At 39.8% G+C, this 124,354-nt stretch overlaps 2 protein-coding genes across 6 annotated transcripts; both read left to right on the top strand.

The window, feature by feature from the left end:
- Positions 1-44,343: 44,343 nt before the first annotated feature.
- Positions 44,344-84,070, top strand: CNOT2 (CCR4-NOT transcription complex subunit 2; the record flags this gene model as incomplete). Of its 5 annotated transcripts, XM_082003437.1 has the most annotated exons (15): positions 44,350-44,460; positions 45,788-45,835; positions 57,126-57,192; positions 60,522-60,669; positions 61,287-61,469; positions 64,299-64,378; positions 65,489-65,614; positions 68,183-68,307; positions 69,886-70,006; positions 70,121-70,277; positions 74,096-74,157; positions 74,254-74,303; positions 75,157-75,257; positions 75,821-75,965; positions 83,508-84,070. In XM_082003437.1, 15 exons carry the CDS (start codon positions 44,350-44,352, stop codon positions 83,592-83,594), a joined length of 1,611 nt encoding a protein of 536 aa, XP_081859563.1. In that variant the 3' UTR covers positions 83,595-84,070. The 5 variants fall into 5 exon arrangements, with proteins under 5 accessions (XP_081859565.1, XP_081859566.1, XP_081859567.1 ...); XM_082003439.1 differs by lacking the exon at positions 45,788-45,835 and having other exon boundaries at positions 44,344-44,460; positions 75,821-75,956; XM_082003440.1 differs by lacking the exon at positions 45,788-45,835 and having other exon boundaries at positions 44,344-44,460; positions 57,126-57,150.
- Positions 84,071-90,629: 6,559 nt separating this feature from the next.
- On the top strand, positions 90,630-110,724 carry KCNMB4 (potassium calcium-activated channel subfamily M regulatory beta subunit 4; the record flags this gene model as incomplete). The annotated part of the gene is made up of 3 exons (XM_082002124.1): positions 90,630-91,611; positions 100,503-100,630; positions 110,556-110,724. The coding sequence occupies exons 1-3, from the start codon at positions 91,273-91,275 to the stop codon at positions 110,722-110,724; spliced, it is 636 nt and encodes a 211-aa protein (XP_081858250.1). The 5' UTR covers positions 90,630-91,272.
- Between the last annotated feature and the right edge of the window lie 13,630 nt (positions 110,725-124,354).

The following is a 124,354-nucleotide window of genomic DNA, read 5'->3' on the forward strand; positions in this document are numbered from 1 at the left end:
TCTAGGTTGAACTCAGGTTGTTCAGTGGGGGAGTGGGCAAAGACAGTAGGTGACAGCCTGCTGTAAGGCCTGTCGTCCTGTGCCTTCTGCCTTTAGCCGTGGGTCTTAAGAAGCTCTCTTTACCCAGCTTGTGTGTTGGGGGGAAGAACCACAACGCACTGCACCACCCTTCCTGGAGGCCTGTGGGCACCATCCACTTATCCTAGTGATGGGGAGGCAATCCCTCCTTTTCTTGGGGAACTGATGAGTATGTCTGTGAGGGAAAGGAGCAGGATGTCCAACATGAAATTGTTGTTACTCAGTCTTGCCTTGTGAATGGCAAAGTTTTGTGTTTTTTCTCAGTCCTGGTCTCTCCAAAGAGCCTTGGGACACAGCTAGAGCACTGCGGCACTGGCGGAAGGAAGGACACAGGTCTGCTGGCACTGAGGGACTCCTGAGTGCCATGTTCTCTGTGTAGAAAGCCTGGGACTGTGCCCTAGCTATGGCAGAGCGGGCATGCACCTCTGGTAGGCAAGGCAAGGAGCAGGAGGGCAAGGGCAGGGGAAGCATCTGGGAGAGGAAGAGCCTGTGCAGGCCAGGCCATGTTATTCTGGGCCCACTGGGTCAATCCAAGCCTAGGCTGTCAGTTAATACTGCATGTGTAGAGGAGAAATGCAATGGTTTATAGTGAATATGTTCCCCTGTTCTGTTTGGTATTGTTTCCTCTTTTTCTAGAGTAGTAATCCAGGGAGCCAAACACAAGAATAACACATTGTTTGTGTATTTCAGCATTTATGTGCTCAGTCATTTTTTTTTTAAGACTATATCCCAGAGTTTCCTCACCACAGCTGTCTGTCATCTGTCTGTCCACTGGTAAGAGAAACCTGCTGCTGTTGAGAAGGCCCTGGTGGTTGTTAGTGTTTTATCACTGAGTGTTCTTGGCCTGGTTTGAGCAGGGCTGTGTCAGGGAAATGTTGGTATCACTATGTTCACGGGGTTGTTAGGAAAGGAGTTTAGTGAAAAGAACTTCCTATTTCTTTTTGTGTAAAGAGTCAGTATGTGTTCTTTACTTTAAATGCCTAATTGTCCTGTTAATATAATTTAATTTTGTGAAGTTAGTGTGTTTATCCTACACTCCTCACATAACTTGCTATTTATGAAGAGTTTGAGATTTTTGTGGAAGACAGTGTAACCTCCCTTCCCTCTCTAAGTAAAACTTCAAAATTTCATGTCAGGTTTATTCAGTGTCTGCCTCTCTGATTTGCAACAAATAGAATGAATGGATAGTCTTTTCATTGACTAATGCAGGGTCATAATAAGCTCACATCCCCCTAATGATGACCTTGCCATGGCACTCTATAAAAACTGTGTGGGCATGTTTTGATCCTTCTGAGGTATGGACATTTTGGTTGAACATGTTTTCTGTGAAAATTGATAGTCACTATTAATTGTAGTGCCAGTTTAAAATACCTGTTACTGTTTTTACTGGAAAGGAAAAAAAGTGTGTACCGCAAGAGAATGACAGATTTCACTTAGAATGTAAGCTTCTGAAATTGTTGTGCATGAAGAGCATTTAGAATAACCCAGTTGCCAGTGTTAAGGTCTAGAAACAGGAGAGGAAAGAAAAAGTGAAAATGCTCTTGCCTAATCAGTTGTCCTCATGGTATGTAGTGTCAAACCCAGAAGACATATCAAGTTTTGCCTTGGTTAGCAGAAGAAAATTCCCTTTGGTGTTGTGTTTTTTCTCTCTGAATGCAGCTACTGTGGTTCTGCCCACATTATCATTTTTTCTTTTCTTTTTTTTTCTCTCTCCTCTGAAGAACCACTTGGTATTTTTTCTCTCAGGGGTGACAGTCCAGCGGTGTCAGGGAAAGGGTGCTATCTTGTAACAAGATGGACAGCTGCTGATAGAGTGGGTTCAGTTTGAGTTCCACAGCAAGGTCTTGTCGTTCACTGGAAACCTCACCAGGTCCTGCTCCTGTCAGCAGTCTGAGCTCCATGGACACTGTAAGACTGGCAAAATAAAGTCAACAAAAAATCAGAATTACAAATGGCTAGATTACTAGTGGAAATATGTTCCTTGAGTAAGAATGAGACTTCTAGTGATACTTTGTAATTGTACATTTGTTATGAGAAGCTTATTTAAATTTGGAGTTGATGTATGAAGTGATAGTGATAAAAATCTATGTAACACCGCTGAGGTGGTCATATCCCTCACATATTCATTTGGAAATATTTGCTTTGTGTTTTTTGTAATATCAAATATGCTTTGAAATTTTAGCTACTAAAAGTTTATTTTTTTTTCACTTAGTGCGAGGAGCTTTGAATTGCATTACTGTATAAATCTAGAGAGGAGCAGCTATGTCCTATCAAGTGGTGAAGGCATTCCCAGTGTTAATATAGGCACATAATGCTGTGAACTTAATTTTTATTTAGATAAACGCAGAACTCTTTAGCTAGCCTTTTTTGTCTCCTGTGCTCCCAGAATGCCTCCTTTTCCTACCCTAGGTATTCTTACGGTTTGTTTTTTTGTCCCTGTACTTTTCTTTCTCTTTTTCATCTATTCTGTTCACTCTGTTTCTTTGCTTCCCCAGCAATTTGAGATTGAAAAGCAAAGGTTTGGATTACCTCATTCTTAGTCTTTGTATTGCCACGTCATAAACTTGTCTCATTTTCAGTTCATGAAGTGAGAGGGATGTAGGTCACTGTTTATATGAGCATTTGAAATTGTTACAAACAGACCCCTCCCTCAGTCAGTACATAAAACCCTGCTTCAATGAATGTTAAAATTGCAAACTCAAGGCAATCTGAATTTAAGAAATGCTGGAATGAAGGTCGTCTTTCCAATCTTAAGTCAGGTTCCATCTGCATACCACTATTATATAGTTTTTTGATCAAATGCTGTTTTTCCCAGAGGACTCTGGCCTCATTTGGTGCACAAGATGCATGGTGTGCAAAAACCTCACTCACTGAGGTTTTTCTTTTTTAATCCCATTGTTCAGATCTTGCTATCCAAAATTATAAGTAAATTCTGGATTAATGTTTTCTCCCCAGTTTCTTCATTACAGTTTCATGGACGTGCTTTATAATATGTTTTTGAAAGGTTATATTTTTATATTGCCTGACTGAGGTGACAGCAGTGCATTACAAAGAGAAACTGAGGCATTGGCTTAATATTTTATCACAGAAATACCTTTTGTTTAGTTTTCAGCTGTGAATGGTTAATGCTTCTGTATAGACTCTTGAAATAAGCAGAAGGCACTTGTGAAAATCTGTGTGGCTCCCCCAGCATTATTAAAATAAAATAAAATTAAAAAAAGACAAACCTTAAGAGAGGGTATAAAATCAGTTTACATATGTGACATTTAAACATCTTAGGTAGACACATTGTTTCTTTCTATAGTCTCTGCCTCATTAATTGGAAGAAGATAGAGTTACATCTTGACAACGGTCCCTGGTCCATTGACTCTACACCGAAAGAATGAAGACATTCAGAAATGGTGGGTGTGAGTCCAGGATCTGAAGCTCTGCATGCTGTAGTGGCTGGGTCTCTGGGACTCTGCCTTAGCATCAGCATCTTACATGTCTCTTCTCTTTCTCTCTGCAGTTTCTTTCTCTGTTCCTGTTCTGAACTCCAATTCCTCTTCTTATATCCTCCTCCCCTGAGTCCTAGCTAGCCTCCTGATGACACCCAACTGATTTTTTTAAGAGAATTAAAGTATTTCTCAGTCCTAGGATGAAGTGTCCTTAGCTATCCTGTGGCTAGGCTTACTTACATCCACACCATTGCACAGAGGTCTCATGCAAAAATGTGAAATGTGCGTTGTAGATCAGCAGAGAGAAGTTGTGAAATTCTCTATGATCTCAGTGTAGTGTGAATGGTGTTGCAGAGCCGTACAGCTGAAGCAAACTTGAGCAGATCTTCCTTGTGATGGTATAGTGTCTTCCTAAGATAAGAACATGCCCTGCTCATCAGTGTTGCACAGTGTTTGAGTGCTAGAGCATCCCAACAGATGGGATTTTAAAATGTTTTCAGCTGGAGGGGGGATATTTTCCTGTTGAAAAACATTCAGAAATGATAGAACTGTCTTACCTACTCGGGGAAAAAAAAGATCTCATCAGTTAGGCCTGAAAGATGGTTGAAGGAGGTATTGGGGCATAAAAGGCTTGTGCATTCTGTAACTTGGCCAAGTCAATGAATATGGGGTCTTAAAAGCAATGACTAAGATTATCCAACACAGCATTACTGCCTGTAATAACGTAAGTTGCTCTTAAAAGTAAAACCGAATCTGTATGTTTTCATAGCTTTTTTTTCTTCCAAAGTAGTGCATTTGAAGGCAATTTTAAACAAGGACCATTAAACAAATGCCTAGAAGTGCATTTCATGTGCATGCAATTTATTGTGCAGTTCTCTGAATATGGAGTATAAGAAGAGCTATAGAAAATTTGTGGAAAGCTGTTAGTCTAGAAGTGTAGGATAAACCTCAGGTTACAGGATTGTTTTCAGAATTCATAACTTTAAAACATGATATGGTTTTCAAAGTGAGTCATCTGCCCAAGATGTCTTTTGAAAATGGCACTGGAGTTAAATGCTTAGGAAAAGCATTTTTGCTCTCTTGATTTCTTTTGTTTATTTGTTTTGTTTTCTGTAAAGAAGCTTCACTTGAGGAGAGAAGTTGTATTTTGGGGGGGGGAACAACAAACTTGGCCTGTAAATCCATAGGAAGATTACTGGCATTTATGAAAATGTATTGGAAAGCAGGGATTAGCTGTAACTTTATAGTTAAGGAATGACTACCATTGCGATGTTAAAAAAAATATGTTTGTGTTGTAAATGAAGATACTTTAGTTGTAAGGTTATAGGCAGGTTATGTGGTGAGGAAAAGGATGAAGCAATTAAAAGAGAAAGTGTTCGTTACAAGAGGAGTGAGTGTTCTCTGGTGAGGTGAAGGTTTTTGTTTTATTCAGTGTGTTCACCTGTATTAAAACTATTGTGGAAATAGTAAAGATGTCTGTTCAAGTAATATGTGACTCATTTTCTCCTCTTCTTTGTATTTTACAGCTAAGGCAATTAATACCCAGACTCAGCTGTAAATCTTTGGGTGTCAATTTAAGATCCAGATTTATCCCACATATCTTCCTCCACTTAATTTTAATGTTTGGTGAAATTTTTTCTCTTCTGACTTTAACTGGCTAAAAGGTAGGCCTCTAGCCCTCTGGGTGTCCGAGGAAGGAAATGGAAGAACTTCTATATCCTTGAAACCATGTGCATATACCAGAAATGAGTGTTTGCTCTCTGAATGAATAAGCGTAACTGAATAGAGTACGTGTGTTACTGTAATGTGTGTAACAGATCATACAGTCAATCTAAGCACTGCTGTACCCTTTTCCTCCTTTTCAAACTATAATTGTGGCAATACCCATAGAGCAAATCTATATATTCAGTAAATATGCTGCAGATAATGAACAATCAGTAATTTTCACTAGAGTGGACTTATTATGTGTAACTGTGACATTGTGAGTTGCTGGAGTAACACTTTCCCCCTTTATGCTTCAACTTACAGGTTGAGGGATTTTTCTTATTATGTGGGTCTCGTTTTCTGCCTGTACCAGGCAGTACCTATACTGCCTCAGTGAGGCAGAGGCTATACAAAGAAACAATGTGTCTAGCTAAGATTTTTACCAGGGCTTTGGTAAAAATCTTCGTATATAAAGAGGCAGTAGTGAGCTAGACTTGTGCTAATGCATAAGAAAATAAGTCAGTCTTATATCACTATAGCAGTAATACTATAATGTATTAACAAATGTGAAACCTTTTGAATAATCTTAAACAAACAAAAAAGCATGCAACAATGTATAGTCACTAGAACCCCTGTGGGATTATGCATTTTTTGAAGACTGCCTCCATGTGCCTGTGCCTCCATGTGCCTGTGTGAGTAGTGTTTATTGAGATCACAAATGAGAATGTGGTTAGCATATTTTCCTGTGAAAGATCAGTCCTGGACTCCTACTTTCTTCTCCCCAGCCTGTCAGGCCTGTGTTGTGGTGCTTGTCCTGCTCAGGGAAGGGCCTGTATCAAATTATGGTTTGTTTACTGGCTCTTCCGATCTCAGGCACAGTGCCTCTGGGATCTTTCCTCTTAAATCTTCTTTGTCTGGGAAAACCAGAGTCTGTAAGTTTATAAAATCTATTGAGATTCTTTTGGCTGAAAAGTGTAATATTTTTTTAATGTATAATTTTATAATGATGTGTAGACTTAGTGCATAGTTTTGTTAATTTTGCAGGTTCTTAATATGTGCTTCCCCCTTCAGAGGCGTATATAAATCATTGACAGTTTTGACTGAAAATATGTTTAAGTACCATTTTTTGGCTTATTTTTAGAGAATCAGAACAGTCTAAATTGGATTAGGTGTAAAATACGTAGAATAAAAAGTCTGTGAGCTGTGTAATTTTTGCTCGGTGAATGACTCTGTCCTCTGATTTTGCACTTCTCTTTATATCTGTTGTGAGAAAGCCCTTACTGGGCCACTATGCTAACACAAGGTACTGACCTTGCTTGTGAAAACCTCCCTAAAATATGAGATAGAGTTCTTGTCATGAATTTCTGTGTCCTAACAAAGTTCTAAATTGGGCTACATTGCCTGTCAGGTTGTTTTTAGTTTTGTTTTTTTGACTAAAGTTTTGTTTGTCTATGTCAAGTATATAACATACTCAAGAATTACTCAGTTTTAGTAGTGTTAAAATTTATCTTTATGATGTGTTGATTCTTTAAATTGGCTGTTAGACTTTACAGCTGTAGAAATGTGCTTGATACTGATGGATGTACTATAAACGTTTACTGTGAAATTTTTTTTAAGAAAAAGAAGAGTTCTGGATCAGTAAGAAATGTAACGGTAAAAATATAGTTTTCTGAAGAGGTAGAGATGGAAGTGGTTAAGGGAGCCTCTGTTAGGGTGGCAGAAGTATATTACTCCCATATACATCATGTAACTGAAACATGTTAATCATGATGCACTTCAAAGGACTAAACTACTGAAACAACTTATTTCATTTAGGCTTTTATCTTGGGATGTTTGGTCATAATTTAGGAGTGCTTTACTCTGGAAGAAAAGTAAGGGTGGGTTAATTGTATTTAATTGAAAACTTTTTCTTAAAGGATTTTTTACACTAGAGCCATGCTAAATGACATTAAATAATAACTATGTCAATTAGAAAAGATGATGATCTTTCATACGGTAGTTAAAATTTCTAACTTATGTTTCATGTGGTTTTGAAGATTCTTGAAGGGTCAATTCTTTTAAAAATCAAAATTTCTTTTGTGCTAAGCATTAGCCTTGCTGGATTTAATTTCAGTATAAAAACCTGTAGTTTCTCAATATTGCAGATAATATATTTACTAATGAGGGTTGGTTTTTGTTTTTTTTTTTTTCCCCCCCCTTCATCCTGGTCTACAGAAGTCTAGAGATTTCTGTAGTTTTTCTATTTTTTTTTTTCATTCTGTAGTGAAAAGTAGATGCTTACTCTTGATTTGCAAACATGAGTTGCAATCTCCAAACTGATAGGATGCCATCGGGTATGTATTACAAAATTGGGCAATCTGTTTTTTACATATAGATTTGTTTCGAATGGTAATATAACCTGAGATTGTGGCTTTGCTACATTGTGCATTCTTTCAGAATTTAGTAAAACAGTTCTCAAGTGAACTTCTTCCTTATAGAACCTTGTTATGGGAAATGTAAAATTTAGGATTGCCTATTGAAAAGTGCCTCAAAACATGTCAAACCCACAGTGTCACTTTCATTAAACCAAGTTAATAGTTCAAGTTTTCATTTTCCTGAGAAACAGCAAATCACACTACCACAATCTAACACAATTCAGAGAAATGCTTGAGATATCACTAGCTGTTGCAGAGGACTCTGGTCCTGACCTCAATATCAGAATGGTGAGTAAAGAAGGCACCAAAATTAAAAGCATGATATCCACTTAAATGGATCTTTAGCTTGTGTCCAAATAGGAGACTGACAGTACTGTCTTTTACTTTTTTAAAAGCGCATGTTTGTTAAGCAAATGCTCTGGATTATTGGAATGTTTAAAACAACTTGCTGGACTTCCTAAGTAATGTCTCTGTTAAGTTGTTAACAGAGACATTACTTAGGTATTGTCTAGCTTTCCTCAGTTAGCTCAGAGGACCTTCTTATAGGGTTGTTGCGGAAAGTAAATGTCCAGATCCAGGGATTCCACTACTGTGGCTGAGTTAGGAGAGAGACAGCTGATTCTGGCTCTTCTGTCTTGGAGATCAGTGTCCTGGAAGGTAATACTGTTCGATAAAAAGATACCGTGCAAGGCTGTAGGAGGGTGTCCCCTGAAATGCTGTTTAAGGGTTTATAAAGTGAAAGTCATTAAACTGTTCTTCACTTATATGTTTTCTCTGATTCCTTGCAGCTGGTCTTGCAGCTTGCTGTTTCAAGGTCATAGACGAATAAGCTCTGTCTCTTAGAATTATTTTTCCTTCTCTGCCGTTCTTGAAAATGTTGGTGTTGCCATTCATAGCCTGCAGAAGATACTTCGTATAGGAAGCTAAAAGCATTAGATGGAGAGATTTTAGAAAAAGTATGGGAATGTGAAGAGCAGTGAAGGCCCTGGACTACGTGGGCTGTTCAGGACAGTGTCATGTTTTCCTCTCTTGGAAGCCAGAGACAGAAACCGTTTATGCAAGGTGCTTCTTTCCCCTAGCAAGAGGTTAGGGAAGAATGATCTAAACCTATTCTGCTTTACTTCTGTGGCATCAGCCTTCCAAGTGAAGCATCAACTGCAAAGCAATAGCTTTGATACAGCTGTGTCTGAGCAGACTATTTATGATCATCACCTCTACAAAGTGCCTTGTTCTTCATTTTTTTTTCCTTCATTCAGAAAAGCTCCCTGGCAGACAATGGTCTGCCAGGACAGGTACCTGTATGACAGCGAAATGAGCAAATAAACATAAGTCCAGGAGATCCTGCCAGTCTGTAAACTGGCTACAAAGTTGCTGTGAGAACCAGTGGAGAAGTTGGTTGGCAGAGCCTGCTCTGATAAATCTGGAAGTCGTTTTTTCACTGTTCATTGCTAGACAGGCTTGCAAGCACTGCCTCAGGCTCTAACAATTATCTCTGATTTCCAGCAAGGCAGCTGAATTAGAGAACTGCTACATCAGGGAAAGACAGGAACAAGTTTCTAAAGAGATAGTTCAGGTAGTTTGCTGGGCTCTTCTCCAGCTTAAACGTCATGTAGGAAGCTATTGCTGTTCTTGGTCCTTCTCACAAAATTAGATTTTGGAGGTCATAGATGGAATATTTCATAGATGGAGCAAGCTCCTGTCTCGCCAACTAATTTAAACGTGTCGTTGAAGTAAGATGTGCATCTGTTCATGATGTGACTAATATGGTACTTCACAGAGTATCCTTTTGAAATTGCTCGAGTTGAAATCCAAGATCCTTTTCTGTATAGGATGCTTTTTTCTGTAACTGTCTGTAGTGAGTATACTACTTTTGCATAACACTTTCAGAATAATTTCTGTACTTCTGTTCTACTTTGATGCCTACTTGAAGGTAAGTATTATGCCAGTAAGCAAATGGGTAGAAAGGTCCTGTTGTTTTCCATGTTTACCTTTTTACAAAAGTCACTTGATAAGCTACTAACCCAAAATAGAAAGGGTCTGTTGTAACAAACCTGCAAAATGAGTTGTGGTAAAATAAACTTTACAGGGGAGAAACTTCAAATCTGTTGTCTTGCATTGCTCTAGACTGCTCTCAGTTTTCTTCATGTTGTTTTTTGTTCTATTTTTATCTATATGCCTATCTTATCCAAAGGTAGATTTTTGATATTTTCCTAACAGTCAAATTACTTCTCAGCTTCTTGAAGTGTGCCTGTTTCCAGGAGCCAGACCTTCTGCCTTTTTAGTAGCAAGTCCTAAGTCTGGCTCTTGGTTGCTGCAGGCTGAGTATCCATTATAATAGGTTTATAGAATTTATTTCTCTAGGAATAACAGTTTTTATAGTAAGTTCTGTTTGTCTCGCTTCTCAAACTTTAGATAGAGAAACAGAAGCTGCATTCCTTGCATTCTATCCAGAGGGAGGGAATGAAGGAGTGAACTCGTGCCTTTCAGTAAAGTGTATAAACCTGGGATTTGCTTTCTGTGTAGTAGCAAAATATGCTAACAATTCCCCATAACTTTTGTTTGTGTTACTACTCTTAGCTGGTTAACGTCTATCCAGTACTAACAAATATTCAGTGCAAAATTTTAGCTTTAGAGACTTGTTGATATGCAAAGGAAGGAAAAGTACAATAACTTGTATCATATTAATTCTCATTGTCAATCTTTCATAATACTGTCAGCCCCATTTTCCCTGTCTGTTGCTTTTGGTGTTTTAAGTGATACTGTGTGAGACATCTGTTTTTTTTTTCCTTTGTCTCAGTTGTTCTTTATGCACTTGTCAGAAGTGAGCGAAAATGCATATAGGGCATGTCCAATTCAACTCAAAGCAAACTTTAAGTGACCTAATATTTAAGTCATCTTTTTATCTAAACATGAACTGTTCTAATATGCTTTTTTCCAAATCACTTCTTATGAAAATGTATTCAACTTTCAAAAAAAAATGTTTTGCATATTGATACTGTAATTTAAGATGTATTCAGAAGTCCAGATATGTACAAGAGCAGAGATTATACCAGCATTATTTTTTAATTGATTTGTCATGGAAGGTTTTCAAATACTTTTTTTTTTGTTATTGTATTGTTACAGGAGCTATTTTTGAGGGATGATAGGCCAGCAAATACATAGCAAGAAAAATTTAAATATGAGGCAGCCTGGGGATGATACTATTGGGAAAACTTAATATTATATATTTTTATATTTAAATCTATGTAAATGTCATTATCTCTCGTGTTGACTCTGGAACATTTTTTTGAATGTTTTATGATGCATACATATCTTTTAATCTTAATTACATATAGTCAGTCAAGAAGATCACTGGGTGCTCATTCCTAGAAGCTTAATTAATTTTAAATACTGCAGGAGAAGGGTTTAGCATACATAGTAACACTTATAATACTGAAATTTGATGTAAAGCCTTAGGTGCTCTAATGTACCTTCCCTTAAAAGAATGGTTCTTAATATATCATAAAATAATCAAACAGCGCTCTGTATAGCTCTATTTATAAGAGTGCCTTGTGTAATGACACATTCTTAATTACAAGATCCTTGTGCTTTCAGATATATCTGTGCTTACTTTAGAAAGTGAGCTTTTTTTTTTTTCTTTAGCTGTCATCTAAATATTACTGGTGCCTCTTCAGAGCTGATGAGTGGAATTACTGTTCTGGTCCATCAACAAATTAAGAATGTGGAGTGGCATAGACAATACTGAAACAATAATTTGACCTAATGAGTTCTTGCATTGTCATTTGCAATACATCAAAAGAAAAGTTTGCCATTTAGCTCTTCCAGTTTAAAGAGCAAAAGGCTGAATAGTTTTCTGACTTGAGAACCAAGCACATTTATGAGAGAGGAGACAAATAAGCTTCTTGTTATTCTTAGGTGCTTTGGATTTTCCATTCAGGAATAAAGAAGAGTTTTCTAAACAAAGGCAAAACAACCTGGACATTGAGCAGCTGGAAGAGATGGGCAGATTGGTTAATTGGCAGTGCTACCTTGCTCTTTCCTATGAGGCGAATGTAAAATGTGGATGAGCCTTAGAAGGAGTAGTTGTAGCCATACTTCTACATGTTAAATGCAATTAGATTTTTTTAATTTTGCTTGATAATTATAGGTACTCTGCAAAGACTGAAATGTTTGAAGAATTTTAAGGTATCTGTTTCCCAGTGTTGAAACTTCAGCAGTAACGTCCAAATTTTTAGTGTACCTGGCCAGAGACAGTTAGGTGAACATTCAGTTATGAAAGAATACGCTATATAATTTAATGTGAAAACCAGTTTTTTTTCGAAATTCATGTATGAAGGATATACTGTTAGTGGGGAGTTGTAGATCACGGTGCTTTTCTTATATTTTCTCCTGGAATTTTTCTTCCTTCCTGTCTGTTTAAAACAAGAGAAGGGAAAAATGAAGGGAAAGGGAAAAAGCTCTTTGATATCCCTCTTTCCCTCCTTAAAAAAACCCAAGAAATGGCAGGGGTGCAACTCAGTTTTCAGATCTTAATTTAGAACAGACCATGTTGGTATTGGTAGGATTCCCTGTGCGTAAAATCACTTGCATTCGGGGAGGGATTGTCCCCAGTCCCACACTAAATGTAGTTTGATTTAAGACACGAGAGTTTCTGATTTGACTTCAGTGAGGCTAACTGTGTGTGTAGTGTTTCAAGTTGAGAATTAGGATGTATAAAAAGAAAATAGAAGAGTGGTTGAACGGGCATCGCAGATTGCTTTAAGTTGACATTTTCTAATAACACATTTTGAATATTAAACTTGAGGACTTGTTGTTTATTCAAATACTTCCCCCTCACCCCTGTATCTCGGTTGCTGATCTACAGTTTTCTGCTGAAACTCTTTTGCTTGTCAGCAAAGGTATCTTGCTGGTCTGTTCTCCTCCTCGCACACCCTATGCTGCCTGCTGGCTTTTCGCGGGCAGGGCTGTGTCTGCTGTTGGTCGCTGTTGAACGCTGCGGTTGGTCTGGGTGCGCAGGAGTGCATGAGCAGCGCCCGGTGTGGATGGACAAACCAGGAAGTGCCAGCGAGAGTGAAACCAGTGATCTGCGAAGTGCTCTCAAACTAAATCAGCAAAAATACTAACAATATTTTGAGTAACTTTCACTGATGATTAGGCGTTTGTTTGCAAGCAGAGCTGACAAGTGCATAAACCACTGTTTCATGGTTTTAGTAAACCAGGAGGTATTTATTGAAGTCATGTACTGTTGTCTTTCTGAGGAGTATGTGTGTATTAATGGTGAAGGCATGTCTCCTTATCCTTGTAATAGTCCTACTTAGGAGGTATGTAGCTGTTTATCACGAATTGCACTTTTATTTTGCTCTGTTACTGTTGCTGCATTGCTGTACAATTGCTCTACTGGCAATGTAAAAATAAGTGCATTTTGGGATTATCTAATACCCACTTGAATAGCAGTGGATAAAAATGCTTGAAACATTCATGGGGTATTGTACTGTGGTGTTGGGTTAAATGGAACAATTGGAGAAGAAAGATACACCTGTGTCTGGGCTACGTTGTTTGAGTAAATTAAACAAAATAGCTCTGCATCAGTGCTTGACTGTGCTAGACTAGCACAGGTTCGTGTTTGTAGCTTCACATAAACACATATGCTTGAAGAGTTAAGGAGAATGAAATTTGGAGAAATCATAAACCATTAGATGAAATAGAATGCAATCCAGTTCCAGTGTAAAAATTTATTTAGGTGCAATGATGTATTCTGACCAGCTGCAAAGAAGAAAGCAGGAATAGTGCATGTGTGCTCAGATGAGTGGTGTTGATTCACAGTGAACTCCCAGTGTCCAGAGGTTGAGTTGTCACTCTCGGGACTGTCCACGTTCAGCACTGTGCCAAATGATGCTTGTGCTCTAAAGCCGGGGCTCAGATCCTGCATCCAACAGTTTGAGACATATTTAGTTAACTTGTTAACATCATTGCCCAACTTCTTATTGAATGTAATATTCCTTTACTTAGAAAAAAAAAAAGCTACTTTTGCAGGTTTCTGACAGGTGTGAGGATTGTTTTACCTTTGAGGCATGAGCTGCATGTGTGTTCTCACAGAGATCTTTGTATGCACACAGGTACTTGAACTAGAGACCTCTTCTCCTTTGTAGGTGATTTAGTTGGAGTATTGTTGGTGCCCTCCCCTGTTTGCTGACAACACTTTGCTATTTTTTTTTTCCTGAGCTGCGTGGTTTTTGGCTTTTAAAATCTGGAGTTTCTGGCTTTTAAATATACTTGCCCTACTTGTCATTGGTATCTGTGGTAGTGGCTTTATGGTCTCTTCAAGATGTGTGTGGTGTAGGGCCAAAAGGTGGTGGCTTCTGTTTACCTCTTTCTTAAACAGCAGATGAGATGTATGCTTATTAACTTAACCTGTCTGGACATGTGCTCCAGGCTGCAGATTTGTGCGGTACATTAGTGGGTCTGTGTCTTCCCCACATATCAGCTGGGAGTAAAATAACTTCTCTTTACAATACAGATCTTCTGCCATCTTTGTCCTTCAGAGATAGCACCACACTGAGGTGCTGCTAGTGGGACGATGGCTTTACTTCTAGGATTTAACTGCAGGCACTGCAATGTCTGTTGTATTAGAAGAGGGAAGGGAAGCATCCCAAAACCTCATGGGTGTTCTGCAGTAGCTGGTGGTAGCTAGGCTGTTCTTACCTGCTGGTGCGGCCAAAGCACAGCTATACTTTGCAGACTTCTGCTTCCTCGCTGTTGAAAGGAAAGGTCACAAGTTCCAGGCTTCTAGGAGAACATTTTTGCTATTGCCTTGATGTTTGACTGTCTTGACACAATCAGAGAGGTTTTAATAATCAGAGTTTAGGGATAGGTATTCTAAGAAAGCCCAGGATATGCAAGAATATACCTGCGTTTTGCAAAAATGCTTGCATTTGTTGTAGAAGATCTGCCTTTTAATAAACCTGTGCCATTTGGCCAAAAACCAGGTGACCTTTCATTTTGTTAGGATTTCTAGATTACAGTTGACATCCATTGAGCATCTTTTCTTTTGCCTGTTTCCCCCCCCAAGTAAGGTGGCTTTTACGCTGCTTGAAGACCTTTAGCTTCAGATTTTCCTTACTCTCTGTTCAGACTTACAGAAAAATACTGTCAGAGTTGAAGGCTTCACAAGCATTACTGTCAGTACCTATGACCCATCTATATTCGCTCTGTTGCTATCACTGTAGGTGTCCCAGGAGGTTCATACTGTCTACTTTGTCCCCCCCCTGCCTGCAGTTTCCTTTCTCTAAATTAAAAATAAAATAAAAAACCCACAACAAACTCTCTCTCCTGTTCTTGGTACACTAGCCACAAGTCTTACCACTCATGCTACTAGTGTGCTACAGTTCATCTCTACCTTTCCCTTTCTGGAGTCAGGAGTGTGGACTTTTGCTGTATACTAGCGAAAGTTTCATTGTGCTGCGGGGGGAAAGGATTTTACAGCTTGTTTGTCTAATATCAGAAAGGAGGAGAAAGATGGAGTCATTTTAGACTTAAGCATTCATCTTATCTCCCTTTTCCTTAGGGCTTCAGGACTGGTCATTCTCTTGGCCAGTCAGGAAAGAAATTGGCATATCTCTTGATTTCAAGGGACTGGAATGGAAATACAGAAGTGAGCGTCACAGAGGAAGTATCTGTATTTTGTAGTGATACAAATCTGCTAACAGTAAAATATCTGATTGATTGGCTTCTTTATGGCACTAAGGTATGGTGACATTGTCTCCTTTCTCTTCATAATAACGAAATAGGTGTCTCTTAATTAAGAGACTGAAAAAACTGTATCGTCAACTTGAAGCATCTTTTTTTTTTTTTTATCTCAGTGGAAGACTAAACTTCAAGCTCAGTGCCCAGAAATTTTGCTTGTGTCCTGTCAGTTGGATGCAGCTGACTGGGGTGATTCTGGACACATTATCTGTAAAGGCTTTTCTGCCTTGGTGGATTCAGAACCATTATGTCTTGGTCTAGATGCCTATCCTACCACCTGGAGTAAGGCCCTTATACTCCTTCCAATTTAAAGTTTAATTTGTATTAGTTTTACTTGATCTAGGATGACATACACAGGTCTTACAGTTTAGAGTTGCTCATCCCAGCAAAGCCGAAATGTCACATCAGCTTTCTGGAGCTCTTCAGCGGAGTGGCTGACAGGTTACTGTCTTTGGGTGACAGTGATGGTGTGTATGGCTAAAGTATAGCAATATTGAAGAAGATGCTGTGAAGTCACATGGTGTTTACCAGGACCAAATAAATTAACGTGTCAGGGATTGAGTTTGCCTTTAGTTTCTTTTCTGCGTGTTCTAAGTACCTTAGCAAAAGTCTGAGTCCCTTCATGGCTATGAGTCTGAATGGGAGTCTTGGACCAGTGTGTTAGAAGTGGGCATCTACAGGTGGATCCCTGTCAGCTCTGTTAGGCATTCAGAGAAAAGATATTCAGATATTGTTGCAATATAAATTCTGTTAATTTTAGTGCTGCAGAGGTGTGTGTTGGGATTTGCACACCTCTGAGAGCAGAGCAGGATCAAAATTTGCCTTGGACCAGTGAGAAAGTTGGTCACTCTTTTAAGTACTATCCGTGCTCCTGTTTGGACCTGCTTCTGCATCTTGCTGGGAACCTGAAGGTACTTTTCAGGTTCCTTTTTGCAGCAATAATGCCTTCTAATTTTTAAGATGATATTCATTTAATGTTTCTTGAATTAAAATTTGGGATCGAAATAATGATCGCCTACAACATGTTTTGAAATGCCCTTTATTGATAGGAGAACCACTGAAAAACAGATCGAATGGTTTGGGTAGAGCTGTCATTTCCAGGTAATGGAACAAATGTATAAGGCCACAGAAGCATGTAGTATCAACAAGAAATTGTGTAATTTCATTGACATTGTAAACACTTACTTATACTGGCCTAAACCAGATAGTTACTTTTTTTTTTTAAATTCTTTTTGACCATATACCCATTTGAAGTTCCTTTTATCTGCGTGTTTAGTCTTATTTTGGGTTAATTCATCACTGGAAATGGCTCAATATTGATGTAGTGATGGCAATTTAGCCACATTTCACACTTTTCCCTGTATACCACATTAAGAGTGTTTTCTTGCTAGCATGTTGTCTGTCCAAAGGGACTACTGGTGTTCATTCTTACCACTGGTCGTCATAGGGAGCCTGTGTTAGGTTTGTGCAATGTGGACCAAGTCAGTGTCTTTGGAATGCTGCAATTTTATGCATTTTTGTGGTGACATTTACTTGCCCTTTTTTATCTATTTAGAAGGTCTTTGACAATCTGAAATCTAACTAAATGAATGCTTCATCATTTTTAGTCATCTTTATTAAAAGTAAGTAGTCTTCCCATAGGAAATTCACTCCTTGGATGAAGTCTTCAGCATATATACCCATCTCAGATACTGAGGAAGACATCGGTTTGTGTGCAAATAAGAGATGTGGATTTTAAAGTTATGTTGTCAGAGGTGCAATATGAAGAGGAATTAAAAGTGAAAGATTAAAAGGAGTTGTCAAATCATACAGGCTAGTGAAGGAATTTGAAAAATGTCATTGAATGTGCATATTATTATCCAGAAGCTGAATATATGCATAGGTTCTATGACTTTGTATACCCTTCCATTACTCTTCTGTGAATCTTTCAGGGTGAGTGATATAAAAGGAAGCTTACATTATAGGAGTCTTATATTATCAAATTTAAAAAAAAAACAACAGAAACAACTAAATGCTACCAGTTTGTAAAGCTTTTGAAATCTGTAGTCTGCATGGAGACCTCTTTATTGAGAGATGCATGTACACACATATTTGTGTGTATGTGTGTATATCTTCATATATGGATTGTTATACCCCTGCCCCCTAACTTTGGTGAAGTGAAAAATCTTTGTTCTGCTCGGTTTGTTAGGTCATCTGCGTGATGCAAGTGAAGAAGAATGTGGTTGTAAGGTGCCAAGTAGAGGTTGGGGGTTTTTTTTGTCAAGTAAACTGGATAGAAAATTATGCAGAAATGTGAATACTTTAGGGTGATCTCTCCCTTAATATGTTAAGGCTATTAATTAAGACTTTCCTGCATTATTTTACTTCATAATAGTCAGATGGTGACTTTTTCCTGCATGGAAACTGTTATTGTATTTTGGACTTTTATACGGAAAGAAAGATAATCTTTTTGGTTTTAATTCCTGAAGTGGTTAAAGGGGAAACTAATACTAGAACAATGTTCAAGTATTTCTTATTCCCTGCTTCATTTTACCTGCATAGTAGGAAGTTTTGGAAGCCTTACTCAGGTATTTTTGAGTGTCTGTACTTATCAGGTGCGACACTCAGGTCACATAGGTGAACTTGTCCTCAAAGTAGCAAAGGTTCTGCTTTGATAGCTGTCTCCCACTCAAGTTAATAGCGGTAGTGTCTATGGTAAAAGATAATTCAAGATTATGGGTCCTTTGTGTTTAATGTTTGTTTTCTGCTAACTACCTTTTGTGTAGTTGTTTTGTGCTCCTGCCAAAGTTCTGCATGTTGGAGCAGTTTGTAAATAATTTTTGATTGTTTTAAGTGCAGATTGCTGGTGCCTGTTCTACTTCAGGCTTCAAGTGCTGCATCCTGAGATACTAATGGCAATTTAGAGCTGTCTTAGACGAGTGTAAGATGCAGTTGAAATAGCGTATGTGAGAGCATAAGTAAATGAGCTGCAGATAAATACAGTAAGTGATAAACTTTTAGTTTATTGTTCATGGTTAATTAGTCATTCATTTTAGATGATGGTTGCATTTCTGTGTGACAAATAAAATGATGATACTCTCTTCAGTATGAGCCATTAGAATTATGGTGTGACAAATTTAGGATTATTGGCTTTGTTCCAATCAGTAAGATCAGAGGAAGTGTGAAGTATGCTCAGCTAGCTGCAGTGGGTAGGTCTGCCTTGCATATATTTAATTAGTCAGTGGATAGAGGTCACTCTAGGGAACGATTCCTCCCCTGATACTTCTCTTGACTGACTATAATGCAAGCCTAAGTGTTGCTTTTCAAGGCAGGATTCTTCATGCAGCTGCCTGTTTCTGATGTCTTCCATTACTGACAAAGACCTTGTGCTGCAGATTTGCTTGGTTTGGTGGAGCATAAAAAAGGGCCTCATTACCTAGAGAAATCTTTTCTTTTTGTTTATGCATTAGTACAGACAGGAGGAGAGAGCTATTTCTCCGTCTTAAAAAAAAAAAGAATTCTCTCAATGGTTTGTTCCTGAAAATGACCTAAAGTGGTTGGGATTAGGATCACTGATCAGCTGAAGGTTTCGCAAGAATGTAAAGTCAAAGCAATGTATGAATATTTGAATTTAAAGGAAGATGCTGAAATAAATTTAATTTTCAACTATAAACAAATCAAAGTTGAAAATAATGAAATTGTCCATCAGTCAAGACTAATGAATATAAGACTACAGAGAAAATACTTTTCAAGTAATTCTTCTATAGGGAGAAATACAGGCAACCTTCTCCAGTATTCAAAATGCAAATATTAAACTAATGTAGCACAAATAGAAGCAGACTATATTATCTGAGCTTAGCACAGAGGAAATGTTATGCAAAATGACATGCATATTTTAATGTGTTTTAGTATAAACACTTTTTACATTTTTACTGGGATTTGTAAATTAAATAATGAAATCTTTCCAATAGTGAAATACTTCCTGTTGTCCTTACTGTTTGTGACCTAAGGTCTTAACATCAGAGGCATCTCAGTTTTAGCTTTGTATTAATCCGTGTTAAAGTTTGGAATGCTTGAAGAAGTATTTTGCAGTTTTCTGGCCCTTCATGTGTTGTGGGTGTTTTAGTTTATTTTTTGTTGGTTTTTTTTGAACTAGGATTGGTTTGTATGGAGACGCTTGTCCTAGCTATGTTGTCTGAAGTTCGAAGTGGGACTGGGTCAATATGAATACTGCATAGTTAATTCTGAAAATCAAAGGGGGGGAGGGAAGGGGAAGCTGATGTTTGAGGAAAATGTTTGAATTTTCTGCGGTTCTGTCAAATTTATTGTTAATACCCATTTCTTCTTTTAAAGAAAAATAGATCGTTACTTATTTTTCTGTGACCTTTACTCTGTGTCTAACATTCTTTTAAAATAAGATAGCTTTTAGAGTGTGTCATCTTTGTGTTTTGTTTTGGTTTTTTGTTCTTTTCCCTTAAACTTTTAAGGTACCTAGCAGTGTTTTGTTTCTCAGTTTTTTAGAATGGAGGGTCAGTCACTTGGTTGAGGTTTTGGAAAACTTAGACCTGTGCTATAGACTGAATTTGACTTTGGTTTTACTCTTGAAGTGTAATCTGAAAGAGATTTAGTACAAAACCAAACTGTGCTAAAGCAATCAATCCAGTATCCTCCTGTGGCAGAGCAGAAGATCTGAGTAGAAGAGAAACAGTAGATACTGTGTATTTTAAGAAGAGCTTTTGGCACGTGTTGGTATGGTCTATATAACTAAGCTAAGGAGTTATGTCCTAGATTGAAGCTGCTACAAGTTTTCTGGAAAACTCTAGTATGAGGACTTCACTGTTAGACTGTAGGGAAACTGTACGTTTCATATGTATTTTCTTGAGCCTAGTACTTGCCAATATTTTCCTGAATTACTGGATGATAGAATAGGAAGTAAATGTACCCATTTTGCATAAAAAGGCAAATAGAGAAATGACAAAGAGTACAAATATATAATGAGGAGTACTGATTAATTAGCAGTTGTAGTGCTTGTAGTGAGTAATAAGCTATTCAGATCTGCAGTATGTTGTTGAGGGAGAGAGGGAAGCAAACACCATTCCAGGATGTATACTATACGTAAGAGTGCTTGTGTCCAAGTTGTACTGAAATACTGTTGCTGCATTCAAAGAAGTTAGAACCTCGCATGGAGTACTGTACTTACAGAAGTATATTAGCTGTTAAAAGGAGTCAAAAGGAATGTGGGTCTAGCAAAGATGGACCAGAAGAGTAGAGAGGAAGAACGGGAGCCACTCTCTGCTGGGAATGAATCCGATATTGTGCCTCACAAATGCAAAAAGAGAGGGAGAGGAAAAGCTGTTCTTTGCCCTTTGGGAAGGGATAAAGACCATCATGATGTTTGTATAAAAGGGTTTTTAGGAGGTTGAAGGGAATTTTATTAAGTATGGTCAGATGCTGGGATAGGTTCCTCGGGGAGGTTGTGTAAGGTCTGTCATGGGTGTGAGAGCCAGTAATGGTGGTACGCAGTAGACACTGGCTCCTGCCTTCTGCAGAAGTGAAAGCTCAGCAGGGACCAGGAACTACCATGCAGGACATGGTAGCAGCTGCTAGCCTCTCTTGAGTATGAGGTATCTCTTTGCTAGGAATAATTTCGCATTTCCTGCAAAATTCTTAATCAACAAATTAACATCTAATTTGGAAAAGAAGAATACAGCTTAATGCACAGCCTTTGCACCGAAGAATTCTCATTTCCCCTAAAACACAGGGAACAAAAGCTCTGTAATGAGGTGAAATTACAGTAAGTTTAATCAGTGTAGAGTTTCTGTGTATGTATGAAATAGGCCAATATTTGTATTAGCATGTTGTCTTCTCAATATAACATTTTATACATATGTAACAAAATTATAAAGGTTGGCATTTTCTCATTCAAAATGTATTTATTTCCAATTTGCTTTGACTATAGCGCTCTCAAGTCATATTTTGTTACTTGAGTAAGGTCCCACTCTTGCTTTATTAATCCCCGTCCCAAGGGATAACAAGGTTGGAGTGTTGTGGAATTTCATCAGTGCTGTTTTAATTGGCCAGGTAAAGGTTGTGTTATAATGGCATGAGATGTCATTCTTCCACTGGAACTGAACAGAAAGCTGCTTTGGTGTAGTTGGCTGATGCTGTAAAGAGAGGAGAGGGAGGAGTTGAGACCCAGTTACTTCTGTGGTACTGCCTAGAGAGACTTTGCAGCCCAAGTCCTTTCCCTTCTTGCAAGGGAAAGGGGCGATCTAGTTTTGTGTTGAAATTATGGTACTTAGTGATGGTACCCTAAAACCAGTTGCTTATGCTGTGACTAACTTCAGACTGTTTATTCAGGAAAAGAAGATAAACTAGACAGAAAGGGTTCTATTATGACTTTATTATATTTGCTTGTCAAATATGGTGCGTGCTCCCACCAACAGGTTTATAGAACTTGATGAAAGAGCCATTCCACATGTAGCAAGTCTGAATTTAATGAAACGAAAAGAAACTTGTATTGTCTGAATGATTACAGTGTTAGAAGAAATACCTAATATTGCCAAGTATATGGATGCTAGAACTGAAATCATAACATTTTAAGACAAGAAGGCAGTATTACTGAGTGTGGGGTGATGCATTCTCAGTTTAGAATCTACCTGGAAGGAACTCTTGGAAGCTGGAAAGTTTTGTGTCTTACAATGTTGGAGCTCTCTTAAGGATGCAGTCCCTTGTCAGGTGGAAAGGATCAGTCTGCCTGTAAGACTCCAGTGATATAATTTGTATTTTTATAGCAAATGTAGTTCTTATAGAAATCCCTTCCTCAAAAAAAGAAACCTGTGGGTTTACCACAATATTTGGTACCATTTGCATTTTGTCAGTCGAAGAACCAGCTGTCAGACACATCCTTGTACCCAGTGGTCCCCAGTCCTACTCACATCGGGCAGTGCTACTGCTCTTTGCTAGTGCTGGCAAAGGGAGAGTGTCTCTGGATCGTCTGGCATAGGCACTTGACTTGAGAGGCCAGGTCCCTTCGCAGAACCAGAGGAATCTGAAACTTTTTGCCGACTTTATTGGTGGTGTATATTGACTTTGCAACCTTTATAAGTGGAAGGAGGAAGACAGCAGCTTGCCTTTTGTCCTACGGTTTCTTTGTGGCATGTGATGAGGCTGGGTGTGCACCAGGGTGGTATAGCGACGTCAGAGATGGCATCCCTTCCTGCTTTGCTTCCTCCTATTGCCCCACCATTGGCAAACTATGGTTTTTGTTGCGTACTGGGGCTGTACTTCCAATTGCTCAGGGACTGCAGGACTAACTGCTGTGGGCCTGAGCAACTTGGTTGCTTTCTTCAGGCACTCAAGGCCATGTTTGGTGGTAGCCACTTTGAATATGTCCCCTAGTGTATCAGTGCTTCGGTGATGTTTTCAGTGAAGTATTTTTGTTGAATTGCTTAAAACTGAAGAAAAAGGTTTGCAGGATAAGCATATGTGAATTATTTAGCAAATCTACTTTGAAATTTTGCTGCTCTTCTGAGGTTAGGAACCTTAGGAAAGTATTTTGAGAAGGGACAGTGCAAAACATTTGGTGGAGTTCTACCCTGTAGCTGCAGTACCCATAACAGGTTGTGCTGTGCCTCTTCTGGGCATCGCTCTTAACAGTGTGAATGTGCCCTTTGGCTTTTTGGTGAAAAATAATTACAACTTTATCATTGGATGCAACAGCTGGTTCCTTCACTAGCTTAGAGTCCTAGAATATCTCACTGTGTTCAAGACTCAGGTAATGTCAGTTACAGCTGGAACATATTGAATCCGGAGATCCTGAAAGGTCAGAGCCTCTGCTTTCCCAGTTGTTTTTTGGTGTGTCTTGTTTTTTCCTTCCCCTTATTTCTTCAGTGAACCAAGATTTCTGTCAGAAACGATTTTTGTTTCCTTTCTTCTCCTTTGTATTTGGAAACATGGATTCTGTGCTTCCAGCTTCTGGTTTTGTTTTTCCAGTCATCTCTGAAAACTGTTGAATTTGGGCTTGTTCCCCAGCTGTGCCAAGAGTGGTTCAGAAGCATTTCTGCCTTTCTTGTAAGGAGGTGAAGTTCCCTTTAAGGTCTATGATAGAAAGAGTCAGCCAGTATTCAAGTTTTATTGGGTTTAGCAGGGAATAAATTATACACAGTTAAAAATAATTTTGGGGGCATTTGTGATTTCTTATGTGGTTTTCTTATGAGACTAATTCTGTATTATTTTTAGAATAACTTGTCTTTACAGGATCAAGGCATCTGTGTCTTTCTGCTTGAATAAAGGATCTGAAGATATGTAGCCTTTTAATTCATGTTGTGAACTCCTTTCTTTTTCTGAGGAAAAAAGATTACTACTGATTTATCTCTTTCCTAAGTCTCCAAAATAGTACTGATTTTGTTTTTAAAATGAAATTTTGACAGTTAATGACTCCTGCTTTAGTTTGTGTGTGATTATTGCTTTTTATTTTAAGTTTATTTTTTGTCTTATTTTCAGTACACAGAATGTTTTGAAATTGATTTCCCTTCCCCTTATGGAACAATAAGAATTATAAGAAGCTGGGAAGATAACAATATATTTTTACTAATAATATTTTATTAATCTACTTCATTTACAGGAAGTGGTCATCGGTCAAAATTTGCTTACCTCAGCAGAGACAAAAAATTAATGGGCAAAAGTACACTGTGTAGGTAGGTAGCTATTTTCAGTGCATTTAAGGTTCTCGAAGGAGAACCTTATTCTAAGGGAGTGGGGTAGCTATTATTATATACGATATAAGATTTTGCTCTTTAACATATTCAGGCAGTACATTCAATGATGAGGTGTTGAAGGAAGTGGCTTTGAAGTACATTAATGTGCTCCCTACTTTTATGAGATTTTAAGAAGTGCCTTGGAATTACACATATGTGCATCTGAGTGATAGAAAGTGAAACAAGTATATTTACTTTTATATGTGCTTTTAAAATTTTTGCAAATATTTTTCCTTAAGATTTGTAAACAAAGTGTTCTTTCTAATAGCTTTCCCAAATTTGAACATAACTTGCCTAATCTAAGTTATAAAGGGATTGGTCATGGGTGTCTTTATTTTGTTGACTGTTGGTGTTTTACTTCTTTCAATGCATTGAAATGTAGTGCAATAATTGTTACAATTCAGTATATTCTTTTACAGTATTCTGTAATCAGAACAGAAGTTAGTCAAGGTTCTATGATTGTAACTTTGCAGCATTAATACCATACCGTGGGTGGGTGAATTCTGCATTTTGGCATGTGAATAACAATCACATTTTATTTATCCCCTTAAAAAAAAAGTAAAAATTCCTTATTTAAAATTTTCATATTAACATGGTCTGCTCTGCAAATAAATGTTTTTTGGAATCCCTAGTGTTCCTTCAGCTCAAATGGCAAAGGCTAAAAAAAATTCCCGAAAACAACTTGGTTTTGTTCATTCAGAAATGTATGTTGTTAATAGTTATATAGGATATTTCAGGATAGCATTGCATTTAATTCAATAAAATTATCTTTGAAGATGGAAGGTTCAATTTCAGGACTGTAAAAATTCAATGGCTTTGTTTTTTACTGCACATCTCAAACTGTGGTGCTATGTAATGTAGCCAGTTTTTATATTTATGGCCTAAAAGTACTGCAGGAAGGAGGAGATATTTCTAAATGGGGTATTATGCCATTTTAAAAGTAAAATTTGTTAAATTCCTGTGAGTTAGGAAGGAATTTCAGTGGACTACAGGCTGGGTTATTAGAGCCTACAGATTATTGGCAGGGGCGGGGAGTGAACATGATAAGAAGACATTAAGTTAAAAACATAAGAGTTAACTTTGGGGTTTTGCCAAATAACATGTTAAAGTAGCATGGACACGTTCCCAGGAACATGTCATGACTTGGTTAAGATTCATTAAAATAAGATGAGCAGAAGAGTCAGTAAACCTCAAGAATAGCTTGCTTTTGTGATTACTCTGTTTTACATTTTGGCAATATGTGTTTGAATTTAATGATACACTGTGGAAAGTCCCAGAAGTAATTTTGAAGAGTTTTTCCTTATATTTGTCATATATTGTTTGTTATGCTCAGTTAGGCTTCAGTTGGGAGGATTTAAATGCGAATACGAACTTTTCTCCTGTGCGCTCTAGCTCTTGTCCCAGAATCCCAAATTGGTTGGGAAAAAGTTACGCTTGGCACAGGTTGGTTTCTTGTTCCTCAGAATAATTTATCAGTGTGTTGCTTTTGCTTCCCAAGGCAGTCTCCAGACTGTTTTGGCTTTCCTTAGAGCAAAGCTGGGTAAGTAGTTTACCATTAGAGAGTGTACCTTTCACTAATAGTTTCTGAGAATTATTTCTGTGGCAAAGCATGTTTTTCTTCAGTCTCCTATGTAGTGCTGAGATCAGAGCAGCCTGTAGTGTGGAATTACAGTTCCCTACACAGGTGAAGGCGCAGCTTTGAGAGCCAACGTTTACAGTGCAGCTATGGAGTATGCAGACTGGTAACCAGGAGTTTGAGAAGCTGCAGTTCCAGATACCCTTGCTATCAGGAAGACAAAAGCTGTCCTGACTTAATTGTTGTGATAAGAAAGGCAGGTGACTGTTCTTGTTTATGAATTTATTCTGAATCGGGCAATAGGATCACTTCTTAAAGCCAGAAATCCTTGAAACAGATGCAGACATGAGGGTATGAGAAGTAAGGACTCGTATCGCTTGAGTGCTCCTAGGCATGTGATTCAGGAGTGGCAGTGCAGCCCTGCTTATTTAAATTTGGACTAGATCTGATACTTCATGAAGCAGTACCAGACAGACCTGTTTTGAAATACAGGATTCACAGATGAAAAGTCATTCATTTATTGAGACTAATCTTCAGCTCTGTTCTTTTTGAAGTATTAAAATGGGTTTGTCTTGTAAAAGAAACCTGCTTTGGTTCTGCACTCTTCTATCTCTGTTTTCCAGTCTCCAGCACTTTTGGTGCCGAGAAATTTTGCAGAAACCTCTCACAGAAGGCTATACCTAATGTATGTGTTGCTTCCCTTAAAAGCAGGTATTTTAGAACAGAACTTTGAACCAAGGGATGCTGTTGTGAGAATGCTTTCAGATGTGGATTTTTGTCTGTATTAAGTCCTTGAAAACAGATTTGTTGCTTTGAACAAGAATGAAGTAGTTATATTTCAGAGACCCTGATATAGAGGATATCTCATTCCCTATGAACATACATAGGGGGAGGGAACAGACTGTAAATTTGTACTTTTATAATTGGTCTTACACTTTAATATAAAGTTAGTAGTCTTTACAGAATGAAACTGGAGAATCCTTGTAAAGAACAGCATGCATGCTCTGCTCTCGATGAGAAGAAATTAGGAAGCGTCAATACAAGGCAAAAGGTCAGATAAGAAATGTCGGAAGTCACTAAGTTCCCAGAGGGACCCCTGTCTTTCTCCTTATCAGGCTAAGCCCCAGCTTTTCTTCCTTAGAAATTTGTTGGGTCACTGTAAATAATTGAGATTTGAAATAATTTCTCCTCTGAAATTTGTCAGAATTGTTATAAGAAAGCAAGCTGTTAAACTGGAAAACAATAACAAAAGGAAGAAAATAGAACTGACCAAGGATGCAGTTTCTACCCAGAAAGTAAAAAGCCTAAATGGTTTCATTTCAATTTTTTGTCAATTAATTGGACTATAGACTTCACAGGAAGCCCAGAAAAATGAATACACAGAGGATGCGGAGAGTACTTTCAAAGTTCACAGAGCCATAGTATATTGAAAATCTTCATAGAATTACTTTATTCCTAAATAACCTGAAATGTAGAAACTTTTAAGTCCTCTTTTAAAGTTTACCTTTTAAAAGAAAATTTACAGCTCCTCAGTTTTATCTGCTTAACTAAGGCTATGCATGCTTAAACCAGCTATCTAAACATTTAATCTGAAGTTTAGCATCTATATCTTTATTTAAAAAAAAAAAAAAAAAGGTGCTTCAAATCATGCATGTTTTCTCCGTATGTTCTTTGTGGCTTGCTGACAGATTCTTCTCCTTTAGCATCATTTTCTTATAGCACCCCTATTGTAGTACCTGAATCATAAATTAACAAACTTTAGTCAATATTTTGTTTTTTCAATCGAAATTTGAGACTGAGGATTAACACCTGATGTGACATGAGAAGCATGAAGATAACCGTAGTTAAGATCTTTTAGGATCCATGGTTTTATTGGGTTTTTGTTGTCATTCTTTCCCAATGAAAAGGCAATTCAGCAGATAAAGGAAAACAGCACACACATGTTCTGCCTGGCGATTGGCACCCTGTGCAGTGAAAGTGGGGTGGTTTATGTGGTTACCACCCTCTACTGTGTTCTTGCTCCTGTCGCAGAGGTGGTTGTACCTGCTGCAGGGATGGTTGGACAGGGTATGTAGCAAATCCTTTGCAAATTTCAGTGTAACCTACCAGGAGTAAAACGGTGGTGCCTCAGTTGTTACTTGTGTTCTGCAGCCCCTGGGGAAGAGGCATGATGGAAACACCTGGGATCGCAGCTGTATGGGCTGCCGTAGTTCAATCTACCACTGCATGTGATTAGTTACATATTATACTTGCTTAATAGTGCTGTCCATCATACAAGGATTCATCCTTCTGGTAAAGTGAATTTGGACAACAGGGTGCTTGCCTTTTTTTCATTTCCTAGTACCTTGATCTTCAGATACAGTTTCTTGGCTGTTAAGGTACTGTAAATTTGGGCTGAAGCTTTTGTGTTGGCCTGTCCCTGTGGTGTGGTGTAACCGTGGCTGTAGCTGTGTAGCAAGGCTGCACCAAGGAGCCAACTGGCTGAAAATTTAACAAGCTAACCAAGAGCAGGACTGTGACAGTAGACTTCGCTGCTGTGAAACCTTATGCTTTGTGAAAATCCTGCTCAGTGATGATTCATACTGTAGCAAATCTTTAAGTAAAAAAAAAATTTAAAAGATCTTCCTATGCAGTGCCTTAATGTAAGAATTGTCCAATGAATGTGTAGAAGGCTTTTTCTGTCACTTCAAAAAACAAAAAACTTGTTTACCATCAGATTTGTGTAACTGCAGCCGGTAGTGGATCATGGTTAGGTTATGTGTTTGTATTCCTCCCTCCCTGTAACTGATTTGCTGTCACTTTTAAACTAATTTTAGGGTGTCTTAAACAATCTTCCTATTCTGAAAGAACACTTTGAGTCTTAAGTGTACTGCTTTCTACTATCAGTAGTATGCCTGTTTAACCTTGACTGCTTTCAAAGCTTTTGTCAGGTATTTAGTTTATTGAGTCATCTCGACCATTCTTTGGAGCTGCTTGACAAAATTCTGATCAGTACTTAAGAAGCAGTGAGTGCTAATGGCTCCTCCCTTCCAGGAATCTCCAATTTTGGAGGCAAATGGTTTGTCTGCAACAGAGTTTCCTTGATAACTGTTTAAATTCATATTCCTAAAAAATAATTTGTTTGTGACACTGAATTTTTTCTGCATTTCACTTAGATGTGGATGATCCAGCAATCTTGTTAAGTTTTTTTGCTGTTAGTAAGTAGAAAGCTTTTGATGTATGATATATATCCAGTCATTACAAGGAATAATTTTTTGGGGCTCTTTTATTCTTACCTGTATACATTAAAAGTATTGCTGTTTCTAAACTAACTTTTTGAAGATAAACTCTGGGCAGTACTAGAAAAACATACTTTTTTTTATGCACAGCTAGGTTTTGGAAGTTGTGAATTGTGCACAGCGATGCTCTGTGGGCTGTTTACCCACACTGCCTCCAGGAATGTTTTTGTTTGTAGCAATAAGCATTTTGATAACTTCTCTTTTAAAAAGGGGGAAGGGTTAACAGGAGTTGTAAAGAACACATTTATTTAACAGTGCAATAAAAAAGCTTATGGCACCACAGAGATTCAGAAACCATTTTTTAAAAAATGACGACAGTAATTAAGGAGATGAAACACAAAGAATACTTCAGTATTTGTAAATGCTTTTGCCATTTGTAGTTTTTGAGAGCTAATTATTGTACACTTGCTGTCATGGAAATAGAACTGTACTAGGTGGGTGATGTTTTGTTTAATTTAAGAGTAGTTACAAATTTATGTAACATGTAACTGCCTCCAGCTACCCAGTGTATATAGGTTTATGATGAGATGTATCACCCTTCACATTCTCACCAGCCTGATGCTCAAAGACATATCCATGCCTTTAAAGTACTCATTTGGATTTTGAGTGCAAATCTTTTTTTTTTAAGATTTAATATATAGATAAATATAGTTCTCTGAAATTTATTTTATGTTTTGAAAATGTGGTAAAGAAATTAGTCTTTCTCTGTCTTTCCTGAACAAGATTTAATGCTGGAAAGATGTGTCCTTTTAAAAGCAAAACTTTTGAGTCCTGCTTCAAGATTGTGCAGGCTGGGGGAGGACGGAGAAGGGACTGTATCACTCACAAAGCAAGAACTTCTTCCAGGACTTCGCTGACCCTGAGAAGACTTGAAAGAATTTGGCATCAGATTGTGGTGTAATGATTTAAATCCCTGTATTTTCCCCATCTGCGATACTAGTACAATGGGTTGAGACTAAAACTGATTTGAGTGTTTTGCTATTGCAACTCTGGATAACAGGGTAGTAATGCTGCTTGGTCAGGATAACTTTTGAATCTTATAAAATCAGCTGTACGAAAAAGAAGAGCTGAAAGTTGAGGCCTTGCATTTGCCAGCACTTCACCAACTACAAAACTTTCACTGTGAGCAAGACTATATACATTAGCTGAAGATTGATTAGTCCCATTTTCAGTAAAAATACTTTTTTATTTTTTAATGAGAAAAGAATAATGGGGAATAATGCCCTGCTGCTTGTTTTACCAGGCTGTTGAGGTGCTAAATATTGTCATCCTGTCTTGGAGCTCTAAATACATGCCACTGTTTTCTGAGAAACTGTGAGGAAGGTATGAGATGGAGGGGACCATCCCATGTCTGGGACTTGGGCCAAGTCTAAGCAATATTTGCAGTCTGAGCTTAGACTGCCAATTTGAGGTAGCTCTGTTTTAAAATGTTGTGGTGTAAAGTCTGTTGCTTCAAAGGGCAGCTGCTTTAAAATGACAAATGACATGTTATTTCAGTTTCTGATATGTGAACAAAGTTTACAGTACCTATTGAGCCAAAGTTTTACAATACGGGAGTCTGACTGAAGTCCACTTGCTTAAATGAGAGAGTGCGTAGCTAGATTAATTCATTTTTTGACAACGTTAATGGAGAACAGAATGATTGAAGAGGTTTCAATTAAACATTTGGAAAATTAGTGCAGTGGAAAAGCATGATAGGTGCTTGCTTAATTTTAGTTGGTGATTGTGTTTGATAGCATGGTAGGGATCTCAGATCTGTAGTTGTTCTTTTCCAGTGTGGAATAGTATCTAACTTTAAAAATTCTTTACGAACATCAGTTAACACTTAAATAATAAAAAATCAATGAAGAATTGCAGTTAACCAATTTAAAGCCTTAAATAATTCTGGTACTTTTTCATTATCTTTAAAATAAAATCAGCAGCTTTTTTTTTTTGTTGTTGTTGTCGTAAGACTAGTTGTGTCCTTGTTCTTCAGATACCATGTGAAAACATCGAAGTTGTTTTGTTAGACTTTATTTTACAGCTGAACCCAGTACAGCTGTAATCACAACATAGCCTGGCTGCATAGTCAGAAGGTTACAAGAAACAGGCCCTGGAATATTTTGAGAAACATGCTTCCTAAAGCATCTTAAGGCTTTAATTTAAAAAAAAGATAAATAAATAACCGAAGGATAGAAATCTTTAATTTTAACTTTGCATTTTTGCATTTGCCCTGAAGAGTCACAGACTCTCTTAAGTATGTTTTAGGAGGACACACTAAAAAGCTGTATGAATTTAACTTTAACTTGTCTGTCCTCTTGGGAAATGTTTCTGCTTTTGCAGGATGTATCATTAGTCTGGAGAAGAAGAGTCACTGAGAAGCAAGTATGCTGCCAGGAAGTTGTGGCAGCTCGTAAATATTTCTTTCTCTTCAAGTATTCAATATATTAAACATACTTAATGTTTTGAATTTTCCAGTTGTATTTTAAGGTAAGATAAGATGTTTGATGTGCTCTGTGTGCAGAATGAATTTTTTTGGCCAGAATATTCTCGGCTATTTCTATTTTTAGAATGCCGCTGGAGGACACCCCCCCCGCCCAAACCAAAAGGAACCCTGTATTTCTTAAAATTCAACATAAAGTGAAAATAGTGTTGTTACCTCTTTCCTGAGGATGCTTCAAACAAATGGTCAGCGGCTTACATCAAACACTGTATATGTGATTGTACTATTAGATAAATCTTTAAAAATTAGTTCTGCTCTTTTTCAGTTGTCCTCTATCTTGTGATCCCTAAACAAAAAAGCCCTCAACAACATACTTTCCCCCCTGCCAGCAAAAGCTAGAGTAGAAATGGGTCTAGTACTAATTTGCTTGATGTCAACAAACTCCATCTGACTAATGAAAGAAAACAAAAAATTCTTGTTGCTACTCCATTAATCATGATCGACATCTGACTGTATAGTGCTTAACTGCAGGAAATGCTTGGGAAATCAGGGCTTATTTAAAATATAATGTTTTAGATTAACCAAACATAAAAGTTTTGGCTGTATCCAGGAAGGAATAGGTAGGCAGTGCTGCTTTCTTAAAAAGTTAGTGAAATCAGTTGTTATGCAAAAAAAGGGGCCAGAGGGAGATAACTGCAGTATTTCTGGGAAGAGGAGCCTATTAAAAATCAACATGGAAATGTCCTGGCTGGAGTGATGGTTACCCTTCTTTTAGCTGAAGCATGGATGCAGAAATCTGGCCTCCTGGCTGAGAGGCTCAGCTGAAAGCAAATAAAGTGTCAAAGGAGTCCTAGTCTTTAATTTTTAATTTTTTATTCTTCTCCCACAATAGAAGAGGTTTGATGTAATGAAAACACCTAAATCCTGAGATCATGAACCAAATTTTAATTACTTCAGAGTTTGTTTTTTCCTCTCAGTTTATAAGCTTTATCTCTCCGTCTGATGTATAGTGTAAAAGTTTTTAAATGGTAAATGAACTAACAAAAGACAGTGTCCAGTGAACAGATACAGACTACCTAATAGTTATTGCAATGTACATAATTTAATAAGGCTTGATATTTCACAGGAGTACAGATCTAGAAAGCTTATCAATGGGCATTTTTGGCTTCAACTGAATCGGATGTGGAAGAACCGTTAAGATAGATGAAGACTATGTAAGGTAATGACTCTACAGAGAAAGCTGGAGGACACTTAGCAGATGGAATGATACCAGCTTGGCTTAGATGTGATATAAGGGACCACATCAAGATTGAGAGAAAGGAAAAAACCACTCTCCCAGCAATAGAGCATACACATGGTCTTCATGGTCACTGACAAGCGTATCAATTCCATCCTCCTAATGTGGCTCAGGAGTGTACCATCAGCAACCATCTTCCCTTGCCTGTGAGGCCCAGCTGACCTTCATGTTTCTGACTCATTCACTCCTGTCCCCATGCTACCACCCGCTGCCCTGCCAGTATCATTGCTGTTGATGGTCTTCAATTTCACATCCTCTGGAGGGATAAAGCCTCCTTAAGACCTTTGGGAGTGTTGTTTTCTCTTTCTTCACCAGCAGCTTTCCTTGTAAAAGTTTCTGATTTGGCAAATGCAAGAAATTCAGCAAAGGTTTTGAAGCCGTGGGATGCAGTTTACATGTGAATTAAAAGACTTAAATTGTACAAAATGAGTAAGATGTTTGGCTATCAGTACACAAGCTGTTGTTTTCATGTGCCACTTTTATTTAAGGCTAATTTATTTTAACTATGCCTTACCATTTAGGAATCTTAAGTATGTACTTTTTTTTCCTTGAAGTAAAATGTCATGCTAGGCTGGCATGCAACTAAATGTGTAGATGCTTTTAAAAGAAGGAGCATAATCAAGCTTGCAGATGAATTTGTGGAGTAACACGTGGTTGTCTGTTGTGACGTACCAAAAAGTAGACACTTTGTTTGCAACGATGTTGTCTGTCCTCCACATGAGCAAATGGCTTTTCTCACTTTCAGTAAGTGGCAGTAGGGAGTTGACTTGCAGAACAGTTACAGACTCTTTCATGGGAGGAGTATCAGCTATTAACATAGAAGTTACAATGGGTATAATTCAGAAAAATGGTTGCCACCTTATTTCAGTGTAAAATGAGTTTTGCATGTTACTCCACCGAGGGCTTTCTTGTGTTTTATAACTTCATGGAGGCCTCATCAACATAAAACATTTCTGAGATGCTCCTTGGTAATGAAGCCTTTATATAATTTTGGTAATACTGGGAGCAATTATCAAGTGGGACCTTAGTGAGAGCAATTGGCTATCTGACTACATTAGGACCTGGTTTGTTTTCCAGGTTAAGCTCTGTTGGTCCATGTGTGTACCACCTGAGTTGTCTTGTCATTTGTGGAAAAAGGTGTTGAGTGGCTAGGAGTGATACCAAGCATCAGAGGTGGCAAAGTATGTCATGTTGATATTGAAGCTGTAACACTTGATGGAAAAGAATATTTTAACATAGCAGGTCTCTTGATTGTGAAGCTGAAGTCTGACCTACTTAATCTTACTTAGTTAACTTCTGTTCTAATTGCTATTAAAAAAAATACGTGAATATGTGATTACTATTCAATACTGATGAAGACTAAAAACCTGTTAAAAGTTGTGGGGGTTTGTTTGGTTTTCCTCTCCCCTTAAACTGTTCTGAGCTTTTCATAAAAAATCATATTTAATGTCTTTGCATTTTTTAATATACTTGTCCTGTCTGGAGATTCTATGAATTAGGAGGCTAGAATTCTAAACCTGGTTTACTGCCTGACTGTCACTTAACCTGCTTAATTCTCTTTATAGGAGTGCATTTGTGTTCCTTGAGGATCTTTGCTATATGCCCATACACGTGGCATAGAACATATATTAATAAAAAAAAAAACCTATCCTGTTTTGGTGCATTCTAGCAGAGGGGGAGTACAGTAAAGAGAGAGTTGATAGTACCAGTACTCTGACAGCAGACTGGCATTTCCCTGTTGAAATCCCCCATTTTCTGTTGCTTGTACAAATTACTTGTACAGGCTGAAATTTCCTGTTCCCTTTATCTGCTTTGCCTCATTGCCTTGGCACCCCTCCTTGAGTTTTCAGCTGAAGTTACTTAAATTATAACTACTTCTACAACTTATTTCACACAGAAATGAGGTTTTTGAGTCAGAAGTGCAGATTTCTTTTAGCTGTTGGCTTTTTTGTCACTATTTCCTTTTTTGCCTCTAAGAGATGTATAGAATCTGTCACGGTTCGAAGTCTGATAAGAACAATTTGGAAGTGCTTAGTGTGATTTCAGTTTATGGGTTCATTTCTCCAGTTACCTGATCCAGATTTCAAACTGCACATACATCATGTGAGTTTGGCCATACGCACAATTTGCTGCAGCAGAATTCTGCTGAACACAGAAATTGCACTTTTTATCAATTTGCTCTGAGTATTGCAATGTTTAAGAAAATGCCAAATTCCAACTTCTTTCTCTGGGGACTGGAGGGATCGATAGGATTTTGTTACTTCTGAAGAACTTAGTGCAGTAACTGATTTCCTAATCTTTTAAAGCTGAGTTTTACTGTTTTATATACCCTATAAGGAATTCTCTAGAATTCATCTGAGTAGATCTAGAATTTCTAATTTATTTATTCTATTAAAAAAAAAATGCCACAAAGCAACAAAAAAAAGGCAAGCCCAGGCATGAAACTGGAGGTAAAATTCAAATAGATCAACTTGCTGAATTAGAGGATGTCTTATTCTAATTTGTTATGAAAGGGTAATTTCTGAAATACAGCAAAACTTGTTTTGTATACAGGAAAATACTCAAAAGCACTAATGAAGTCTATATGGCAAACTGCAATGTTGTTCAATTGCAAAATAAATTTTTATTTAAAACTGCAAGTAGTTTTCAACCAGTGCATTTCTGAATTACCTAATGGGATGAGGCAAAGGTTGTCAAACAAAAGAAGATAGGAAGTTATCATTCTGATATCTTCTAATAGCAATTTTCCTTATGGTTGAGATGCAAGATACTGGTCGAGAGAAGCTTTAGGGGAGCCAGAAGTGCCACTGTAGTAATGTTTATTATGAGAATATTTGAAGCAAATGTCATTATCTTTCCAGAATGGAATTTCGTGTTTTGCTTGCTTATTAACAAACTTGACAGCTGAATTTCGCCTTTCTAAGGCTGACCCATTTCCATATTAACCAAATACCAGTTTTCATAGGCAGGTTTACTGTAATAATTACTAGAAATGCAAGTTTGCCTATCTGTTATTTTATAGAATCATAGAGTCATGGAATAGTTTGGGTTGGAAGGAACCTTTTAAAGGTCATCTAGTCCAACCCCACTGCAGTGAGCAGGGACATCTTTGACTAGATCAGGTTGCTCAGAGCCCCATCCAACTTGACCTGGAATGTTTCCAGGGATGGGGCATCTACCACCTCTCTGGGCAACCTGTGCCAGTGTTTCACCACTCTCATGGTGAAAAATTTCTTCCTTATGTCTAGTCTAAATCTGCCCTCTTTTGAGTTTAAAACCATTACCCCTTGTCCTACTGCTACAGGCCCTGCTAAGAAGTCTGTCCCCATCTTTCTTAGAAGCCCCCTTGAAGTACTGGAAGGCTGCAATAAGGTCTAGTGCTTAGTTGCTTGTTGTTTCGGGTTTTTTGTTTTCCCATGACAACATAGGTACTTCAGAAGCTTCTGTTTGGTTTCTGAACTTAATTTTGGTTAGGTCTGGCTTCTTAGTGTAACTGATTTCTTCTTTGATGGTATTCCCAAAAGACAATCAGTAAATAAATCTGATACACAGATAGTGTGTATTTAGCTGACAGTTGTCTTGGTGGATCATCAACTGAGAACATGCTTTAAGTTACTTTTTGTTTACGAATTGAACTAATTTCTTTTTTTAAAAAATATTATGGCTGAGGAGTATCTTAAGTAGGTAACAGGAGTATGCCAGTACATTATTTTTTTTCAAGATTCTTACTGTTGTTCGCTGCATGCATACTTAAAATAGTATTGCATTTTAAAGTATAAGCCAACATATTGCCCCCTAAAGTTACTGGCACAATTGTCACTTCATTCTAAAATGCAATCATCTTTCATAGTGAAACCTTGAGTTGAAGGGCATGGCACAGCCAAACATACTACGTTTTACAATAGTAAGTCAGAAATGCTATGTAAAGTCAAACCTAAACCACTCTTAGTCTTGAATGGACTGCAAATACTACCAATGACTGGAAGCATCAAGGAGAGAAAAAGTGGATAAATATACTCCCATTTTGGATAGACTTCTGAAGGTGATTTATTTGGTTTGTTTTTTTAATTGAGTAAATAATATTATTTATAATATTATCAAACAAGTAATAATTGTTCCTCATCAGCGAAATCCTTAAACCATGTTTTTGACAAATAATCTATCTGCGTGTTTTACAGTATGTGTATGAGTATACATATGTGTACAGTTAGTCAGGACTTGTGACTTCATTGCCATGTCTATGAAGGACACACTTCTGCTTCTCCTCAGGTCACATTACTAAATAAGGTGGAATGCATCTGGCATCTTTGTTTTTCCCCACAGCTGCTCTAGATGCAGTGCTAGTTCGTTTGCTTTTCTGGCCACTTTTGCAGATACCTTGCTGCCTTCTCTGTTCTGTGTTTAGATTTTGTTGAATGGCATGTCTGAAAATTATTTCCTGAATGAGTACGTCTCATTGATCAGACCCACAAAACGCATCCACACAGCTTACTGCAAAGTCATATCGCCAGCCACTGTTGGGTTCTCACATCTTCCAGATCTTGTGCCTGTGAGTAGTAGGAGTAGAATCTGCGGGAATCTGCCTCAGGGTGGACAACCATGTTACGAAACCAATTGGAGCTTCTTGCAATCTCAATTTTCAAGCTTAGCTTTAATAATTTCAGTGTTGGTTTATTTTAATGTAGGATAGTTTTTCTTATTCCTCCTGTGCTGTTTTATTTCAGGAGTGTTTAAAAAAGTATTCATTTTGTAATAGTTAAGGATGGTTAAAGGTTTAAAACAGTTAGCATGTAGATTTTGGTCAGGAGAATTTCTGTGGCTTTTCCGTGGCTTGTTTGATGTTAGGGACAGCACTTTCCTGACATAGTTTGTATGTAGCAGAGATTTACAGTTTTAGTGTAGCTTTTGAAAGTGTTGTTATACTTCATAGAACACTTGAAAAATTTTACCTTGTAGATGGCTGTTCTTGGGAGTATGAGTGGAGGATAGTCTAAAATCATCAACTATGTTTATTTCCTTCATGCTCAAAATTTTTGTCTGAACTTCCTGCATAGAAGTTGCTATGTGTCTCATCTGTCTATTTCCTTTTTGAAAGGAAAGACCATGCAGTGTTTTAAGGAGACCGGTTATATTTTGAACTACTTTGAGGCTTGACCTGAGGAAGTCTGTAAATCAGATAGTTGCTCTATGGCTATTATTTTCTACAGTGTTCTGTGAATTTGGAAAATAATCGATTTATGTACCATTATGACACAAGCACTATGAGATTATTCTAAAGGCTATCCAACCTTCAAGTTTTTTTGGCAGATTTGTGTCTCATATTGTGGTGGTCTTCATTTCAAACTTCCATATTTCTGAGATTTAAACTGAAAAATACTTAGATAAGTTAGAAGAATATAAAGCCAGTTGTTAAAGATGGATAAAACACCTATTTTACTACTGTATTCTTGCAGTGACTACAAATCTGTGCCAGTAGCAAGCTCATCAAGGAAAAAGACTTTTTAACAAAAAAGAAATACAGTGATTTTAGAAGTTTTCCATGGTTATCTACTGTTGATACTACAGAGTTGTTGTTTGAAGGGCTACCGTAGCATAAGCATGTAGTATACTGTTAGAAGTTATCAGTCACCTTGGGAGAAATGGAGTGACTGTGATTGTGAAATGAAATGAGGGAACAAAGGACCTCAACTTCTAGTTTTGTTTTGTCTTTCATCCTGAAAATAAAATGTGTCTGTTTGTACTGGTGTACTTTTCATGGTGTTTTTTAATAGCTATAACTTATCCCTAAAGGGTTGGGATTTGAGAGATCTTTTGCATCTAGCAGGTTGGTAGTATATATTCTGTTGTGTATTAGTTCCAGTTTAGGCCAAAAAGAAATTATCTTTGACACTGAGAAAAAGGATCATAAACAGTAGCAGTTTTTACTATAAATTGAGTTTATGCTATCTTTTACCAGCTGATGGAATTCCAAATTCTGTATTTTTACTTAAATTGCAGGCTGATTTGGTGACTTCTGATAGATGCTTATGTTTTGAGGCACTTACTGAAAGACTTCTCCCAAGTAACTAGTGATAGGACAAGAGGAAATGGCCTCAAGTTGCGCCAGGGGAGGTTTAGATTGGATATTAGGAAAAATTTCTTCACTGAGAGGGTGGTCAGGCATTGGAACAGGCTGCCCAGGGAGGTGGTGGAGTTGCCATCCCTGGAAGCGTTCAAAAAACGTGTGGATGTGGCACTTCAGGACATGGTTTAGGGGACATGGTGGTTCTGGATTAATGGTTGGACTTGATGATCTTAAAGGTCCTTTCCAACCTAGTGATTCTGTGATTCTGTGATTCTGTGACTCATTAAGGGTCACTTTTGCAGCTACTTTGGATATGCAAGTATGTTACCTTATGTGAAAACATTGATTTGTAACAGAAGAGAAAAATAGAGTAAGTAATTAACTTTGCTTAATAAGACCTAAACAGCAACATCAGAAGCCTTAGTATATAGATGGGTGGAAGCTCTGTAATGTCAGACGGAGATTACAACTTCTAATTGCTCTCACATAATGATAGTGTGCATGTTGACAAATGCCATAGTCATTGGAGGAGCAGGAAAGGGAAGGTATTGCTAAAATTCCTAAAGTGGTTTCTTTTTTTAAACTTGTATTACTGTACGTAGGTTTCAGCACTCATAGAGATGATAAGTTTAATCAGTTGTAATGCAATGATCAATGTTTCTGCTCTATGCAAAATTAAAAATGTTCATTCTCCAGGGAGATTTTATAGTATCCTCTTAGTTTAGAGTTGGCTATGTTAATGTTGTGAGTGAGCTCTCCTTGGGCAGTACCTATAGTAATATTGCAAAATAGAAATATAGTTAGTTTTCATATTTTAATACTATAATTTGCTTTCAGGGTGTTAAACTAATTTAATATACAATCATAGCATCACTTTGTAAGTGATTATAGAGAAGATCTTTTTGCATCTTAAAATGACAAAAGTTAATAGTTTTTCCTTATGAATTCTGTGTCAATGATATATTTTCAGTTATTGCTAACAAACAAGTTTTTGTGTGCTGAAGTGTGCTCTACTGCAGTGTTCCTTGCAATGCAAAGGATTTTCTGTGATATTTGATTTTTTAATTCTTTTTTTTAAATTTTAAATAAGTATTGTTGGTTGTGTTATGTACTCAGCTGAAGGATAAAAGTCAATGACTGCAGCAAACTGCTTATTAGATGCTTTAAGTTCTTTACATTTGTATGGTAGTTGTGGTTGTTAGGAAATGTTCTACAGAAGAATTTAAAGGTCTTGTCAGGTTTGTGACTGCATTTTGCTTGGTTAACATTAACATGAAGTTGTGGGCAAATCTGATTTTTAAACAAGATGTGATTGTGCTTTGAAAGAAGCGCTTATGTTCATTTGATCAGAATTGGGCATGGTTTCTGGCAGCATGGCTGGTTCGTTCTCTGAACTCCATCCTAACATGTAGCTCGTTCCCTTTTTCCTCTGTTAGCATGAACATTTTCTAATCATATTTGCACGTGGGTCTACCAGTGGGAGTTGTACATACTTTTGCAATATTATGCTAAAGGATGAATTGATAGAAGTACACCATTTTTACGTTTTCAGTGAATGGTTACACTGCCAACGTGTCTTGTGCAACAGAGGACAGTTCCTACGGTAGAACAGGAAAAGTAGTTACACGATTAGTAGAGGGATCTGTATGAAATTAGGCTGAGTAGGCAGGAATTCTTTACTTAATCAAATTGCCACGTAATGCATGGAGCACCACTTCTGTGAGATTGTGTTGTCATAAGTGTGTGTACATAGGCATCTATGTATGAATGAGGGACTTAAATACAAGAGCTGATTTTTACCTTTCACCTCATCAGACTAGACCCTGGGAATGTACAAATCCTCAGGTCACTGTTACTTTCTAGAGGGTTTAAAATATAAGTGCTGCATGAACTTTCCCATATTTGCTTTTGTAGTTGATTGAACACCTATCTATCAGTCTATGAAAAAGCAGCTGCAGTCTTTGTGTATGAGGTTTCTTGTGGCTTCTTGTCCTAAGAAATAAGCAACAGAGTTCCCATATGCAGATCTGCCTGCATTTGGCACAGCCCCAGTTATTCTCACACCTTTCTACAAATAGTACTGCAAGAGTGTTTTTTCGATATCTTTGCATATGCTTGTAGCATGACTGACTGATGAGTATATTATGAAATACTGGAATAAGTTAATGTGGATAGGAAGATGCCTACTGCTAACTTGGCAACTGTCTGATGCTGTCGTTGCATAAACTTTCTGTAATATTATAAAAGTCTGCACGGGGATAGGTGCTCTGATTCAGAAGTTTGCCAGCCATTTACTGTCACTGGCCACTACTGGGAAGCAGATAAATTGGCTGCTGGTGTTAGCCCAAGAAGAAGCAAGAAGTAAGGAGCCTGGCTATGGCAGCTGCAACCTCAGGCTCTAATCCCAGTTCCTGCCCTTTCAGTTACTGGTCTTTAGCAGCTGCCTCATTTTATCGTGCTGTTAGTTTTGTAACAGGGCTGGATAACTGCATGAATTGCAACGCTACATTCCTCTGTTGTGATCTGTGCTGTGGTTCACCCTAAGAACAAGCGGCAGTTCTTTCTAGTGGAGTAAAATCCTGTTAGGGCTGCAGGCAGCTGCCAGAATGCCCTCCAGTGCCTGTACCGCTTCCCTCAGAGCGTGGACAGCATGAACACTGCACGCAACTGCTTTGCTTGACAGCATCGAACAACACAGAATCGCTTACAAAAATGCTGCTGTGAAGAAGTGTCAATTTCTGCAAAAAGTTTTTGAAGGTCTTAGAGCAGATGGGTGCAGCAATGCAGCTGGGTTGCAGGCAGGGCTCATCTGGTCTTCCCCTCTTCCCCTGCAGCTGTAGCCTGGAATGCACTGCTCTGCTCTCTGGAGTTCATCAGCACAGTCCAGTTAGGTATCGTGTAGAAATATGGATTGCCAATAAAAATATCACTATTTAATTTAATTATTAAAAGTTTTCGTCATTTCTTTTTTAATAACCATGTTCTTGTAAGACTCCATATTAATATCAGTGTACTTCACCAGTCTTAAGGGCATATTCTTGATTAGTTTTTGGGCCACTGCCTTATTATTTTCTATATTGATAATTGTATCTTTTAGACAATTTAAATTTAGTGAAGGGTGTTTAAAATATCTTCCAGCTTTTCAGTATATAGACTTCATATCTGGACATGATAGCTTTCTTGCAGAAGCCTTAAGCATATATCTTGAGACTGAAAGCTGTGACCTTACCCCACTGACTCAGAAATCTTTACTGTGCATGTGTAGCCAGCCATGTGTAAACCCTTGCAGAAATAAGATCAAAAGCTGCAGGGTCAAAGACAGGATTGTTTTTTCCCCTTTATATAGTTCCTGTACTGTAGCTATTGCATTAGTACAGTATGGTGTAGGCTTCAGTGACTTTCTGTCACTATTACATTGTTACTCTGATATATCATACAAGAAGGTTTATGTGGCAAAAAGAATCTTTTCTTTTATGTCAGGTATTGTTAAAGGAGCACAAAAAGTTCTTTGGGACCTGTGAGAAGCTGCCTTTTACCTTCTCAAGAGCAGTAGTAGGTTGAGATGCTCAGCTTCTCCTCCTTGCTTGGGATAGCTTCACCAAACCATTTCACTATCCTTTTTACAGTGGTTAAAGGGAACTGCTTATCTCCCCACACTTTGCTTGGGCAGAGCAAAGGACAAGATAATCCCCTTAGCCTGTTAAATGCTCCATCACCATCTGGTAGGTGATAATTGCATTGTAAGGGGATTTAGCACAGTGGGATATGATTACAGTGTAATGAAAGCTTTGCTACAAGTGTGAAAGTCAGCTGAATGCATTTGAGCAGTTTGGGACCTTACATTTGCACATTTTGTAAGTATCACAAAATACAAGTTTAATGTGGAGAAGGTGTGCAGTACCTTTATGTGCTTTCATGTGTGTGTAACAGATTATAAGTTTGTTCTGAGACATCAGTAGTCTAAATATCTGAAATCCTCTGGTAGGAGTAGTAGAATAGGCTTTTGTTTAACTGAACATTTTAGGGCAATTCTGTAATTATAGCTGTATTAAATGCATCCCAAGTGTTGACTTCACTTTTACTTGAAACTCCTATGACTTTGAAATCATGGGGTTAAGTTGTTACTAGTATAGGAGCACCCATGTTATTAAACACTGCCTAGAAATCTTCGTCGGTAAAGGTGAAATTTGAGTAAGTCACACTGTGAGGAATATCAGTATTTTTGTGTCAGAAAGGATAAGAGGATTTCAAGCTGAAAGTAACTGTCCTTGCAGCCAACTAGAATAAAGGTTTTGAAATTTCAATTTCAAGCATGAGCCTAAGGTGGTGCAAAATTACTTTTAAAAAAATATATTTTTAAATTGTCGGGTTTTTTTAAGTTTAGCTAATCCTGTCAGTAGCGAAGATAGTAAATTTTAGGGCTCAGAGCATTCTGCAAGCTAACTATAACTCAGCTTCCTTACCTTTTAAGATGTTAGAGATCTGTTTGAAGGTATGTTGTGTAGGGCGCTAGCTCAGGGTTGATTAGCATCCTGTTGGTTGCACTCTCTTCAGTCTCCCCATATAGTACAAGAAACTGGGCGAGTTGCTCAGTTATGACCAGTATGTGCCATTTTGCTGGTTTCAACATTAATCTGTTAAGTTAAATTTGGGCTTGGTTAGTCCATCACTGCTCTGTGATAGTGTTTCATAGCTAGATAGATTAGGAATTTAACAGAGGTGTGTGTGTTTTTACATAAATAAGTCAGGTGTATAAATATGCACTGCATGTGGTAGATGCTTTAGCGATGTTGTATGACCTTGCTGTGGGATTAAATTTTCTAATGAATTAAGGTTCTGTGACCAGCTGTGCAGTTGCTGTTTCTTCAGTTTCCAGTTCCTGACTTAGCAGCTCTGTCTGTGTGTGCATGCACCTTGGGCAGTAAGAGCAAAATAAAATCTAGTGGCTTTTATGGGTCGTCTGAAGTAAGTTTGCCAGTCTGTGATGAGGTTGTTGAGTGTGGTTAAGCTCAACCTTCTCTTACCTGATCATGGCTCCAAGTGTGCAGGGTCAAGTAGGAAGCTGCTTTTTCCAAAGTTGTACTGATGAGACGTGGGAGTGATTTTACAGATTTTTTTTTTCTTCTTCCTTTTTTGTTATTTTTATTTCTTATAAGGTGCCTAAGCTCTAAAGAACATTCCTTAATTTTCTTTTTTAGATCGAAAGTGTTTACCTGAGAAGAGGAAAAATTGAGAAATTTGCTGTTTTGTTGCTGACATTCTGTAATTTTAAATAAACCTGAGCGAAAGGTCATGAGACTCAAAAAAACCCAATCAACAAATTAATATTCCTCCAAAAAAACCAGAGTGCCCCCTCTCCCCACCCAATCCTTTCTGAAATATGAGTTTCTGTCAGATGAAAGTCCCACTTGGAAAAACCATTACGTTGGCAATACACAGAAAAGATTTTTAAAGAGGAATTTTCAAATGTTTAGAAACAGGTGGCTTGTTTTTTTTAATCCTTACACATATTTAAAATACATACTATTATAAGTATGTAGCAAACCAAATCATATATGGTATATAATCGTTTTTCTTCTTATTTAGGTGACAAACAGCATGTTTGGTGCTTCAAGGAAGAAGTTTGTAGAGGGAGTTGATGGTGACTACCATGATGAAAACATGTACTACAGCCAATCATCGATGTTTCCACATCGGTCAGAAAAAGATGTAAGTTGAATAAGCTTATTTTTTTCCCCTTCGATAGCAAGATAGTTTCAAGTACGTGAAATACATGTGAGGAAGGGCTTCATTTAGCTTTAAGCTATGAATGACGGTGTTTTCAGTGGCAAGTGCTTTAATTTTAGTGAGTTTATAGTTATAAACTTCAGCCATATGCTTGCCAGGGTTTTTTTTTTTAATGTCTAAAAATTGTATTTGTAACTTAAGTTGGGTTATTGATTATATCTTGTGTTTACATGTTGTGTCTACAGTGTTTTTGTTGTCATTTTGCATTTTACATCTTCAACCACGTTTTGTTTCTGAAAATGCCTTGTGCAGCTTTTTTGTCTGGTCAAGTATTCTACTTCTCATTTTTAATGACACAAAGTTACAAACCCAACCATTCTTAAACATTTTTTTGCCTTGATAATGCATTATTGTATGTTAGAATTGCATTGGCATTACTGAAGCTCTGCTTATTATTGAAATAAATAAATTAGCCAGTAAAGTATTTCACTTTTAGGTGGAGTGGCATGTAGAAATACATGGAAGACTGAAAGCATGATTTGAGGTTCATGTCACCTGAAGATCAATTATACCATCTCATAACGGGCTTGCATTTAATATGTGTAAGCAACATATATGCTAGATTTTCTTTTTATTAAAACAAAACAAAACCCCTCAGACTTTCAGAAAGGTGACATTGCTTCAAGTCTGCCTCTATGACTGTCCATAAATATAGTTGTTAAATAGCAGATGTGAGCATAGTCTTAATAGACCTTGGCCTATGTAAACATAAATATTTCCTACAGACTCTTAGTTGAATTTTAATCCAGATTTTCAAAGTTAGAAGGAAATAGGTTTAGAGTAGAAGGCTTTTTAAAACAAAAGAAATGCTTAAATGTAGCTTTCCAGTTCAGTTTCGTAAGTTATTTTGACAAGAAATTTCAGGTGAGCCAGCAAAGGATTAAAATGTAGTACAGTGTAAAGAAAATTAAATAGGCTGCTCTTTTCTGTTTATGTGCATTACATATGTGCATGTACCACAGATGCACAGAGACACAATGGAATATTTATAATGTTGAGTATACTTTTCCTGTTTGCACTGAGAGGTGCAGCTAGCACTCTCAAAAACAGTAGACACTATTTCTCCAAAGTGATTCTTGGATCTTAAATCCCCACCTTTTGATGCACTGAGGGAGAGAAATCATTACAGTGTAGTAAGAAGGGTAAAGTGAGATGAAAGCTATGCTGTACAGTGTACACAGTGAAAGCTGATGCTTGGCACATTGTTGACACAGTGAATGAGTGTTTTAGTTGCCTACTCTTTCTGTAGGCAATGTTGCAGAAGTGGATCTTAGAATGGGACTTCAAGAGAAGGAAGGTGGGTGTTCCAGACACCAGGAATGACACATGAGAAATCGTGAAAGCTTGTGAGAGGAGTGGCCAAAATGGGGCATAGAAGCTGCTGTAGTTGGCAGAAGAGTGATGTCGTTCCGACAGGAAATGGAAGAGTGATTTTTTGCAAAAGCTTTTTAGTTTTATTTCCAAATTCTTGTTAAGGGATTTTTTTCCCCCCTGTAGCTTCACTGTTGACCATTACAACTTTGTGAGTTTATGTTTATGAAATCTTACATATGCTATTGTAATACTTTTTTTAAAGTTGATCAGAATAAATATATGGTGGTGATATTGACATTGTCTGTACACCTTTGATCACTCATGTATAGCTAAATGTATATTCTGTATTACATGTTCTTTTTGATATCTCATTTGGCTCACAGTAGATGAGAAAGGTTTCAAAGGTGGTTATATTCCTTTTTAGTTTTCAACCAATTTTGCAGCTTTGAAAACCTTTTCCAATTGAAAATAACCATCTTTTTAAAATAGTCTTTCGACTGGAATTCTACTAAAGATATTGTTCTGTGTATGAGAACACAATAAATATATTGACTGTGTTGTTATTTGGATAACAGTATTGACAGACAAAAATAAATTTGCGTAGAATTTTCTCTGAGTAAGCTAATAAAGACTAATGTTCAAAACCTGGATCCAGTTTTATGAACATAATCTTCCAGCATTCTAGATCTTGAAACACTTCAAATCTTTCTGTCTTCACATTTATGTTGAAATGCAGTAGATAAATGTAGGGAAAAAGTAAAGGTAGAAGAAACTTTTGGGAAAGGAGTAATCACTTTTTATATTCAGAAAATCCAACTGGTAATAAAAAGACTAAAATGTAGCATACACAATCTCTTTGTAAGCTTACTGAAAAATGGGAGTCTTTATCCCTTTTTTATATAGTGGAATTGTCTAAACAATGTGCAGTTTTACTGCAATTTAAATTACTGCTCCTTTTTCATTTTCAATTTCTTACATGCCTTTACTGAAAGCAGGTAAAATGAATGTATTGCAGTTTTTAGCTACAAACTTGTAGAAAATGAGCTAAATGTTGTTTTGGTTTTTTTTCTCCAGTGTATCATACATACACATGAATCCCGAGTCCTTCATTTATGCTTCATTTGTCCTCTAGAGTTCTTCAACTTGAAATAGAGTGGTTCTGAGGGAAGCCCTCTGTGAATGGCCTCCTTAAATACTGCCTTTTGGGAAGGGCTAAAGCTTGTTTAGTATTTACCCTTGTACTGGACATGACTAGGTGTTTTTCTGGTTTTCACTTTGAGGTCTTACTGATTCTAACCTTAAAAGTTGCTACTTTCCAAGGAATTGTTACTGCGTGTGTGTGTACTCCAAGTAGAGGAACATACAGAATGGTGAAATCTTCCTCATATTTAGAATAGAGTAAGGACTATTACTGCAAACATATTATTTTGTATAGACTTCGGAACCTATTTTTCACTTTTACAGTAGGGTTTCTGTCCTGTGAAGAGGCATTGTCTTCAGGTGGGGTACAGTGATCACTTGTGCACAGTTTGACTGGGTTGGGAGCTTTTCAGCTTTCTACCTTGTTTTAACATTTAAGGTGGAGGTTTTATTTCTTTTCAAATTATGTTAGGAATTTTACTCATTAAGTGGAAAAAAAAATTTAGAACCTATCTGAAAAAGATGTGGAAAAAGTATTTTATGCCTTTTAATAAACAATTTTAGTAGCATCTCTGATGTGGTATTCTTGTAACTTGTTGCTTTGACTAATTTGAATTTTAAAAGAATTTCCTTAACACAAAGGTAGAGTGAACTAAGGCTGCTGAAGTCCTGTCTTAAATTTTGAAGACCTTACAAGTGGGAAGAAGTATCAGTAAAGAGTTTAGGACATGTTATTTTTATTTCAGAGCCTCAGAAAACTAAAAGCTTTCTTCTAACTTACCTACTTTTTCACAGGGGAAATCAATTCTAGACGGTCAGGATTAATACGGTAATTGAAATGGAAAAGTTATGTGTTACTTGTGCACAAGTACTTCCAAAATCATATGGATGCTATTTGGTTCTATTGTTTTAGGCACAAAATTATGGCTTCTTAGATGAGATTAGATCTTACTCAAGCCATCCAATGCTCCTTTTTACTGAAAGAGTGGCTTTGCCTTGAGTCATCACCAAACCTTGCTGTGCCAGGTATAGAAGTGGAACAGAGTGTATTCATGGAATGCTCTGTCTATGAATTCTGCCGCACTTAGGGTCAGTGCGTGATAACCAGGTCAATAATCCTTTGGCAAAGAAACTGGATATTTTATAGAAGTTGCAGAAGATAGAAGAGTTTAAGAAAATAGTTTAAGATTTGGCTTGAAATAAATGTGGTCCAGTAACTTTAATTGACAACAAGATGCACAATGTGCCCACAAAATAATTACAGAGCTTATCTGTGGCCAATTTCATCAACTTAATTGAACTGTCTGTGCACTCAGCAAAATCATTTTGAGGACAGGGGTACATGTATTTTTATTTGAATAGAGTGACAATGGTAGAAATTGGTAACTCAAAGCCTTCATATACTTTTGAATCTACTGTCTTCAAATGAGGAAAAAAAAAATTACAATGAGCTTTAAGAAAAGATGGGAGCTGTTCATTCTGAACTTCTTTGATTTCTCATGTATAAGAATGTAAGAAGTGCTCTACAAGGTTTGACCAGTCTGTCCCAATCCACTGCAGGTGCCTATGTGAGAATATAAGATCAAGGCATTTTCTGTTGTTCTGAACTGCAGTCATAAATCAGACAGTAGGCAGACGTGCCTTTTAATGAAGATCTGCCCAAATTACCGGGAAAGTTAGGAGAATTTTTTCAATGAATGCTTTTTCCCTTTCTTGGCCCAGTGCTTTGCTGTTTTGTTTTTCTCTCCCAGTTGCTCAATAGATGATAAAATGCTCACAGTAACACAGTAATAATTCTATGATTTGCAGTTCTAATGGGTTAATGTCCTGGTTTCAGCTGGGATAGAGTTAATTTTCTTCCTAATAGCTGATGTAGTGCTGTGTTTGGATTTAGTATGAGAATCATGTTGATAACACACTGATGTTTTTAGTTGTTGCTAAGTAGTTGCAGTGCTTATACTCAGTCAAGGACTTTTCAGCTTCCCATGCTGTGCCCATGGGGAGGTGCACAAGAAGCTGGGAGGGGGCACAGCGGAGACAGCTGACACAGGCTGGCCAAAGGGATATTCCATACCATATCACGTCATGCTCAGTATATAAACTGGAGTTGGCTGGGGGGCAGGAATTGGTGCTCAGAGACAGGCTACTGATCACTGGTTGGTGAGCAATTGTTGCGCTGTGCATCACTTGTTTTGGTATATTCCCTCATCAGTAATATTACTATTACTTCCTCTTTCTTTGCTGTCCTTTTAAACTGTTATTATCTGAACTCACAAGTTTTTATTTCTAATTCTCTCATCCATCCCACCTGGGGAGGCGAGGGCAAGCGAGCGGCTGTGTGGTGCTTAGTTGTCTGCTGGGGCTAAACCACGACAGTTAGTTTGCTGATTTTATTCTCCTCTCTGAAAATTCTTAATGTTTTAACTAGTTCTGGACTTTCGTAGTTGAGACCTCATGTTCTTTTGCAGCTCAGTTCTTTCCAAACTTCTTGTGAAGACAAATATATTTTAACAATTGAGGCAAGTAAAATCTAGCCTGCAGATTGGATTTGGCTTACTGCAACTATTAATCTAGCTCCCTGACACTACCTTTCCTGAAGTAGGAGGTGTTCTGATTTGGATATTGAGCACAGTGGAATGGGTTATTGATTCTGGGAGCCTGCTTTCCAGAGGTTTCTTCCATCCTGATGTAGTAGAAGCGTGTCTGTGGTGGATCAAATTCAGGTGTTCCTCTGTCATGAGACAGTTGCATAAAGGCAAGATGTCAGTGGGCTTGTCTTGTAATGGGCACAATGGTGGTGGTACAACAAAGGGGTGGTCAGAAGCTGTTCTCAAAGCCTTTTCCTGCAAACTTCCCTTAAAGTAATTTGTAGAACCTTTACCTCTTACTGTGTTTTGAAATATGTGGCCTTACAAAAAGGTGGTGTTTTTACCAGAGATAAAACTCTGAAACAAGACTTAGCTTACCATGGAGATAGAGATCCAGAATCTTGCTAAGTTTGGGAAACTAAATGTGGGAAGGATTTAATCAGTCTTTTGGAGACACCTTTGGCTTTAGTGTTGCTGAACACCACATTGTTTCAGCTGGATTGTTGACTTTCTAATGCTATTTTTTAGGATTCTAAAGAAACCTATGGTATCTTGTTTCCCAAGGCATCTTGCTTGCCATTTGCTTAGTCATTGCATGAGAGTTTGTTAGCTTAATTGTAATTTAACTTCAGATGCTTCACATGGAGTTGTTGTAAGTATTTAAGAATTCCTGTGAAATCCTTTTGTATCAGCAGCAGTCCCAGCATTCTTGCTAATCCTGGCTTGTTGAATAGAGCTATTTAAGATTAACGTAGCTTTTCGTAGTCTGAATAGTTTTGATCCATTTGTGGAGTAAAGCTTATTTTGGGGAGAAAATAGATTAATGTCTTTAATTATAAATGGAGAATGAATATTTTCATAAGCATTACTTTGCATGGAAACATTATTGTAGATTTGACTGAATAGTGGGTTGGTTTGCCTGCTTGCTTTATGCAACGCATAGCTTAAGTTTTTTTTCTTTGGCATGAGACATGCAAAATTGCTTTTTACCTTCACAGAGAGTGATTAAACATACCTCACATCTTTTAGTAAGCACATAGTGTGTTTGGGTTTTTTTTTTTTTTAAAAACCCACACAACAAACTTTAAACAAATGAAAATTGCAATGCCATTAATTGAAGACAGTTGAAAGGACTTGCAGGGGATGAGGTTAGGAACAAATTGAGGGAGTTTTTGTGCTTAAATGCAGTATACCCTTTCAGAGCCTATTGTCATTCTACTCACAGCTTGCGTTTTCATAATGAAGTTATACAGTGTGAAGAAAACCCCAAAAGTTTAGAATGCAAAATCACCCTTTTACTGTGTCACCTACAAGTTAGTACTTGGATGGATTTATCAAATAAAAAAATACACGATAAACTAATTTTACTTAGAGAGGAAAATGGGTCTTCATACTCTCTTACACAGTTTGCAAGAAGTATGTATCTGAATTAGTCAAAGTTATTTTGCATCACTTATTTACGACTTAAAATTATGTCTCAAGGAAGTTAATTTCACTGCTGATGACTGGAGTATATACTTCTCACTACGGCTGAGTGTGTATTTAGATTTCTTTTACAGAACTAAATGACTGTGCTAGGTGTTGTTTCTGTACTTTATCTAAAAGCTATATTTTACTGCATCTCCACTTAAATCAACAATAAATAATAGTTTTAGTATGTCAGCTTTAGCATTTGAAGTGGTTCTTCGGACCAGATTAATTCAATGCATAAAATCCTCTGCCTCTTCTAGAAGGGGGAGGTTATGGTTTTTTACACAATAATTCAGTTCACTAAACGTATTGTAATATTGGTGGTTTACATGCTCAGTGAGTGAGTGGCATTATTTAGCTTTTTGTATGCAACTGGTTATTTAATTTAATTATTTGTGCTGTTGTACTAGTTCTTAATTACTTATGGTGGCTTTGGTAGCAGCTTTCAGTGAGTTTTCAGTCATCTTTTGGGTCCTTAATACACTGTACCATCAAACTGAATGTCTCTACACAGGGAGAATTTGTTTTTACAGTTTTACTTTAATAGTCATGTTAACCTCATGTTAATAATGTCATTGTCATTCAAAGGCAACATCCTGCCTTTAAGATCTTGAGATACTGCTGCTGACAACAGAAAATTGCCAGAGAAATGTAATGCAAAAGGTGGTGCCTGCAGCACAGTCCTACCTCTGTGTGCTTCCCCAGTGCCACTGGAAGCAGGAGACCACAACTGGAAATGATAAAATCTGAAAGATTGAATAAGATTTCATGGGGGTTTTTTTCAGTATTGTGTTTGGTTTTATATTTCGGAAATAATAAAATATATCAGTAGCAATTTTCACTTGCAAATAATACCCAGCAAATATAAGGCTTTCAAAGTTTTCATTGGTCTCCGCTTTTGAGATTTGGAAATATTTTCTTGTAACATGTGAGTTTTGTGAATGCTGTATTAAAAAGTGCTTTGTAGTCCAGTGAAGGACTAATAGTAATACTAAATATTAAACTGGCAGAGTATAGAAAAATGTATTTTTTTAATCTCTTGTATTTGTTGGCTTGACTTATTACTATTTTCTACATCAGTATAACACTTTCTCCTTTTCAGGCTGTGGGTCAGTTGTTTTATTATTAAATAGCGCAGCACAGATGGCAGATACCAGAAATAAAGTAGTGCAAATACAAAATGATGCTGATGTTTGGACCTGTGAGACGACCATCGTTTGTCAGGCTGGATATTACCCGCAGACTTAACTCGTTTATTCCAACATGTTTTGCTTTTAGTTGACTTTCTAGCATTGGATTGATGTATTTCAACTTCAGCTTGCTTTGTGTTTATGAAAAGTAGTTTTAGGCTATAACTGCATTAACGTAGCAGCCTTCGCAAAAACGTTTGCTGAGTTTTCTTGGTGCCGCTATGCTGAGGTGTGATGACTGACCGTGGCAGTTGTGGTGACAGGCAGCCGTCCCCACCGTAAGCTGGGGGCTTGCTTGGAAGAGGCAGGATGCTGCAGTGCACGGGGCAGGCGGGTGCGCTGCCAGCCAGCTCTGCTGCTGGGCCTCCTCCCGCCGCCTCCCTCTGCTTTCAGGGAGGCTGCAGCCTGCCTTCACAGGCTCTCTAGAACCCCGAGAGGGTTCTAGAATGCAGCAGTTTTTTCACAGTTCTGGCAAATTTAAGCAATTGCTGGTGCTGTTTTTTTTGAGGTAGTTGACACTCTTAAATGGACTTACTGCAGTAAGCCCATCGAGAATTAATGAAAGCAGTTACACTGAAGTCTGGTTCATCACTAGGGGTAGGAAATTGCCTGGTAGCATGTTACGGCTTACTGATTCTTGGTGTGGACCAGTCCAGAAAAAGTGGGCCATCTGCTTGGTTCATCAATTGGTTTGAGTTTTGAGGTAGAGTCTTCCATGATCAGAACTGCACTGTGACTGACTGAGACTTATGAGTAAAACAATGTTCACACCTTAGTTGACTATCATCAACTCAGTCCTTCAGTCTGCCAGTACTGAGCGTTGGTCCTTCCATACACTAACAGAATAAAGTGCACCCTTCATGTTACACAAGGTCTTGTTTGCGTAGTTGTCTCCTTGCCCTGTGGGAGATGCAAGTCTTAGCCCTCCTCCATCTCCTTACAGCATGTACAGAGAAAGCCAATTGAAATAACCTGTCTAGTTCACTCATACTAAATTGGAATGGAAGCAAAAGTCCCATGCTGTTTCACAACTGGATTTTGTAGCTGTTAACCACTGGCAAATTGATTTAAACTGAAGTGCCAAGGTTTGAAGGGGGTGAGGTTGGGGGTTGTATATGTGCAGCAAAAGCTATCAGTGTCAGAGGCTTGTTTAACAATTTCCTTGACACTGAAAGTTATTAGTCGGTTGTTTTAAAAAGCTGGTGTTGTATACATCCTGCTAGAATATGGTGTTCATTGATGTTATTGCAGTAATTTGGTATGTTTTGGTTTCCAAAGGTTGTTACAGGTATAATTCAGAGTGGTTTTTTTCTCTAAAATTTTTACTTAATTGGATAAAGCTTAAAAGATCTTAACAACTGGAAGAGGCTTTAGTGACCTTAAGGGTTAGACTGGTTTAGTTTTTATTAAGGCTATCATGACCTTTCGCTGCTGTAGATTAAAAGAAATTCAAGAGTGACTTCCAGCCACCATTGCAAGTACACTCTTGGAGAATTATAATATTTTGTGTATCATGTGGCCAGTAGTCCAGTAAAATGATTCTAGAATGTCAGAAGGAATGTTTTTAATACCACTAATAGTGTTCATCTTGAATCTTTGTTATCTTTGTTAGACCAAGTTCGAGTAGACTATAAAAGTGACTCAGAGGTCGTGAATGCAAATAAAGGTCCTGGTAGCATAGGTTAAGGTTTTGGCTAATTTGGTTGTTTTGTTGTTGATCTAAATTATATGGAAATACTAGAAAAAGAAGACAACATTTTAAACTACTTCTTACTCAGCTATGACAGAAAAAGTGTTTAATACTGGGGAGGTTTTTTAGCATACTACAAAATAAACTAGAGAGAGTAAGAGAGATCCATACAGCATATTCCTTTCCCATGAGATTTGAGAAATCTGCATTTAATCAGCCTGGAACAGATCCACAGAAATTTTTATTTATTTCTTCTTGAGGCTTGTTATCTTTGATGTTCTAAGTATGTTATGACTTTAAAACCAGTTGTTAGATTATTGAATATAATACTTGACCTTTATTATGCCCTTCTGTAAGGGTTTCTCTACAAGTCATTTTGCAATTAACTTTTCATGTAAAGGCAAATGGCACAATACATGTGACCTACTTTGCAATATTTCAAAAGAAAATCCAATTTCTAATAAGCAGTGTTCATTAAATATTGCTTGCCATTCCTTTTCTTTTAACTGGATTTAAAAGAAATCAAGTAGTACTCTGTATAGAAGAGGTGGGATTCTTTTTCCCCTCTTTCAAGCAATTTAGTACCTCCTAGGTCTGTGATTTTTTTTTTTTGTTGTTGTTACTTTACTTTTTTTTTATATCGGTTAACGATATAAATAAATGTTTTTTTTATGCCAAGGTTTGTACTATGTTCTGCTTATTATATCACAGTGATTTTTTTTTTGAATGCCCTAAGCAGCTGTTCTCACAGAATATTCTTTTTGGCTTAACTGTTTTGCTTGCATGTCCCAAAGCTGCTAGTACTTTTTGACTGCTGTTTATATCTCAGTGTCTGACTGATACGGGTTTTTTTTGCTTGTGTGCCTTTGTCATTATCTCTGAAGATGTCTTGTAACTTTTTCTCTCATTTTTTTCCCTGGAATTTGCCACACTTTGCAGTGTGTTCTAGGATCTTCCAACTTGTCAAACTTGAATGGTGTTAATTTTTTTACCTCAACATTTTACTTTGTCTTTCCTTTCTTAAAACTACTGTATCAACTTGTTTTATCAATGTTTAACAAACATCAGTTTGTTAGTTTGGGTGGGGAGTGTGCTTTTGAAGTCTGTCCTCCCAAGTGTCTCCAGCACGCTTTGGTTCACATTGCAGAGCAGTCTTGGTGGGAATGAATTTGATTCCTTCTGGATCAAAGTAGTCTGGAAGAGATGCTGCAGGAGTGCACCAAACATGTTCCACTCATTAGCAGGCAACGCTTCACGGCATCAGGTGTTTTAGTCATGGCTAACTCTAGTTAGAAATGCATACTATATGTATGTTTTTTGTTTTACAAATGCACTTCTCTCTGGCAGCATTACTTGCTGGTGCAGATGTGGCCTGAGAACTTTGCTATCTGAGTGGTGAGCTGGAGCCACTGGTAGTTACTTAAAGTGTTCTTTTGTTCACAGCCAGTTCTTCACTAAGGAAGGAGAACTTTGGTCCAGTTTGTCTTGTATTTTTTCCTGCAGGAAGTTTTTGTCTTAGTATTTCAAACCTCTTGGATATGGAAGTGTAGATGTTTATTGCTGTAGTCACTTACTATCAAATATGTGCCCTTTGTTCAAAATATGTGTGAGTGTATAGTGTTTTGGGGTGATATTTCTGATACATTTTCTGATGGCCTACAGTAATTGCCTGCTGTAATTTCTCTTCTCATGCCTTCTATTCAAAAAATCACTAATACTTTGTGATTTGCAGACGTGAATGCTACTTTTGATATTTAGTGTCTACCCTGCGTGTCGTCTTTTTCATTTCTACTACCCAGATTTGGCCACAGTATAGACTACTAGCAGATTCAATTTATAAGGTTTGTTTTAGTTTTACATCTGTCTAGATTAAGTCAACAAAGCAATTTTCAGTTTATCACAGTAGAAGTTACTTTCATTTTAATTCTTTACTCTCAAGTTGAAAAAGCTTGAATTCCCCTTATGTGTAAGAATCCAGACATTCCTTTCTTTGAAACCATCCTACAATTCAACCAGTCCAGCCTACTGCACTAAACAAGCAGACAGCTGCGCATGGGTTAGTAAGTGTGAGAAGCATATTCTGTTATGAGCTGGATGGATTAGGTCAACTAATACTCCTTTTGCTCCAAGGGACAGTCATCTATACCTAATGTTGATGAGCATCTAGTCTGTTCTTGAAAAACATCCAGGGATGGATGTTCCAGTGCTTAACTGTCCTTAAGATTGCAAAGGGCTTTTTTTCCCAAATATTTAGCCTAAATCTTGTGTTTCTCAAATGTATTAATACTTTACATTTCTGCAGCAGCATGGGGAGTAGTTTATTCTTTTCCTCTTATAGCAGTGACTGGAAGTCTAATGTCATGTCACTACCTTAGTTGCCTTCTTTTTGGAGTATGCAAACCCAAATCTCAATCTTTCTTTATAGGTCATGATTTTTATTAGATCTTACTGTTCTTGAGAGTCTCTTTAGTTTGTCACATTTCTTGTGTGATGTCTGTAAATTGATAAAGAAGGTTTTAATGGAAATAGTTGGTAATATGTGATGTCTTTTAAAGTGAGTCTAAGAGAGCAGGAAGGATTACTTCTGACACTTGTACATCTTACCTATTCATATGGTATATAGAGCATGAAGCTAGTTCTTAGAGCGGTACATTATAATTTTAACATTGGAATCTTATCTGAAGTTCATATCTGTTTTTGTATACCTGGTGCTACCTAGCCAGTCATTTCCCACCTTTTGCTATTGTAACTGATAATAGGAAATTTTGCACTTGCTGTTATTACATTGAACAGGGATTGATCTGCTTGTATGATGCATGTTTTATTGGGGGGGGGACCCCTATATCTGATGTAAATAACTGAGTATTCCTTCCTCTGTAAAGATGGGTCTCAACTACAGAGGTAGAAAACCTGAAAGCTTTTAGATCTTCTTCCTCTATGCTATTTGTCGCAAGTAACAGAAAGTCTGGTTTTATACATGTAAAGTCATATGTTTTTATTGATGTGTAATATACCGTTACAGTTGTTACTGTGCAGATATTTTGGGGAGTTTCTAAAACTTTTGATGACTTAAAAGGAGATTCCAGTTGCTGTTTTGGCTTTCTTGGCAAAACAATATACTGTTATAAACTTTCAGAGCAAGATAGCATAATATCTTTGTGTCTTCAATAACCTTTTAATCTACTTACGTTTTAGATGCTGGCATCACCATCAACATCAGGTCAGCTGTCTCAGTTTGGGGCAAGTTTATACGGGCAACAAAGTAAGAATTCTTTTTATTGATGATATGTTTCTTTTATGCTAAATATTTTCTAGTTTTACGCTCTTTGGGTAGAGAACATGTATATGGCTTTGTTTTCTGATGATTGTAAACAAGACTGTCTCCTTATTTGTGTGATTTAACTTTTTTTAAGATACATTTTTGCTTTGCTTAGTATGCATTTTTGCAGTGCTTAGTATGCAAAGTGTCCTAGATTGGCACTGTATAGCTGTTAAATATCCAAATATAATAATCCTATAAAGAATGTCTGTGACTTAACTCTGGCTTTCAGAAGGAAAAACTAAGGCAAGTGAGCTGGGCCAAAATGAGCCTAGTTCACAAAAATATGTAAGGAATAGAAGGAAATTGTACCTTAAATTATAGCTGATATTTCATGCTCTACAGGAGCAAATTAAATCTTGTGTACATGCTTGGCAGTTCACATTTGGCAGAGAACTATGCCAGTAAGATTATTGCCTTCTGCGCCACTGTTTTTTTCTTTCCCATACTTTGAAGTTTTTTTCCATATCTGCCAGTCATCTGTATACTGTTGCAATAGACCTATAGAGCAACAGTCGCAGCGTGTAACGCTCGCCACCTAACTTAAGGGCCAGTGTTGAGAACTGAACTTCCTTATAGCTGGGAGGTGCATCCGGAAAGAGACTCAGAATGTCTGAGTTAAGATAGTTACACAAGTAAAACGGGTTTGTGAACAGCTCTCTCTTATCGCTGTACGCTTTTGAACATTTGCAACTTTCTTGCCAAGTCATCTGGCTTGGATTCTAAGAAAAAGCGTCTTCAGAGTACTTTAGAGAATGTGGACTTTTTTATCTGGACAAACTAAAAGCTTTGTCTGCTAGATGCATGGCCTTCACCACTTATTTTGGCTTTCTTCAAATAGTTTAGAAAATACGGTGATTTTTTTACTATCTCAGTGCCTGTTGATGAGTGACCATGTAATATAAACTGACATTTCATTATGCTACTGAGATTTATATGAGCAGTTTCTGGTTAGTCTTGAGAGTCGTGTTTGGCTCTTGACTCTTTGGGTCCTGAATCTGGCATTATCGAACCTTTCAGACTTAACTGTGTAAAGATACTGAAGTAGTTTAGTCATTCTGTTTATCACAGATTTGTTTTTTATCTTTGTTGTTTATTTTTGTGTATTTTTAAGGTTAACTTTTTTCATCAATTTTGTTGTTTGTTCAATTTGTTGTGGTGCCTAAGACATAATCTCTCTAACACAGAGACATGCATGGCTAAAAATCAGAAAGTAAATATTACTAGGGTTCAGTTTCTACCAAATACTGAGAAAAAGGGGCAAGAAACTTCAGTGTTAAAGTCAATGCTTATGATTAAAATACTTTTAGGAAAAACAAAGCTGATAATGTCTATGCACTTTTAGATTGGTAGCTGGCAGTCATTAAGCAAGATGTCATGTTACAGAGTTAATGTAACTTAAACTTAACTATTAGGCAGGAAATTGGCTACTTCATTGATCAGTCTCCAATATAGCCCATGCAGATCTCTTGTCTCAGTTAAAATAGTGGAAGAAGGAAGCATAAGAAAAGATTTTTTTTCCTTAGGGTGAATACTTCAACTGCCCCTACTTGCCAGACACAGGAATATGGTTCTACATCCCTGTAACAGCCCTACTCATTAAAATTTCTAGTTTAAAGAAAGCCAACAAGAAATAACCATCAGTGTAATACTGGCTTTGCTGAAGAAATGCTTGCACAAAATTAACCTGAATATTGTAATCATGTTTTTCAGTGTACTGTATCTAGTTTGGAAGTGTATGTATTTTTTCTTTACCATGTTATTTTAAAAATTCCACATAATTGTTAATCAGCGTGAAATATTATTTATAATATGTATTTATGCTCATTCAAATTATTCTGATGCAGCAAATTGCCAAAATATTTACAGTGAACACCATTATATAATCAGCATTTAATGAAGGCTTAGGAGGCTTGTTATAGCGAGTCACACTACTTCTTAATCTGAATGTATAGAGATAAATTCGAGTGTTATCGGAACTTTTCAGGGTAATTGCAAACTTCTTGGATTGCAAATTGTAGGGTAGGACACGGACAGACAGCAGTTCTTGTAGTGTGAGAGGTAAACGACTGGGAGGTTTCTTCAGACCTTGTCCATGATAATAACCTGAGCGTATGCTATGTCCGTTCTTTGCATTCTTAGTATTTAATCACGTTATACAGTGGCATATTCAGTTTTTCTGCAGGGGTGATTTACCATGGGAGAGTGCTGTTTCATCATCATTTTTCTTTTGTTCGGTCTGCAAGATAGTTTTGGGTTCTGTGAGTCTACCTCAGCAGCCTTATGCCAAAGCACTAGGGACTGTTACTTAGAGCTATCACATTTTATATGCTAAGTTTGTTTCTATTGATATGTTGCACTAAATGACTTTTTCTTGTCTTTGAACATCATTCCAAAACTTCATAAACACGGAAAAGTGATGTGATAATGATGGGAAACTTCATAAAGTTTTTGGACACTTTGAGACAGGCAGCAACTGGTTATCTTTTGCTGTTCTGAGTTAGTGATTTTTATTTTTTTTTGTACCTCACTGAAGTGCTTACTTTGTCCTGTCACGCCCAATTGTTTGTGTAGAAAATACTTTTGATCACAATGTTAAAAATCTTCTGTGTATTTTTAAATGCTAGTACAGGGCAGTTAAAATTCTGCTTGCTTTCTTTTCTCAAATAATTGACCTTGACTTGATTGTGGACTGAAGTTCTGTTATCAAAAAGAAGCAACTTAGACGTTAGGGAGAACTGGCCTAAAAAGTTGCTTTTATTGTCCTAAAAGCAATGTTATCGTTAACTAGATAATCATAACTTTTTTGTTAAACATTTGCTTAATTTTTAACAAGACAGATTAGTGTTCTGAATACTGGCCAAATATATACCAGTTTATTCAAAAGTAATTAACGTACTTCTTGAGTGCAGTTATTAATTTTCTCAAAACATTGCCTTTTTTGAGGTAACTTGTAGATTTCCATGTCCTCATCAAAAACTCAAAACTAAAACCTTTCTCTACAGTAGGCATCGGAAAGGAAACAAAATTTCATTAGTGACTCAAATACAGAAATTCCTTAAAGAGCCTTTCTAAGGTTTAACAGAAATGGGGCTAAATTTGAGATGATTGGGCTTCTACTATGCAAACAAGGACTTAGTTTTTACACTGCACTTCAGTCTTTACACTTTTTTGTAGGTTGTCAGCATAAATTGTTTCCATCTACACCTGATGGAGAAGACTTTGTTCCTGATTGCTCTATATCTCCACCCCTCTGAATTTTTTTTCAATAGGTGCACTAGGCCTTCCAATGAGGGGAATGAGCAACAATACCCCTCAGTTAAATCGCAGCTTATCACAAGGCACTCAGTTACCGAGCCACGTAACGCCAACAACAGGGGTACCAACAATGTCACTTCACACGCCTCCATCTCCGAGCAGGTATTTATTGATAGCCAATATTTCTGCAATTGTGTCTTTCTGCAGAGCACCTGTTAAATGTTCTGCATATTTTGCCTTGACTACTTTACGGTCTGATGAATTAAAAAAAGAAGAAAAGCAGTTTCTATTGACCGCTGCCTATGTTAGGGAAATAATACTGTAAAGCAGTAAGATAGGACTTACTGTGAGACAGTATTTGATTTTTGTATGTAAAGGACAAATTGCTGGCAAATTCTGCTTCAGAATGTAAGAGGCTGTTTTTTGGTTCTTCTGGTAAATGTACGGTTAAAATTTTTATATGGATGTCATACACTGTATAAGAATACTAAGGTCTGAAGCACTCACTAAAAAAGAGCTGTAACACCTTCTCAAATGTATAGTATTTAAGTATGTATCTAAACCTGACCAAGGACTTGATTAGTATGTAATGGGTCATCTGGTATTTCTGAAGAAATCCAAAACTACATTAATTATAGAGAGTAATACAAACATTCTGTGTTGACACTAAGCACAAATTAAGTTGCAACAGCTCAGAGTCTATCCTATGTTAGTAATCTAAATGAGTAACCAAATACTATTGTACAGATTCATCTCTGTGGATGGTTTTTCTCTTTCAGGGGGATATTGCCTATGAATCCTAGGAATATGATGAACCACTCCCAGGTTGGTCAGGGCATTGGAATTCCCAGCAGGACAAACAGCATGAGCAGTTCAGGGTTAGGCAGCCCCAACAGAAGCTCTCCAAGCATAATATGTATGCCAAAGCAGCAACCCTCACGACAACCTTTTACTGTGAACAGGTAAGGCTGTTTAGTCAGACCATCCCTGTACAGCCATGGACATGCTTAAATGCTGCTCTAATTTCTATTCATTAGAAAAAAGCTTGAAAGCACTGCTTCGTGTGTTCTCGTCTCCTGCAATAAGCTTTGAAGCGGCTTTTAGTATTCACACAAGCTTTTTGGGGCCTTTAAGCTAAATTCTGTTTCTGACTACTGAATTTCTGTAGCTGCTTCTTTGATATGCGGTTTGTCCTGTGTTCCTGAGTTTGTTTTTTGAAACATACATTGATTTTTGGGTATACACTTACATTTTAAGACTATTCATCTGTGAGTTTGGGAAGAAGTAAGGAAAGATTTAAAAACACAATAATTATTCTGGAAGAGTAGTTAACTGATTCAGATGCAGTAGGAACCTAGTGTGTTACTTCTTTAAATTCTGGAATAATATGGAGAGCAGTGATTTGTTTAAGAATGTGGTACTCATTTGGATACCACAAGCTTCTCAGTCACTTCTGGTCTTTTTCTAACTGGGCAAGGTTGTAACATCATAAATCATTAGGCTTTAACTGTGTTTTGGTGCTATGTATGCTTAGTTGATAGTGATAATCTTACGGTAAAAAATGTGTTGATTCTAATTATTTAATGCGTGCGGTCACAGCTTCGCACAGCTGACTGCTTTTCAGGCTTCATTCCACAGCTTCATGATCTCTGTGCTTCCAGTTTCATCCTTTTTCTCCCTTCAGGCCCTTCCTTAGGGGACTGACTCTTACGTAGAGCACAAACAAGCTCATGGCAGTCACGTGCCACCTCTAACCTGATCTAGTATTTTACAAAATGGATAGAGGAGGGTGAAAACTAATGTCATGGCTATCTGAAACTTTGTCAGGCTGTTTAGTTCTGTAGTTTCACCCTAGTATATTGGCATAAAAATGCGTTTCTCAATCACAGCAAATCACAGAGATTTGGTAGCGGTTTATATTCTTGGAGTATGAGAAGACTTTGTATCTTGCCTCTGTTTACATAGAATTTGCTTTTTCTTCCTTGTGATGTATAGCAGCAAGAAAAATGAGATGATAATTTAAAAAGATAATTTTGTATTTTAACGTATTTTTGAAACTTGAGCATTACAAAAGGTTGAAATAGTAATATACTTAAAAACTCTACATGCAGAGGAAAATTATATTTGAGATTGATATATGTATAGAAAGTACTTGTTTAAATACCTTTCAGCTGTAGTGTAGATAATGAAATCCCTGCCTTTTAGGAACATTTGAATTAAAATCCTCATCTTTCACTGTTTACACTGTGTATCTCATTTTCAAAAAGCTACAATTCTTACAAGTTGAGAAAGAAATATCCCTGGAACAATGACAAGTTCTTACTCCACAGTTTATTAGCCTACAGAAGTATAGTAGTAGTACATATACAGTTGTTAATTGATATATTTAACAAAATTTTGGAATTATACTTGGAAGGAAAAATTACAATGTTTTCTTGACAGGTGCACGAATTATGTGATTTCGAAAAAGAGTTTTCTGAATGGTTGCCCTAGTTGGAGCAATGAAAGTTTTTAGGTTTTTGAACATAAAAAAATACTTCACTTTCCCTTTCTTAGTTACGCTGGCAAAACAGGTTACAAATAATCATAGAGAAGTTTGCATTTTGTGGCCTAATCCGTTTTTTTATCCCTGGAATTCTTAACATGGTTGTTTCCAATTTCTTTAAAAGCAAACAAAAAACTCCTTGCATTAGAAATACTATCTGTCATCAGGCTAGATGATATGCTCTCAAGATCAAGTTGTCTCTTGTTGGTGCGCTCACCAGGTCTAGAATTCACAGATAGTACCAGGAATATTTTTCTTCAGCTGTGAGGTGTCAACGATCTGGATGTCTTTCAGATACACCACCTTGGGGAAGCAAAGCAGGACAGGACGAGTCTTTGCTAGCTGTTCCCTTTCTTGATGTCTCAATCCAAAATGAAGCATTTAGGGCTATTTCAGATTGGAATGAAATGCTTCAGATTTGTAACTGTGGAAAAAGTCCATGTAGGTAAAATTTCCACTAGGAAAGTGTTTGACATTTTTATTTACAGAAACTTCTGAAACATCAACTTCCATCCAATTACAAGAGAAAAATGAGTGTTGTGATTTACCACAGGGCAGAAACTCAGAATTTCACTCAGATGGGGCCTACCTTTGGGCTTCTCAACATCTTGCAAAGAATGAAGCAGATCATTTGTGAGGGTGTCTTTCCAACCACAGTAGTCCTATATGATATTTATAGATGTCTTCAAAGATTTTTGCCTGATTATATGAAACTTTAATTTATCTGGTGTCCTTGTGTGGCAGAGACCACCCCTGTGCTCATAATAGTGCCATGTGGACATGGTGATGATTGCACGCCATAACTGCTCAGCTTATAACTGAGTCATGACAAACTCAATCACTTCCATTACCCAGCTTCCCACCTGCAAATGAATGGATTGCCGTCTGACTTTTCGCTATTGCATTTACTGCTGCTTCATTTTTCTATATGAAATTACTGAGTAACGATCACGTTTGCCATAACTTGTTGGTTGACAGATGTTTTATAAGACACAGTGGCTCCTAAAAAACTAAGTTATTTTGAAGTCATTCCAGTTGTCTTGATTGAGCAGTGCCTGCTGCTGCTGCTCAGAGTTTTCAGAAATATAAAGGAAAATAATTGAAAACCAAGTTTAGGCTGATGTGGACTGCTTAAGCTTGAAATAATTTAAGTGTATTGGGTTTTATTTTTCCTCCTTAATGCCTTCCACTGGAAATTACAAAGTATGTATACCCCTTTGTCTGACTTCCTGGATTTTTTTCACAGTATGTCTGGATTTGGGATGAACAGAAATCAGGCATTTGGAATGAATAACTCCTTATCAAGTAACATTTTTAATGGAACAGGTGAGTTTACTCTGATTGATGTTGATCTTAAAGTACACTAGAGAGATTTTTTGACTAAGTCTAATTGAAAATACTTTGTTCTGTCGGAGTGCAACTTTGTTACAATTTTCAGTTGTTCCATAGAAATACTGCTACAAGAGCAGGTGCTATGAAACTGTCTTCAAAAGTAGGAAATCCAGTCTTACGAAGTAGCAACAAAGTGAAACTATTCTGTAGAACAGTACATGACTAGGTTTTTACCTAGTCAGTTAGAAAATAGCTTATGGAATTGAAAGGGAGATCAGAGAAGAAAAAAATTATCCATTCTTTACAAAAACATTATATAGGGTAAAAAGAGTGGGAAAGCATTTTTTGAAACCTCAAATTCCTTTTGAACAGCTGGTTTATAATTGGTTGTTTCAGTTGTGATTTTTCTCTGGGAATTACTACTTCACCTGAATTTAATGAACTAGAGAGGGGAAAATATCCTTGTGCATAAATGCCTTGGGTTTGTCCATGGTGACGTTTCCATAGGTGGCTGTGTATATGAAGCTACTTGAGGTGTTGGTGACATCACAAATTGGAAGGGTGTGGGCATCCCCTAGGACCTTGTGACATCTTTATAGAGCTGCAACTCTGGCCTCACCTATAAAGTCTTTTCTGCTGCAAATCAAAAAATGTTCCCATGTAACTTGCACTGCATTGGCTCTCCAGCTGCTTCAGCTTTATCTTACCTTACCTAAGGACAAAAGAGCTCCTTGATGCTGCTGCTAATATGGGTTATTATCTTCTCTCAAATGTCTTCGATAGCTCCTTAAATTTTAACAGGCTACCTATCCTAGTACTGTGATTTTGATTGCCTGTATTTTACACCTGCAGTCTTTAATTCAAAATAAGTAGACCTTGTTACTAAATAGTGTTGACTAGCTACTGTCTTAAAACAAACCCCAAACACTTTCATGCTCTTTAGGCTAGTCTCATAACAGAGTGGTTGTAGTTCTTTGTAATAATTACAGTAAGAGTAAAAAGACCATCTTGAAGAAGGAAGATAGATCCTACATTTATCTTGCACCTAATGAAGTCTCGAAGAAAGAAACATAAGGGAATTTAAAATATCTGGTTTTATTGTAGATGGAAGTGAAAATGTGACAGGACTGGACCTCTCAGATTTTCCAGCACTAGCAGACAGAAACAGAAGGGAAGGAAGTGGCAATCCAACTCCATTAATAAACCCTTTAGCTGGAAGGGCACCCTATGGTAAGCCTATACTTTTGAAAGCTCTTTGAATGAAATTGGTATTTGCTTGATTCACTTTTTGCTGTTCATAAGACAATAGGTAGTCTTTTCAAAAATGCCAGACACTTGAGCTCCTAAGTCTCATTAAAAATAAAAAAATTGATCAATATCTCTGTGATTGGAGATTCCCCTCAGGCTTTTTAAGTATTAGAACTCGTCTACTTTAGTTTCAGCATCAATAGAGGTTGTTGGGATTTTCAGTCTGTATAGTATGATTACTCTGAAGCTGCTCTCTCTAGGCATTTCTTATGCAGCATGTTGTTTTCTAATTGCATGTGTACAAGAACTGTCGAGGTCTGAGTAGTAAATCTTAGAAATAATCTTTGATTACTAGAGATGCTATTGTGTAAAAAGTCAGCAGCTGTAAACATACTGTATATTTTCTCTGTTTATTGGCAGTACTTGCTGTAGTACTGTTCACTGTCACTCTCGTGATGAACATCAGATTTCAAAAACTAACCTGTAAGCATCAACTATTAGCAGTCAGATTCCTAGTCTGTGTCCTATATAACTCTTGCTGAACAGCTTAGAAAATAGTAAAAGGCAAAGCTTTAAGGTGGAGACAAATCTTATTATTTGGGTCTGTAAAAAATTCAGGTAAGCTTAATGTGAGGCACAGTATTTTTTTTTTGGTTGCTGCTTTAGTAGGTTTTGTCATGCGTGTTGCATCAGCTACTCTGAGAAGTTGCTTTTATAACCTAAAGTTATTTTTGTGACACTTGTCAAATTTCCAACCAAAAAGTTGTGTTTTCTAACTATAAAAGCTAGTGTTTTTGAGAGATATCTCCAACTTTAATTGGAGAGAAATAATAGATACCGCATTATCAGGAGAAAGTAGCCTCATGGACTGGGTGTAACCAGGGCCCTCTGCTTAAGATAGCTGTGAGAAACAGCTAATAGTTAAACTGAAGTGCTCCTAAACACAGGGAGAAGTCACTTCCCCAAACAGAGACACTGAAAAGTCACTTGGAGAGTGGAGAGCTAATACAGCTTGTGGTTTACATGAGATTTTTGTCTGTCTCTGAAAGAGAAGCCATTACATAGAAAATTGATAGAAGTTAGGAAGGAGATCCACACACATGTACTTCCAGCATAGAGGTGGAGTTCCACATTTAACAGCACTGCTGCATAAAACCGTAATTGCTCCTGTGCTTACACCATTTCTGCGTTTTGGTGCTAGCATAGCTGTTCGCACGACTGTGCGGTGAACCAGGAAAGAAATAGCTCTGAAAAAGTGATCTCGAGCATCTGCTTAATGCAAGGGATTAGTGTGGTGGTAGAAATGATCCAGAAATAGGGATATGAGATGCACTGGACACTGTCTCCAGCAACAGAAAGTGGCAAGTGCTTTTGGTTGTGACCAAGTAAAAAAAAAGGTTTGAAACTGAGCAGAGATGTAGCTTATTTAAGAAAATTAGACTTCAGACAACTTTCTGGATAGAATGAGAATGTGCAACACACGGTTAATTCATTATCAGTTTTATTCATGCAGTGGAAGAAATCATAAAAACTCTGGATGAAAAGGGTGAACAGCAGAAACAAGATTAACTCAGTGTGTTTTTTCTTAAAATAAAGGAACTTGGATCTCTAACTTCAGAACAATAAAGACATATATATTGTCAGCTACTGAACTATTTTAGATCCTATACATCTATTAAGAAACTTTGCAAAAATAGGCCCTAGACTGCTTCTGTCTTCTCTTCCTCTAGTGTAGTCTTGTTTGCAACCAAATCGCTGTATTACCTCTCTGTCTCTCAGCAAAGAATATTTGTCCTTGGGTGTGTGGTGTGGGGGCTTTTCTTTGGTTGTTTGTTTGTTTTGTTTTGGGTTTTCTTTTTTTCTTTTTTTTTAACTGGCATTAAAAAAAAAAAAAAGGAATGTTGCTTTTCAGTAGTCGGAATCCATGTTCCAATGTGACTGGCCTACTTTTTTTAAATTAGGGTCAGAGCACTGAGAGTTGCAGGCTAAATGCTTTCAGTTTTCATACTGAAAGTAGGAGTCGTTCTTATGTCACAGGCAAGTATTTCATTGGTGATATGTTCTGTTGCGAGTTAGCTGGGCATCCTTTAAGAATATGTGCTTCTAAAGAGATTATGCTAAGAAATTCTTCATGCAATTAGGGGATGGAGGAAAAATGTATTATACTCTTAAAAGCAGTATATCCTTCCTTCATCAGTGGATTTCCTTAAATACCACTTTAATAATGCCTGTAAAAATTATTTGATTATTTAGATGTGCAAAACAGGTGCTGTTCCTGGTAAAAGTACTGGGCTTCATTCTTAAAGCAGTGGATGTGTCTATGAATTTAACCTGGAGTGTTTCTCAGCTCACACTTAAATAAGAGGCTTTAGTCTAATATGTGTGGATGTTTTAAATGAATATGCTTTGTTTTGGTTTACCTGTTTTTTGAAAGTCATCTCTGCTGTACAGCTTGCACATAATGAAAATGGACAGTAAGCAAGATCAACAGCAGAAAATTCTTTACTTAGCAGTCTTCTAATGTTATTCCTGATTTCATTTTGATGATAGTTGGAATGGTAACAAAACCAGCAAGTGAGCAGTCCCAGGACTTTTCAATACACAATGAAGATTTTCCAGCATTACCAGGCTCCAGCTACAAAGACCCAACATCGAGTAATGATGACAATAAATCTGTAAGTAAACCTTAAATCTTCTTTTATTTTTAGTGTTCCTACTTCTTTTGATGATTATATTTTAAAATTTGTAATACAAGATTTTTCAAATTTGCCCCTATATAATGAGAAAATTTGCATAAGCAGCGTTTCATATGTAATTATGTAAATGGAATTTCTCAGGAAGTTTTTTGATCCCAACAGTCACTGCGACCTTGCCTTCTTAATTTCATATGACTTCTGTGTATCCTTTTGTATTTTGGGGAGGGGCCAGGGAGGAACTTGCAAGCACACATCAAAATTTATTTTTGAGAATTGTTATATATTTTTCAAGTATTGCAATTCATAATTTCTTTTTCTACCAATTCCAGCTCATTTTTCGCTGTTGGTGCCTCTCATCAGTAGTAGCAATTTACACATTATAACATCTTTCTTCAAAGCTGTCAAATCCTTTAAAATTAGGTGGTACAATATCACTTCAAGGTAAAATTCTTGATGGGGAAATGAAATCACAGGGAGCAAGCTCTTTTAATAGACACCATTGCATTCATGGGTATGTTGTAGACCAGTGGGATACACTGTATCTTAAGTATTGTTGTAATTACGATGCTTTAGATAGCTTACATGGTAAGATTATGGGTTTTTTTCATTGCTTACTCTGAAAGATTTGTAATAAAAATCGGGGTTTTTAATTACAAAGGAAAGGTGAATAAAATTTGGATGGCAGAGAACAGCTTCCTGCAGTATTTGACAAAATGTTCTAGTTTCTGATTGTTTTACTACTTATAATTGAAAAAAATGTTAATCAGGGTGGCATAAATACAGATGAATAGGTAGTAGAGTGACTACAAACTCATGTGAAAACTGAAAAATGCAACTGTTCAGAAAAGGGATGGGGGGAAGCCTAGCCCCCAAATGTTGTGGCCAGGTTTTTTGTGTGGAAAATGTGTTCTGATACAGTTAGCATTGAATACAGTAAGGAAGGAGGGAGTAAATGTAATTCTATTGTGTTACTGCAGACTTCTTTTAAAGAATAATAAAAACTAGGGCATAGTAATTACCTTTTGTAAGTATATGGGCTCCTGGAGTGCCATCACAGTTTTCTTGCCAGATGCAGTGTTTACATCTCTTTCCTGATAGCTGCAAATGTGCCAACTGTATATTGCTTGCACCTGAAATTGGCTTGAGTTATTATCTGTTGCTACGTCATGGAGTGTTAGGCGAGAGCAAGACTGTATGGGGAAAAATACATGACATGATGAGTCTAAAATATCCAAAATATCCTCTAGTCACAGGCCCTTGGGATATCCATTGTGTACTCAAACTCAGGTGTGAAGTATTTTCTTATCCTTTTAGACTGCAAGCTGTAGGCTCATTAATAGCTCTTATTGTATGACAGATATACTTTAGGAAGCAGTAAATATTACATAAGGTTTGTCAACAGAACTCAGGAGCTTCAGCTTTGTTCAATTTTAGTGCCTAATTTGTGAGAGTGACTTGATGTACTGGTTTAGAGCGCTTGAGTGAAAGATATGGTCAACAAGTTTTTCCATTTTGGTTTGTTTCCATCATACCAACTCTGCAAATTATTTTTAATAGAATTTGAGTACATCAGGCAAAACATCATCCAGCACAGATGGGCCCAAGTTTCCTGGAGATAAAAGTTCAACTACGCAAAACAACAACCAGCAGAAAAAAGGGATCCAGGTGTTACCTGATGGTATGTGTCATTCCACTTTTTTTTTTTCTTTAAAGGTTTTGACAGTCATTTAGATCACCTTGTTGATTCTTCCATTTCTTGAAAGGAGAAAACTAATATGCTCTTCTTGCCCAGGTCGGGTTACCAACATTCCTCAAGGGATGGTGACGGACCAGTTTGGAATGATTGGCTTGTTAACATTCATCAGGGCAGCAGAGACAGATCCAGGAATGGTACATCTTGCATTAGGAAGTGATTTAACAACACTAGGTCTCAATCTCAACTCTCCTGAGTAAGTTTCTGGTTATTAGTACTATCTTCAGGTTTGGTTTTATTATGCTGTCATTCATAATAGGCTCATTTAGCTCACAGGAGTATCAAACCCACAAGATACTTTATCAAATAAAATTTAAAAATGTAATGACAGTAAAATAAAATTCTCGTAAACAAGAGAATTGTGCTTCAAGGCATATTGAGATCTTGTTATGCAAGCTTTCAAAAAACCTAGTGGCTTTGCTTATTCTTCTAACTTCTTTAGGACTTTTTTCAAGGAATTGACATTGTATTGGTAATAAATTTCATGTATAGAGTATTTTTCAAATAATAATATTCTTTGAGGATATCTACACTTAACTCTCAGCAATTTGGGGGGTAAATTCAATTTATATTAATGTAATAATGAACAGAGCATCTGGAGTGTTACCCTGCACCAAAGATTAATTTAAATGAAAATGTATTTTTATAGTTAACTTATAGTTATTCAGTACACCTAAGTTTAGCCATCTAGGCTTCCTGTAGAGGCTCTGGGGAGAAAAGCAGTTAGCAACTGTGCTAATGATAAGTGCTTAAGATAGATGAGATGAATCACCAGCCCAGGGTGCCTCTCTTTCTCCAGTAGTTATAGAAGGAACCTAGATCAGTTTGGACAAAAATGCTTATCGTCTAGGTGACTGTAAGTGTGAGAGCAATTTTGTTTCTGGTATTCTGACTTTCAGCTGAGAATCTCCCATCATTTTGTTTCAGCAGAAATTTACATAGTGTTAGTCTTACTGACAGAGCAGTACATACATTTTAAGGTTTGCAGATAATATACTAACAAAACAAAGACCTAACAGCACACACACACACGGTTTCCATATTTCGCAAATTTAGATGGAGCTGCACTCTGAATGCACAAGTTCAGGGAAGATTGATGAATGTGGATATCAAGGTGAGAGGGAAAGCTTAGGAAAAATGATTTGTCTTTATTTTTTTTTCTGTCTTGAAAGAATTGGCATGAATTTATGTCTTTCTAGAGATGTAACTTTTTAGAAATTGCCACTTGTAGAAATTCTTTCTGTAAGAGCTTGCATCAGAACTTGGTCAAATTGCTATGCCATTGGCACTTTTAAAAATATTTCAAAAAGATCATCCAAAGTCAGCCTTCTAATACAATTGTATGTAGTTATTTGCAGAATGTGTTATGTTAATGTAGTATCTTCACTTGTAGTGTTAGTCTTTGCAGGTCGCTCCCCCGTTGAATCCAGTAGTTACCCACTCCCATCCCCTTCTCCCACAACGTAAAGAGAATGCACAAAGAACAGTTTTACTGACCATGGGTTACTGTTTTTCCTTGGTGGTCCCAGAGCTTACAACACTGACTGGGAGATGGGTCTCCTGGATCTACATGATACTGAAGTAATTTGCTGTTCTTAGTACAGATTGCTCAAACATTGCTCAAGCTGAGGATGATCAGCTGAAAGTAGAATGCCTTTGCTCCTTAAAATATTTTCAAGTATAGCGGTACCTGAATTTTTGAGCTGTTCCTAGACACAGGTGGAATCTAGTTATGTTGTTCGGTTAAATAGCTACTTTTTCTAGATGTTGGAGTGCAAAATAGTAGTAGTGATGCTAATTTTGGTGATACTATTTGTTATTTTAGTCAATGGTATTCATTAGTTTTAATGACTAGCATAAAACTTGAGCTTAACATACCTATCAGAAAGTCTACATAAAACTAGTATCATTGCAGAGAAATACTAAACATGCTTTGATGATGTGATGACTTGTAGCTGTGTTATGCAGCTCTGGAATACAGCATCCAAATTTACTAGCGTATCTTCGTACATAAGCAGGATATATATACCTGGCATGCTGCTGCTTTTCCTTAGCAGTAAATAACTGGATTTTTAAAAGCTTTTTAACATTTAATTTCTCTGTATAGGCTGTAGAGGGCCTTGGAGGGGGTAGGGTTAATATTTTATCCAGACAGTTCTGTATCAGAAAGCTGATTCTATTTTATACTACACAAAAGATTTGCAAACAGCCTGTGCAGTCCTCAGTGTCCGGCCTGCCATCTTGCGTTATGTTACACATGCTTTGCTTCCTTTATGAATTGTTGTTTGAAAAACTAAAAGCATTTCACATGTGGAAAACTGAAATTTTTTGCCGTGTGAGGTATTCTGATGATAAAGACACCTGTCTCACATAAACACTTAGAACAATAAATGTGCTGTTAGAAACAACATTTTAGAATTCTGTAGATACCTCTAATGGTTTGAATTAACCTTTGAACTCCTAGTTTTATGTAGATTTTCTGTGCAGGTAGGTTAAGATTTATTTCAGTTGTTGAAAGAATGAATATATATTGCCTGTACAGTCCTGTATTTTGTTGTTAAGAAATAGGCTTCTAATTCCTTAGGGTAACTTAAAATTCTCCGTAAACAAAAATTCAAAAATATGGCATTACTACATTCAATTCTTTAGCGATTATGTAGCTGTTTGTTCATGTTATGAAGTGATCTGAAATATTCATCAAATAGACTGTAGGCTGTCCAATACCTCCTTGAAAAATGTTAAATTTTGAGAGTTTTATTTGTATCATGGAGGGAACAGTGTGCACAAACTCTTCAGTTTTTACTGCATACAGAGGTGCAGTCCCAAGACTAAAATCCTGGGTTCTTTGCCCTAGGAAACCAAACCTCTAGGGCACGCATGAAGTGATGGCGTTGCGGGACACTCCTCCTCTTGGGGCAATGCCTGTCTATGCCTATCGATTCAGTAGAAGGAATGGTTTAGGTATTTTCAGCATCTGCAGATTTTGCCACTGACATTTTCCTTCAGGCTCTGAAGCATAACTTTTTGCTAACAGTGAGATTTACTAGCTTAGAGGAAGATTGACACCACTTGATCAGTGTGGCCTGTATAGCTCAGCTGGCAGTTGGTTGTGTTCAGGTAATTCAGTAGGTTTCCAGTATTTTTTTTTTAATAGTAATTATTAGGCCTTGACAAGAAAGAAGCAAGGATTTGATAGGGTGTACCACACTCAAGTTTCATTTGCAAAACTTACCATAATAGCATGCTATCATGGATAATTAAAAGCAGACTGTAGCTACCTGCCAACAGTACATTTTGTTCGGTCCTTTTTTTCCACTTCCTTACCTGTTAATTAGAAAACTCATTCCTCAGTACAGCAGTCATTGTAGTAGAGTTGGAAGGTTCATAATTTTCTCTTTATTAAACTAATGGCTCAATACTTTTTTATAATGTATGTTAGCAAAATCTATATGAAAGAAAAATACTAAATCATAATAAACTGATGTCCATGTTGTCCTGGGATTCAGTTTATTTGTCATCACTGAAATTTAGAAGAAGAGTAAAATCTTTACTGGCTAGTTTTTTAAAAAAAAAAAAAAAAAATAATCTGCCAGTATAAGCTTTTCCTCCCCTTTTAAATGATCAGCTGATAAATCAGAACCTACCAGGCTTGTGGCAGCTGTTCCTATGCAAACTGAAACCCTATGTAAAATTGGATCCCTGAAAAGGGTTGGGATCCCTGGCACTTAAGTTGAAGGAATGATAGATTAAAAAGGAGGTCTTGACCCTGTAAATTCCCATGGCAGTTTAAATGCAGTCTTACTCCGCATATTAAAAAAAAAAAAATCAATAAATGTAGCTGTTTTAGGAAAGGGGGCTGGAAATTTCATTTTATTCTTCCTTCTCACTCCAGCTAGAGATTTTGGTTGTGTGGTATGGTTTTTGGGTTTGTGAGGTTGGTTACGGAGGTTTTTGTTTGGTTGGTTTGGGTTTTGCTTTTATTTTTGATAAATTTGTGCTTTTCTTATTCTTCAGAAATCTTTATCCCAAATTTGCGTCACCCTGGGCATCATCACCTTGTCGACCTCAAGACATAGGTAAGAGAGAAATAACTATTTAATTCAATATTAATATTTGCAAATTATATTCATTTACATGTCTTAATAGTTGCATCAATTCCGATTCTTTTTTAGACTTCCATGTTCCATCTGAATACTTAACTAACATTCACATTAGGGATAAGGTGAGTACGTGTGTGTGTGCGCGCGCGTATTTTTTTGTTAATTTATTACCAGTAATTTTCTAAATTTTCTTTCAGATAGGTAATGTTCAAAATCAGTGCATTTTATGGATGCCCTCAATCTTTTTAGGAACAGTTGTGTGTTAACTGGCTAATTGGACACACCATGCACCCATTTCTCCTTAGAAAAGGAAAGGGAAGACAAAACTGAGAATGGCCATGATTAGGAAAAGAGCATATTATGTTTTTAAGGGTTTTCCATTCAGGCAAAGCAGAAGCTTCCTATAGTCCATATATTGTAATATTCAAACGCCATATTAAATTGAGATAGTTCTTTTTGAGATAATCTCAGAATTGTGGTTGAAGATATTCTCATATTTATCTGTTGCATTCAATATCTACATGGATAGGGATTTTTTTGTTAGATATATTTTCTTTCAACTGTTGTAGTTCTGTAAGAGAAATTGAGAAATACTGTAAGACATTTTAGTAATGTAACTTAATAGAGTGTGAAGTGACGAAATACATGTAAATGTGTGTTGTTTTGGGTTTTTTTAAATTAAAAAAAGTAAGTAGGTAAGGGTACACACAAGTACAGGCAGAAAATTCTGTGTTGCTGATTCATTACTTCTGTTTATTTTTCTATTGTATCCTTTAACTTGGAAGAGTTAGCTAAAAGTGAAGAAAAATTGATTGTTAATAATTGTTACTCCTGTTATATTAGACTATCATTTGCAACATACTTAGGATGGAAGCACATTCTGGATGTATCCTTGTGTTATTTAAGTGGGATAGTATGTCTTAAAACATTTATCTATTGTGATTTTTCATCCTCATTTTCTTCAATCTTTTGCAGCTGGCTGCAATAAAACTTGGCCGATATGGAGAAGATCTCCTGTTTTATCTCTATTACATGAATGGAGGAGATGTATTACAGCTATTAGCAGCAGTAGAGCTGTACGTTCAAACTATTTTGTCAGTCTTATATGATTTAATCTATCGCAGTAATCAAGTAGTAGATGTAAAAAAAAACCAACCACCCAACAAGATAGACATTGAAAGCAGAAACTTAGTCAATCTAAAGCTGGAAACCTTTTTTCAAATACCTCCTCCAACCTTGGTTCCATTTTGTACTTTTTTTTCATTCATATAGTGGAAATCAAAAGTCTGTCTCATTAATTTTTCATTATTCTGAAGCACTGTGGAAAAAGTGGCAGGTGCTGGTCATTATTAAACGTCTAACTTATCTGTCTGTAACAAAATGAAAAACGGTAAATAATCATAAAAAGAGTTTGGTGTTTGAACCTACCGGACTTCTTAAAGTCTCACATGTGATTAGCTTGAGGTGTAATAATTGTATGGAAGAGATACGACATCACAGGTATAATGATGTCTTAGAAATTTTGTTTTGGTTTTGAATGCATTGTACAGTTTTGATTGAAACCCTTAAAATTTTAGTTTAAGACACATTGAGATAACTAACACTAAAAATTATTTTTCCTTCCTGTTAAAAATGAAAGATTTAACCGGGATTGGAGATACCACAAAGAAGAACGAGTATGGATCACCAGGGCACCCGGCATGGAGCCAACAATGAAAACCAATACGTACGAGAGGGGAACATATTACTTCTTTGACTGTCTTAACTGGAGGAAAGTAGCTAAGGTATCTCTTTTCCCTTGTGCAGATTTTTTAAGTCAGTCAACTATGTATTTTTAGAAGGACAAAAGTAAAACCCAACCTCCTCCCCCAAAATATCAAACTTTTTAACCTCCTGTTGTTTAAGTTCAATATCTTGATGTGTGAGGGAATAAAGATTGCCTAAAATACTGGATTGCGTGTGGAAGAGGAGGAGCTGTCTTTCTATTTCGAGTTTTCTTTGGGAGGTACAAGGACATAGAACTTCTACTGTGAGTTTTATTAAAACCAAAAGCTTTTTTTCAAGTACAGAATTATAGAATAGAAAGCATTATTTGGCATTGTAGAATTGTGCTTGCAAATATTTTATTATTTTGCTTTAGAAAATTAAATAGGGATCTACCACATCTCACTTTGGAATTAAAAATGGGAGTGAGATGGGGTGTGGGGAGAGTTTTGCTTTTCAGAAACTGTCTCTCCTTGAGCATACTGCAGGACTTTCATGCTTTGTTGTTTGAACATCAGAGTCTTTTGAAATAAATCACTTCTTTTAGGGAGGAGGTATATTTTCATAATGCTTGTTTTCTGTATTGTAGGCCAAAAGGCATTAAAAAAAACATAAAGCTACAGTCTTCTCCCTTCCCACCTATCACAGTCTATTTGTTCCTTTCTGTCCATGAATACTGTCAGTAACGTTCACCCTTTACTTGTTTGCTGAAGAAATTCACAGAATTGTCCTTCACTTTCTCTACCCTCGCCCAAAGAGAATTAATTTTCAGTATCTTCCAGCTTTTAAGACCATCCAATTTCCAATTCCAACTTTTAAGACCATGTTGTATGATGTCTTTTGCTGGCTGGATTGTGATTTCTGTGATTTCTCTTCCCCACTAAAGCAAAGATTTTTCTAATGTAGATATGCCAAAGCACTGTTTGCCTAGTCAGGAATGCTGACATTCACTAATTGGGCAAAGAGGTGTGCTCTTTTGAATATAGCCTGCCCTACAAGGTGATGGCATTCAGCATCAGCTGGAGCTGAAAAAAAGATACGTTCACAATATGCATACAACCATTACACCTCCCTAGAGTCTGTTTGAGCTAACTAGTTTGTCAAGAATCTCATTCCCCACTTTAGTTTGGTTATATGGGATTTTATGGATGTGGCATGATTTTGCTTCAAGTTTTAACATGTTGGATTCATCAATGAAAGATCCATAAAACTTCCATGTCAGTCCTTCTGTAGATGCAGCATAACACTCTTGCTTTTCTCTGAAAAACACTTAACAGATCAGACCAGATTAATCTTGAAGCCTTGAACTCAATAGATGCGATTCTAGCATGCTGGAACTATGTTTTGTGGTTCCAAATACATAGGCATTTCGTTTAATCAGAAATCTTTTTACCTGGAGCATAACTTAGGAATTGTTTGCTGAAAAGGCATTTCATTTCTGTGAGCAAGTTCCATCTATACACTTGGAGATTATGAAATACTGCATTACATAGTTACATGTCTGTTGATGTGTTTTTATTTAAACATCAACTTTAATTTAAAGGGAATAAAGTTCAGTGTTCTCCCCTCTGTGAAGTGCATTACTTTTCTTCCTAGCCAGTATATTGAAATTTGCCATCATCTAGAGATTAACTAGATATAATGCTCTTTCTTTCTTTCTTTCCTCTCTCTCCCCAGTAAATTTACTTAGTCTGTGCAAGCTCTCTTCAGAAATCAACTTTTTAGTTGCCCCAGATGGTATGGGAGGCTCTTAGTCCGTTTGCATGTGTGACTTTGCCTCTGCTGCCTTTCTTGTGACCATAAGAAAACCAAGATTTCGTAACTGAAGGTTTTAATGGCAAGCCCTACGTGTATGGGGTTTTTTTGTTGTTGTTGTTTTGGTTGCTTTTTTTTTTGTGCAAGGTAATTCCAAAACCTTTAAGCAAAAGCATTTCTCCCCTCAAAAGAAAACCCAAACAAAAGGAAAGTTTTAATTTCTACTTGAATTATTTATTTGCTGCTTGGTATACTTTCTTAGGTTTCTCAGGACGCTGTTTAAAGCTATTTTATTATTAACATAGGATCATCAGAGGGGAAGTAAGTATCTTTTGAAAGGATAGATTTCTTCTTTGGAGTCAACCAAATATGTTCCATTTATTTATGAGCAATAAGAGCCTCATGCTGGTTCGTATATCAATGGCATTGAGTTTTTACCCTGTGTGAAAACAACATTTCTTTTACTAGGAGGAAGTGGTGCTCACTGTAGAAGAATAGTAGCCTCTTTAATGTCTCTTCTTTTTCTACGTGTAGTAAATGTAAATCAAGCTGCTACTTGATGCTTAAGCATTACTTTTGAAGACCTTATTATCTCTATTGGGAGTCCTGAGTACTGTCCTGAAATTCAGCGTCCAGTGCTTGAGGTGTTAATTAGCACATTACATCCTTCCTCTTTTAAAAGAGTAGAGCTGGCTTCATCTGTTAGGCATTCCTGGAGGTAGTGTGGTGAGAGATAGATACGAATCACTACTGCTCTCTGAATGATTTTGCCCAAGATCTACACACATTCTCTTCTCTTTACTTTGCATACTGAAAATAATTCCTCCACCATTAAGAAGCAATTGATAGCTAGTGTTTTCGAAAGTTTTGCGCTTGCAGCGGTAAGCTAACAAGGAACATGATTTCCCCCCCGCCCCAGTGTCCATAAGAAGAGATAGTATCTTGTGTATCTTAGGCTTGTGTATTTCTTAATGTAAAAATTGGAACTGGAATATTATTGAAATCTTTATTTAATTTTAGTTTGGTGCAAAATACAGCAGGCAAGTGGAGTACTGATCACAGGAAGTTAGAGAAGGATTTGGGGAAAAATTGCTATTTTCTGACATGGAAAAAGAATCATGTGCTAGAAATAATTGTGATGTTTCTGTCTACGATAAATCAATAAGAACTTAGGTGTGTGTCAGGTGTGATCTTGGTATTGTATTAATTCTGATACCAATTTCTGGAGTTGACGTTTCCTTGGAGGAAGACTAACCTAGACTTACCGTAACAAGGATGGCAGTATTTGGTAGCTCCATGTTGCTTTGAATGCAAAGAAAAGTATGGCCAAGTAATTTTTTCTAACAAATGCAGAAGTATTAATTAATGTTTCAAGAAATTAAAAATATAAGAAGCTGGAAAAGAAAAGAAAGAATTCTGATAAATTGCAGTCTTTTACTATAACTGCTACATTATTAGTGAATATCAGTTCCATAGAAGGCCACAATAGTAATTACTGTTTAACGGTTCCATTAGTCCTTTTTTGAAGCAGTCAGACAGGAATTATTTCTGGTAAATGGCTATCTCTTATATGTGCAAATTAAATTGTTTTTCAAGGTGCTTTATGAATTTGTCCATTGTGATAGTGTATATGCTCAAATATAGGGCAGCACATATTTTAATTTATTGTGCTTTGCAGACACGGTGCATTATGCATTATGAGCTTATGTATTTATTGTACCTATTTTAAATTACACTGCATTACAATAGATACAGTGAAATATAACTGTTCACTTTAGATAATACTACTAAATTTTAAGACTAAGTTTGTAAACATATAAACCAAACGTGGTTTAATAGATTTTTTGATAGTGTCCTAGATTGGTTTTAACAAAGCCCAGTGAAGTAAACTTAATGACTTCTTTAAAGAAAACATCAGATAATATCTTTTTTATTATAGGCTCTATTTTTATATTCCTAATAGATAATAGACAAAAGGAGATGCAGCAAAATAGCTGAGTAATGAGACAATTCCTAAGCTGTTAGGAAATAAAATTAATTCTATGTTGATACGTGGTAGTAAATAGTGAAAAAGTAGGAATGACAATGAACTTCAAATTCACCTTAAATGCAAAACAAAATGCAGGAAAATGCTGATTACAGATATGTCTGTATATATGGTTTTTCATCTTAGGGCATGTGGAAAGTACAGTATGGTTAAAGACACTTGATTTTTTCACTGAGGATTTGGCTATATAGTTTGCTGCTGTTGAGGAGACATGAGAGAGAGACTAATGAGAGAGGAAAGGAAGTGGATATGAGAGCAAAAATGCCTTCTACAATTGCACATTTACTGAAATCCTGGTTTAAATAGTCTGAAGAAAACTGTCTGGAATTCCTCCTTTGGAAAGTGAGGAGAATTAAACTTGTTTAAGGAACAAGATTATAAAACCCTTTTACTTTTGTTTTGTAGTTATAAAATGTGGAATTCTTTATGGGAGAGAAGGTTAAACTTCCAAGTATTTATTTGCTTATAGGGGTTGCTGCGTATATTAAATTACTTCCTTTCCTTTTAACATCGGTATTAATGGAAATACTTTTGTAATTGTTAGAAAGTTAAATTTGTTCTTCTAATAGAGATATGCCGTAGCATTTTAATTCAGCCCCTCATTTAAATTTGGGTCTTTGCATCTATCTTTAAGTCAGTATAAATGTTACTTTTTTTGGTCCCACTTGGAGTTTTTGAGCTAGCCATGGGATTTCTGTTGTCTCCTTCGATGGACTTAGGCAGTCCAGAATATTTTGTCCTCAGGACACTTCCTATTCAGTTAGCTTTTTGTTTTGTTTTGCTCTATGAATGCTATGGATCACCTTAAGCAAATCTCTTCTACTTTTAGTAGACTTACCTATTACTGTTTGTACACGTGCAGGCCGATGTAACTTTACCATCAAAACAAGTTTTGAGGATGACATGAAAAGTGATTCATTTCTTTGCATAGAACAATTTATTAAGTGTCGTACATGTGCTGTAAGTTTCTACACGCATTTAGTATTTGTTATTCTTGGTTAATAAAATATATTTAATTTTTAATAATTACTTCCATGTGGAAAATAAAACAATTTAAGAGGTGTTTGTCACTGGATAAATGGCATTTTTTTACATTTTATTTGTATCTGTTTATATTAAAAAATATCAGTGCTACTGTTCACATCCTAAACCGCAGTGGCCCCTGGAATCAAAAGCAAAAACATAAAGTATACCTGTAATACAAGTATTTTTCTATACATAATAAATAATTGCCTTTTAGTTTTCAAAAATATTTTGTCAACGAGTTCTTTTTTTTGGTATTGTCATATGTAACTTCAGGTGTTCTTATACACTACTGGAGACTGAACTTGAGCATTGCCAACACTGGGATGCAAATCAAAAAGGCCTGTTTATTTTAAAAATCGATGTCAGTCTGAGGTATCAACTCACATACTCCTAAAGGAAATTTGGTAGGGAATCCTATTTCTTCTTCTAAATGAGAGGCTTCCAACTTGGGGCACGCGAAGGGCTGCTCAAGCTCCTGAGCATTTCTTTCAGACACACACCTTGCTCACAGCTGCTACTCCCAATAGAGGCTCACAACCACCTTAAGTTTGGAAAGCCCTTTGTAGGCTACTGATGCTATCTTACTGGTTTAAGTAGCCATTTTCCATGGGTGATTTTGAAGGCATTTTAGAGTGTGTGGAGGTTCAGGTAACTGGTAGAAGCTTTTATTAATGAACTCTTCTCTTTGTTTACAATTTTGTTGAAGAAGCAATTCCCCAACAGCTGACCATAGATTGATAGTAATGTGCAGACCCTTCCATGATTGTGTGCAAAATGGAAACTTTGAAAGCCATGAATTGGAGAGGTTTCAGTGGTATTTTTTTTTTCAATTAAAAAATGACTTCAGAATTACTGAAGATCCACCCAACCAAAACCAGCCTTTGACACCAAAATACCCACATAGATTTGTACACCTTGATCTTGCTTCTCACAAAAGGAGGGAGCAGGCGTCTCTTCAGTATTGGCACATGTGTATGTACCTGCCCCAAAAGAGAACATACACCAACTGGCATGCAGGGTTAATTAGGAATGCCAAAACCAACTGACTTTATATATACAACGTAAAAAAGCCCGAATCTTGGTTGGAGTAGAGCGGGGAGCCAGAAATGAAGCAGATGTGCAGCACTTCAGTGCAGATGGCTGTAACCTCACATAGGTTTTGCTGGGATTTTCCAGGTTTAGGGACTGTGTTCTCTGGGGAATACAGGCTTACTGAGCGCTTAGCATTTTCCCCTGTTTTGCTTCCTTAGCATGCTGAATGTTCTTTCCATGCTGAATGGGCCTTGTTTTGCTGTGAAGAAGAGAGGTCCGAGAGTTGGATTTCCTAGATTTTATTTCTAGTCTTGCATTGATTTGGTCTTTAATTTGGTTTGTCTACCTGTAAAAACTGAAATATTACACTATTTAATCGCTTTAGGGAGTGTTCTAAAATAATCTATTCACTACTCTTAGTGTTTTCATCTGTATTTAAAAATAGTGGGGTAAGTTTGCAGATACAGATGATGTTCTGCTGATGTTCTCCACTGGGTTAGACAAAACACATTACAGCATGTGTCCAAAGTAGCTGTTGTTGAACTACCAAATAGCAGCATTAAAGAAAAATCCTGAAACTTCTGCTTACCCTGCTTCCTGAATGAAAATGGGGATGATACACTTAGACTGCTGAAATGATCTGAAAAACATAAGGCTTAAGTAAGTCCGTGTACATTTTTGCATGAATGAAGCAGCAAGCACCAAATGTCGAAGTGTACTAATTAGGATTGTGTGCACAAATTAAGGTCACAGGGAAGGAAACTGCTTTTCACTGTAGTAATCGGGATGCATTTAGACATCAAGGACGGTTGCAATCTTAGTAGGAGGAGGAGTAGTCGCTATAATCAGCATAAGAATTCCTACTGGATCAGTGAAGCGTTTTATGATTACGCAAACCAGACATCCTCAAACAAAAGTCAGGTGACTTTGCCAGTGAGACAGTTAAGCTGCTTATTATTGAACCAGTAGCCTGTGTGGCATCTGAGTACGTGGACAAAGATTTTTATTCTGTGTGGTTGTTTATAAAACGCCTGCAGAAGTTCTCATGGAAGATATTAGCAAAGCAGGTTACAGGAACCAGGAGCTCAGGATGTACAGGAGGGTTGGGTGAGTCTGGACCTTAAATTTGAGTATGAAATGTGGTGAAGTATTTTGCTAAATTCTGGCTTAAATAGGTTTCAGTAGTTTGTGTCTAGCATTTTATATAATGTTCCCCGATTTTGTACTAAGAAGGAGAAACCTAGCTAGTTTAACTTACAATTGGGTCTGGTAGTATGGCACAAAATATCCCAGAACTTCAGGTCATCCCAAGTAAGTCTCTGTACATCTGAACTGTGGAAAGACAGAAGCTTTTATTCATAAGTCATCTCATGCCATGATTGTATATTTGTAGTTTGTGTGTATACATATAATATTGTTTGAGATCGTAACTAGGGTTCTGAGAGTAATGTAACATTAAAAAAAACAGGAGAGCCTACATGTTGCAGGTGTAATGGCTTGGTATATTGACTTTTTCTTAATTAAGATACACAATCACAGAGAGCGAAATCATGTGTTTCTGCCTTGAGATAAGTTAGGACTTGGATCTCTTCTGTATTTGTGCTTTTCCAGTATGTCTGGTAGAACGAACAGTTCTTGACAGGTAAATGATACGTTGTTTTACTTGGTTTTGTCTTTTTTTTTTTTTTTTTTTAAATTGTAGGAGTTCCATCTGGAATATGACAAACTAGAAGAAAGGCCTCATCTGCCATCAACCTTCAACTACAACCCTGCTCAGCAAGCCTTCTAAAGACTTCCCTTTTCTTGGGGTATGGCTGTCTCAGCACAATACTCAACATAACTGCAGAACTGATGTGGCTCAGGCATCCTGGTTTTAATTCCTTAAGGATCTGGCAATTGGCTCATGCGAAGGGTCACCATTTGAGGTCCTGCCTTACTAATTATGTGCTGCCCAACAACTAAATTTGTAATTGTTTTTCTTTAGTTTGAGCAGGGTCTGAATTTTTGTTTTTGTTTTATTTTTTGCCAGCAGACAAGCTTGGGTCTGTAAAGACAAGCGAGTACACTGACAAAAGTTTACCACTTAGTTTTCCAAAATGTAAAAACAAAAAAAAAAAAAAGAAAAAAGACAAAAAATTAGACAACAAAATTTGCATTGTTCATTGTAGCACTATTGGTAATAAAAAATGTTTGTGCATTTTTATGTGAAGATCCTTCTCGTATTTCATTTGGAAAGATGAGCAAGGTTTGCTTCCTTCATTTTACTTCCCCTTCTGTTTTTGAAAGGCAGTTTTCGCCAAGCTTAATGCAAGAATATCTGACTGTTTAGAAGAAAGATATTGCCACAGTCTCTGGTTAGTTTCCAGAGTTGTGTATTACTGAGCTTCATCTTTCCAGAATGAGCAAAACACTGTCCAGTCTTTGTTACGATTTTGTAATAAATGTGTACATTTTTTTTAAATTTTTGGACATCACATGAATAAAGGTATGTATGTACGAATGTGTATATATTATATATATGACATCTATTTTGGAAAATGTTTGCCCTGCTGTACCTCATTTTTAGGAGGTGTGCATGGATGCAATATATGAAAACGGGACATTCTGGAACTGCTGGTCAGGGGACTACTTTGTCGCCCTGTGCACTAAAGGGCCAGATTTTCAGCAGCCAAGGACATCCATACCCAAGTGAATGTGATGGGACTTAAAGAAGTGAACTGAGACAATTCACTCTGGCTGTTTGAACAGCAGCGTTTCATAGGAAGAGAAAAAAAAAAAGATCAATCTTGTATTTTCTGACCACATAAAGGCTTCTTCTCTTTGTAATAAAGTAGAAAAGCTCTCCTCACTGCAGTGTTGACTTTGATTTGAGATTGTGAAATTATTTCTTCAACAATGAAAACTGGAAAAAAAAATGTTGAAGTATTAAAACTATCGAGCTGTACAGTGGTTAAGACACTTGAAGAGTCTTTTTGCTGCTGACAAGTAAATTTATGAGAGAGTTTTGTGTTCTTTTCCACAGTAAAATTTCCACAACCAAAAAGTTTGGTTAACTCTGGTTTCAGATCCCCTCTCTATAATAGCAAATAGCAAATTATTTTTAGAAAGGCGGGTGGGTAACATTTCAAATGAAAGAAAGATGCATCAGGAATTCATGACAGAAGGAACACTTGGAAGAGGCTTGGTTTAGAACTGATCATAGCTTAATTCCAGGTTGGTATTTTCCCTGCTTAAAACAGAAATACATTTCATTTGATGATCACTAGTACCTGAATTTCCAGACACAAACACACACGAATATACACTGGGTCTGAAAATAACAACTGTTTGCTAGAGCGGAGGAAGAAGAACCTGAACCGTTTGGATAGTTTCCTTTTTCTTGATGTGACTGCCACTTCTCATCGAGTTGCCTCTGGTGAGGCAAACCATTTCAAAATACCTGAAACTACCAAAGCAAGGAAGGGCAGTGAAACACATGTCAGTGTATTGTGGGGGTTTATTTTTAGGTTTTGACCTATTTTTCGATGTAGTGCACAACTAGCTTGTTGGCACGTGTTGAATTATGCTTGGAAATTGGACCATGAATGGCATTGCTGTGGTTCTGTATCAAGTGTATAACAATTTCAAATTCTACACTTTTTAAAATATCTATTTGAAGATGATAGACATAAAAATACAACCCTATTGATTATTTTTTTATTATTATTAAAGCAAATGGCTATAATCCAGATGATGGCTAACACAGCTGAAAAAGAGGGTGCCTTTTTTTCCCCTCAAATTAGAGCAGATACAAACATATATTTCACTATTAAGCATAAATTTATGTATTTAAAAAAGGGTAGTTTTCCAAAAGTGTCTTGCTTGTTCCACAATTAGTGTTACATTTTTTTACTGTCAGATTTTTTTTTTTTTAAGGATTCCTGAAACAATGTTTATCTCTTCAAATCAAATGGGATGATTTCTTATTATATGGGCTTGGGGTTTTTTAATGTCATTTTTTTCCTCTGCATAGCCGATCTGATGGAAATGAACAACTGATATGTTAAAGGGAGCAAGATAAGTTACATTAAAAATGGTATCCTGTCCTACTAAATACCTATGGTACTTTAAAAACAATTAGGCTGAAATTGAGAACCCAAGTTCTCCCAAAAGTTACTTTGATGATACAGTTGCATTCAACTGCATAATATGTCAAAAATGTGAAATGCTTGATGTTGGCAAACTTCTCATCTCTGAGCGAAGTGGTGCTTCGCTTCTTCCAAAGGGAGGAACAGTCTGGCTTTCGTTTGTCAATTAAATAAGCATATATGGAGGCTTCAAAATCTGTTACTTAATTTCATGTTGCACTCTGGGTTGAAGCAGGAAAAACAGGTTTATATGGAAAACAAGGTATAAAATTGGAAACACTTCCTAGCTGATATCACATTTAATTAAAAAAAATGAAAAATTAAAATGCCTTTTTTTTCTGAAAGGAAGAAAACCGCAGCCCTCATTTACATATGTGGCAAGTTGGCCACTGAATTGGCCTGGAAATTTTTAAGACTGACAATTAAGGTCTGAGGCTTATTTAATATGTTTTTACATTCTACTAGCATTATGAATAAGGGGGACACAATCGTATTTTAAAAATACTCTTATTTGAGATGGGTTTTTTGCCCTGTGATTATAGCTTTGTACAACAACGTGCAAGGTAAGTTCCGAGGAGTAAACCCGGTGCTCCTGGAAACAAGTAGAAATACTCCTGTTTCTGGCCTGACACACTCTCATGTTCATCGCTCCTTATTGCGTTTCGTCTGTAAATGTTTCTTGAGTAGTTTGCTCTGGATTCTCTGGAAGTCCACTGCCCCGAATTTCCAGGGTTAAGACGGGTGTCACCCAGTTGATTATCCCTAGTAGTGCAGAAAGCACTTGCTGTTGTTGTTTTAACAGTTACGACTCGAACCAACCTGCTTGTGGGAAGATGGAGGGTACCAGGGAGTCATGGAGCAAAGGTAAGGACACTCCACCTGGGTGTTTTAACAAAGGAACAAACAGACAGAAAAACCACCCAGGACTCAATCTCCTCTGCCTTAGTACCTGCTGCCACAAATACTTAAGCATGTGAGAACCTTCACGGGCTTGATTAATCTAATTTGAAGACCCGAGTAATCCAGGGCAGTCTGCAGATACTCACATGGGTAAAACTGTCTTGCACGTGACTGTGACCTCCGTTGCGTGTCGGCTGCCTGTGTGTCAGGACTCACGACTGGCCACACCTATACGGTACAGCGATGCACAGCCGTGACGCTTTGCTGCGTGTCACGTCTGAAATCCTCTCTATCCCTAAGCCAGTATTTTTTGTACTTTTCTATTTCCATTTTACAGTTTCCATGGGAAAAAAACAAAAACAAAAACAACCACATATTGAAAATGTGCCTAAAATAAGAACTTGTGTGTTGTAGTCAGACATGAAGTTGTGTTTGAGGATGCTTGCAGAGTGCTGAGGGACTCTTGCTGTTGACCGTAAAGAGACCACAAACCGCCTCTGGAACCGCCTAAGCAGTGTTGGAAGGCACGGAGGCCTGTGGGGCAGTCGGCTCAATCCCACGTGACTCGTAGGTGGTGATGGCTATTGAAGGGTGTTCGTTTTCTAAATAACATTGGTTTAAAGATATTTGTTACCTAAAAGGAACACGTTTTAAATTTTTCTCTCTCTCTTTTTTTTTTTTTTTTAATTAATTCCCCATAACTTCTGATTGAAAGTACTTCCACGGCTGGGTATCGACTGAGACAAAAAAGAAAGTTTGCTTGCCAGCTGCCACGCTTGACAAGAGCTTTTAAATGCACAGTTGTCATCCTAAGCATGAGGTAGCGAGACAGTGCTTTTGATTTAAGATACTAAATATAAAAATTGCTTCTATTAAAGCAAAATTTCTGAGTGTGCTGAGTTTTTAAATACCATACCCTTTCATCATGTTCCTCAGAATTTGCTGCTGCCTAAAAATTACCATAGTAAGAAGTTGAATTCTGGTAAAGAACGCAGATCAGGCTAAGCAGTTAGTCTGCATTGACAACTGATACTTTTATTTTCATATAGTGTGAGAATTAGAATGTTGTAGCTCTCTTTGTTTCTCTCCTGATAAACGTGCATGCTCTCGTTTCCACAAATCGTAAAGCTTCTAGTACGCTTAAAAGACCAGAGGAAATGCAGCTGGGTGACTTATTTTAAAATTGTGGTTTGAATTACTTCAGTAGGTTTACCTTTTAAAACCCCTTGTACTGTTGGAGTTAAACTTTATTTTTTCCGAAGTAATGTTAAAGCATATTGAACAATAGTTCTGAATATTACTGATTCAACCCACTCCAGAATTAGCAGTGCTAACCGAGTTTACATTCTGTTTTCCTAGACTTCAGTTTATCGTTTGCATTTCACATTCCCTTGTCGGTATTAACATGCCAATATTGGATGTGGGAATTCATCAGAATTTTCCTGCTGAAGCTGCCAAGATAATTTCCTGCAAAATCACTTCTTTGAACTCCCTCTGGTTTAACAAACAAGCAATCCAGCGAAGCAGCCAACTTCCACCATTGCACCATCCTGCATCACCTGCAAAGCAGCCCTGGTGAGGAGCGAAGGGAAGGCAGGCATCCCATCCCGGAGCTGCTCTGTCTGATGCAGACGTCGACGAAATTCTGTGGAAACCCTTCAGTTTCTTTCTACAGCTCTTCTTTCGGACAAAAAGGCTGTTTCGGCTGTTCCCATGCCCCTAGGAGTGTTTCTACCAGCCGGCTGGGATCTCCCTCCCTTTGAAGGCCAATTTACCTTCTGCTGGGCAACAGAGTACTGGTTTCAAAAAGGCATTTTGTTATTGCGTGTAGAGAGAAAATTTGAGTTGGTGTTTGAAAAGGCGGTTCATTACCGGTGCTTTTGTGGAAGACCGCGTGAGGCAGCTCTACGATCATACTTTTTCTGGAACCCTTTGGTGTTAGGAAAGGCGACCGCAGAGCAGCTCTGCCATCGATGTCGCGAGGACCAACCGCTAGACTTCCGCAAGGAAGCAGGGACGTGTGAGCCCGTTCCCATCGGCTGTGGGCACGTGGTGACAGAGCTCCACCGCGGCCGTCCAGCCTCGAGGTACGCGACTGAGGCGGAGGTATCCTTGTCACGGGCCGTACGAGCTGCCTTCAGGCGGGTGATCAGCGGTTGGCCACAGGTAAGCCTTGGTTACGGGGCAAGGAACGGCACGAAAAAGCAGGTAGCAACCTGTTCTCCTGCTGTTGACAATTTCATACCGACGTTTAACTTTGTACAGCAGCTTTCTCAGCCCTGGCTGCTCCTGACGCAGCCCATGGTCGTGGAGCCAGCGTCCTGACTCCTGCCCTCAGCAGGTGACAGCAGAGCTAAAATCTTCACAACAGGCCCCTAGGGCCCAGCTTTGCTCTCTTACCAGTCAGGCATTGATGACCATTTTTCACTTCCAACTGATCTGAACAGGCTTTGAGTCGTGACTGAGTTATTTGTGCAGAACTTCAAAACCGATGAGAGTACCTGGCAAATGGTCAACGCCGTTCCCTGTTAAAATACAGCCTCAGCATCTCCTCCGACTACGGATGATGTAGGAGTTGGATGCACGCAGGAGGACTAACTCTCAAGGTTACTGTGTCACCCAGTGAGCTGTTGCCTTAATTTTTGGCTGACAGCACTTTATGTACAGGAGACGGCAAGGAATTGAACCAAGCACCGAACGCAGGGAGCCTCAACGCCAGCCGTTCAGAAGGTAAGAAAGATGAGAAGTCACGGCCCACCTGAACTGGGAAAGCAGGGCTGGAGCTTCCTTCCAGGTGGCAGCCAACAAATCTACCTGATGACAAATTTATTTTTTTAGAATATGAAAGCTCTACGCAGCAAGCCCTGCCACTAGAGACTGCCATCACCGCAAGCACTGGCAGCAAAGCCTGATGGTTGGGGATGGATGGACAGAGCTGAGGACTAACCAAGATGGGTTCAGTTTCTAGTACAAAACAAACCAAAACAACCCCAGGCTTAGTGCTGGCATACTTTTCTGAAACCCTTTGGTACTAGGAAAGACTACTACAGAGTATTTGGCCTGAGGGCAGCATGGTAACACATTGGTGCAACCGAGGACAATATTTACATCCATTTATATTCATGTCACAGTGTGGATTCTTAATAGTCTTCCTGCCAAACCTCGCTCAATAGTCCGTTTGGAGAACTTATGGATCAACTTTATTTTTAAAAGTTTGACGTCGCACTCTGCAGTGGGAAAGTGATTGGAAGAGGTGGCCAGAGGAAAGTGCTATTTCCCGTATTTATTTTTCTGTTGCTTCTGTACCTTCTTGTCTGCTGTGTCATCAAGTTCAGCTATCGGCTCTGAAACTGTCACATTTTGTTCTACCTAATTGCCTATCATAAAAGCTACAGAATAAAAATATAACTATGGCTTATGGCACTTTGGCACCAAAGAGCTTGTTCTGTTGTGTTGCCACGGTGGGAAATGCTGGGTAATAACCAAACTTATTTGCAAAATAAGTGTATTTTCCTGGATCGACTGCTTTCCTGCAGACCTGCTACAAAGAGGGCACTTCTTAGGGCGACCGTTCAAAGGTCGATACCTTCCTGCTGAAAGCAATTCCTACGTAAAACATTTTGACAGCTATCATCTTGCTTACCTATTATCTTCAAATAATGATGAAAGAGGCTGGGTCTGTCCCTGCTGTGCAGATGCTGGATTTGGGGCCAGACAGAGCAGAGCACTTGCCCTGCACCCCCAAAAAGTCGTGTTGAGGCAGGATAATGTTTCGCCAACTCCTGTTATTTCCCTTCTCAGTTAATGAGGTGAAAATAACAGCTGCTTCCTCGCTTCCAGACATTTAATTGCTTTAATTTTCAGGTCTGATTCCACCCGTATACGTAAGAGACCTCGCCGATTTGGACACGTGGGGGTAACTGAGTGTGACTTCACACGGGCTCTCCTGGATTTAACTGAGCCGAGGGCAAGAATTAGGAAGTGCAAACTATTTTCATGGCTTGGTTCCAAGCCATCGTTTTATTCTTCTGGATTTACCTGTAGGGTTGCTACTCCCATCTTGGGGGGGGGAGGGGGGCGCCTGCGACGCGCCCCTAGCCCACCCCCCACCCCCCCCGCCCCGACATTGCACCTTGCATAGTACCCAGGATTAATCCAGACTAACCCTCCCCACAACAAATCTGGCGGGACAGATAATCCCGTTGCAAGCTGTTCCTTCCACCCCCAGAGAGGCTTGAATTAGGTCAGCCTGGTTTTTATTTGCATTTTATTTATTTATCTATCTAATTTTTTTTTTTTTTTGAGTGCTGCTTTTACACACGCACACACACACCGTGGGGGTGTCTCAGCCCCGGGAAGAGGCGGAGAGGGAGGCGGAGAGAGTTTTTTAGGCTCGATGGCAGCGGTTGCCCGGTGGCGAATGCCAGCGGCAGCTTGGCGATGGCGCGGAACCGGGCGGTTTCCGAGTACACGGAGGCGGAGGATAAAAGCATACGGCTGGGTTTCTTCCTCATCGCCGCCGGTTTGCTTGCTTTGCTGGGTTTGGGCTGCTGCTGGTTACGCCCGGCGTTACGGGAACGGGGCGGCGGAGGTTCCGCGAATTGCACGGTGCTGGCGGTGCGGCAGCTCGGGGAGCGGTTCCCCTGCACCTTCTCCTGCGGGACCCACTGCCGGGGCACCGCCCGCTACCCCTGCCTCCAGGTCCTGGTCCGCACCTCCCGCTCCGCCCTCCCCGCCCTGCTCCATGAGGACGAGAGGCAGCTCCGCACCAACCCCAAGGTGAGACCCGCCGTAGCGTCGCCCTCCCAAAAAACGCGGGGAGGGGGTGTGGGGGGGGACGGGACACGGGACCCGGCACTGTCCTCCGTTTGGGTGCGGGTTTTTCTCTCATGGAGGGAGGGGGGGTGCAGATGAAGTCACAGAGCATCCCTCCAAAACGTCGCCGTGCCTTCACTCAGCAAACAGGATATATATGTAGCGTATATATAAAAATAATATACGTGGTATGTGTGTGTGTATATACACTGTGTACATACTCGCTCTGTATATACTACACCACTACTCAGCTCTGGTGAGACCCCACCTGGAGTCCTGCGTCCAGCTCTGGAGCCCTCAGCACGGAAAGGACATGGACCTGTTGGAGCGGGTCCAGAGGAGGGCCACAAAAATGATCAGAGGGGTGGAACACATCTCCTATGAGGACAGGCTGAGAGAGTTGGGGTTGTTCAGTCTGGAGATGAGAAGGCTCTGGGAAGACCTTACCGCAGCCTTCCAGTACTTCAAGGGGGCTTAGAAGAAAGATGGGGACAGACTTCTTAGCACGGTCTGTAGCACTAGGACAAGGGTAAACAGTTTTAAACTCAAAGAGGGCAGATTTACATTAGATAGAGGAAGAAATTTTTCACCATGAGGGTGGTGAAACACTGGCACAGGTTGCGCAGAGAGGTCGTAGATGCCCCATCCCTGGAAACATTCCAGGTCAGGTTGGATGGGGCTCTGAGCAACCTGATCTGGTTGCAGATGTCCCTTCAACTTAGGGGGTTTGGACTAGATGACCTTTAAAGGTCCCTTCCAACCCAAACTGTTTTATAATTCTATGATACGCACACACACACACACTATATCTATTTTTTTCCCCTAACAGCCCCAGCCCCAGATGACCCTTCCACAGGATCGGAGCCACCCCGGCCCCGGGCAGCCCCAGCATGTCCCACGGGCGGCAGCGCAGTGGGGGAGCAGCAGCACAGCTCCGCTGCCGGCCCCTGGCCCACCGGTGGGAAGCCGGGGAGAAAGGCGAGGAGGTCTGTCTGCCCGAGCGGTGACCGATGCCATTGGCACTGTGTGTCCCGGAGGGTGAGGGGGCTTCCCAGAGTAGCTCCCCCAAGTGCAGGGAGAAATTTAAACGGAGCCGCTGCTGACGGGGTGGTGGGGAGGGGGCTGCACTGGAACAGAAGTTTCATCCTCGGTGCTGCTTTGATTCTTAAACTTCTCCATCACCCACATGAAAACGGACGCCACAGAAGCGCCTTTAAAGTTGCATCTTCTAGCACAGCAGGGTAGACCGAAGATGATGTGCGACTTGGCTTTTTCTTTCCTTAAAGGCAGTCATTCTGACTTCTCCTTTTTCTTTTCATGCTGAGTGAATACCACCTAGGCAGCACGTAGCCTGAGCGCAGGAGGTTTTGCGAAGTAGTTTCCAGAAAATATAAAGCGTGGCAGGATCTCCCCACCAACCCACCTGAAAGAACCCAAAATCGGGAGCACGTTGAAGAAGGGAATTTCAACTCCCTGACCGAGATATGGGTGTAGCGCAGCGCCCAGGGTCGTGCTACGTGGAGGTGATGCAGGGGTCTGTGTGCAGGGGCTGGGGAACAGGCTTGCGTGTCCAGTTTGGGGTGCGCAGCCTCGCACCTCCGCAGCCATAGCTACGCTGGTGGGGAGCTGTCCCTGGGAAGGTGGGTTAAGTTGCAAGCTCAGGGTCTGGGGGTCGCTTTTTTCCCTTCTCCAAACCTCTCTCCACCTCCAGGCGGGCTGGGGGTGGTTGGTGAAATGCCCTTTTGAGGGCAGGGTGAAGGTGCCGTGTTGGCGCTGAGGGTGCAGCGTGGCTGACCCTGAGCACTGCCCGACGGCCCTGTTCTGGCCACCTCCAGCAGGGATGGGAGGTGGGTGGTGGGTGAGCTGTGCCACCGGCACAGCGGGGTTAACAACTCTTGCAGCATCCTCAGTTTCAGCGGAGGCTTTCAAACTGAGCTGCGACTGCAACGTCCCTCTGAGTAGTTTGAGTGTTGGGGTTTTTTTTTCATTTTTACTTCTTGATCCTGTCTTCTCCCACCTTTCTGGAAGACTGGTGGGAAGAGGAGAATTGCACCTGCCTGCGGGCTGGGTTGCAGTTTCTACAGGGGGGCACCCAGAGCTTCAGAAGTGATGCCCATAACTGTCACTCAGAAGCCTATTTTTATTTAATAATTAATAAGGAAACACAGAGCTGTGTGTTGGACTTGCATGCTCTTCCAAATATAATCCGTTTTCTCTAGCTTGCACCTTGCATCTCTAGGTGTGGGCTGTTTACCCTGGGATATTGATTGCTGATGATTGAATTTGATTTACCAGATGAGACCAAGCAGAAAGAATTTTTTTTTTTTTTTATGTAACTGCATTCTCTGGTAGTAACTGAATTCAACAAAGTGGAAAACAACATTGAAAAAAATGTGTTGCAATTATTTTCTTTACCTCAAGGAGCTTATGTAAAACCAATACGAAATAAGAATAAAAGTTGTTTAGGTCTCATTAGGAAAATGTACCCTTTTAAAGGAATGAAGTATGTATAGCTGTTGCTTTGTTTTTTCCCTTTTTTCCCTAGTTTAATGTCTGTGTAGCTGGGCGGTTATATGCTCCTTTTAATTTTTGTCCTAAAGTCTCACCATCTTTAAAAGCTTTCAGGATTTTATGCTGAAATAGGTTAGTCGTCCAACGGAGTAGGAACCTGCTGGGTTTAATGCTTGGGATCCAGTACGTATTTATGAATGAACACTTAAGGAGCCACTTAACCCTTCCCGTTTCCATCATCTTCTTGCTGCACGCTTGCTTATGTTCATGCAATTAGACATACAACACGCTAATCGGTTCCAACTAACTGGAAGGGAAAAAGAAAAGACCAATTTTGTTTTGAACTGTCTTAAAATTTTACATTCTGTTTAGCTGCTTCTCTGAGCGCAGTAGCAATTCTTCCTGGTAAATCAATAGTGTGGAAAAGGCATAGTTCAGGCTCCTTGCAACATGCAACAATACTGAATCAGTTGGCAGCTTCACTCCACCCCAAAACCCCCCAGAGTATTGAACTAAAAATATTCTACTTTCTGTAGTCGAGTGGGCTGGTGTATAAACATAGCAGTGGCTACAAATCTGTCTGTTCTAACAAGGTCTAGCTGTAGGAAATTTTTTTTTTTTCTCTCTTGCTTCCCAAGATAATCACATAATTGTGCAGCCCAGGATTTATTTTTGCTCTTAAAAGATTACATAGCTGGGTCAGAGTTAATCCAGAAATGTATATGTAAAGCACCAGGCACGATTACATTCATGTTCAGTCCGAGTGATTTGCGGATTTCTTTTTTCTCTCTTTTTTTTTTATTTAATTGTTGTCTCAGACGAAGAAATTTCAGCAGAGTGACGGTAGCCTTTCTTCAGCTGCCTTGATAGCAATAATCATCTCTGAAATAAGGCTTAAGGGGGATTAATTCCAAAGTCAATTTGCCACTATCATTCTGGCCATCGAGTGTGCCGGCGGTGCATAGAGCCAGCGCGGGGGCCAGGCTATGGGCTTGGTTGGGGAAAACGACAGGGGAGTATGTCAGCTGCTAAAAAAACCTGTTTTCTGGCTTTTTAGACCTTTCCCTTTCTACACTTGAAGTTAAGCGTAGGGCCAGAGGAACTTGCCGGCTGTTTTATTGAAGAAACTTTTAGGGGAGTGACTGGTGAGCCTCAAGGTAGCAGCTGTGTTGCAGGACCTGGCTGTCCCCGTCCCCGGGCAGGGGAGCAGAGCAGCCAGCCGCCGCTCCCTGTCCACGCTCCGCATCCACGCGTGCTCCTGTCACGCTCCTTTCTGCAACCGCTCGGCCCGACGAGGTGACCTAGAGTTCCCTTTCTGTGCACTTGTAAATAGAATTGGCTTTGGTTTTGGACTCTTAAAGATAACCCACAACAGAGGAGGTTTAATACCAAAATGTGCCCAGCTCTACAGTCATTTTAGGAGGGTCCGGTGCATCTGGTGAAGCATCGGATCTGTGCCTGGGCTGGTGCCTCAGCAGGCTCTGCAGATGCTGTCCAGCAGTTCCTCTGAAAGCTGCTCTAGGTGCCGGCGGATAATCCCCACCACCCTCCTGTCTCACTTGCCTCGAGCCTCTGTGCGGGGTTGTGGGTGTGATTGCTCCCGGTGGGTTTGTCTGTACTGATGGATGCAGGTGAAAACCAGGCGTGATGCCTAGCTCCAGCTCCCTCGGTGCAGTCAGCACCTGTGGTGGGGGTGGCATTTTTTCTGTATTAATGGAGAGACCTCACGCTCATCTCCTGCCACTGCTCCTCACCAGCAGGATGGTCATGGCAGTGCTTCCTCACTCCTGGGCCATGAAGATAACCCGGTAATGCGCACACAGGTGCTCGTGCACAGAGATGCTCGCACACAAAGTTAGGAGAAGCTCATACATCACTTGGAGATTGGGAGGCTGAAATTGTTAGCTTTAGTGGTGCATCGTACCTTTGCAATACTTATCTACAGCATCCTTTCTGCTCTTTCGTTTCCTTACAAGCTTCCCAACCTCTGTGGCACGTGATGCCAGGGCTGTCTGCCATGCTGAGCAAATTGCCCGTGCTGTGTCCCGTAACTCAGCAGCAGCCAGGAGGATGGTCCTTGACAAGTCGCTTGGAGACCGAGGCTGGAGACTTGCTTCTTAGTGCCATCAGTTTCTCTTCTGATGGGCTGACCTACTTCTACTTTGGGGCCTTAGATCTGTGTGCATTTGAGACTTCCTTGGTCTCATTGTGTAGACAGTGTCTTCCAGGTTTGAGACAGCTTCCCTCAGACCCTACCAAGTCTGGCTTCTTTTTCATAGAAATGTGACTGAATTAGGCAAGAATTAGTCTTTGAAAAGCGTGAAATGCAACCTGGAGGCTAAGCCACGGTCAAGAGTTCACATTTCTGTCCCTTCTCCATGATATGGAAGAATATCTGCTCTGATGGAGTGTTCAGAAGGACCAGGAACCTTCCCAGTCATCTGCAGACACGGGAGTGGGAACATCCAGCAGCACACACAGATACAAAACTTACAAAACCTTGGTGTAAAGGTATATTAGCTGCTCTCTGACATTTTTACTGAATTGAATCCTGCGTCATCTATCCAAACACTGGCTGTGATTGAAGGGGGAATATTATTAGCTTGATATTGATTTTGAGCTGTGTAATTGAGACTGTATTTGAATGACATAATAATTTTATCATTGCTAAGACATAGCGTAGGAGGTGCAGTTACGACACCTGAAAAGGCCTCTGCTCCATTAGATTTATTCTGAATGTCTAATCTTGAGTGCTCTTCTCCAACTTCATTGTAACTTGTTTAAGAAAAAACGTCAAAGTAATACAGAGTGGGATACTTCCACTGAAAATGGATGTTGCTGCATGAGCTGCAGTTGAGGACAAGGCGTCCTAGCTTGCTTTCAAACACTTGGCATTTATTTATATTTTGATGGTAGGATGTCAGGCTGTGGCTTGTGAGGGAGAACTGTGGAATTAACCTCTCAGAAAATGCCTGTTGCCAAAGCAGGAGGTCATTTCAGGTTCATCCACCACCTCATGGCAGCAAAAGTTGCCAGGTTGTGATTCCCTTTTATCTGCGTGCTGACTGTGCTTTGGAGGGCAATACAGCTGATCAAGTAAAGCACCCACGAAGTGTGCTTGGGAGGCTGAGAAGAGAGAGATCCACCACCTACATGCATCAGAAGGGGCCAAAAGAGACATCAGGTTAGTGGGAACCATGTCGACATCCTGGGGAAGTAAACACGCTCCAGTGTTTGTGCAGCAGAAGGTAAGTCCGTGTTGGAGTTGGACCTTGGGTGTTCACCATGGTTTAAAGGCTTTCATCAGGTTGAGGAGATGCTTCAGGATGGCCCCGGGAATTCATATGAAGATGATTTTGCTTTGGACAGGGACCGCTCCTATTTTCAAGACTGCTAATCCCTGACAGCCTCAAGCAATGAGGTCCCAATAATTTATAGCAAGTTCCTGGGTGTCTCCTTTGTGTTTTTCACATGAGGATAAAGAGGAGGAGATGGAAATGAATCCAGTGTGTTTTCTGTCAGCTGCTGTTAGGATTACTTGTGCAAAGAGTGGTGTGAAATTTCAGTTATGGAGATCATCTTCATTGTTGTCCTTAAGTTCCAGGCATCCCTCCTGTAGGTAGTGGCAGTACTCCCATACCCTGTCTTGCTTTGGTATGGAGAGAAATGGGTGTCTTGATCCAGGAAGCTCTCTGTGGGCCCCTTTAATCTTCCAAATCAAGCAAAATCCCTACCCTGAAAACCTATGTTTTTAATACCTTCATATTGAGCTGAAAGCATGGGGACTGATGTCAAAAAAAGTGAATTCCTCTGTGATGGAGCTGTCCTTGGAGACAGTTACAGTTTGCTGTTTGTATGTTCAGATGGACATCTCTTGGAAAAAGAGATCTCTGCAATTGTTTGTAAAAGTCTGAAATTCAGGATTGGGTAAACAATGGTTCATCAGATAGATTGGGAATTTTGTAAAAGTTTTGTATGATAGTTGGGGGAGGTGGAAGGTCTCTGAAGGATCCAGAGAAAGTTTGGCCAGCAGAGGAGTGGTGGGGTCGTCACACTTTCATAGCAGAGGACAGAAGTAGGCTCAGCCACAAAGAAGAAACCTTTCAGAGCAGAGAGGGAAGTTGTGTACTGGAGCTTTCTGAGATCACTGAGGAAATTCAGGCAAGAGCATACCTAAAAGCTGGGGACTTGGGGAAGAGCAGCGTGTAGATTACAGTCAAATGTAGGCAGTGAGTGTACAACTGGTGGGATATCATACATTTCCACGTCAGGTTCTGAAACCCTTCATGAAGAAAAACACCAGAGTGGAGAAAGTTGAGAGTGCTGGACCCTGGGCCAAGCAGGGAGCACCACCAGGGCACCAGGTGGGATGGTGCGGTGCGTTGGTGGCTGTCAGAGGGACAGAAGAGAGCCAGCATTGCCCTCAGGTGTTTTTGCGCCAACTCTGTTGGCACAATTGCGTCCAGTTGCTGCACAGAGATGTGTTTGTGCACTAGGAAGGTGAAGGAAAGAGGAGTGTGGTTGATGCTTCCAAAGTATGCAACAAAACCAAAACCATTGCTGGCCAAGGAATATTATCTAAGATGGAAACAACTGTGTGATAAACCCTGGTTTCTGGTTTCTGAAGCATAGCGGTGTTGCTGCTCATTTCTGTCCTTCGTCATCAGCAGTGGGAGACTCCTTGTTTAGGATCATCTGAACACGGATCTAAAGGGAGCTCTGTGCTGTGCCAACACCAGTGCATGTGAAAATGGGGGCCCTTGCCTGTGAAAAAGACAAGTTTCAGCTTGGCAGCAACAAGCAAGACCTTGCAGATCCTTCCAGTCTGAAGCATGGAAGCTACTGGCAGCATTTATAAGTGTTGACAGAAGTGGTCAGGTTTTAAATGAGGGGCCAATAAAATCCTGGGATTTCTCCCATCCCCCCAGAATGGCAAAGATTCAAGCTGTCGTGCGGTGGAGATGGACTTCTAGGTCTGTACAGCTCTGTTACAGTGTGCAACTGGGGGCACAGCAGGCCCCTGTGAAACCTCACCAGGTAGAGAGGGAGAGGAAAGCAGTCACTAAGCACAGTGAGTCATACTGATCTTTATTTTCAGGTTAGAGAGGGTATCTCTCTCCTTGTTGTTATTGCCTTCAGGATACTGTGAGGAAACTCATGTTGTGATCATTTGCGGGGATCCCTTTAGGGGTTTCCCACAACCTGCATCTCCTGCTTCTTCATCCTGCCTAAGTAGGAGGCTTTTAAGCTACCTTCCCAGTCATGTTTCTCTGCTTGCAGCTCCCAATTTTAGAGGAGTTAAAAGTCTGTGTGTACACCTTCAACCTTGCTGTCCATGCATCCTCCAGGGTCAAAAGCCTTTGCGTTATCCGAGGACAAGTTAAGCTGTGTTGCTCAGTTTGGTTCAACATCTCCTGTAACTATCGCCAGTATGGATGCCTGGTAACAATGAGGAGGGATTTTGCTTGGACGCTGAGATCTTGATATTGCCAACATTTGATTCAGTAGACTTTTTCTTTTTTTTTTTTTTTTCCTTGTTTAACTCCCTGTGGCTAGGAGGGAGGGGTGGTGTGTCAAAGACGAGACTTGGAAACAAGATATGTGGGCCGCGTGCGACCCAGAGCCAAGCCTCTGAAAGCCCAGACCCAAGTGCAGCAAGCTGGGGGAGGAACTGCCCTTGATCTCTTTGGGTTTTGAAGCAGATGTCTGAGGGTGAGATCTGCAGATAGCTCAGCTGCGCGCTCAACTCTTGTTGACTTCCATACAGTAGAAGCAGATGCTGAACCTTTCTGCTGAAGCGGGGTTTTGAACTTCCTGTGCTTGTTCCCCTGTGTTGTAACAGTGGAAGAATACCTGTCTTTGGCTAGCAGATATCAGCCAGATATCAGATACCCCGACATCTGGGAAAGCTTGCTGGAATATTTTGGTTGTTCATTAGTGTGGTGCTAAACAAAACTTGTGATTACGTGCCTCACTGAAAATACGAAGTAATTCAAATCCAACCCATGCAGCTGGCTAGGAATATGTCAAAATGAAACGATCATTTTTACATTCACCATGTAAAAACCTAAGGTGTTACATGGCAGGTTGGTTTGATAATGAAATGAAACACGATGAAGCCTTTATTTTGTTTCTGAATGCTGGCATGTTCTTTTCCAGTACCTGCAGGGAGTAACTAGCAGTTGAAGTAAAGTTCGGCTAACTTTTCTTTTTTGTTTCTTTGGACCTTGTACTTATTATTCTTTGCCCGTTTCAGTCACGCTGGTATGAGGAAAATGCAGAGAAAGTGACGCCCTGCGTTCTTGTGCGCAGAAGTAACTCTGTTTTGCAACGTGTGTTGGCAGTGTTCGTACATCCCTCCCTGCGCAAGAGACGATCAGGAGAACTCTGAGAACGTCACATACAAGCAGAAATACTGGAAAGAGAAAGTGGGTTCGCAACCATTTACATGCTATTTTAACCAACACTTGAGGTGAGTAATCTACATTTGCATAGGCAGAAGTGCTCATGCATCTGTTTAACAGCTGCCCGTTGGTTCTGTTTGAAAAAATACATAAATGCATGCGTATCTAGATACACACACCCATATAGTGATGTGGTTTATCACACAGAATTTAGTGCAGAACTTTGCAACACAACTCTATTGATGAAAAGCTACACAGAAAGTGGAAAAATGTTTTTACCACTTGAAGTAAAAACATAAAACTGTGAGGAAAGTTTCCCTTAAAACCTGTAATTTTATGCCAAAAAGCATCTTGGCTTCTAATACTCGGATGTCAAATTTCTGGCTTGGATACCAACGTTCCTTCCCTCCATGGAAGAGAAATCCTACTGTGTTCATGAGGGGCTGGAAGAAAAGGGGAGACCAACAAACAGTACAAACCAGCTCGGGAATTGTGTTCACGGAGGATTAATGAATCAGATATGTGTAACAAACATTCGCAGAACTGCCAGTTTTCATACATGTTTGCAGAGTGGAAAGCGGTACCTTAAAGCATCTCCTCCTCCATTTCGGTTCTTACTCTTACTACCAATGTTGACGTGACTTACATGTGTATAAGGGTGACGTGTGGTTTCCTTCCCTCAGTAAACGGGAAGAGGAGCGAGTCCTTTTGCCTGTCTTGTTCCGATGATGATGTGCCGGGAAATAAAAGGTGATGTGGAGGCAGCAACTTACTGTTACCACAGTGTGCAGGCTCACTGGGAGGACTTGGGAGAACAACGATGATTGGGATGATAGGTCCATGTAGACAGGGAGGCGGAAAGAGAATATTTAAGATCTCCAGATCAGCCAAGGTTTTACGGGGTTTGGACCCCAATTCTGGAGGCATATGACACTTGCTTAATTTGTTCAGCATGAGTAAGTTTTGTAGAGCTGGGGAGACTGTTCTTGGTTGCTAAGTTAACAGGGACTAAAGGAGGAGATTTGTCCTACCCCAACAGCACTTGGAGGTTAAACAGATAAGGGAGACTTAGGTGGGAATAGCTCGGTGCTTGCTGGTGCAATTCAGAGGTCAATGTGGGAGTGTTGGCATCAGATATTTAGGTTTATTAAGACACACGGGAGGAAAATGGATGCCAGTGTGTGTTAGGACCTTGAAGGAACTGGGGAGCTGGAGCAGGGTGGCAGGCACAGAGATGCCCAACTCTCCTGTGAGTGGCCTGCTGAGTGCCTTGGGGACTTCAGGTTTGTCCCAGGCTGGCTGTGGTTGCTGTCCCCTCCCTGGAGAGACTGTAGACTTCATTAGTGTGCCCAGGATGACAGTCTGTTGTCCCTGATTAATTCTTTGCAGCGAGGAACCACCAATGCTTTGTAGCAAAAACTACTTTCTTACAGTGGGGAAAGAAGCACTGTCTACAGCATGCAGAGGTTAAAACTTAGGGCACCCTGTGTGGTGACATCAGACCTGGCAGGGACCTTCTTGGGAGCTGCCTTGGTCCACAAGTTGCCAATGCTTGGGTCTGCTATCTGGGAGCCAAGTAATGTTTTTGGCTTTGCTGGGCAGGCAGGTGCTGCCAGTTCCCTGCACTGCTGAGACCTGGGACCTGCAGCAGCTGCTGCCTGAGTGAGCAGGCTGGTCAGCAAATGGGATCTCCTGCAGGAGACATCATGGCTAGGATTCGTCTGAGCTGGAGTGGGCAAGATGCTGTGAAAGGTAGCTTTGATAGTCGGTGGAGAGAGATAGGAGCCTTTCATCTTACCCCAAAATAAATACCTAATATAAATCAGATGCCCAGAGATCTTTATTGCTCTCCTGTAAAGGAGCTCAGGGTGGATCTGCTCGGGTGCAGGCACCTAGGTGGTAGGTGTCCAGAGCTAGGTAAGCTGGTTCTCACATCACATCTGTAGGCAAAGTTTTCTGAGGCTGCATACTGCATTAGTGTCTGCTATTCATGTAGGTTGACACTGAGGAATTGTGCAGCAGTCAGGCAAGATTTTTTCCTTATAATTTCTGCATCCTATACTGCTAAATGTTCTTGCCAAACGTAGCCTTGAAACACTGCCTTTTGCTGATCGTACAATGATTTATATACAGCAGAAGAGAGGCTCGCTGACAGAGATACTTGAAGTTATTCTAAGCTGAAATGTGTACACCATCTATTTTCTTCTGGAGATAGGAATGAGCTTTGAGAGATAAGTTTTGCTGACTAGGAATGTCCTTGCTCTAGGTATAGACCTATGATGACTAAACACGTTGTGAAGCAGTAAAAAAAAATACAGGCTGAAAGAAAAATCTGTTCACTTTGAAATAGAAGCATGCATATTTTCTGTCAGTATTTTTTTGACTGTGTGGATGAGCTAACTCTTCTGTGTCAGTCTGTATAAAACATATAGAATATAGTGGTAGGTTTCTTAGAGAGAGTAGTATTTGCAATATTAATACCCTCTCTTTTGAGACTGCAGAATAAAATTCTAGGTAAATATTGTAGGCAACAAATGAACATAGTCTCCTCTTCAAACTTAATTTAGCATCGTTCTCAGGAGTGTTGCTGCATGCAGAGTGCACTGTTAGGTAGCACCTCCCTTTCAGTTTGGTGGGTCATGTTTCAACAGGCTGCTTTGAAAAGAAGAAGAAAGTGATGCCATTTGTATAGTTTGAAGTTATACAAAAGGCGTGAGAAGCAGACTTGGCAATTTCAGTCATTCTCAGTTAACATAGAGAGGCCCAGCATGACTAGATGCCTGACGTTTATCTTATGGAACCAAAGCGTAGCTTATCTTGGAGCTCAGCATTTTACTGAAAAGCGAGGTTTTGCTTTGTCACCATAGGCACTCACCTTTAGTGTCCCACTCTTCTCTGGCTAGCTTTGGACCAGGTGGTGCAAGCTGCATGGGAAAGTTGCTTTTCTGGATCGCTGGTGAAGGTGCCTGTCTGTTGGTATGATGGTACTCTGGTCTGTAGGGAGCTCTGCCCAGCAGAAACCAACCCCCAGTGTTTCAGAGCACAAAATAAATGACAAATTCAGATGAAGTTCTTGGGCTGTTGCCAAAGGTTTGAGAAGGCACTGAGCTCTGGTGCTTTGGTGTTCATGGATCTCACAGCATGTGTTCCAAGAGGTCTGCAGTCATGACCACGTGCAAGCAAAGGTCACAGCTGCATGCCCTAAAGTGGCAGGCCTGTGGGAATGGGTGGGATGGGGGAGATCCTGTCACTTTATTTCTTCATGTTCCAGGTTTAATTGACATCAACAACAAGAAAAAAAGAGAGAAACCAAGATCTCCATCAGCTCGGACCCCTCGGTCTCGTGTCATGCAAAGATAGGCAGAGCAACACATGTCAAGTCATTCCTTATTAGTGGCTTGTTTATGTGGCATTATTCATCCAGGATGGTAAGAATGCTCTGTGGTTCCTTTGCCACAGCATGGCCGATGAGCCAGCCGCACTTTATATTTCTCCATGTTGCTGCAGGACTCTGTACACAAATTCACCTGTGATTTGAAGAGCAAACACTGTATAGAGATTGGCAACCACCTGTATGGTGTTGAGGTACTCTGCAGGACATTTATCTGGGAATGATTATCTGCAGAAGCCAAGGGGGCTCAGGTAGTAGGGCTGCTCGTTCATAAATGGTGGAACAGAAATCTCAGTTTGCTCTGGTACTTCACACGGTTTTCTGAATTATCAGAAGATGGTGTTGCTATTTCCTATCCTTTCTCTTACTGTATCACCTGTGGAGCAGTTTTTGGGCCCGAAAGGGAAAGCGCTTTCCTGTTAGTAAGACATAGCACTGCCCCTGTGTGCAGTCGTCCAGCTGAGGAGCTCTGCGTCTTGCAACAATAGCGGAAAAAACTACTGATGAGTGCTTGTCATAGTGAAGGGATGAGAATAATTGTGGGCAAAATAAGTGTATGCAGATTGCAAACATCTTTAAATCCAGATTGATTATGAAAAATTTTTGTAAGCTTTTGCTATCCCATGCCTCCGCCTCTGTCAGCTTTCGCTGCATCACATAAATTGCATGGTGTGGTGCATAAGCGATAACTGAAATATTTACGTGCCTTTACCTTCTTGGTCCTACATGACTTTTTGGTAAGCCCTGCACTGCAGTTCTTCCCATGATGTTCAGTAGTTGCTCCGAAGGCTCTGATGGAGGCTTGCTTTATCCAGTGTCTGTTTGAACCGCCTGGCAGCACCTGACAGGGATGTGTTGCATAAAGCAACAACTAATCCAGTTACCCTGGTCAGAGCCCCACGAGGCTCCAGCCCGGAGCTCAAAGTCCTTCTAAAAATAAGTACTGGTCTCACCTTTTAGCAATGAAAACAAAATTTCTCCCTCCTTGTACTTTCAATGAAAGGGAAAGGTGTGTTTTCAGAGTTAAGGTAGAGAATTTTTTTTAGTTTATTCATTCTTCTTTCACCTTGGGGCTGCTGCTGGGCAGTGGTGGTGGTGCTGCACAGTGGCCATCACCATTCACAGAAGAACCAGGTTTCAACGCCTGAGCAGGAGTTGAAAGTATTCAATTTTTTTCCCCCCTTTTGACCCACTAGGTCTCTCTCTTGCCCCTACCACTGCTTTCTGCACTGATAACAGGTGTTAGGAGTTTGGGTGCATCCCCTCGAGAGGCTTTACATTTACTGGAGAGCTGAATGGCAGCATTGCTAGAAACAAGAAATGGTCCATAATCGAGCTTGGGGGGAATATGTGCAACCCCTCTGGTAAACATCTTGGAAATGAAGTATTATATGGAAATCACAGAGCAAAGGTGGATTTATTAAATGCACTATAATTGCAGGGACAGGGCAATATCTTTAATTATATATGCTGATTTTCACAGGAAAAGAGACAGGTTTCCAGGCATGACATACCTCCTTCGGGTTTGGCATTGCTGCCGCAGCACCAGGGGAGTGATGCTGGGGGAACTTCCAGCAAAGACATGTCCTTGTCGCAAGAGGGTTTCCCCTGGGGATGGGGGCACCTTCCCTTTTCTGTTTCCAAGCCAAACAACAAGCCTTCAGGCTCTGGGAACAGGCAGGTCACCTCCAGAGAAGTAGCAAGAAAAAGTCAAAATGGCAGTTTCGATACACGCTGACCTTGCCGTGCAAAGCCGAAACAGTTATGTTACTGTGTTTTGGGTGTCCTGATAGATATTTTTTTTTCTTCCCAGGGAAAGGGGTTGTTTGCTGTGGAAGTACAGCCCTCTCTCTACTCTTCTTTTTGCTGCTTGCCTGTTAAATACACTTTTCTCCCTTCCCCCTGCCACCATCCCCTTGTTTTCTCTGGCCAGCCCTACCAGCCTCCTCTGCCGCTCCTGCAGGTCCCGCAGCAGCTCTGTGGCTCCTCTCCAGAAACATGAGGGGCAACTCTCTTGTGTTAATCACCGTGTGAGCCTTGGAGCCGAAGCCAGCAGGTTTTGTACCAGGAGGGCAGGACAGATCCAGGTCTCGCTGATACCCGGGGGAGCGGAGGCAGCGCCCCGGTAACAAGCTCAGCCCTGAGCAGGAGGCTGCAGCGAGTCGTCCAGCAGCGCGGCCGTGTCCTGCGGGCCAAGCAGGGCTTCTGCAGCCCTGGCTGCGGCTCTGGGTACTTTCTGCAAGCAGATTTTGTTCCTTACCCCTCAGGATTCGTTGCAGGATCGCTGAGGAGTTGTTGCAGGGATGTCCCCCAACACTCTGCAGACTCAGATGTCAGAGGACAGCCGCTCCGCGCACCTCACCAGCTTCTTCGGCGGCTCGCCGGGGGCTGGTGGCCGCTCTGCTCTGCCTGAGGAGGCATTTCGTCAGGAGGTGGAGGATAGCTCTTCCCCTAAACCGACACACGTGAGGATAACAAACAAGCTTGGAAGAAGTGAAACCCAGCCTTCGAAGGCTAACCGGTTAATTAATCACTAATGACCGTGCTATTTTTAATTCATCTTATTAATTCTGATTCTAACTCCCTCTATCTCCTAATTTTTCCCCAATCTTTTGTTTTGGACCTTACAGATCACACGTGAAATACCTATGGTTTTTAGCCTGGCACGGACCACCTGAAAATCAATGCAAACATGTTTCTTCTTCAAGTTTTTAGCCAGGCGGCCTGCCGGGCCCTCACTCACACTGCCCGCCATGCTGCTGAGCCGGGACTTGCACGTCTGCCTTGTAAGCCACCCGCCTTGCGCCTTCCTACCCCTCTTTCTATGGAGCAGATGAAAGCCCGGGGACGAGCCCATTTACCTGGTTCGCAGGGCGCAGCACATGAGGCCACGATAAAACCCCCAAGCCCCAGTGGTTACCTCTGTGCATCTCCTGCAGGGCCACGGGGCTGCGGTGTTCCTGCCACAGAGGGCAGCTGGCTGCCCGGCCCCCGCTCCTCGGGCTGCTCTCGCCATGGACTTGCAAGTCCGGTACAACCCAGGTGCCACTGGGGTGTTTTGACCGGTCAGGGATGTTCTCCTCTGTCTGGATGGCCCTTCTCGGGTCGCGTTGGCCAGCTTGGCCACATGGACTCCCTGCCGGCACCCGCCCTGGGCTACGGCAGCAGGGCGGCGGGCTCGGGATCTCGTGCAGCGCGTCGTGAGGGTGCAGCAGGGCTGATTTCCCCTCCTCACTTTGGAAGCTGTTATTTGCTGTTGTTTGCAATCTTAGCGCCAAAAAGCAGAGGTAAAAGGAGTTATCTTGTAAAGGCAAATAGTAAACGTTTTCTTTTTCAGTAACCCCTCTTCAGGTACTACTCTCTGCTGTGAAAGCTGCATCTCAGTGGGACCCTCTGCTGCTATTACACCCTCTAAGCTGTTTGCCAGAGAACTTTCCGTAACTGTTGTCAGTGATGTGATGGATCTGCAGGGAAGGGCTCCTCAACGGGACACGGCTGAGCCCAGGCTGCCATCCCCTGCTGCCTCCTCCTCCCGCTGCCCCAGCGCTCCACAGTGCTCTCCCCTACACCCTGCAACATCTCTGCGTGGGTCGGCAGATGCAGGGAAGAGGAGCTGGTCCTGATGGGAGAGGGAGAGAATCATACGAATGCAAAGAAACAGCATTATATTCTGCCAAAGTTGATCTTGATAAGTTTTCATGGTCAGTTGCAGGCAGATAACTGGGACGTTGCCATCCAGGAGCATGTGGTCTATGTGCTGGCAGCCCTGTCTGCCTTTATTAACTTTTCTGATTCATTACTGGGGTCCAGCAGTGCTTATCTGGACGGGAAGGTTAATGTGCGATAAGATAAAGAGCAGCTGAATGCATGGTTGTTCTTCCAGAGTAACCACGTAGATTAAACCAAGCAGGCTGAGATTTGTCCCACCATTTTTTGGTGCCAAGAGTCATACTGAGAGGCTATATCCTGGTCCCAGCTCTCCTGTGTGCCAAGTCACCCTGCAGGAGTGCTTCTCCCTCCCCTTGGCTGAAGAAAGGCATTTAATATCTTAAATGTGGTGCCAATAGCCATTTAACGATGTATTTTTGGGGGACCCTGTCATGACTTGATGCATTGTCTGAAGAGACGCTGTGAGCAGTTGACAGTGAATTGCTGCACACCTTCTGCCATGTAGGAATTGCATAGGGACTCTTGCTGTAGCTAAGGATAGCAATTATATTCATCTGAACCCAAAACTCATCCTGAGGATTCATTAAAGGCCTCTGTAACTCTGACTCTTCCAAAAGGGAAAGTCTTTTAAATTACTAAGTTACAACAGTTACAGTTGCACCAATAATGAGTGTTCGGCATCCATCGCTGCTACCTTCGGTACAGCAGTTTTCCAAAATATCTAAGATTCAGTCAAAAGGATATCTTGCTCTCCACAGTCACACTTTCTTTTCTCTAACTGAATCCAGTTTTCTAGTTTGTTTGCTTGCCCCATATTTTTGAACTCTTTGATTAGTGTCCACTTTAAAAAAAATACTTAAAAATCAACATCACTTGTAAGCTGATTGCTGCGAGGACTGAATGCTGCCTACTTATGGTCTCCTTGCCAATTAGCACTCTGTTATTCACAGATGATGATGCAGTAAATATGAGGGAAGCAGTATTATACCTCCCATGAAAGGATTTTTCTATTCAGGTACTGTCATTGATATGGCATAGACTGGTGAGTTTGTGCCCATAAAGTTAATATTATTTTATTCAATTTATAGTCTCCACATGTGCCTGATTATGTGTCTGGATTTTGGTTGAGCAGACTTCACGTGTTCCACTGTTGAATACACATGGGTTTCTTTTAATCATTTTTTTATGTTGCCGAGTGTCAACTTTTATATAGCTGAGTTACTCATAATCAGAGTCTTATTCTGGTCCTTACTTATAAAAATAAAGAGACATGCATTACTGGCCTTGGGGACTTGCAGGTTGGCACGGTGCAGAGGAACCGCCACACACAAATTTTGGGGGAGAGACCACTAAATGCAAATTCAGGTGCAATTAAATCGGGGATCAGCCAGACCTGGTGGTCTGGCTCCACCGACTCCTTCAGGATGGATAAAACCCTGTAGATTTGCAGGCATCTCCATTAATTAACGTCTCGGTGAAGGAAAAAGAGTTTCTTCTTGTTTCCCCTACAGGGAATGTTTTCTTAGTGCTGCTTTCTGATCAGGATGAAGCTGTTGGGGGAGAGACAGCACAGTCATTGTACAGGTATCTGTTCCCATGTGCCACTGTGTTAGGAAAGCTTAATTCCCAGGACCTGGCTGGATGAGCCTGGGTTGCCAGGATTTTAAGCTGTGAGGTTTGTTGCTCCAGGGAGCATTGGGTAGCGTTGGCAAAGCAACGTGGGATGGGAGTGTTCAATGTAAGTGAGGACCAATATGAGTCAAGGCTATATATATTTTCTTAATTAGAGAAAGTTCTGTTTCCTTCCTTTGCAGATAGTTTTCCAGCAGACTGCATGTCTCTGGCTGTAGGTGGGAAAGGAGCAGCAAAGTGCAAATGCCACGAGACTGATTTAATAACTCTGTTAAACTACAGGGAGAGCAGAAAGAGCCAGAGCTGAGGAAAACCTGCCATTAGACTCCACAACCAACTTCCCACACTTGGAAGAGGTAGATGGACACCTGATATTTCAGACACGTGGCACAGCTGAATTTCCAACCTTCTTGAGATGCTTCCTCCTTGCTATTCTCCTCCTTCCTCCATTTCCCTTGGGAAATGCATAAATCCATCACAGATCCAACAATGACTCTGTGTTAGATGCTGTTGGTGGAGGCATGGGGGTTTCAGATCTTCAGGGAAGGCTCCCCAAAGTGCCTCCGTAGGAGCATACTCAAGTCCACTGAGTAGCTGGTGATTGCAGTACCAAATCGCAGCTTATTGCTGAAGTAGCCTCTGCTGGGGAGGACCTGAGTTGGGAGCCTCTGGCAGTTCTCCTGGGGGTAGGTTTCGTGCAGGCCCCTGCCTGCCGGTGCATGTGGGCTAGCCTGGGCCACCAGCAGTGCAGTGCTGGACAGGGACTGGCTCTCCATCCAGACCCAAACCACAGACAGGGCTTTGTCAGGACCCTCCATGTTACCCCAAGGACACATCAGGGCTCAAAGCTGAAAGGGAAGATTTTATTGTACTTTAAAACTCATTGTGCAGTGTCCGATGCCATTTGAGGTAGATATATATAACTGCTGCCTTGGATTATGTTTTCACTAGAGTGGTTTTTCAGTCCACAGTGTGATACTGTATCTCTCACGGCCATTTGTGATGACCACAACCACTGGAAGACCTAAAGTATCAATGATTTAAAAATTTTTTTTATCTGAATGAACTTCTTTGTTAGCCTGTAAAGGCTGCAAGTGGAAAGCCCTTGTGGCCTGCCACAAGTGCTGGTGATAGATGGGCAAATGAAAGCGGTGAATGAAATGGTCCATTTAATCATTTTCTAACACTGTTGCAAATAAAACACCTTTATTGTTTCCATGGCAGATGCTTTCCACTTATGATGAATTGGTGATGTCGAGTTGATTTATATTTTTTCCCTCTTCTGTTCCTCCTCTTCACAGGCCAGATGATGTGATGCTGAAGCGCACCCATGATGAGACTGTCCTCTTGCACTGCTTCCTCTGGCCTCTGGTTACATTCCTGGTCGGAGTCCTCATCGTGGTCCTGACCATCTGTGCCAAGAGCTTGGCTGTCAGGGCAGAGGCAATAAAAAAGAAGAAGCATTTGTAAACAGCAAGGCTTCTGACGGAAAAGAAAAACCTGCAAGAAGGTCTCAAGAGGGGCAACTTGACACACCTGCAGGTCTGCGGGGCACCCAGCTGCATGTCCTTCCAGTGTCTCATCTGACGGTGGAGTTGCTCATGCCTCAGGATTGTCTTTGGGAGACTGCCCCATGAAATGTCAGCTAATTGCTTCTTCTGCTATGACAGTAAATAAGTATATTCTACCAAAAAAAATCTACACTGTACCAAATATGCTGTGTGCTGTTAGTCCCAAACAGCAGCTACCCAGGTCCTAGTGGTATTGAAAGACAATTTATAAAAACCCTTGATATTGCTCGTTTTGTCTCCACAAAGTGATCTTCACTATTGTTTAATATTAAATATTTAAAATATTTACTTTATGAGAGACTGTATTTCCAAAATAATAAAGTTTTGTTGTTTGGGTTTTTTTTTTAATCTTTATTTTATTTTGTGTGCTTTTTTGTTTTTTGTTTGGGGTTTTTTTTCAAAAAAAGTTTTAAGACAAAAATAAACCTGTGCTGATTTTGTTTTTTTTCACTGTGTAGAACTTAATTTTAAAATTAAAACTTTAACTTCTGTCTAGATGAAATCTTTCATCCTCACCTGTTCATTGTGAAGAAATGTAGAAATCTATCGAAATACTTCTTCAAAAAATGAAACAATTATTGGAAAAGATGATTAAATACTGGATCTAATTCAGTCTTTACAGTTTTTCTTGTCCCCTCTCAGTTATTCTCTTCACCAAAATGCTCTCAGGCTGTAAGGAGCAGGGTCTTGGAGTGGTTTTACATGAATATGTTTTATCAACAATTTCCCCAAACAGTGGAGTGCCTGAGCACTTGCTGAGGGGAGCCTGTGAGCATGGTGTGATGCATGGCACCGGGCTCCAGGGATGGCCAGAGAAGAACATCAACTCTTTGTAGGGCCATGGGTGTTTGCTGCTGAACTGCCCATCCCAGTCACACCAGCTCCATGCAGGGTCTCTCCAAGGGGATGTTCCAGAAAATGCAAGGCAGGCTGGGCATGGCATCTTGCTGGATCGCCTCACTCTTCTCATCCCAGCTCCTCGCTGGGTACGATGGGAGTACTAGCCCTAGTCTGCTTGCTCAGAGCAAAGATTTCCCTATCTATCTCATAGAATAGGGAGTTATAGGGAGAATAGTTTGGGTTGGAAGGGACCTTTGAAGGTCATCTAGTCCAACCCCCCTGCAGTGAGCGGGGACATCCTCAACTAGATCAGGTTGCTCAGAGCCCTGTCCGACCTGACCTGGAATGTTTCCAGGGATGGGGCATCTACCACCTCTCTGGGCAACCTGTGCTGGTGTTTCACCACCCTCATTGTGAAAAACCTGGCCTTACAGCACAGTTTCCCAGAGCATGTCTATTGCAAGCTGTAATCAGGGGCTGAGACCAGAGTAGCTTGGTGGCACCCGTCCTTGCCCCCGCAAGGCTGTGCACCCCTGGGACCAGCTGTGTGGCTTTGCAAGGCTGGCGTACAGCGGAGAAGCCACGTGGCTCAGTCAGGAAAGTGACTCTCTCAGCATGTGATTACTGGTAAAGCATTTTAATCTGTATTAACAATTCTGCAGTTCTAACCATACTGTTCATCATACTAATCTCTCATATTCTTAGTATTATGTTTAAATACTAGAAGTGTTGTGTTTTGCTGTGCTTTTAACACGGAGAGGTATTTCCCGAGGATGAGGAAAGTGCTAGATTTGAAAGCCTGAAAACTTTCCTGGCACAAGGCACAGCGACAACCCTCTTTGTATTGCTCAGTCTCCATCTCAGATTAATCGTACTGTGTGTTTAAGAATTGATTTCCATACAGCTTCTTATTCTGTAAACTTGTATACTTTGTGAGTGTTGTGGTGCCCAGTGATGAGGGCATCAGGGCAACTGGAGGTCATTCCCCACTCCCCTGATTACTTGCTATATGACTTTTGGAGAGCCCTCTGGTCCTGGTCCACACCGGGGTAGCTGTTTCTTCGAAGGAAGTTAAGAAATCTGTTTGTGGAGGAAGGAACTTGATGCTTCTCGGCTAGTCACGCTGTATGAAAGAACTGATCAATGTTGGTTGCACACGTTCAAGCACTTCCCAGTCTGTGGATGAAAAATGCTACTTGCATGAAAAATTCCCAATTCTTTGTGTTAAACTTCACTCCTTTGGAGGTGCCCGTTGTCAGGCTCACACAGGCACCCTCTGTCTCAGCCTGCCAAAAAGAATAGCACAGGATATACTGGATGAAGAGAGGTGGTGAGCTCTCAGCCCGTCAGGTGAAAGCTGACTTCTGAAAGTGCTGTCCTGCAAAGGACACAGCGTTCCGCTTCACTCGTGTCTCACTGCCGTGGCCTCGCGTGCATCTCTGCCACTCTCTTGCCTCGGCAGCCCATGGAAACATTGCACACATACTTCTGGTTTGGGGGGGTTGGTTACTGTATTTTTTTAGATATTACTTTTTCACGGCCTGCAAATCATAGAAAGCTGCCACTGTGGGGTGGTTTGGTTATCTGGGTAAGGTGGTGGCAAGTTCACCTCCTCTGTTTCCTCTTGATAACTTCTTACACGTAAGGGGAATAACTCTGATTTTCTGCATATATACATCCTTTGTTTTCCATAAATACAGGAAATACAGGGTGACACAGATTCATCATGGATTTTGAAGCCACTAGCTTGGGGCTCACAAATCCAGATTAACAAAATCCTCTCTAGCTTTGCTCCAGAAGCTTTGTGACTGAATCGTGCAGCTGGTTCTCCCAGCAAAAGGCAAGAAGCAAATTGAGTTGATGCAGCTCGCTTGATTGGCAATCGTACCTTTAAATCTGTTAGAAATGCTGTTTGCAAAGGCCTCTGGAAGTAAGTAACGGTTACGAAGATGATATTAAATCATTTTACAGAGAGATTGTATGCGATACTGAGGGGGAAAAAAAAAATCCTAAAATTCACTTCTCTGTCCCAGCCTGCACCTTGCTGATTTAGAAATGTCTTTCTAATCCCCACAGTTGATCGTGGAAGCTGGGGATTTCCTTCTAGCGGATTATTCACCCATTTCCCCCTTGGCTTTGTGGCTTTCCAGTGTTTCCGGCATATTCTCTGAAGTGTATTTGCAGCCAGAGCGGCTGCTTTTTCCAGAGCCATCTGCAGAGTCGCCTTTTGCATTTTATTCAATATTTATATGCTATTGCTTTGAGGAATTTTGTTCCGTCATGCTGTCTGCTGCTCTGCTTCAGTGAGACCTGCCTTCTCTCTCATGTAGTGCAATTAAATAATTTTGTTTATACAGTATCTTTCTCTATTAGACTCTTAGGCTCATTTTAAAAGTTGAAGTAACAGGAGTGGGTTTTGTTGCGCTTTTCCTGCTTTGTGTGTTTCTGTGTTGCCAGTAACAGAGAAGACTTCACAATGGATTAGAAAACTTAGCTCCTGAATTAGGAACTTAATTCAATGCCCGGAGCAGATGAGGAATCTCATGGGGCATTTTTGAAAATCATTACCTGTCGTTCCTAGTGTAAATGTAGCCCTTTGACTGCAGAACAGTCTGCTGGACTGGGAGGGCTGTTATCACCTGGGCTCTTCGGTAAGCCCTGTAAGATACAAGCTGGGAAGCGCGGTGGAGAGGTAGCGCGGGTCTCAGTTTCCAGACTCCCGCTTCCAGGTGTGTTTTGAGGGAAGACGTCTGCGAGGCGTGAGAGTGCAGAGCTCTCCACGCATCCGCCGCCCCAGCTCAGCCCGTGCTGCCCCCTCAGCCCCGGTGCTGCTGCCCGCAGCACTTCCCTGGCTGCCCATCGCCTTCGGGAGCCCTCCGCTGCCGAGCCAGTGCTGCGGGGCCATCCCCGCGGGAGCTGGGATGTCTACAGAGGGCCATCAGGCATCTCAGCTCGTTCCACTCGCTACATGAAAGGATCCGTCGAGCGTGTGTTATCCCGTCAGAGTCCATCTGGGAAATGTGAAAGGGCAAAGATTGATTTATGTTTAAAACCATTTCATAGACAAGTTGTAGGGATTAAGTAACCCTGAGGAATTGTTTAATTCAAGTTGCTAGGAGTTTAGGCCTTACTGGAAAAATTAAAACTATTTTAAATCAAGCAGTTGACACCTGTGTGGGGCTGGTATGATGCTGGGGCAGTGTGGATTGCCTGCTAACAGAAGGAACATGCTGTGCAAGCATCTTTGCTCAACATTGCACGTATGGGAGCTGCCTTCTGAATCTGTGTTTCTGTAAACTTTAGCCTAACTAACTGGCCAAAAGTATTGTAAAGCCAAGAATAAACATGTGAAGGAGGAGACACCTAGAACAGTGTTTAATAAAAAAAGAGAAAAACTCCGGCCATGGCTTATATTTAGGTAATCAGATGAAAAGCAGCACAGCAGAATTCCTATTTATGAAGCTTATTGTATCATGTGAATATTTTCTTGCAGTCCCTGATGGAAATCCTATAGCCAGAGTTATTGAAGAAACAGCTTATTTTTGTGTGTGATTTCTCAGAGAATCAAAAGCTGCTTTTTTTTTTTTCTCAGCATGGAACAGCTGTTATTCCTCCATTAACTTTCAATCAGAAACCAACCCCTTCCCTTTCTGGCATCTTAAGAGGTTACTACGCTGATCTGTCAAGCTAAGAATCTTTGCTGCAGAAAGCATGACTGGGAAAATCTCCGAGGGAATATGTGTGCAATTAATCATACTGCCTTGTCAGGTCACAGACCGGCTGAATGAATCAACCCCGAAGTTTGATATTAGAGAGGCTGTGCAATTTTCTTTCCGGTTTGATACGCTAGCACGAATGGCGTCATTGCTTGCACTGGGTTTAAATTGCAGCTCTCTGGTGGTCTAATGGTCTTAAAACCTGTAAGCCAAGAAATTGCTTTGCATGCATTGGATGCATGGCTGGAGATGCAATAAGAAGAAAAAGAATAGCTTGTTAAATTATATAGCTGCAATTTGGATATAAAATTTTAATATAAAATAGGTTTGCATAGCTGTAAAATTAGTACGCACCTACAATACACAAACAATTTCCAAACAGCACACACAGCAATCGACCTGAAATACCTCTCCCAGAAATGAAGTAGAAGTTACTTAAATCACCTTTGATATTGCATTTAAAAAAATCAAAAAGCAATCTGCCTGTAATTTCATTTAATGAGCTAATGCAGTGTCAAACAATACCTTACATAATGTAACTTTTTCATAAGTTTTTCAGCTAACATAAGGTTTATCCCTTTATTTATTTGCATGCCAATTGCAGTTCATTAAAAGCAGTTGGAAGAAATCAACTATTAAGCTCTTTCATAGAACTGCTTGTTCAGCAGCTGACAGCAACTGATGGTTTCTGGACAAAATACTTCAAATATTTGGACCACATACAGCAGGATCAATTCAAAAAGAGATGCGAGTAGCTAATGTTTCATTTCAAAAGCCCCCAAAGAGCCAACTTTTAGGACATTTCCATTCCCTCACTGTGGGATTAGGACAAATCCAGACTTCAGATAAGAAGCAGATCAGACGACTTCAGATCAGAGCAATTTCTGATCGTGCCTTCCAGAGCACGAGCCAATATTGAAGTCTGTGTCTTTTCAATATACGCAGGTGGCTGTGTTTCGGTTCGACGCGTTCCAGCGCAAGAATGCAACTTCAATGCATTTCAGTGCAAGAAACAGAGGCCCCTACACTGAAGGTTTGTGGGGCTGCAACCTGAATTTTGCAGATCAGCCGCTTCGAGCAGACCTGCAGCCCTTCTCCATTTGGCAGGAGAGCAGCTCTTCCCCGCTTGCAGCTCTCTGGTTTGGCTTGCAGTACCCACAGGAGAGGCGGCAGCCGTCGAGATTGGAGGCAGCATCATCTCCAGGATGGAATATTTTGCATTTGCCAGAGGCCTGGATATGGGGAACCCTGCCAGGGTGTGGGGCGGCGGGGCAAGAGCACGACTCGGGGCTGTTGCAGAAAGCGCTCCCACCTAAGGGCAAAAGCGAAACGCTGGAGGAGGCGTGGGTTTGGCAACAAGTGAAATCTTCTGTGGAATTAAGAGGGCTGAACTATCTTCTCCTGAACTCTGAAGGATAATGTTTGAGACAATTAAAAATTAACTGTGAAATTGTCAGGAAGGTTGCTTCTAGACTAGTTTGGAAGGACTGAATATGCACCAGTCAGTACATCTAAATGGTGGGTAGCCTAGATCCTCACCATTTTTTTCTGAAAAATCATGAACAATTGGTCCAATACCAAAGGAAAAAAAAAAAAGGAAATTCTGGGGTTAGCTAGCATCTCTTGCTTTTGATGGATTAATTTTCAATCCCTATGAAAAATATAGAGTGTATGCTATGAATCCGCAAGTATCCAGACAAGTGAACCAAAGGCAGTAAATGGTTCTGGTGTATTAAAAGCAAATAGTGTCCTGTGAACTTTGCTGTTTTTTTATAGCCAAACTGGAGACTAATGGAGACGTATACGGGAAGCAATACACAGTAGGGAGCATTTTAAATAATGCCTCGAGATCTTATTTGAAAAATTAATTTAGATCAGGCTGGCAACAAGCGAGGGGTGATTGAAAATGGGCCGCAGAACTGTCAACACAAAGCAATAACGAACAGCGAGATACCGAGTGCAGGTGTGGGGTGAGGAGTCTCGGTTGCTTTATTCATGATATGAAATGGCAAGGTAAAGGGCAAATTAATTGAATTCTTTAAAATATGCCAGATCAGGAGGTTTGTGAGCTCCAGTTTGATGGGCAGGTGATTCAACAGCAAATATGAAGAGCTAAGAATATTAGCAGAAGAATAAAATGTCTTTTCTATTCCTGAAAAATACAAGGTAATAAATGAGGACTGGAGGCATAGAGCAAATATAATGTCTGGTGGGAGGAAACGTCTCGGCAAGCAAAAATGTGACTGTAAAGCCTTCAGATAGATGCTAGACAGCACGCTGATGCGATTGCCGCTAGCTAACCCCAGCTTTGATGGCATTTAGCTGCTGTCTCAGGCTGAAACCATAGCCTTTTCTGCAGTAGCTGTCACTTAGTGACTTCTTGGGGGAATATGGGGGTACCATGTTATTTTTTATTAATCTGATTTTACCTATTTTTTTTTAACCTGTTTCAGTCAGAGCAAAGTGTCTTGCCTGTTCTTTTTACACTGAAGATGCTGGGAAGTTTAGAGCAGTATGGCACAGGATTTTTGCAGCAATTGGGCAATTTCTGGTCTTGGAGGCTCTGTATTGGGGGCAGCATGGTGGGGATGGAGCTAAAGCCTGCAAAGCCCAGCAGCGATTGCCCCATCCTGTCTGGGTCTGGGAAAGCAGCCAGGCTCTACTGGCCTCGGATCTGTCATTGCATCTTCAAGACCATCACACTGATTTTTCTTTCCAAAAAGCAACATGTTTCTGCTGCAAATCCATGCATGGCCACAGAACCCCTGCCTAAGCTCATCCCCAGGGGAAGGAGTTTACACGACTGGATGCAGCAAACAGGATATTGCTGGGGCTGAACATCTCAAATTTCATTGGCGTCAATGTCAATGGGTCCGAGGTTAGGTTGGTTTTTCCTCCAGAGATATTTTGGGCATAAAACTCAAAGTTATGCACACAAGGTACTTGACAGTAACCTCTTTTCCTCATTTACAAGACATGCACATGTGTTCAAGGGGTTCTCACTGTGCAAAGTGAGCAAAATTAAAGAAGGTTTAGGCAAAACTTTGTATTTCAAATCAGTTTTTAATGACCTACTCTTCAAATTTTGTCTTGACCTATCTTGAAACTTTGTGGGAATGATTTCTTTTTGTCCATAATACCTGTACAGGTTTACAGCTCATTTTGTAGCAAAAGGGCAGCTAAATGTATAGTTGCATAGTGGAAACTTGTTGCCGTGTTAACCATGCCTCTAAGTAAGATGGATTGGGAATTGTTCCTTCCTTCCATCCTGCTATTGGAATGACACACATACTCTTTGATTTCACTCTGTTGCTTCCTTCTTAAACACCCTTTCTCCAGGCACACATATACATATGTATTGTGCAGTAAAGGTTTACCAAACTCATCATTATTCTGTATTCATGCACACCAAGCTGTCTCTCTCAATAATTAGCTTTATAATGATTGAAGACATTCTGTACCAACTTGCATTCCTCCTCATTTTATTGTTCCTCTATCACTTCTGTCTAATGCTTCTTACGTTGCATTTTCAAGGTTGCTTTCATTGATAGCCAAAACAAAAAGGCAAAATAAAAATGAAAAGCCAGATTGATTAGTTTTATATTTCTTTTGCAAAGACATATTAAAATTAACTTTTTTTTTTGCTTGAGGTACTTTCTGTGCTTTGCTAAATAACCTTGAAGACTGTGTTGCCAAGTGAAGCATTGCTATCAACAATACTAATTACATGGCTCAAAAGCGTTCTGATAATTTGTCCCTCTCTGTTTAAACACTACCTATTACCCCCTATGAAATCTGAGAAAAAAAAAGTGTAAGAAGTGCTGCAGCTTTTCTGACAATGAAGGGTTTGCTTCCCCTTTCAAGACAATATATTTCTGGCAAATATACGGTATTAAAATCTACTCTGATCTACTCTGTCCTTGGGTGAGGAAGAAGAGGACTGGCAGCACAGTTATTTTTCAAGCAGGGATTTTAATTGGACTGTAGGTCTCCTCACATCCCTGGGAAGTGAGAATTTCTTTTACAGGCAGCTGAACTGCTGCCTGCAGAGGTTAGGTGTTACGCGCAAGGTTGGACAGTGAAACAGAGACGGGTATGAAATGCAGCGGTCTTGGTTCCTTAGACTCTACTCCAGCTACTAGCCCAGCTTCTTGTCCTTTGCTGAAAACATCTGCAGGAGGGTGCAGATTTTGTGGTGGGATTCAGCATTTCTGCACATCGGTGGCCCCACTAAATGCTAATAATGCACTGGGGGAGCCGGCTCTGCAGGCCGGGATGTGCGACTGCAAGTGGCAGCGCTTGCTTCTGCCTCCACTGCAAGTGCTGGATGCCTGTTTGGCAATGAAGCAGTGGTTCTCCGTGCTAGCCAGGGCTGGTAGTCATGTGTCTGAGGGAAGGGAGACAGCTTTTCCTTCCCTTCCTCCCTCCGCTGGTCACTTTATCCCTTACTGTTCCTCTGAACAATGCCCTCACAGTTTGATCTAATTTTGTTTGAACTTCAGGCACTGCATAACTCATACTTTTGACTGTTATTCCTTCCCTAAACATCTGCCATTATTTATCCGGATGGTTTAAACTCTTTATGTTCAATTTATTAGTCTCTCTGAGAATTACCTCCAGCCTTGTTTGGAAATATACTCAGCAGTGGAAACAGCTGCCAGCCGTTGGGCTCCCCTAGCTCCTCTCGTGATGGTTTTCATTACAACAAGGCGATCTCCAGCACCGTTTCAGAGGGTGGGATTTGATGACCATTCCATTTTCCTGGAAAGAGGCAGCAACCCCATCCAACACAAGCTAGCACAATTTCTTTTACCATCTAAATTTTGAGTGAAGACATTTTTAATGCTGATCCAGAGGCAGATGCCATTGCCAAACTCCCTTCCTTGGCTACGTCAGCAAAAGAGCTCCCCTTCTTTCCTGCTGGGTGTGCAGGAGGCAGCAATGGGCTCCCATCATGTGGTGCTTCGCCAGCAGGTCTGGGGACATGGCATTCACACTGCCAGCAGCTGTGGCACCTGGTCCTCGCCCAGCCCTGCCCCGTTGAGTTCATGCCGTGGTCTTAAATGTAAGGAGGACAGTGGGAGAATGGGCTTAGAGCGTCACATAGATTCATTAATGATCTGCTCTTTTTTTGTGTCATTCTCCCTTACTTTTCAGACTAGCGCTAGGCTAAACTGCTTGCTTCAAGATCCTGTCTTGCCCAAATGCTCTATTTCCTACTATTGACATTTACCAGGAATCATGGTTAGGTCACACCAACTTGTGTGGCAAATCAGACCATACACAATGTTTGGGGAACAGCTTGATTTTAATACTTAATTGTGAGTCTCAGGTTGGAAGCTTGAGAGGGCCATTCATTTCTTCTGGTTAAAGGCCATTGCACAAGCAGCCTTTCAAGTTCAATTACTTCAAGGCCCATATACCACCCAAATCAGTCTTTGTCTCTGCTGCAAGGTTTAAAATGCACCACTGTTTTCTATAGCCTCTTGCATGCCATCTGTTTTCCAAATCACTTTCCTCAGCTGCATAATTTAATTACTGAGGTAAGAACTAGAAGGGGGAGGATACGGAGATGTAGGTAGGGGAAATTTGTTTGTGAAGTCTCTGCACCCAATTCTCCCTTTCAGTGTGCAGGTACAAGAAGATGTAAAGTGGCATTTCAGGAGCAAAGGGAACCTGGTCATGCTAACAAGACCCTCAGCTTCCCCATCTCCCTGGAGGAGGTCCATGCAGGGAACAAAATCCCACCATTCTGGGGTTTCATAAGCTTGGCATAACACAGAACATGAACCAATGTCCATCCTCCTGCTGTCTAGAGCTTTTCCTTTCTCTGGTCCTCTCTTCTTTGAGGTTGATTCCCAGCCATCAGTCATACTTGCACGTATGGATGGGCAAGCCAAGGTTAGACCCACTTTTTTTCAAATCCATCATTCCTGTTCCTCATAGGTATAGGTGGTATGCTGGGGACTGAGTTGGGTTGGAGTCTGTTGGAGTTTTCTGGGACAGGCTGGTGGGACTTCCTGAGGGCAGGTCAGGCTCTGCTAGAGTGGCTGGGCTAAGGGAGCAGGAAAAGGTCCGAGAAGCGAGAAGAGCGATGTCTGACAACCCATGCCCTGCCAGCCCTTGGCTGCATGAAAACCTGACACTCTCTCCTGCAACAGACTGGGGAGATTAAAAATAGCCATTTGTTTTTGCTGATGACAAAAAGGTAATTTTAACACAGATCACTTCCCCAGTCTGTTGTGCCGAGTGGCAATGAGAAGAGGGATGCTGGAACGAGTGGGCGGCACAGGGGCCAGAAAGGAGGAGGCGAGCGAGAGCCGCTTTCTCAGGCAGAGCAGCATCTCGCACGGATGATTCAAGTGTGGTTTTCCCTGGCAAGGCTGGGGGAGGAAGGAGGAGTTGGTCCCACCTCGGCACGAGGACCTCCTGGAAGAGGTGTGTGTGCTCCTGCTTGCACTGCATGATCTCAGCATCTCAGCCCTCAGCTCAGAGCACGGCCGGGTCTGGCCCCTGTGATTGCACCATTTGGTCCTACACAGGCTTTTCTTTCATCTGATCTTGGACGGCATGCTGGATAGGGAAGGGAAATGAAATAAAAGATGTCACCACAAAGTTGGTGGAGGTATTTGGCGGCTTTGCCCTTCTTCCCAGCTGCCTTCTCATCCCAGCATGGATGCGGTTTTTCCCCCACTGAAATAAATGTGTCTTTCCTACATGAGAGCAGTAGAAGCTCACTCACCATATTTTCTGTCTTTTCTCCTTTTCCTCTAGTGGACTTGGTACAACAAGCTGTTGGGGTCTTATCCCACCAAAGCAAACAGAAAACCATGCTGAAGAACATTGACAAGTCAAGGATCTGAAATTCTCCTACCTGCCCTGGTTCATCAACCACAACACACCTGACACCAGTTCTTCCTTTTGCTTTTTCCCTCCTCCATTTTTGCCATTGAAATTTTGGGCATCTGAAAGGCAAGGTTTCAGCCACCCTGGGAGCTGCCGGAGAGGGCTGGGACAGTTGCTTGTTCACCAGAATGTTTACAGAAAAATTGTCACAGCCTGACCAGATCTAATTGGCATGGTGTGTAAAGAAACAGGCTCCTCAGATATTTTTAGTGCTCTCAAACCTTTCTAGCACAGATCTGTAGGGCATTAATTAATTCCATTTGTCTGCCAGTTGTTTTCTTGAAGTTGGATTCTCACAAATAATTTGGGTCCAGGTGTCTTTTAGATCCAGTGATAACAGGATGCCGGCATTTATCATTCGTGGTGTCTTGAGCATATATGTTCTGATCCATTTGATACTTTGGACATTATATATCACTTTATTGCCTTTGCAAGTTTCCGTCTTTTTCTCCTAGTGGTTTCATTACTGATACTTTAGTCACTGACAGGCAGGGGAAATGCTCCCAATTAACACATGGACCTTTCTGTAGCTGTCCTTCATTTACATAACATTTTCTTCCCTAGCCAAGCTGCTTGGAGCATTCTGACCACCTTCACTTTGCTTTCTGCATCCAATTATTTTTACTCTGCGATTTTACAGTGTAGCTCAGCTCATACCAAATCTATTTGGGTAGCTTTACTATGTGTCATCTGGTCTGTGTTTGATTTTCCAGGAAGTTTGGGCTTTCTTATCCGTAATGCCACTAGTCTCTTTTTTAATTTCAGGATTCTTTACTCTCTGTGGGATGGAAAACAAAATTGAAGGGCATTCTTTCTGTGCTGGCTGCGCTACAGCCTCAAACTTGATCCGGGCAAAAAACAGATGCGTTTTTCCCATGTATCCAATAGGAGTGGGAGGGATGTCAGGATTATAGTGGGAACAGATAATTTTGAAAACTTATGATATTGTTTGCAAAGTGAAAATTATTTTCATAATTTTGCATCATGTGGCAATGCAAACAAATGGTTTTGAAACATATCCCCATTCCTATTGATGTGTATGTGTGTGCCTATGCCAAGGACAGAGAGAATTTCTGAAGGAGTCCATATTCCCTGCAGATTCCTTCATGCTAGTGAAGGGATCTAGTGCTAGTGTCCTGTAGAGCCAGCCAGGGAAGTTGCTTTCCTCTCTGAAGAAGCCTTTGGCACTATTTTCCCTCAGCACTTTGCTATTCTGATGATTAGTGGAGACACTTCAGCTGCAAATCTCTTGTGCTCACTGGCTGCAGCCCTGGGGAATAAGCCGAACTAGTGTGAGAACTCGTCTTGGGTTTTAGTTTAGTGACAGATCTCTGAGTGTGACTCCAAAGAGCATCACTTAAATTCAGAGCTTTATTCTGAAAATGCAGAGAAGTTCTTGCAGAGCTGCAAGGGTCCGAAGCTCCCAAGGAGGCCCCAGGACAACCTCCATTGGGCAGGGTGAAGATGCTCAACTCCTAGTCCATACGCAAATGTGACTGGGATACAGGGATAGTAACCAGTTCATTTAAGCCCATGGATGTCTACATTAGGCACTATAGATATCTGCTTACACGACTGCTTTGTCAGTCTAACCACTTTCTGCGTCTTTGATGAGAGACATGCCTCTGGGGCATGGTTCTTCCAAACCCCTTTGGCTACCTGGGGATAAGCAGTCTGGGATGATTATCCTGGATAGATAGACATCTCTTTGCTGGAAATGTTTTTGTGCGATCAGATGGAAACACTCCTGGCGTTCACCCTTTCTCCACAGTCAATGAGCTTCTCCGGAAGGTGCTTCAGACCTGAGATGGCAGAGGCAATTGCCACAAGAGGTTTGAAGAGATGGAGGGAGCCAGGGTTAGACAGTGGCTTGGTCAGTGCCTCTTGAGTGTAGCCAGTATATGGCATGTGTAACTCAGTACTATCTAGGTGCCTGGCTGCCACATCCAAGGGGCAAAGCAATCATTTCTGAGCTGATGGAAGTGCTACGGCTCCACTAGAAGTGGAGACAAGGACTTAATGAATGTACTTTGTTCTCCACAAGAAGGAACCACCAGACCAAAGCTC

This window comes from Phaethon aethereus (assembly GCF_964289735.1).
Source record: "Phaethon aethereus genome assembly, chromosome: 1".
Taxonomy (NCBI): domain Eukaryota; kingdom Metazoa; phylum Chordata; class Aves; order Phaethontiformes; family Phaethontidae; genus Phaethon; species Phaethon aethereus.